Source organism: Bos mutus, chromosome 2 (assembly GCF_027580195.1).
Source record: "Bos mutus isolate GX-2022 chromosome 2, NWIPB_WYAK_1.1, whole genome shotgun sequence".
NCBI lineage: Eukaryota > Metazoa > Chordata > Mammalia > Artiodactyla > Bovidae > Bos > Bos mutus.
In genome coordinates this window covers 100656207-100800385 of record NC_091618.1, presented here as the reverse complement: position 1 = coordinate 100800385, position 144179 = coordinate 100656207, and the positions used below count along the sequence as shown (strand labels likewise).

Here is a 144179-nt window from a genome sequence, read left to right as displayed (position 1 = left end):
CTAGAGCTGGCGCTCTGCAAGAGAAGCCACCACAAACAAGAAGCCTGCGCACCGCAACCGAAGAGTAGCCTCCACTCACTGCAGCTAGAGAAAGTCCACTCACAGCAATGATGACCCAGTGCCGCCAAAAACAAGTAAGTAAATAGATAAAAATATGTTAAACAATTTCCCTTCCTGCTGGCAATAGACATTGGTTTCAATGTCTAGTCCTTAGATTTATGTGAAAAATAGTCCTAAAGTAGAATTCGGTTATCAAACTATGCTTATTGTGCATATTTGTTGTTTTGAAATGGAAACAAAAATGGAAAACAGAAAGAAAAATTTCCTCTTTATATGTGAAGTTATTTCTAGTTCATTAGAAACAAAGCTTAAAGAAGGGAAGTTTCTCATCTTGAGGTGAACAGGCCAATAACAATAATTGTATATAATCATTTTTATATATGTTTTTCAATTGTTCCATAGAGAACAATCATTCCTGTGACAACACTGAAATTTCTAGAATTAAAAATTTCAAGATGGGACTTCTTCGGCAGTCCAGTGGTTAAGACACTGTGCTGCCCCTGGAGGGGGCACAGGTTCAGTCCCTGGTCAAAGATCCTGAACTTTTTCAGGTAATCCCTTAGTCCATTATAATCTTCAAGTTTTCTATAAGCATGAAATTATCAGTCAACCATATGTTGAGATGTGTGAAATTCCCTTCTCTTAAAAGCCATATCTGACTAATACAGAGCAATTGACTATTTCCTCTCTTTCATGTACATGAGTTCATATGTAATAGTATATATAATGGATGTATATAAATATCTATATAATAAGAAAACATAAAAATAACTAGAAAAACTGAACAATCCATGTTAGCTTATTTTAGGTGAATTCATTTTGAATTTATCCTGTCTATCCTATTACACCATCAACTGTTTTAAAATCTGAGCTACATTTAAATGAAAGTTATAGTTCCCACAGCATCATTTATTCTGCTGTCCTCAGTCAGTAATGACAACAGTGCTGATGAAAAATGGGTTGGAGGGAGGTATGATCATAGAATGTAAGGAGAGGCCAATGTCCTGAAGAACTATAAAGACCTCAGTAGGAATTTCCTTATTTTTATACATCATTAGCATATCTCTTATTACTTGGTCTACAAAAATATCTTCATTTTCCATTGATTTTATAAATACAGCTCTTTTCGAAGGAAAGAGCAGTAGATTTAAAGAATAAAGGAAATAATGAGTGAGGAAAAACAAACAAGAAGCCACACTATTTCTTGCTGTATTTTTCTGCTTTAAGTGTTTTACTTGCCTCTTTCTTCCTTGGAATGTTTCAGTAGAAAAATGAAGGTAACTTTATTTTCTACTTATTTAGTTAAAATGTTTCTCCTCTTGGAAAAATGCTTGGCTGTTTCTGCATGTGAATAGGTAGAGCAGAAGAGGGTAGCTATCATTAGATTTTCTATCATCTTATTAGCTTAATGCCTTTTAATTTAAAATACAGTGATAAGTTGTATGAAATGATTATTTGGTTAGTAGTTTTTCTACTGACTAGGTCAGATTCTGTAGAAGCTAATGGTATAGGTGATGCTTTAATTTTCTTCTTAATAATCTTATGTTAGAAGTCAGCTCAAAATGTCACTGAATGAGACAATATCGGGCCTTAATCATAAAAAATTTCCTCTTTTCAAGAAAAACACCTGTTCAGATTGTTAGACTTCAGAGAAAATAATGAGAGCTTTGGTTTAGACATTAGAAGCTTTGAAAAGTGGAGACCAAAACCTGTAGCAGAAATCTAAGTGAGAGTTTACATTCAGCAAGCATAAGTTTAAGCACTTACAACATTTAAAAATGTAACTTCAGGCTTCCCTGGTTGTCCAGTGTTTAAGAATCCATGTTGCAATGCAAATGACACTGGTTCAATCCCTCGTCCAGGAAGATTCCACATGCCAAGGAGCAGCTAAGCCTATGCACCATTACTATTGAGCCTGTTCTCTAGAGTCTGGGAACCACAACTGCTGAGCCCATGTGCTTAGAGCCCATGCTCCGCAGCAAAAGAAGCCACTGCAATGAGAAGCCTGAGCAGTGCAACCAGAGAGTAGCCCCCACTCTCTGCAACTAGAGAAAGCTGATGTGCAGCAACAAAGACCCACCACAGTCAAAAAATAAACAGTATAAAAATAAAATGCACCTTTTTTTGGAAGGCAACTTCTCATTATATGTCAGAATTTCTCTTTCCTATTCATTATTTAAAATCTTTCTCATAATATAGAAACAAGAAAATAATTTTATAAGAAAACATTAGATTTTATACAAGTATATGTAAAAGTAGAGATTAAGAAAGTGATAAGTAATGTTTTGTATTTGTATTTGAATTACAAAGGCATGGATAAGACTTAGTTCCAACAATAAATAATGTCATGTGTGAGGCAGGCAAATATACAGGAAATACTATATCACAATGGAATATGAATCAACAAATTTTATACCTACTGGGATAAAAGCAATGTAAGATGGACTTAAAGAAAAATATAATACTGTGAGAAATTAATCAATATAAGACAATCAGATAAAATCCTAACATGATAAATATCTACTCATTCAAAGAAATATTTAAGAACTATTCTATCTTTAAACCTTCGTAGGAATGATCAGCTGCGTTTCCCTCAAGTTTATCAGGAGGGACCAACACTCCAGATTCTCTGGTAGTTTCAATATTTCATGACGGATTAAGTAGAAATTTGTTATTTTGCCTCTAAACAAAGAGAGGGACATAATCTGTGCAAAGCTTTTTCTAGGCATATCTTTATTTTTTTGTTGTTTTATTTTTAAGAGATTTTTGTTTACTTTTTGTAGCCTTGTAATGGGTAGGATGTGTGAAGAGAGGAATGTCAGAAAAGAAAGAGATGTAGAGAATAGCTGTAAATATTTTAAATTATACTTTAACCATTGCTTACCAAGGAGAAGTTTCTCGGTATGAAAAAGTATTATTTAAAAAAAATCTACAGGTTTTTTATTTAATTATTGAATACATAAATGCATGCTCATTGTTAAAAATAAAACAATATACCAATAAAGTAAAAAATGAAAGCACTTCTCAGCATTTTTAAAATGTATCATTTATTATCACTATACCTCCCTATCCTAGAGGTAATAAGATTTAAAGTGTGGTGCCTCTCAATTCAGAACATATTCTTATGCATTTACATCACATAAATTGTTTGGAGTTTTGTTTGGTTGGTTTTTTAACTCTCAACGATATATCTTGTATATTTTTCTCTATACTTCTATATAGCTATACCTCTTTCTTTTATTATTTATTTATTTTTGGCCATGCTACGTGGCTTGTGGGACCTTGGTTTGCTGAACATGGGCCGTTGGCCAAATCCTAACCACTGGACCACCAGGGAATCCCCCACATCCTTCTTCTAAAACTGCTGCCTAATGTTCCAAAGCACAGATGTACCCCACTTTATTTAACTGTGCCACTGCTTATGGCAGGTTATTTCAGTTCTTTCAAGTATTGTCTGTTGAAAACAATGATGCAATGAGTAGTCTCTTTTACCTATCTTTGAGGGTATGTTTGAGTATTTTATAGAATAGGTGCAAAGAACTGGAAATGCTAGATCAAATGCATGTGTATTAAATTTTATAAACACTGCCAAATTGTTGATCATAATGAATGAAAATGCCAGCTAAACACTTTAAACTGTAGCTTTAGGAACAACAGCTATATAGAGATTCAAAGAATCAAAAGGCCCATTTTGACCATTATATTACATGGTTAATTCAACCGAGCAACAAATATGTATTGAGTGCTGCCTCACCTCAAGTGCAGGTTAGTGGTGGGACAGGAAGTTTCAAGGTAGAATAAACATTGTCTTCACCCTTAAGATCATAGTTCTGACAGCGGGGTCCTATGATATAATTTTCTCTTTGTCTTAAAAACAGGAAAGAATGTTTGAATAAAATAGAAAATAATACAAAACTAAATTGATTTTTCAAATTTAAGTAGGCATCTTACATTATTTCCAGCTTATGCTTATATGTGCGTGTGTGCTAAGTTCCATCAGTTGTGGCTGACTCTTTGTGGCCCTATGGACCATAGCCTGCCAGGCTCCTCTGTCCATGGGATTCTCCAGGTAAGAAAACAGAGTGGGTTGCCCTGCCCTCCTCCAGGGGATCTTCCCCACCCAGGGATCAAACCCGTGTTTCTTAGTGTCTTGCATTGGCAGGTGGGCTCTTTACCACCAGCACCACCCGGGAAGTCCCACTTATATGTGCTGCTGCTGCTGCTGCTAAGTCGCTTCAGTCATCCGACTCTGTGCAACCCCATAGACAGCAGCCCACCAGGCTCCCCCGTCTCTGGGATTCTCCAGGCAAGAACACTGGAGTGGGTTGCCATTTCCTTCTCCAGTGCATGAAAGTGAAAAGTGAAAGTGAAGTTGCTCAGTCGTGCCCGACCCTCAGAGACCCTATGGACTGCAGCCTTCCAGGCTCCTCCGTCCATGGGATTTTCCAGGCAAGAGTACTGGAATGGGGTGCCATTGCCTTCTCCGACTTATATGTGCATGTATTGGCAATTCTACGCCCAAGAGAGCATGGAGGCCACTTTTGAACATAAAGTGAAAGTGAAAATGAAGTCGCTCACTCATGTCTGACTCTTTGCAACCCCATGGGCTGTAGCCTACCAGGCTCCTCCGTCCATGGAATTTTCCAGGCAAGAATACTGGAGTTGGTTGCCATTTCCTTCTCCAGAGGATCTTCCCAACCCAGGGATTGAACCCAGATCTCCTGCATTACCGGCAGACGCTTTACCATCTGAGCTACTTTTGAACATACTATCCTCTAAATGGGTTAATCTCTCTAGATCCAATGCAAAGAAAGTTTAAGGCATATTCAAAACAAACAGACATCAACACACTTTGATAGCCTATTAGTTATGCACATTCAAAGTTATCAGTAGGTGGAAAAATGCAGTGAAAACAAAACATGGAGCCCATTGGAAGGCTTTAAAGGAGTGAAGGTTGTTTAATCAGATAGAGATAAGTAAAGCAGTGAAATCTGAGAACAGGCCTTCACTTGCACCAAATAAATCATGGCAAATAATATTAGCAGTTTGGAAAGAATATTTTTTAAAAATTGAGCAAGATTAATTTACCCATTTATAATATGCAAATGCACTGCTTTCTTACATAAAGGTTACACCACTGAGCTAAGACTGGGGAATAAACTAATGTGGCTTTCCACATATGTATATACACATTTATCAGGATCATTCACAGATGAGTAAACAAAACAAAACCACTTTACTTCATTCTTGCTTTCTACCAAAACACATTTCTTAGGACTGGATCTAAATTAATTGACAGATTTGTGTTATATTTTTGAAAAGTGACATTTATTCTTTCTCAAAAATTCTCAGGGCTTCCCTAGTGGTTTGGTGGTTAAGAATCTCCCGTGCAATGCAGGGGACAGGGCTTCAGTCCCTGGTCTGGGAGGATCCTGCATGCTGCAGAGCAACTAAGCCCATGGACCACAACTGCTGAGCTTGTGACCTAGAGCCCAAGAGCCCCAGCTACTGTGCCCATGTACTGCAACTGCTGAAGCCTGTGGGCCTAGAACCTGTGCTCCGCAACAGGAGAAGCCACTGCCATGAGAAGCGTGTGCACTGCAGATAGAAGTGCACTCTCTGCAACTAGAGGAAAACCCTTGTGCACCAACAAAGGTCCAGCACAACCAAAACTAAATAAATCTTCAAAAAATTCTCATTTTATATGTACATATGAGATGCGCACACACACACACACACACTCACACTCACACTCACCAGTCAGTGCCTCATAATACTAAAAGCGAAGTTTTTAGTCTCAGCTCTTCCCAATTGCCCTTTTACTAAAAACTTATGTTTTTATATTACAGACTCTTTTTTAAAAGCTTTGAAGATGCCCCCCTTCAAAATTCAGTTTTTCAGAACTAGCAAATAACACTGAAGACGACATTTTATTTTCAAAACTTGAGTCTTTGGAGGACAACTTTGAATATATGGCTCTAAAATTAATCCTCAAAGTGATTCTTAAAAGTATATTTAAAACTCTGAATTTCTATGTTGTAATAAAAAATGAACGAGTATAGTTTTAGTGATATTTTATTGTATGCTTGTAATAGCCCAAAATGGTGCACACAGCATAACTGATGTATTTCTAATATGTTAATTGCTATTTATTAAGAGGAAATAAGAGTAAATTACACAACTGTGCTATTTGGTTTTATGTTCAAATGTACATAAATGTGTCAGTACCATATAATAAATATTTGCATTAACTCATTAATGAATAATACAGATTAAAGTGTTAGGCAACTTATCCTGAGATAAATTCATAGGCTCACAGTGTTGGAAGCACTCATCAGGTCTGTCGCTGATATTCAAATGACAGTTTTAACCAGACTCATGATTACCTACTCTCTTACTTATAAAGTAGAATGTTTGCATTTCCAGAAATAGAAATTTTTAAATCTTTCTTGGTATTCATCTGTATTGTTTCCTTGACCTAACAAAAACTACTTCCTCAAAAAGGCACATAAAATTTTCTATTTTAATAAACATCATTTTATTATTTAGACATGAAGAACCTCTGGTCAGCATCTTTTCTCTGAATATAATACAATTGAATATCAATCAAGTCACACCTTAGCCTTTTAAGACCGGTTAATGGCAATTTCTTAGCTTTTCTCAAGGATTTGAAATACATCTTTAGCTTTATTTTTCTACTTTCAACTCTCATAAATATCTCCACATCCTATGAAAATGTGATCCAAAACAGGAAGTCATTTTCAAACAAAAGTAAAATTAATATTTGACAAGAGGAGACACTGTCCTTTGCTGATCTCAGGTTATTCAGGAAATCATAAAAAATGTTTGTTTTCTCCTACATCGTTGACCATTTGGACTTTGTCAACAAACCTTAAAGATTTTTTTTCTGTCTTTTTTGCCTAGACACTCTTGTCTAAACCTATATGGCACTGAACAGTTATGAGCATTTGCTTCTTCTAAGCAACATTTTTTATATGATCATTATCCTAAATTGAATTTTATTTTTGGGGGACTCTAGTCGGACACAACTGAAGTGACTTAGCAGCAGCAGCAGTCACTGCAACTACTTTAATATCATTTGAAAAGTTGTACAGTATAGTTTTGACTCTTTAGAATAAACAGAAAATATGTTGACTATTATAGGGCCCAAAAATAATCCCTCAGCCCTCTCTTGGTAAGGCCTTGAAACAATGTGCTCATCATTCTAAAAGTAGTATGATTGAGAATATATTTTCCTCAGTTATTAATGAGAAGATATATGTGATGGGATCAAATGTCTATGTATTTATTTGGGAAAAAATGGTAGAAAATATAAAAATCCTGTAATACTTTTCCACATATTAAAGTATTATATCCTGCAAAGCTACAGTAACTATACTGTGGAGAAGCAAATATACATTTTTTTAAATTATCAGATGCCAGGTTCAATGTGCTTGGCATTTATCATCTATATTATTGAATCTTTACAGTAATCACATTTTAATAGTGAGGAACCAGAGACTTAAAAAATATAACTAGCCAATGTGGTAGACAGTATCATTTATTTACAAGTCTTCATTTTCCCAAGTTCTTGACCCGTGAAGGCAATATACTTTCCTTTTTAAATTTTTTTAAAATTTATATTTATTTATTTGACTGCATCATATATTAGTTGTGGCATGCAGGATCTTTAGTTGAAGTATATGCACTCTTAGTTGCACCATTCGGGATCTAGTTCCCTCACCAGGGATAAAACCTACACCAGGGCCCCCTACATTAGGAGCGTGCAGTCTTAGCCACTGAACCACCGGGAAAATCCCAATATATTTTCCTTTTCTATTCACTTAGGGCTTGGCCAGGTGATTTTTCTCAGACCAGTTCCATTGGATGAGATTTAAGAAGTGTGACTAAGTTTTCACCAGCCATCTTGAACTCCTGCCATTTATCATGAGAAGAATATGTTCTAGGGAGCTGTTACTACTTCAGCTTGAAAAGAGAGGCAAGTGAAACAGTCATAAACTTGACCTGGAGCCCAGAGCAAAGTCCATTTATGTTCAGCAGAAGACTGCAGTGTTACAGTTGACCCAGATACCTATGCTGCTGCTGCTGCTGCTAAGTCACTTCAGTCGTGTCCGACTCTATGTGACCCCACAGACATCAGCCCACCAGGCTCTCCTGGGATTCTCCAGGCAAGAACACTGGAGTGGGTTGCCATTTCCTTCTCCAATGCATGAAAGTGAAAAAGTGAAAGTGAAGTTGCTCAGTCATGTCTGACTCTTAGCAACCCCATGGACTGCAGCCTACTAGGCTCCTCCATCCATGGGATTTTCCAGGCAAGAGTGCTGGAGTGGGGTGCCATTGCCTTCTCCAAGATACCTATGAGGGGGGAATAAATGTTTGTTGTAAGTCACAGAGATTTGGGGGGAGTGTTTGTTACACATCACTATTGCAGCCTAGCCTGAGCAATATTCTCAGAATCTCACTAATAAGGATCATGGTAATACAGATGAATGAAATAGAAGATAAAATCTGGACCTAGATTCCGTAGGTTGCTCAAAAGTGGCGTAGAGACATTAACAAATGATTTGAGGAAAGATATGGCTAGATTTCTACTTACATCTTAAAAAGAAAATTTAAATAGGTTAAAGATTTAAAGGCAAAATATGAAAACATGACTCTAGTTAGAGTAAAACAGCAGAATTTTTATTACCAGTATCACAGAAAATGTCTTTCTAATAACGATACCAAAGACTTTGAATTCAGTGATATCTTAAATTTGATTGCATACAAAACTGTATAACAACCAGCTGAGCCACCAGGGAAGCCAAAAAAATGACACAAAAAAGGTAAAAAGACTAAAGACATCCTGAAAGACATACATATCACAAACAAAATAATCATATTTTCAATCTTTAAAGAACCATTTATAAGTCAAAAACAATAAGATATATACTCCAAAAAGAGGAAGAATCAGAATAGGTAATTCACAAACACAGAAATAACAAAAGAGCATAACACGTGAGAACCTGATAAAAATAAATCATAAACGTATGAGAACATGAAAAACTTCAGTTCAGTACAGTCACTCAGCCATGCCCAACTTTTTGCGACCCCATGGACTATAGCTAGGCCTCCCTGTCCATCACCAACTCTGGAGTTTACCCAAACTCATGTCCATTGAGTTGGTGATGCCATCCAGCCATCTCATCCTCTGTCGTTCCCTTCTCCTCCTGCCCTCAATCTTTCCCAGCATCAGGGTCTTTTCAAATGAGTCAGCTCTTCCCACCAGGTAGCCAAAGTATTGGAGTTTCAGCTTCAACATCAGTCTTTCTAGTGAACACTCAGGACTGATCTCCTTTAGGATGGATTGGTTGGATCTCCTTGCAGTCCAAGGGACTCTCAAAAGTCTTCTCCAACACCATAGTTCAAAAGCATCAATTCTTCAGCCCTCAGCTTTCTTTATAGTCCAACTCTCACATCTATACATGACTACTGGAAAAACCATATCCTTGATTAGATGAACTTTTGTTGGCAAAATAATGTCTGTGCTTTTTAATATGCTGTCTAGGTTGGTCATAACTTTCCTTCCAAGGAGTATCTTTTAATTCCGAGTATCTTTTAATTCCAACATCTTTTAATTTCATGGCTGCAGTCACCATCTGCAGTGATTTTGGAGCCCCAAAAAATAAAGTCTGACACTGTTTCCCCATCTATTTACCATGAAGTGATGGGGATGCCATGATCTTAGTTTTATGAATGCTGAGCTTTAAGCCAGCTTTTTCACTCTCCTCTTTCACTTTCATCAAGAGGCTCTTTAGTTCTTCCTCACTTTCTGCCATAAGGGTGGTGTCATCAGAATATCTGAGGTTATTGATACTTCTCCTGGCAATCTTGATTCCAGCTTGTGCTTCACCCAGCCCAGCGTTTCTCATGAGGTACTCTGCATATAAGTTAAATAAGCAGGGTGACAATATACAGCCTTGATGTATGCCTTTATTGATTTGGAACCAGTCTCTTGTTCCATGTCCAGTTCTAACTGTTGCTTCCTGACCTGCATATAGGTTTCTCAAGAGGCAGGTCAGGTGGTCTGGTATTCCCATGTCTTTCAGAATTTTCCACATTTTGTTGTGATCCACACAGTCAAAGGCTTTGGCATAGTCAATAAAGCAGATATAGATGTTTTTCTGGAACTCTCTTGCTTTTTTCATGATTCAGTGAATGTTGACAATTTGATCTCTGGTTCCTCTGCCTTTTCTAAAACCAGCTTGAACATCTGGAAGTTCTCTGTTCACATACTATTGAAGCCTCAGTTGGATATTTTGAGCAGTACTCTACTAGCGTGTGAAATGAGTATAATTGTGTGGTAGTTGAACATTCTTTGGCATTGCATTCTTTGGGATTGGAATGAAAACTGACCTTTTCCAGTCCTGTGGCCACTGCTGAGTTTTCCAAATTTGCTGCCATATTGAATGAAGCACTTTCACAGCATCATCTTTTAGGATTTGAAATAGCTCAACTAGAATTCCATCTCCTCCACTAGCTTTGTTTGTAGTGATGCTTCCTAAGACCCACTTGACTTCACATTCCAGGATGTCTGGCTCTAGGTGAGTGATCACACCATCATGATTATCTGGGTCATGAAGATCTTTTTTGGTACAGTTTTCTGTGTATTCTTGCCACCTCTTCTTAATATCTTCTGCTTAATATCTTCTGCTTCTGCTAATCAAATTCTGGAAATTAAAAGAACAATAAAATACCATTTCCTACCTATCAGATTATAAAAGATTTTTAAAATAATATTAACACATAGTATTGGGAAGGCTTGAGAATAAAATCACTATGACTTTCTGGAAGACAGAGAGGCAGTAGGTACCAAAATCTTAAAATTATGCAGACTCATTGATCCACCATTTCTATTTCTTAAGAAAATAATGTCTCAAATGTAAAAAGATGTTTTAGAATATTCATTGTAAAATACTGAAAACTAAATATTGATCAAGGAATTTCCATGGAGGCCCAATGGCTGAGACTGCATACTCTCAATGCGGGGGACCTGGGTTTGATCCTTGGTCAGGGTACTAGATCCCACATGTTGCAACTAAGAGTTTGTGGGTTGCAACTAAAAGATCCTGCATGCTGCAATGAAGATCAAAGATCCTGCATGCTGCAACTAAGCCCTGGCGCAGCCAAATAAATAAGTAAAATAAAAATAAATATTAAAAATGTTGATGAATGGAGGACTGATCACATAAATTATGGAACATTGTGAAATAAAATGTACATTTAAATGGCAAGTACTTAAAAAACTAAAAAATTTAAAAAAAATAAATGGCAAGTACTAGGAATTATGAAGATCTGCATTTATGGACATAAAAATACAGCAGTGATTATAGATTAAAAGAAAAAAAAGCAGGCTATAAAACAGTAAGTATAGTGTGATCTCATTTATAAATATATGAAATACATATGAGTAGAATTAATTATTGAAGAATAGTCAAAATGTGAATAGTTTTTTTTTTTTTTTCTGGATGATAGGGTTATGGCTGATCTTCAAAAAAGAAAGTAGTTTTTTCTATAATATTTGAATGCTTTTTACAGTGAGAATATTATAGTCAGGAATAAAATACTTTCCTTTTGAAAAGAAAAAATATAAAAAAATAGGAGTATCTTCTACTACGAATGTGGCAAAAAGTGTACAGAACTCCAAATAGGTCATACCTATTGTTTCTTCCTTGTCTGCTGCTGCTAAGTCGCTTCAGTCGTGCCCGACTCTGTGCAACCCCATAGATGGCAGCCCATCAGGCTTCCCCGTCCCTGGGATTCTCCAGGCAAGAACACTTGTCTAGGTCCTCATAAATTATTTATAGAAATTCTATCTATACTAACAATTATTTTTTCATTACTCCTTTAAATTTCTTTTCAGAAGTGATAGGTATTATATTTCTATTCTGTAGTCATTTTATTTTAGAGGATCTTCACAATTTCTATTTTTTTAAACCATGTTTATATGACTAAAAAAAGTCATACAAATTAAAAAACTATATTAAGTAAAATTAGAATATTTCTACCTAAATCGATAATTTTAGCTGAACTTGAACTGACCAGTTACTTTAGGATTATCTTTAAAGTCAAGAAAACTAAAAACCAGCCATTTCTTCCAGTTATTTAAAGAAAAAACAATTAGGAAATAGTCAATTAGACAAATTAACTTTACAAACAACAGCAATTATGCAATAAATCCATTTATGAAATATAACTTTACATGCTTGTATATCAGTCTATAGTTATAGCTATATAATTAACATATAACTATAAATATATAAAATCAAGGGGTAAGCTCATAAATTACAGGGCTTGTGTAGTACCCGTATCTGAAGAAAATTACAATACTCTACTGAGGAACACACAATTTTTTGAGAAGTGTTCCTATATGGGAAAATGGCAATATTAGAAGGGTGTCCCACTTCATTTATAAATTTAATGTCTTTCTGTTTAGAATTTCAGGAATATTTTAAAATCCAAACTGTTAAAGAAGACTATGTTTTAGTAAAACAGAAAAAAAGTTCTCTTTCCCACAGTGTCCATTCCTATTTCCCAAAGACAATCATTGTTAATACTTTTTTTTGTCTATTCTTCCAGAAATTTTGTCTGTATATATAAGGTATGTGAGCTTCCCCAGTGGCTCAGCGATAAAGAATCTGTCTGAAATGCAGGAGATATGGGTTCTGTCCCTGGGTCAGGAAGACCCCCTGGAGGAGGAAATGGCAACCCACTCCAGTATTCTTGCCTGAGAAATTCCACGGGCAGAGGAGCTGGGCGGACCACAGTTCATGGGGTCACAACGACCAAAACCACAATATGGCACGTAGTCACACACACGTGGGCAAGCACACACACTTACATGCTCTGACTTTTTTTTTTCCCTAGGAGTGATAATATTATACACACTGTTCTACAACTTGCTTTTTTCACTTAATATATCCTGGGCATTTTCCATAGTAAAACGTATGTTCTCAAGTGAATTTTTTAACTTAAGTAATTCTGAAGAAGATAATAAATTAGCAAGAATAACAAAGAAAACTTTCAGAAAAAAACTATTTTAGAGGGACCTGCAACACCAAATGTAAAAATGTATAATCAAAATACTGTGGGAATTCCCTGGTGGTCCAGCGGTCCAGCGGTCCTCACTTTCATTGCCGAGGATGTGGATTCAATCCCTGGTTAGAGAATTAGATCCTACAAACTGCAGTCATGACCCAAAAAATATATAAAGAAATAATATAAAGAAACATACTATTAAATATATCCATAGATCAATGTGGATCCTCAGATAAAACAATCAAACAACACACACACACACAAAAGGATAAATAAAAAATTTTTTTAATAAATATTGTGCTAGAAGTGAAAGAGGTATCAGTGGAGCAGAAATTAGTCTAAGGACTGGACCCTGGAACATAAAAGCTATCAACTTGATTCAAAAAATCTTTGTAAATCAGTCAATAGGGAAGAAGTATATTATTCAATAAATATTCAGAGACAATTGCTTAACAACTGGAAAAAATGATCAAATCCTCACTTCACATGATATACTAAATTACAAATTGATTAAAGCACTAAATGCATGAAATGAAAACAGAAAACAAAACAGAAATAAAACAAAGTCATCAAATGTATAGAAGAAAAATATAAGTGAATAATCTTGGTGGGGAATATTTTTTAAACGTGATAAGCAAGGATAGAAATTTTAATAACATTCAAGTAATTAATAATTTTAAAATGAAGTCAACAATAAAATATGATATTAGATTGGAAAAATACTTGTGAAATGTATGGCACAGAGTCAGTATTCTTATTATTAACATATGAAGAACTATCATAAATTAACTTAAAAATAGAAACATCCTGAGAGAAAAAGGGTGAGGCATAGGAAAAAGCAAGCCATAATGAAACAATATAAATACCAAATGAATGCATGAAATATATTAAATTTTTCAAATAACCAAAGTAACAAAAAGAACAAAAATCTTTTTCATACATCGAATTGTGTGTGCTTAGTTGCTCAGTCATGTCCAACTTTTTGTGACCCCACGGGCTGTAGCCCACCAGGCTCCTCTGTCCATGGGGATTCTCTAGGCAAGAATACTGGAGTGGGTTGCTGTGCCCTCCTCCAGGGGATCTTCCCAACCCAGGGATCAAACCCAGCTCTCCTGCACTGCAGGCGGATTCTTTACAGACTTAGCCACCAGGGAAGCCCATACATTGAATTGTGTGTACATGCTAAATCACTTCAGTTGTGTCTAACTCTTTGTGATGCTGGACTGTAGCCTGCCAGGATCCTCTGTCCATGGGATTCTCCAGGCAAGAATACTGGAGTGAGTTAAAAAAAAAAAAAAAGAATACTGGAATGGGTTCCCACGCCCTCCTTCACGGGATCTTCCTGACCCAGGGATCCAACCCATGTCTCTTATGTCTCCTGCATTGGCAGGCAGGTTCTTTACCACTAGCCCACCTGAGAAGCCCACACTGAATTAAATAAGATTAAAAACCTAATAATATTTGAGGTTGGTGAAGATATGGTAAGTGGACACTCTCATACATTTCCATTTTGGAAGACACTTTGACCTTAAGTATCAAAAATTGCATAAAACCCCCTGAAACTAACAACTTTTGACCTTGAAATTCTCCTTTTGGAAATTCATCTGGAGGAAACATAGATGTATACAATTATTGTCTATAGAGATGTTCATCATAGCATTGTTTATAATGCAGAAAAATTAGAAACCATCAAATAGTCTTTGAGAACTTGTTAGGCAAATTATGGTATACTATATAGGCATTCAAAATAACTCTGTTAACAAATATTTAATGATATGGGAAATATTTGTGATATATTTTAAGTGAAAAGTATAGTTCGTGTATTAGAGTTATTTTTAATTTATATTAATGGGAAAATGTGCTATAAGTATATACTCTAAAAAGTTAACTGGTTCTCTCTCTAACTGAATAGGTTATGTGTGATTTTATTTCATTATATTATTTTCATAACTGCCAAAATAAACACGTATTAGTTTTATAACCAAAAATAATGTTATAAAAATAAAATACATTAAACAATTATTTGAGATGTAGATATTAAAATGTATGTTTTTTCTCAAGGGACTGGTAGCTTTGCATTGCTTAATGTTCTTTGGGCAAGATTTGAGGCCACTTTCTAGGCATTTCATTGTAGAAAATAAATCAGTATAGTAAAATTGTATGTTTTTTTTTTTCAAAAAGTAGCAATCTTTTTTCCACAGAGCTGGAATATATTTTCAATTTTTAAAATGAAACAAATTAATATAATTAAAGCCTTCAATTAGCATTACATGTCTTTAAATAAAGATTAAATAGCTCTTCATCAAAATATATTATGTAATTCAGTTTCATTTTTTTAACGTGGGACACAAATACGTATAATTTTATAACTTGACACTCAGCAACAGATCATTTTTTAAATAAAAAATTTCTAAATATTTTCTCATATACTATGCCTAGAGACCAAGTCATACCATAAAATATGGCATATAACTTCCAGGAAAAGTCTTCATTTGTTCTTTCTAGAAGATACTGACACTGATTTTGTGACAAGCATATGTACATATATTATACTGAAAATAAAATTAACGTAAACTTAACAAAATATTGAAATTATGACGTGCAAAGCAGCTAGTTAAAAGGACTCATTCTTGCTCATATGCCCATCGTTTTCCATTTATATTAATAAAACAATTTTGCACAGTCCTCAAAGGGCAAAATAATATAAAATACTAAATGACTCCCAAGTAGCAAATACTGTATATGATCTTCTAGGATCTGATTTTTAGGTATGACTAATTAGTCTGGCAGTATGATAAGCAACAACCTGTATAACAGGTTAACAGGAGGGGGTAAATTTCAAGCATTGTCTGAATAAGAAGTGCAACTCATTTTCCTTAACCCAGACTTTTTTTTACACATCAACGCACTCTCCATCTGAAACTTGGTGATGGTCCCAAAGGAGAAAACACTGCCCTCCAGTGGTCTTCACTGGAGAAATGGAAATAGTTTCAGGTACCATGACTGCAGCGTTTATGTAAAACATTGTGAGTATTTACCTTGTCTTATTTCTGGCTATGTTTCTTAAGCTGAAACCTATATCTACAACTGAGTAACTGAGTGTAAGGATAGAACCTCCAGAGCAAATTCTAATATATAGGTAGTTACTCTAGTTAAATAGAAATATTAACTAGGAGGAATGATTATGGCATCTGACCGCCTAAGCTGACCATCTATTAGACTATGACAATTGGATTATGTTAGCCACCTATAGCTTCTTACTTTCCAGAGAAGGGAGAAGAAATTTCATCTCTATGTTTCCCTTGTTGGCCAATTTTTTAGCTAAAAGACATTTAAAATTGTACAGCAGGCAGAACCCCAGGGGACTGAACAGTATTCCAACATCCTTAAAGCCTTCCCATCACTTGAAAAACCAAATTCTCCCTCCTGCTTCTTAAACTAACCAAAGTAGGCAAAAGCAATTTTAAAAAGTCTTTGTGTCTAGCATTGGAACTTTCTCATATTTCACACCATTATATAAATGTCACTCTAACCTATATGTATCACAAATGCTACGCTAAATTAGGGCCAAATTTGCAACCTAGTTTAACTGGGTTTCCTCTTTTTGCAAATGCAGTTTTTGTGTCTGCATTTAGCAATGCATACAAAACTGTCCGTGTAGCTAACTGCTTCGAATTGCTAAATTTGAGGATGGGTGTGTAGATCGCCTGAGTCTTCTTCATGCATGTGCCAAAGCAGTGCCGTTCCTAGTCATATGAAGTCTTCCCAATCAAAGGAACCTGGACTACACTGCGAAATTCTGGAACTGTTTCATTGACTCTCTTTGATTTTGTAAAGGAAAAATGGAATGTTAAGAGGGTAGAAATGGTTTTCCAACCTCCAGGCCTCTGTCCTGTAGATATCAGACTGGAAATGCCTTATATGATAAGAGTGCAGTCTTCAGGGTTCCACAGCCACAGGGGCAAGTCCACTACTAGCTATTAGACTTATCCTCGTTTTCTTCATCAGTAAAATAATGATGCTGGTCTCACAAGGATATTATTATGACTGAATGAGGGAATGTTTGTAAAGTGCCTGGCCAGAACCGAGAATTATTATTACTCTATCACCATCATTTTCTAGACTAGTAATCCAACGGCCAAGTAGATTTCCTAGAAACATGATTTTCTAAAAATACTATTCTTTTATCACATTAAGTAAAGGCTCTTCATTCAGCTTACTACATAGAGTCCTCCAGATAAATTCTTCAAAATGAATACCTTGTGCTAAGACAAAACATTTTAACATCATATTGCTTAAAGACAGCACCTTTAAAGACAAATCAAGGGTTTCTTCTTTTCACTCCCGCAGAAGGTGCTGTCTATTATATATTCACCTGGATTCACAAAGCACTTCAGAGTTTAAAAAAATCAGAGATAAAAATTATAATTATTATGGACGTGGTAGAGGGATGAGACATATTTGGGTGTATTGCAGTGAATTATAAAGTTTCTGGGTTTGAGAATAAAGAGTTCCACAACCACACCCATTCTGGTTTTAATTCAACTTAGAAAATGTACACTTCAGGGAGAAATATTGCTTTCTTTCGGAGATAAATGCACTTTTCTTTAAGATGAAGAAAAACTTACAGACACATTCTAATGAGACGTGATTTCCCCTTCTCATGATTGTTGTGAAGAGTTTTTACTGAGCCATGAGTCCCACATCTTCATCTGCTCCCACTGCGCACACCTGCAGCGTTAGAAAGCAGAGTTTCTATCTGCAGAAGTTAACTGTTGGCCTCACGGTCTGTGACATCTCACCAAGCATCTCATGATGCTCTCTGTCATACAGCATAGAATTTTCATTACTCAAAATAGCTTTTATAATGCAAAATTGTTTATGATTTAAAATAGTAGGATATATTGAACTGAGAAATGATGATTTGATAAATATATTTATCAAACTGAGAAATTTTTGAGATGAAGTTTCATTTAAAGATGGTGCAAAGTAAGTACAGCTAGATGTGTAATGTGTACAGCTATATAGTGTATATGTGTAAAATTGAAGCCCATTTATAAGCATGATCTATGTATCAATAAATGCAAAGAAAATAAACTTGGATTAGAACATTTATAGCTAATCTAAATTAACTCAAACTTTGACAATGAAACAAATGAATTTGTGACAAACATTCTGAAATTTTAAAAATGCATCATATTTGTAACAGTACCAAAATAATCTAAAGTCAGAACACTTTCTTCTGGGTATAATTATATTATTATAATTCTCTACCTTAACAGATGACAATTTTAGAAAACTCTAAGTACAATTTCTAGTATATGTACTAAAATAAAATGTAACAGATAGACAACTCATCATAGTATAAGTAACACATTCAAATTTAGTAATTTATTTTCCAGGTGGAAACCAGGCTTCTTGGAAGACTTCAAACTATGCCAAATGGTCTGATTTTACCATAGAGGTAGGCACTAAAGGACTAAATTTACTTCTGTGTAATTTTTGTCAACTACATTTTGCATGCAAATGTCTATACAACCATGTTAATGAAGTTATAGAGAAGGAAAGTTGGCATTCCCATTGTTCTGTTTTATTGAAAAGCAACTTTTCAATTAACTTGCTATATAGCATTTTAAATCAGTTTTCATTAGTCATAAGAAAAGTCTAACTGCATTCTAATTGGATCACAAATCAAGAAAAATAATACTTATGAATAAAATATAGGCTTGATAATTTTTTTCTATACTTTATAATCTTCAGAACATAGGCTACTTTTATTGGAATCAGACCAAAAGAGTTCTGTTAATCATAAATATTTAGAAAAGTGTAATCTACTGACCCAGAGGATAAGATTTTTGTGCTTTTTATTAAAGGCTGACATCTTTCTGTACCCCAAATGGGACTGGTTGTTTAATTGACAGTTATCAAATTTTTTTCCAAATAATATACACAAACATTTAAATCTACATGAATGAAGTTCTTATTAAAAATTTAATATTCAAAATTCAAAGCCAATATTAGTAATGAAAATGTACAGTATGCTTTCAACTGGAATGTTAATAATCCAAAACTTGTCTCAGATTATAAAGGAAGTGTTCCTAGGGTGTAAGAATAAGAATATTTTTAAGCTAAATGCCCACTTGATTTGCAATAAAACTGAAAGTACTAATGCCAGACGTGTAGGTGATCAAAGGAGAAAAAGACAGAAATAATGGTCGAAATTCTGCAATTATGATATATGGTACAGTCAGGAGTGACCCAATCTCACCGTGAAACATCCAGAAAATAAAGCAAAATAAAACCTGCTTCATCCTTACACACTGAAGGGAATCAGGATACTGACCCAAATTTCAAACTCCCAGAACTTGGAAATGTCTGTAAAACCTTCAACACCAACACTTCTGAAACCTGCTACATACCAGAAACAGGCAGATCTTCAACCATGGAAATATGACTATTAAGAATTCACAGATTATCTGAAACATTTGCTAATCACTCCATCCCCATGCTAGAGAGAGAGAGAGAGAGAAAGAAGGGAGAGAGAGAGGAAGACTCAGAGCATTGGGAAAAGGCTGCTGTGAAAATGCCAGGCCCTTCTTGGGGTTTAGGTTGTCAACCTAATCCCAGCCACAACCATCGTATGACTGTATCAGGGGAAACAGTGTACTCGTGTGTGAGAATTGGGGTGAGGTGGGGGGCCAGGATGTTAAGAAATTTAACAAATTCATATGATTTTTTTCCCCTTAAACATTTGAGAGTGTTGTGTTTATTCATGCTGGGCAACATAAACCATAAATCTTGCTGGATTTCTGCAAACTGCTGCGTGAAGCCTACAAACTGCATTTCTGTCAACGGGAGGAAGAGACAGACAGAAATCAAGACACAGACAGGCAGCACCCCCAGGACGTGAAGCTTGCTCCTACTGCAAGCTGTGGTGGAAAGAGATGATGACATCCAGAACAAAATGTCTTTTTCACGAGGATGCGAAAGCTCTTGCTTTGTGTTCTCTGTGCAGAGAAAGAATGATCAGTGGAAAGGGCTTTATTTCCATCTTTCTGGAATCAAAATATACGGAATTTTAGTTATTTTTAAACTTCTTCCTTTGAGTCCATTATTGTGTGCCATAAAACAGACAAAACTCAGCAAGACAACAAAGACTTGATCTGTAGGAGAGAAGGTAATAAAGAGCAAGTCCTCTCCAGAGGGTAATTAATCATTAGTCACTCATCCTAGAAGTCCCAGTTACACTTAAGGTTAATGTTCAGGTAGCTTCTTTCTATTTGCTTAAAAAATTTTTTTAAACATTTTTTTTTTGCAGAATGTTATACTATTAATTGCCAATTTGCATATGTGTGCAGCTGCTGTTTTGGCTCTGAACTCAATCCGATAAGCTTGCTGGAGGTATCGCAGAGCACTTGGCAGCTTTCCTATTTGAAAAGAAAGCCTCTCCCCACTACAGAACAGCTGATCGTCTATCAGCGATAGACCCTGATGGCGTGAATTACAATTACACTACTTTTCACACTAAATCTGGGTGATAGCTACTTGGAAAGAAGTTTCATCATTTTTTACCACAAACTGGAAAAAGAATTACATGGTCATGCTGTGCTTTTAAAGGCAGTTTGGTTCACTTTTGTCTATTTAACACCTAATTCCAAGAAGTCCATAGGCATCCAGAGATCTGAATGGCGCGTAATGAATTCACTGTTTAGATTGAAGATTTAAAAAATCTACCTCAAATTACATTTATTAACAAGGCGACCAGGAAGTGTTAAAGTTGTTAGACGCTTCATTTATTAAATAATTTGTGGGTATTTTCAGTTGTCATATCTAGAGTCATGGGGTTTGCTTATTTTTTTTAATTAGCAATCCAAAACAATGCTACTGCAATTTAACAATTCATCACATAATCTTGGGCTCTTTAGTTCAGCTGTTAATGTTAGATAATTCAGATTGTTATTTTGATCTGTTTATAAATGATTTAGGTTGCATTGTGCTATGAGGAGGCTGCTGCAGCCAGGCCAATCTTTCACATCCTCCCTGCATTGCTCAGGGTAGCTGAGGGGCCTTCCCAAAATGTGTTTGGGGGGTTTAGTGTCTAGCAGGAGGAAACTGGGGATGGGGGCAGGGGACACGAAAATAACCGGGTTTATTATCCTTACTTAGTTAACTTCTTTATTTATTTACATTCCCTGTGTGCTTGGAGAACTAAGGAAAGTCCTCTTTGCCAAAGTACCTCTTATTAGATGCAAAGTGCATCTCTCTGGTTCCCTGGGATGTTAGCAAGTACTTTCTTTTCTCTTCTTGCAAAAACCGCCCAATCATCAGAAAAATGTAAGAAGCCCCCCAACAAACCTCTTCTTCTCACTCTTCCCTCAAACCCCTTCCCCTCCCATCTTGACATTTAATTCTATTTGTTTAAAGCAAACAAAACAAACAAACAAAAAAATTAAACCCACCTCAAGCAGCAGAAGTGGAACACACTCATCCTGACGTAGTGAACCTAAGAGAAAAATAGACTTTGTTTTCCTTTTTTAGTCGCTAGTTTTATTAGATTTCTCACTCTCACAGATTATCCGAAGACTACCCCATTGATTGATCGCCCGTAGAGCTGCATTTGGTGTAAAGAAAAAACTCACAGCTTTATTGGCTCCCAGGAGACAAAACAAACAGAACAAGATATTCATATTAATGCAAACAATGCAACAAATGAGGGGAAGAATCGCCCGGCTGTAGCGAGGCGCCGAGCGGCCGGCCGGGCGGAGAAGGGCCCGGGGCGGAGGGTTCCGGCCTCCCCGACCCCCGGGCGCTCCGAGCCGGCGGTACCCGCGCCGCCCGCCACTCACAGGGGCCCCGGGCCCAGGCGGCCCAGCTCTCGACCTCGCGGGGCCGGGCCGGGCGGCCGGCAGGCAGGCAGGCCCGGGCGGCGGGAGAAGGCCTCCAGGCTGGGCCTCAGGAAGGGCCTGCTCGGGCCCCACCGCATCTCAGAGCGGGGCTGGAAGGACCTAGCGCTCCTGCGTCCTCTCCCTTTCCTTGCCCATGCTTCCAGGGGCCCAACTGCCCAGTCTCAGCTTCCCTTGGCACCTGGGTCCCAGGTGGGAGTGGAGAATTCCCGCTGCGTCTCCTCGTCCACCTGGGCAGCCTGGAAGCAGAGTCTAGCCAGGCGCCAGGGAGGCCTGTGGAAGGGTGGAAGCCAGGTGATAAGGTCTTTCTCCCTTTGAAAAAGCTCACATTATCCTAGAGGAGACTAGATATACACACACACACATTTCAATACAACGCAAAACCTTATATAATCAAAAGCAAGGAGAGTAGCGTGTAGAGCAGAGGCTGAGAGATGCTTAAGAGGCACTGAGACTTTCCCTGCGGAATGAGAAAGGAAGAAAGGAAATTCCAGGCACAAAAGGCGTATCTGATCTGCACCTGATCCCCACCCCACCCCCACCCCACCCCCAAATCCACAAAAAGTGAAAAACTAGAGAAATATCTGTTAAGACTTGATTTCACATCTTTTTAGTCAACAAGATATTAAAAATAGGAGTGCCAACATTGCACAGGGCATTCTTACAGCAAAAAAAATTATTAGTTATCTGAAACAGAGATTTAACTGCGCATCCTGTACTTTTATTTGCTAAACCAGGCAATCCTAACTAAAAAATACTAGATTGAGGAAGCAAGGGTCATTCTCTGATGTATACTAATTGGGATATTTGAGACATTTTTAGTGGGGCTTTGCCTTGGAAAGGAAATGTTACCCCCACAGCATATGAGTTACTCCCAAGCATATTGTAGGGTGAACCAGGAAGAAATAACTGCAATGTTTGGAAATGTCCTTATGTTTTGGCAGAAGCGGCAGAGTTTTTTGACTCTTGTTGACTCTTGACTAGACAATGCCCCAGTGCTCCCTCTCTGTGGCCAGTTTCCTTGCAAGCCAGTCCAGGGTACTATAGCACCCTCTGAAAGTGGAGTGTCACTTACAGTGGTACTTCCAAATTGGGATTATGTGTTTTTTTCTAACTCTTGCTATAGAGCCACAACTACTCCTTGGTATTAATTGTATTTCAAAATAAACTAAGTTGGGACTTGATAACTTTAAAGATGGAAAGGTGGAGCAAAATCTGCTTTAAAATTCACCAAGTGCCCTAACCTACAAATAGATCTCATCCTGGTCTTCCCTTATAGATGCTGAAGGAAGAGACTTTCAAAATGCCAGTAATAAAACCTCAGGATATTGGAGTGAGCGAGTGAGTGTGTGTGTGTGTGTGTGTGTGAGAGAGAGAGAGAGTGTGTGTGTGTGTATGTGTGAGTGTGTCACAAAGCTGCTTTAGCAGAGGAAGCCTGCTGCTTGCATTTCTTCCTCAGTCCTGGTTAGAGAGAGCTTTTTCCAGCAAGCTTTATCACCCTTACTAATACCTCAGATTCCCAGTGAGCTTGCCTTCCTTTTAAACCAATTGCTTGAAGTTGTATGAATACACTCACACAGGATGCCCCTTTCTTACTGGCGATTAGTGCCATTTAACAACTGCAAATGGAGAAACTATTTGTGTAATGAGAGCTGTTTTCAGAGTTGATTCACCAACACTCTAGGGAAGAGAATATAAAGCTGAGACCTCCTCCTGAGTCTCAAGTCCAAGGAGACAAGCAAAGGCCGGTTTTTGAAGCAAATGAAGTGTTTGTTTGGTTTAGAATATGTTTTAGTTCCAGATTAATAGTTTTAGAAAATACATAGGCTCACTTCCAGTTCATACTGGTTGACTTTTTTCTTTTAATTTCCTATACAAACTATAACCTTTGATTTAGAATTTGGACTATTAAACAATTAGCATTGTGGTTTGGGTGTCATGGTGAGGTTTAACTCCATGTTTTAGAGGTACAAATCCTTTTTACCTTTTCTCCTACCTCAGATTGTGTCTCACACTACAAAATACACTCCAACACTTGTTGTTTGCTCATCGGAGGAGGTATGGGGAATCTCACACTCAGTGTGCTATAAGATGCTTCTCCCAACAGACAAGTTCTGGGGCCCTGTGTTAGGGTGGTGATAAATCGATAATCACCCCAATAACCACCCCATCTCATGGTCAGGGAATGCCAGGCTCTCTAACGTCTCTGTGGTTTAGCATATTAGTTAGTTTCTTTGGGTACAAAAGATTCCAGATATAAAGTGATTTAAGCTTCCTGTGAAGGCAAGTACAAAGACAGTGAAAAGTTATTTCTATCTTGAGGTGAAGGATTATTATGGAAAAAATAGTGGATTGAAAGGCAGGAGAGCTTGAGATGGGTTTCTTGAGTAGGTTTGAAGGACTCATCCATTCTCTTTAGACACAGTCTTTTTGTTTTTTTGAGTTTTTTAATGTTTTTGGTCCACACAAAAAGAAGGCAGTCTTTAAGATCTGGTTATTTCTAAAACAATCATTCCTTGAATTAATAAGTGATAACTCATCTTTTGTACAGTGCTTCCAAAGGGTACAAGCAGGATATTTTAAAAATGTAATCATGATATAGACCTAAACAGCAAAGGAGGCATGGGCATACTCCAGGTTATCAGGCATTTCAGATCCCGAGGAGATATTCAAAGGAGAGAGACCAGTTAGGCATCAAGAGCTTCCATAATCAGGTGCAAATACTCTGGAAAAGTGTGACTGACTTAAAGACAAACGACCTTGTACAGGTAAGACAAGGGGATGACATGTTTGAGAACTTATATTTCAGTCCTGTTTGGGAATCTCAATCTCAGAAAAAAGAGAACTGCAATAAAGCAAAAATTAAAGTTACTTAGTAAATATTTGCAGCACTATCATCCTGAATATTCTGGTGTTTGCTGCACTTTATTCGCTCGGAGGCTGGAGGAATTTAGCAATCTAACTGTAACTGGTTCTGGAAACAACCTGAGACACTTTTCTCCCTTATATATTATCAGTGTCATAATGTGATATGTCTTTTAATTTGAGGCCCTCCTTGAACTGAAAGCTCCAAACAAGCTTTCGCTAACCAGACTTCATTCACATTCTGAATCTGGTTTTTGTCTCACACATATTAAATTTTACAAAACAGAAAGAAACAATAGAGCTTATTAGGAAAAACTTGTTTTGAATAGTAAATTAAGCATAATGGAAATAGGCACATGTTTTAGCACGGTTTTCCCCCCTTTTTTACCAATTGAACATTTACATCTTTTTCAAAGTGCTGTGATTTTCCCCTTAAGCTGGCACCACACACTTTCAATAAATGAGACTTACATCACTTGTATTTACTGAGAGAAATCATTGTAATACTGTAGGTTCCAAATGCACAGCTTTCTGTAAAAAAGTAGTTTTAAGTAGTCACCCCTAATTGTATTAATCAAGTCATTGTGGCATTCTAAGAATCCAAAGAACTACCTAATTTCAAAGACAGTGTAAAATCAACTGTCAGTTCTGACTAATTTCAAATGATGCCCTGTTCTTGAGACTGGACACCTGTACATTTAAAGGTGCACCTGACTGCATGGTTTGTTTTTGAGAGATGTTCCCCAGGTGGAGGCATCTACAAAGTCAATATATTTTCTTTATAACTGGTGTCAAGTTGATGTATATATTAAAAAATCTTGGAAAATGATCTCAAAAAGGAAGTAACAGCCCAATGAGCCATATGTTCAGGGAACCTAACAGGTTTCCATTGGGACCAAATTTCACTTCACCTTTTTGTCCTTATGTGCAAATAAAAACTTATCTGCAAATACACCATTAAAACAATCATGCAAATTTCCAAAGTCTATAGACTGAGAAGAAATTACAGTAAATCCATAATAACCAAGTTGTTAGACAGTAAAGAATTTGATTACGTATTAGAAATACATAACACAACATAGAATTGAACTAAATTTATTTGAACTCTAAAGGTTTACTGCATCAGAGAGAGACACTTGGCTTACATAGAGCTGGTTAATGAAGAAAAGGCTGATGAATAGCTAATAAAATGCTTAATTTTGATACTGATGGAGCATCTGAATTTTGAAGTTTATATTAAGAAATGTAAAGTTATTATTTTTTTTTCTGTTAGATAGGTTGCTATTTTAACAGATTCAGATGCCAGGGAATTTTCTAAATGCCAGATAATACTGTAGCACTAAAAAGTCTGTGATGTACTAAGGGCAGAAAGGCCTGCTTAGTGGTTTTCCAGAGTGTAAACAAAAAAGCATTAACATTTATCTACACACAATTCTTTATATGAGTCTTTTAAGAAATCTCAATTTTAAAACTTTTAAACATTCTGTATAATTTCAATTATACAGTTATAACAGTTCTGCTTTCAGCTATTGTATTGGTATGCCTGGGCACATTCTAAAAGGAAAAATTATTCATTCTGTGTCTTCCTGTAGTTTTTCATAGGACTAGATCAGGGATGAAGATAAAAAATAACAAAATTTACTCAGGTCATTTTACTTTTTGTGTTGCACTTTTTAAATGAAATATTACAAATAGAGAAGGGTAGAGAGAATACTATAAACCCTCGTAAATATATATGACAATTTTTTCAAACTTTCACATTTTATGTTGATTTTTTAAACAAACAATTGTGTATGTAAAGTTATGCAGTGGTAAAGTTCAGCAGAACAAAAATTATACTGTATGGATTATCTTTTAACTGCTTTCCTTTTCCATTTATGACTGGGGGAAGAAAGTATTTTATGTTAATTTAGACACCTGGCTCGGAGAAGGCAATGGCACCCCACTCCAGTACTCTTGCCTGGAAAATCCCATGGGCGGAGGAGCCTGGTAGTCTGCAGTCCATGGGGTCGCTAAGAGTCGGATACGACTGAGCGACTTCACTTTCACTTTTCACTTTCATGCATTGGAGAAGGAAATGGCAACCCACTCCACTGTTCTTGCCTGGAGAATCCCAGGGACGGGGGAGCCTGGTGGGCTGCCATCTATGGGGTCGCACAGAGTCGGACACGACTGAAGTGACTTAGCAGCAGCAGCAGACACCTGGTTAGCTAAGTAGTACAGAACTCGTTGGAAAGGAATTGCATTCTCCTTCAAGTCTAAATACCTACCAGTTCTCCGTAGCTGTGTTTCGCTTAACCTGCTTAAGAACGTCAGTGTTTCAATGTGTTTGAATCTCTAAGGGTAGTTTATGTAAATCTGTAATAGTAAAAACATACGAACAAAAGTGTATTTTGGGCAAAAGCTTAAAGCTCAACAATGGGCTTTTAAATTCAAAATGTAGGAAGAAACTCAGGTCCCAGGCCTGCCTCAACAGGTCTAAGGCGACCTTTACCAGCAGAAAGGTTCCGGTGGTCTCCGTCCAGGGGCAGGCAGGCACGGCCCTGCGGTTTCGACCAGCTTCCCCGAGGCCGGAGCGCCGGCCGGGAGCTGTGCTGAGAGATGGCCCGGACCCCTCCGGCCTCTGGTCACTGCGGCGGAGGGCGGAGGGCCTGGGACCGTTTCTTAAAGGCGTTCTTTCCCCGGCGACAATGGAATGGTGTATCTCTAGGGGTCCGGGGGCCCCTAAGCCTGGTCTTGGGGTCAGGAGGTCAAGCCTTAAGCAGCACAACCAACGCTCAGGCCCTTTATTTGCCTTCCTCGCAGAGGTACATATTAAACCATGTCCGTTTAGTTCTGGCCGGGCTGGCGAGGGGAGGTCAACCGCGGGGGAGACTGCCCGGGGGAGACTCTACTCGGGGGTTGGGGGCGGCTCCAGGGCCGAGTCGAGGGGCCTGCCCTCGGTCCGGGGAAACTTTTCCGCCTTCCTGGCCCCGACTGTTTTCCCAGCCCAAGCTGCCCCTCGCCCTACTTGACTTCGCTTGTCTTTCCCACTCGCTGTCCACCGCGAGAAGGCAGGTTCCCCGGCCTCTCCTCCGAGACCCATTCCCCAGAAGTGGCGCGCGGGGAGCGGGCCGGCCCTCGGAGCACCGCGCAGGGCAGCGCTCGCCCATGGCTCGCGTGCGGCCCGGGCCGGGGAGGGCGCCCGCGGGGAACAGCGTGGAGGCTCCTGGGCCGCGTGGGGCACGGCGGCCCGGCGCGGGCTCCACTCGCCAGCGGCGGGAAGGACGCGCGGGAAAGCGAGGAGCAGGAAGCGGGTGGCGGCGGCGGCGGCGGGCCCGCTGGAAAGGAGGGAGCGCCGCAGGCGGGAGGGGGAGCGCGGAGGAGGGAGGCCGGGAGGAAGGAGGGAGCGCGGCAGGCAGGCGGAGGGAGGGCTGATTAGCATGCAGCAGCGCTCGCGCGCCCGGCTCCATTGTTTTAACACCTCCCCTCTCCTCCGCGCCAATCTGTCACCGTTCAGCAGGCGAACGCTGCTGCCTCAAATGCTGCTCTTCTCAAATGAGACGGATAATTAGTTGCCCCGCACGAATGCCGCACTCTTCTCACCCCTGATTGCTATCACCTTCTTGCTCCTGGCAGTTTTGACACCTCGTAATCAGCCTGCTGCTTTTCTCTTTTCTTCCCGACTTCTGCTTCCCTTCCCCCCCTTTCCTTCCTAGTTTATTTATTTACTTATTTATTATTATTTTAAATGCAATCCTGGTTCCTATTTGGACGAGGCCTGTGCCGAGTTAACCTTCTGCGTATACATGTGTGCATATAGATGTATATGTAAAATAGTGTGCGTGTGCGTGAGTCGGGGGCGGGCTGGCAGTTTTGCGGAAAACACTGCTTCCACGCGGAGAGAATTCTCTTCCCCTAAAGATATTTTTGGGAAGGGAGGAGTTGGGGAGAGGGACGGGAGGGGAGAGTTGGGGAGACCTCAATTAATGCTTTAAAGATCTCTTAGAAATTAACAAACTGGGGAGTCTCGGAATCTGCTGTCAGAAGCGTGTTTCCCCCTCTCTCCTCTAACAAGCACTGACAGTCTAATTACTGTAGCTACAAGCAGCTGTCGAGGCAGCAGCCCGGGAGAAAAGTCGCCACAGGCTGAGCGCACCCGGCCGGCCCCTGCGCGCGACAGAGCCGCCGAAACCCGGGCCACCTCCGGGGAGGCTGGAGAGGGCAAGGCCCCGCACCCGAGAGCCCCGAGCAGAAGGCGGGCCTGGGAGCCAGGACACGCTGATCGTTTCATATTTATAAAGTCTTTACCTTGAAGGTTAAAAGATGTGAAGAAAAAAGGAGGGGGCATGGGGGAGTGGGAAGAACATCTCCCGAGCTTCGATCCACCCTTTTCTACCTCCTCGAGCTCTCCCTCCCCCGGTGTTGGTAAAATAACCACGCAACCCGGGGCTGAGGGGGCGGGGTGAGCCAGGCTGGAGTGTAAGAAAGCAGATGTCCCCGCTGGCAGCAGCCTCAGCCTCCAGGGAAAGCTGCACGGGGTTGGGGGGGAGGGTGAGGGGGGGGGACGGGGGGCCCTCCCGAGGACATTCACCTCCCACTTCTCAGGCATCCCGCTCACAACTGCCTCGCCTCGGCGGGGGTGGTTTTTTCAGACTCAGCGTTTCGCGTGTGAAGCTTTTTTACCTGGGAGCTGTTCTTACCCGGCCACGCGTAGCAGATGCCAAGATGCAGCCCCTACACGACTCAGGATTAAGAGAGGAGACCCGGCGGGTGCCCGTTCCACTTATCAGGCTGCAGACAGCGCCACCTCTGCAGCGCGGGCTTGGAGCCTGGCTTTCCAGGCGGCCTGTCCCTTGGCCCGAGAAGGCCTCTGAACCTTACAAGTTGGAGCTTGGGGTAGCACTGGAACCTAGCAAAAAACAAGAGTTCCCCGCCTACTATAAGTGGTGGAGGTGGGAAAAGGGTGGACTGGAGGAGTCAGTGATACACTCTGAGTCCCTTTCTGGGCCATAATCTCCTTCCCTTGTCAGTAGGCTAGTAGATGTCAACTGTGAGAGAGGAACTCCTCCTCACCTAGGAAAAGAGAAGGGAAAAGAATCCCCTTTCACCAGATAGATGCAGTGGTATATTCTGGCTGGAACACGTTGGGGAGTTTTTTTTAATTTTGCGTGTGTGTGGGAGGAGTGAGTGAGAGGGGAGTTGGGTGGGCGGGAGGTAGGGGGAAGGGAAGAGACTTGGATAATTGTCTAGGCATTTCCATTCAGCTCCAGTGGCAATGAAAGAAAGATGGACATGGCTCAGAACCCTTCACAGTGAATGCCTAATAATCACTGTCACCTTGGTGAGGAAGATGTCAGTGTGATGTGCTTCGCACCCTGAGAAGTCGAGGCACCACTCTCATTCTTCCACAAGCTAAGGCCCTTCACTGAGGCACAGGTGAAATAGGAACAAACTGCTCCAACCCCTTATCAGAAACCCTCCCTCCAGCTTTCTAAAACACTTGCTCCCAAGAAGGCTTAAATTTCTGTTTTGAGAGTTGCAAATCAGTGTTTACTTCATAAAAGAGAAGCCATGCCTCAAACATTTAAAAAAATTGAGAGTGGGGTGGGGGAGGGAAGAGAAACCTAAATGACAAGAATCATAGGGAAGTCTCATTTTAAACAAAATTCTGCAGTCTTCTGAATTTGGTATCCTCTCTCTTAAATATTCTCCACTGGTCATCAATCAGGCTGCTAACAATGAATTAACAATTTCTCAACAAGAATGTGAACATTTCTAATATAAATTAATAAATATGAATAATCCTTACAAGGTTTTATATTTGCTCCCATTAAAGACAAATGTGTTCCTTTAGAAAGTTTATCCTGAAAAATAATTTTAAATTTCAGTGTGATCTATTAGTTGTAATAAAATGTCACCAGATCTGGTATCACCCTTCTTTCAGATTACTGGAAAGAAACATGAATTTTATGAATTTTCCCCAAATGTGATTTATTTTTTATTCAGGAACAAAGAACACATTAACTATCACAACATAAGTAACTCTTAATATTTAACTAACTTCATCATGTAGCTATACATACAGAAAAAATTAAACCTATGTCTATTATTAAAGAAAAAGAACACTAAAGTCTTTAAATAATCCCACCAGTGATTTTTATCACTGAGCAACTAATGTTTTAAGTTTGGTATTTACTCAGATATTTATCTTGTCTGCTATTCTCTATTATAGGTTTATTCAAAAAGAACACCCAATGCATAAATAATCTAAATTTTAAAATGAAAACAAATTTAAAAAACCCTATAAACATTTGACATCACCACATTCAATAGTTCTAACTAGAAACCCAAGCAATAAGCTTAGACATTTGAAAAAACATAAATTATTGTTACACAATTGCATAATCCCATAATAAACACTGTAAACATGAATACAATGAATTACAGCTTTGTACAAAACAATCTTTTAAAAGGCAATAAAAGACAGTTACAATATTGTTTAGAAATTCAAATAGCAGTGACTGGATTTTTCAGTAAATGATCTTGAGCTAAGTTTGCAATCAAGTATTAATATATAATATTACAAACCCAAAATCATCACGTAGAACTTGACATGTCTGTGTTCAATGCATCTTAAGTCTCCCCATTAAAGTGTGAATTAAGATGCCGGAGGAAATCCCCCCTGGATGTAATGGATGGTGGGAAAACTGCTTGACAGAATTCACATACGCGAGGTATATGCAGTTCGGAGCCTGTGCCACTTAGTACCGATAAGTCACTGTCTTGATTAGGAAAGGGCTTCCAAATGGGCTGCAGGAAACAAATAAAAACATCTTCTGTTATTTGTATTTAAAATCAACTTGCACTGAATTTCAAATTCAAATTTTTTGAATGGGATATATAATATATATGAAATTCCCTAATATGAAAGCAAATTACCTTTCCATAGAATTAGCATGAGGACATGACTCAATTCTCTTTTTCATAAAGGGTATAGCTTAACTTAAAGAATCACTTAAAATACACATTCACACACCTTATCTTCACAAACTAAAAAACTTTCAGTTTTAACACCAGCATGTTTTTAATACCCATTATCACAGTGATAATAGTTTTGGAGCAACAGTCAATACTGAGACTTTAAAAAAATTAAAATTCTATCTTTTTTAATTGGAAACTTTCAGTTATAGGACCTTTATTAGTACACAGCACACTAGACCTGATGTGTGTGAACATGCATTTTGATCAAGAGTAATTTAAATTTTACTACTATTTACCAGCAAATCCACAATGAATAAATCATAGAAATAAGTACTTTAATTTTTGAAAATAATTTTTTAAGTATGAAATGAATTTTATTGATCAGTTCTTTTTTGAAACCTCAAATATTTAATCATTCAACAAAACCCAACACTGGATGCATTTTTTTGACTTCTTATTTTGCCTCCATTATACAGTGCATACTTTGGCCTTCTTATCCTTTCTTGTGGCTCAATAAAGTGAAGCCTGTCAACAGTTGCCCAATTGAAGAATTATGGAAAAGCATAATTCAACAGAACTACCTCCAGTATAATAAGCAGCATATACATACTCTTAACTGTATTTACTATTAAAAAAATATTTAGAAGGGCAAGAGAAGGCATTTAGTTCAGAGTAGGTGCTCTGTTAATGTTTGTTGACTAGAATATCTTATTTTCCTGAAATGCTATAAGCCTAATTATTTCTAAAATTTGCTTTCTTATCTTAAAATATCTAAACTCTGGCACTTTGAGGAAAATCACCTCAAAAAGCCAACTTAAAGAGATCCCTTTGTGCTCCTATTACTAATTTGCTCTTAAAATAACAACCTGATCCAACTCTTGACACAGTGTTAGTTTTCATTCCTTTAACCAATCTCTTTCATCCTGGTTAGCCAATCATTATGTAAACAGTATATTACTAATTGAAGCATTTGGGGTTCACATCATCACTGTCTTCTTATAAACATTTTACTGGACAGCTGTGTACAGTTGGTGTAAATATACAAAGTCTGTCTAAGCATCCAGATACATTCAAGTATCAGTACAGAGGGCTTATAACATTGACTCAAATCCTTTTGTGAGAAGTGGCAATTTTATAACAAAAAACAGTAATATTTAAAATACATATTTGAAATTTGGAGTGAAATCATTTCCTTTCTCCCATGATAAAAGAAAAGCAGTACTAACTGTGAGTACGTAAGAGTTAACTAGACTTAAATTTTAGTGTTGGCAGTTTAAACAAAAAGTACAACTAAAATAGGTACCATTCTAATGGGAAATTGATATGGGTACAAATAAAAGATTATTAAGTTAAAGATACTTTTAATTAAAATATGTAAAATAGTAACAGGCTCAGGAGCAAACAGTTGATAAGCCAATCTTCTACTGCCAGTTTATTTTCAAAGTCCATACTTATCCTTCTCTGTTAGGAGCTATTAGTTCAGATTTGATCTTTTCACAGAATTTGGTTGGGACCCCAATGACTGACTCAGCAAAAGTAGGAAGAAAAGAAAATCACATAGAGCAAAATAAATAGCTATACTTTAGACTTTATTATGATAGCTGAATATATAAAAAAGTAACTGTTAAGTAGTAATGATATAAAAGTAAAAATCTGAATTATGAAACCAAAATTTCACTTCCTTTTGTTATCAACAACTCAAGAATTCTGTATTCCTCATAGTAGCTTTAGTAAAGTAAATAAAACAAAATGTTTTAAAAAACCCATTTTAAGAAATATCCTTTGAATCCTAAACTGTAACACAGCATTCAAAACAGACGAATTTCTCTGCCTTTTCTGCCAAAATATCAATTATCTAACCTTATGCCCCATGTCTTGTGACAGCTCAACACCAATTCTCCTGCATTTTTTAAGCTGAATACTTTTCCATCAAGTTGTAATCACATACCAGCTGTTTCCCTTGCTGCAGCATAGAAAGCAAATGCACAATGCAGGGTGCCATCTACTGAAACATGACTGTACAGACTAGTAAAAGAACAAGCAGGAGATATAATGGAGAAAAAGTAACAAGCATTAGAACTGATGCACTTCACAGCTCCACAGGAATTCTACTTGCAATAAACGAAATTGTGTAATTTGTTTCATTAAGTAGTAACTATAACTGTGACTATGATGTAAAATAAGGTACAATGTAGAACATAAGTGAGTCAATAATTAAAGCTTATTGTCAGAGCTGCCTCCTTTTCTCCACTGCTAAACTATACCACAGCTTGACTATTGCCTTCTTTGTATGTGGATTTAAAAGTCTATAACCTATAAAAATACTGACAAAGCCAAAGAGTATTAATCAAGTTGTTGGTGTGTTTTGGTTTTCAGTACAATATCTCAAAGCAAAGGGAAATCAAACAAATGTCCTCAATTTGTTTTAGACACTTGTAGCAATCTGGATTTTTAAAAACAAGCTTCTGTTTATTTTAACAACTGTATATTTTTCAGTTGTCTTCAGGCATTAAACACCCCCCCCCCATTTTTTTTAAACTTAAAGAATCATTTTGTAATAGCACCTGAATAAAAGGGAGGGTAGGAGGGGACCGGGGTGGCATTAAGGATGGGCTGTAAGTAGTCTGCAAGCTTTAGAAACATTAAAGAATTTGATAAAATTTATATATATGTAGAGACTATTTAAAAAATATATTAGGCTGCATGTTCAGGGCCAGATTAGAAACCAAAACCAAACCCTCCAGATCCTAAGTACTGTATAAATGAGACTGCACAAAAGTATTATTTGAAAGACATTTCACTTATTTTCAGAAATAGAAACATACAATGTGATAATTTACTTATTAAAAAATGATGCATTCTTATAAAGGTAAGTATAACATATACAAGTTTTTGATAAAAAATGACATCTGCTTCACAGAATGAAATTTAATAAAGAATCTTATTATAACAATGGTACTGAGTAAACATCTGAGTAAGGGACTATGTAAGATAATGACACACACTAGATATAGATAAGGTTACATGTATTTTAAAATGTGCCATAAATTTTAAGGTATTTTATAACAGACCTTTGCCATAATCATCTTTTAAATTTCATGTCATTTATTACAAGACCTGGATTTTGTTAGTTGAAAGCTTAACTTTGGCTAGTCAGTAGTTTAAAAAAGATGTCTGATAACCTGAAAGAGATACGTATCTGTGCATGCATGGCAAAATGTGTGTTCACACATAATATATTTGTTAATGCAAAACAGTTACCTGCTGTGGTCCTCGGATAGCTTTTCCTGGGGAATCGAGTGAAGGAAAAGGTGCATCAGATGGGTCCTGAAGTGGGAATGTATTTACAAATAATGCATTATGGTCTCCAGGTGGCAAACACGGAGCTCTATCCAGAGATGTCCTAATACAAGTATTTGAGGGTTTTGTTTTGTCAGTTGTTTTAAGGTTTTGTATAGCTGAAGCTATGGGGTCAATTCCCTGAATTTCAAATAAAGTTTCTTCTGTTTTGACAAAGTTTCCTGGATTGTCTCTGGGCTCCATATTAAATTGATCCTGGCACACAGTCTCAGATGTGACAGAACCAAGGACGTCGGGTCTTTCTGGAGTGCTATGTAAGAAAGTAGAGTCATTGTCTGTAGGTGGAAACTTGACATTGAGTTTAGAAAGTGATTCAAAAGATGTGTCTTCCTCATCTTGGCCCAGTCCTCTTGGTGTGACAGATGTGATGCACGGTGCACCTCTATTTATATCATCTTTTGCCTGAGGCTTAAACAGCACTTCTTGTTTATCTGTTTTATCCGTACACTGTATAGGCATAGAGCACTGTGTCTCTGCAGGGAAAAAAACACAGAAGGAAAACAGTCGCATTTCAATCATTCTTACAAATCTGAATGTTCAATTAGCTCTGGATAGATGAGTATTACTTTTTCTATTGGTTTTTATAGTAAGTGAAGACAACTGGCATTTTTTTTACATTTGCGACCATCTTACACAGAAATATTAGCAGTCTCCAGTGTGTGAACTGGAATATAACGTACTAATCACAGTTTAACCACTTTGTCTTTTCCTAGGTCTTGTGCTGTAAGCCTTGAGTCTTGTTCACAGTTATTCTGCTCTACACTTAAAAACATTTGCTTATAGTATATACATTTCAACATTTTGTCAGTAATGGAAGCTGCAACTGTTAGCTTGCTTAGACAAGTAAGTTATTAAAAGGGAAACTCCTTACCAGTCATATATATATTAATATACTGTCCAGGTTAAGAATCTATATGAATTAGGTCATTTACTCCCCTATAACATGTCTGTGTGACAAATATCAATATATCACCAATCAGCTTAGTCACTGTCTACTCTATGTGAGGGAGTAGTGGTGGTGGTGGGTGTTAGGGAGAGAAAAGATTGGAAGCAACCAAGAAGGATGAAATTTTAGGATGCATGTTCAGAAAACTCTACGTGAAGATAGGATTTTCTCATTTAGAAAAGGCCTCTCTAGATAACAGGTAGTTATCAGGTATATATTAGAAACTCCGAAGCTCATTTATCTAGAAGATACTTTTCCAACAAATTCAGCTCTCAAGGACACAGGCAAAAGCTAGAAAATAAGAAAATAGTGCTTTTGAGGAGTCAGGTTTAGAGCCACAAGGCCCACAGATGAATTTTGCTCTTATTCTTATTTTAGATTCATTCTAACAAGCTTGATGATGTCTGCCTGGTTCATAGCTGGTTAGAAGCAGCAAACTACAAGGTATGGACCTGAGTTGTTAAAAGCAGATGCAGTTATCAGTAAGAGCTGAAAGCATGAGACAAGAAAAACAAAAAAGCAGAACTCAGAAAATACTACAGTTCAGCATAGGGCCAACAAGGGCTACGTTTTTCAATGCAAAAAAATAATGATCAAAGCACTCTCCATTGTTGATGATATTGAGAGATTAGAAAAAGCTAAATTATGCCCCACAATGTTATTTCTAGAAGACAGTGAAATTGGAGGCTGGTAATATGTGTATTTTCATTAAATGGACAAATGGTAAAAAAAAAAATTTTTTTTTTTTTTAAGTGAAAGTGAAGTCGCTCAGTTGTGTCCAACTCTTTGTAACCCCATGGACTGTATGTAGCCCACCAGGCTCCTCCATCCATGGAATTTTCCAGGCAAGAGTACTAGAGTGGGTTGCCATTTCCTTCACCACTGGATCTTCCTGACCCAGGGACTGGACTCAGGTCTCCTGCATTGCAGACAGACGCTTCATCGTCTGAGCCACCAGGGAAGCTTGGTGATTTTTTTTTAAATCAGCATGCTAAAAAGGTAGTCATCAGTGAAGCTGTACATTAACCAATGATGCCAATTTAAGCAGACAGGGTATAGAGAGCACTGTGCAATACAGCGTTTGCCCAGATCAGTAAGCACTTAACAAATGTCGTTCTTTTCCTTTCCTTTTGGTGTTTACAGTCTCATAACACCTTTCTCTTCTTTGCCAAGCTACATTCCAACACAAGATGTTTACTGTTTGGACATGATTGTAGAATGATGCCAACAGCTTCTTTAGTTCATCCTGTTGCATACCTCTGCCTCTCTTTAGTATGTGCCATCTTCTCTTACTGGATTAACTACTACAGCAGCCTTTGAACTGCTTCCTTGCATCTAAATTTTTCTCATATCCACTCCACTATCTACACTGCTTTCCTCTACCCTGCCTTAGTTTTCCTAAAATATGTATTTGGTCAGGTTATTTTCTTAATAAAACCTTTTCATGGCTCTCCAAGACCTTCAGCCCTAAAATTCGTATAAAACTGTGCATGACTGATCCTTGATCGCCTCTCCCTGCTGTCATCTTTCACCACACCTGCTCCACTCCTTACTCCAGCCTTAATGAACTTTGGTACAGTTGTCCAAAAGGCCATACTCTCTTGTCTTTGGGCCTTTGCACATGCTGTGCAGACTATTTGAACTGCCCCCTTCTGGTATTCTTTGCCTCACTCTTATATGCTCTTCATTTCTTGGCTTAGACATTCACTTCTCTGGATGGCTGGCTGTGGCTTCCCAAGACTGGTTTAGTAATGACTCGTGGGTGCCCTGAGGACTAAACACTCTGCATTTTATTTGCAAATTACCTCTTTCTCCCATTACGGTAGATTTCTTGAGTTCCTGAACTGTTTTGTTTCCCACTTTCTCCAGAACCCTGCTCAGAACTTGCACACAGTATGCCTTCAATAAATGCATTCTGAATGAATCTGAATCTCTTTTCCATGGAGCTTAGTATAATAATCTACATTTGCTAGATAGTCTGTCTATAACTAGGAGTGAAAGTGAAAGTACAAGTCTCTCAGTGGTGTCCCACTCTTTGCAACCCCATGGACTATACCAGGCCAGAATACTGGAGTGGGTAGCCTTTCCCTTCTCCAGGGGATCTTCCCAACTCAGGGATCGAACCCAGGTCTCCTGCATTGCAGGCAGATTCTTTACCAGCTGAGCCACAAGGGAAGTGGTACAGTAATTAAGATAAAGCACAACTGGTTGGCAGGATTTCTTTGTCCTCTGAGGTTCTTAAAGTCCATTAACTCTCAAGTAGTCATTTTTCCTGGTAGTAGACTTTAAAAATGGTAGGAAATTCTAGGAAATAGTACTTTCTTTGTAGATTACACTTACTAATTGCAAATAATAAATCAGGAAAACCACCTCTTGAGGTAACTAAATTTTGTTAACACCTGAGAAGGAGGAAACACTTATCTAAATGTTCTTCAACAGGAGAAAAGATGAATGCAGAAGAATCTGCTGCTGCTGCTAATGACAACTATTAACATTAACAGAACTTCTATGTGCCTCACACTTATAACCATTGTATATGTGTTAATTCAGGGGTTAATTCCAGGGCTACACAGCTAATGAATGAATGGCAGATCTGGAACTGGAACTCAGGCAGCCTAACTCTAGAGCCTGTGTTCTGAATCATTATGACACACTGAACGTGCTGCTTTCTACATTATAGAAAAGAATCTCCAAAATGATAGAAATGTGCTTTAAATTTCTTTTCCAGAAGTAGGTCTATCCCCTTTGTGAACAAAACATAGAAAACCCAAACAAGTGTAAAAAAGCATATATTTTCTTTCAGTATAGCTAGTTGGCATACCTCTCAGCACATTAATCTTGTGAATTAATCTGTTCAAGCAATGAGAGTTACTATTTACAAAAAATTTTTTTTTGTTTAAATCTAAGATTTCTAAGGCTACTAGAAATCTAAGCTTAGAAAATTTAAAACTCAAGCTGCATGAAAGTGCTTGTCATTCTGACACTATACTAAGAAACATGATTAGGTGAGCTAAGTGTCTTTCTACTTTGTTTACTTCAAGGACACTTATCTCTAAATTTTAGATTTCTAAATTTTAAGAACAGGCTGTCCATTTGGACTACTTCTCAGTTTAATTATCTGGTATATGACAAAAGAAAAAGATCTGATGGTTGTTTTAACTTATAATCCTATATCCTCATCTCCTGATCCCCACTGAAATATGACCCTGCTTCATGGACCAAATAAGTACTTCTTCCTGAAGCCATAATTGTTTAAGCATACATTTCATCTTTATCCTTTCTCAAGGTTATTGTCATATGTGGATGAGAAGAAAAAATTAAAATTTATAATTCTACTAACTCAGCAATTTATGAATTATATCTGTTTCTTAAAAGTAAAAATCAAATTTTAACAAAAAATAACACAGGGGACAATCATGTTAAATATACTCTTTCCAGCTATATTATGCAAATCACAGTAAAACAGTTACTTTATATTTGTATTCAACGTAGTGTTCACCCTTAAAATAAACCTGAACAGGCAGGCGTCTTCCCCAACCCATCTCCAAACATTTCTTTTTCTTTTTTCCCCCTTTGATCTACTCCTTTCAGAAGCATAATATTTGATACTGTGGTTTATTTGGAGTCAGAAAACTTCACTGGAGTCTGTAGCACAAAAGACCTAAAATATTTCAAGAATAATGCTGTATTTATTATTTGTGACATAGTTAATATAAAATGTTAAGAATATTGTTATGAAACAGTTTTAGTGGGAAAGAAATTGAAGTTAAACACTCCAGTTGTTAAGTATTCCAGTTGACAGATACATACTCAGATTTAGACCTGTGTAACTTAAAAATGGTCAAAGTGTTATGCCACTGATAATGGGTAGGTTCTCTGTTTAACAATGAATATGTCACCATTACAATGTTTTGATAAGACGCTGATGTTAAAAGAGGCATGTTTATGAATTCTTAGGTACTACATCTCTATAGCTAGTAGATTTTAAATAAAGATAATTCTTTTACTTCAGAAGTACCTAGTGTTTTCAGTCTGTAGAAAAGATCAATTTCTCATGAAAATGACAGAAATTAAAGTGTAAAAAATCAGAGCTCTTTCTGGGGAAGTACAGCAAAGAGAGGAGAAGTAAACTGTGTCTGTCTACGAAGATTGTTTTGCTTTTCCAACAGAACACTGTGTACCTTTTCTGAAAACAAAATGGTAGCAGTAAGCAAAAAGTAAATTTTCACAATAAATGATTTCTTAAATAGCCTAACTATGAGTTTTAAGAAACAGGAAGTGATCTTTAATTAAAGGGGTGTTAGCACTGCTGCAACAGCTTTCAGATTGAAAACTGTAAATCAATCACATCTCTTCGGAACTGTATGCTGAATATCTCAAATCACAAGGGCAAAGGAGAATTTATCATTATAAATGATCAGTTTACCTTCCTTTTGTTTACAGAGGTGCTTGGTAGCCAAATTCAATCCTTGGTATTTTGCTATTCATATTTAACTACTGAAGCAAATACCAGGAAACCTGTCTGGGGTTTTAGGGAAGGGTAGGGCTTTTAAAAACCACACCAAACTATATCTGTAAAACAGATATTCCTTTTGAGTTGTATTTTATACTCAATTTGCACTTTGTGCCTTCAACAGAACTGGACTCATGAAATGTGAAATGTTCATTTCTTCAATCAAATTAGAAGAATGTATCTATGGTGTCCAATTAACTTTCAGGCAGAAGTTAAAAAGCAAATCTAATGTTATAATTTTATTTAGCTCATATATGATAGTGTAGCTTCTAGGTTGTTTACTAATATATCAATTAATTTTAATAAGACACCCAATAGCAATTGAAGATTTTGAGAGATATAGCCTATATGTATTTTTCCAAGGTAGGACTTCTTATTAAGAGGATTAGTAATTATGTCAATCAATTCAATCTGAATAGCGCTACACAAAATAGGGAAGAGGCCAATAATTATATAATGTAATAATTACAGAATTAAACAGCACTTACCCACTATAAGTGGTGAAAGGCACAAGTCACAATCCTCAGCACTTAATAAGCATTTAGAAATATTTTCACAATCAAAAAGAAATCAATTTCAACCAATAAAATTAACATTACTGTATATTAAATCAAACCTTACCAGGTGCAGCGGTTGGTACATTAAGTTTGCTTAAGTGGTCTTTTTGTGCTTTAGCTAGCAAGCATATTCTATGAAATTCTTCTTTCAGATCCCGGAAAGTCTTCTCTATATAGCTTCTAAAAATAAATTAACATTTTAAAATGTAAAGACTATATCTTCAAATTTTAAAAATCATGATTGAATTTACAAGCACCTTTGACTCTACCACAAAATAATTACTGAAAGGTTCAAATTTAAAAATATCATTTTAAATTCCTAGACAATATTTCCTAAAACAACTTTAATATTTGGCAAGCCAGGCACAAAGTGAGTGATAAAGTTCTAATACATACATATTGCACAAACTAGCACGTCTCCTGATTCCTATATTTCACTTATGCTGGCTGTCTCATTCTTACATTAGAAGCTGCAGTGTATTGCCTTTTTGTCCTCTGTAGATATTTTAAACAGAAAAAACTTAATTTTTTATTTTTTACATTGAAAAGATTAAAGATCTATCCATATAGAATGATGTGGCCATAATACTTATTCTACTGAAATAGGAGAACTTCAGAGAGTTCAGCTTTTAGAGCATCTGTGATATTAACTATATGACTTATTTAGGTCATTTTAACATGGAGAAGCCTTGAGTACATCTCTTCTGGTTTTAAAAGGCTGCTGTTTCTTACAATTGCTAAAAACTTAAGTATGTAAATAAACTTGTATTTCAATATTTATAATTTGTAGAGTGGGCAAAGAAGGATACAGAACTACCTTTCATGGAATAAAGGAGTGCCAAGATTCCTTGGTGAAGTTTCTTTCCTTGGAGAGGAAACCTCTTGTCTTCTTACCTTAAAGATATAAAATGATTACCACTTTAAATTGCTTCCAAACTCAAATGAGAATGGATTAACAGAAAACAATGGAAAATTTACCTTCCTCACTGAAAAGTAAGTTTAGTTTTACATATATATATTTGTATTAAAGTCAAAGTGTTAGTCCCTCGGTCGTGTCCAACTCTTTGTGACCCCATGGATTGTGGCCCTCCAGGCTCCTCTGTCCATGGGATTCTCCAGTCAAGAATACTGGAGTGAGCAGTCATTCCCTTCTCCAGGGGATCTTCCTGACCCAGTGATTGAACCCTGGTCTCTTGCATTGCTGGCAGATTCTTTGTTTACTTCAAAGGTAAGGCACCAGGCAGGGAAGCCCCATATATATGTATATATTACAACAGATTTTTAAAAAATGAGAACATTCAGTAGAAAAAGGAAAATGAAAGTAGAAAAATAAGATGAAGTCATGAAGTATTTCTGGTAACTTCAATACTATTTCCAGTACTGCTAATATCTTGATGAAATTGCTACTCTGATCACCAAGCATCTGACATGACTAGAAACTTTAGGAAAAAAAATCCATGTGAGTTTACTTCTTTTCCATTATTGGCCTATACATCTAAATCAATGTCTTTGTATTTTGCTATAGATTCTTTGATGAGAAATGCAGCTGTATAAGAGGAATAAAGAAAACCAAGTTACAGTTCTTTAGCATTTAACAAGCATTTTTAAAGACTGTGCAATTATGAATTTAAGCTCCTTTAACACAAGTTCTTGCCACCACCCTGTGGTTTCCACTGGTATTACACTTATCATGACACACAAGTCAACATTAAAGAACATGTATCCATGGCATAGTTTAGATTTTTTTAAAATTTTCAATCACACCTAGAGAACTTTGTGTACCTTTTAAAACTACAAATTGATAAATTCAAATATTTGAAAAAATCTTAATATTATTCAATTATTTATAATTTGGCCAAACTGCATGGGATCTTATTTAAGTTCAAATTCAAACAAGTATTTTGTATTAAGTGACTTTTCAGATTTTATTCAATTAAGGGCATTGTAGCTATTACTAACATGGATAATTTTACTTCATTGCTTACCACCTGAGTACATCTCCCTTATAACCTTACTTTCCAATAGGTTCTTTCAGTTTCTTAAGAGTATTTGTTTGTTCTTTAGGGAAAAATCTGATTCTAGTTTGTTTTTCTTAAAATTCGTATCTTCTCCAATTTCTTCAGTTTATCGTTCTACTTTTCCAGCTTTTTCTAAATACTAGTGTTTGCTTAACATTTCTAAAATAGTGTTATTAGTAAGTAGTAAAATATAATCTTGGCAACACAAACATTTGCGATTTTATATATTATGTTTTCATACTGAGGTAAAACAAAGATCATTTGTTGATGCACACTTTTTGTCTGCAATATTTAGGCCATTTCTTCTTCTGGATTAAAACTGCTTTGTTGAGCTTTATGGCTTCCCAGGTGGCTCAGTGGGTAAAGAAGCCACCTGCAAAGCTAAAGATGCAGGAGAATGGATTTGATCCCTGGGTCAGGAAATCCCCTGAAGAAGGGCACTGCAACCCCTCCAGTATTCTTGCCTGGAGAATCCCTCGGACGAAGGAGCCTAGTGGGATACTGTCCAGAGTTGGACATAACTGAAGTGACTAAGCATGCACGCATGCACACACTGAGCTTTACAAAGCAGTCATATAAAAGACATTTTCACATTCACAGTTTGTTTTTAAAAGTGGTAGACAATGTTTTCCTTTAGTGTTATGTGCAATTAGAACACCAGTAGATTTTAGTGTAGATGAGGCAAAAAGGCAACATTTTAAAGCTAACCAATCATGTCAGGACACTGCAAGAATAAAAACCTCTGAAAAGGTTATATTAAATCTATAGCAACAAAATAGAGAAGAGGTAATATTAAGAGAACAGAAATATCTGACAATTTAAATAATAAAAAAAGGTGATTAAACTAATAATCTCCTTTTAAAATTTAGTATCTGAGATTCTCAACATGTAAAAAAAAACCAACTCTCTTAGGAGCTAGAAATAACCAGAGAAGTAACTCCTATAATTTTTGTCTGAAAATGAAGATAGTTAAAAGAAAACAGTGATGAAGACTATTCCAGTTTTCAAAGTATACTGATTCACACATAAAGTAGGAATGATTGCTTCTGAAACTAAAGCCTAAAGACTAATGGGGCGGGGGGAAAAAGAGGTGAAGAAAAGGTAGAAAAAGAACGATGAATTTTTGTTTTGCTTGCCAAATAACTCGTGTCGACTTACTTCTGAATTTATCTGGAAAAGATTCCTGGATTGTACTGGCAGGGGGTAAAGGAAGACAGACTTACTGAAGAATCTCTGAAGCATCTAAATTAAGGACTTCAAGTTTTCTTTGGAGTTAGGGACAGCTCTACTTACTATTATTTCTGTTACTATTGATATATTTCAAATGAAATTTTTATGTCCCACATCCCAAGAGAAAATTCAAGAGATCTTAACATGCTAGTTAAAAAAAATAAAGGAAAGTAATTCTCTGACATTTTGAAGCAGGGTTTATCTAGAATGGGTAGAGAAAGTTAATGTTATTTTCCATTGTAGCTATCAAATGCAATTTTCTGAAAAAGATCATCTATTTTCTCATAGGATTTAAGATTAGTATAGTTAATAGCAACTCAGAAGCTCAGAATTTCTTTTAAATGGTAAAATTATCTTACCTAATGAAGACTACTCAGTTTTGTGAGCATATCAGAGAGTAAGTGAACATTAGAAGAGATAACTAATATTTTGTTATTTTCAAATATTTTCCAGGTGGGTCCTGCACTGCAGGAAGTTGAAGTTACTACAACTTCAGATAAGGAAGCAAGAAAACTCTGAACGTTATATTTTAGGAGATTTTAACATGAAATCATTCAACAAATGAATTTATTTCGAGGTACTAAAACTTAAAATACTTAACATTATAAACTGTTCCAAGTACTAGTTTGGAAATGGCGAACTTGTGGAATGAATACTGAAATAAGAGTTTTACACGTCGTACTTTCATTTACACTTCCAGTATGGCACTGGATAAGTCATTCAACTAAATCATTAAGATAAACCCATTTGAAACAGTTGGAAGACGTTGTGAAATGATTCCTTAAATTTCCTCTTATGTAAATTGGGAGAATTTGTTTTAGTGTAAATCAATTTAGGTTTCTCATAGATGAGTAGTATATATAAAAAAATGTTCTGTTCAAGACCTAGTTAAATATGCAAAGATATTTAAGAAGGAGAAAAATGAAAAAGTGCTAATATTTCATTAGTCCAAAACCTTCTTATTCTTAATGCATATGATAATGGCAAATATTTTTGTGTTGGAATCCAAGATTTGTCACACATCAACATTTCAAAGAAAGAAATGTATATTTCCCCTAATGCCTGCCTTTTTAATATTTGGCACTAAAAGTATTTTGTTCTTTTTATAAATCGATGTAAAAAATACAGAAATGATTCACAATAGCAAACATATGAATTCAATCTATGTGTCAATTGATGATGGATGCGTAGTGAAAGAAAATGTGGTATATATGCAATAGAATATTGTGTGTACACACACACACACACATATTTTAAGGCTGAAGACATCAGCTTTAAAAAAGAAGAAAATTCTGTCATTTGAGACAATATGGATAAATCTAGAGGACATTATGTTATGTGGAATAAGATAAGACAGGCACAGAAAAACAAATATAGCACAATCTCGCTTATATGTGAAATCTAAAAAAGTCAAACTCATAGAAGCAGTGTAGAATGGTGGCTGCCAGGGTTTGGGGGAAGGTAGTGGGGGGAGATTTGAGTACAAAGTTTAAGTCATGCAAGATCGATCAATTCTGGAGATCTAAAGCAGAGTATGACAACTACAGTTAATACTACTATACTGCACACTTGAAATCTGCTAAGAGTATAAATCTTAAATGTTTTCACCACAATAAAATAGAAAAATACTTATATGAAGTGATAGATATGTTAATTAGCTTGACTGTGGTGATCATCTCATAATGTATACATATATCAAAACATGTTATACATTGTAAATATATGTAATTTTTATTTGTCAATTTATACCTCCAAAAAGCTAAGGGAGAAGAAGAAATGCAAAAAACAATTTTAATCAGAATCATTAGTTGACTCATTAGTTTTTCTTAAAAATCATTAGTTTTTAAAAATTTTGAAGAACTAAAGTCAGCAAAATTAAACTGAGTTATTTCAAACTCTTCAATACTTTTAGGGTATATTCTCTCATATGGAGGGAATCTTACCTTTACAAGGCTAATACTGAATAAAGGTGGTAAGTCTTCAATGATACGTATTTGAACTATAGCAATGACTATCACTTTATTCTAGGATTCATATCAAAGATTCTCTCTAAATTTAGCTGAGATCCTTTCATGCAAAAGGAATATTTATTTTCCAATATCTCAGGCCACTGAGTGTAGGGTATATTTGATTTTACTTCTGAGATTATGTTTTTAAAACAGAAAAGAGAGCTATGTTTTTACTTGGAATCAATATCAACCAAGAAGTCAAGGTGAGATGGGATGGATCAGTAAAGGGAATATAGACTGTGGAATAGTTATAAGCACTAGCTTAATAAAATTTACTACAGAAAAAGAAAAACGAGCAATGGAAAAAGAAACTGAAAATAAGGATTCAGTTATCACTTAGATTTCTGAAACTAAGAATGAAATGTTAAAGGAGAAACTGAGGTTGCGTTTATTAGTGTAGATATACTGAGACAAAAATGGACTGAGAAAGGGAAGAGCTTCAAGTAGAAACAGGAACAAAAAAGTTACAAGAGATTGGATAAGAATATAAAAGCATATTAAAAGTTTAAAGACAAAATATAATTTTAAAAAATACATAGAAATTGTGTTTATAAGAACTTATGGCCATGTGAAATCTATGGTCCTCTCACTCTCAGTAGTATTACTGAAAATCTAGAAAAGCAAAAGGAGCACAAATTCTAGGAGCCTTATTGGTTCTGCATGATGCAGTATGCTAGGCAGATCCACTGCTGGTGCAGGAACAATTCCAGGGCAAGATGGGATCCATCCCAGAGTTCTGAAGGAAGTGACAAGAAAATAAACAATATAAAAATAATATTAAATATCCCAATTATTTCCAAGTGCTTCATAGGGTTTTGGTTTAATGTTAATACCCTCAAACTACTATCAACTCAATGTTACAATAAAACATTAAAAAAAGTTGTCTTGCTGAATTTTCTTAACAAATAAATGTATCTAATTGTGGGAATGCCTTTTTATATGGAACAGAAAATAAATGATTAATTTTAAAAAGTAAGATTTCCCATACTTCCCTCACCCCTTTGCTGAACACTACATTTAAAACAAAATAACCTGGGAAAATTCTTTTCATTAACTACTCATTTTATGTTTTGTTATTACCATGGTGAACAGAGAATATCTTCATGAAAATAGCTGTTATTTAAGCAACTTGCATATATTATTCAACTTAATCCACATAATCTTGTGAATTGTTGTTATTTAGTCGCTAAGTCGTGTCTGACTTTGCAACCCAATGGACTGTGGTCCACCAGTTTCCTCTGTCCATGGGCTTTTCCAGGCAAGAATACTGGAGTAGGTTGGCCACTTCCTTCTGCAAGGGATCTTCCCAGGAATTGAATTTGCATCTCTTGTATTGGCAGATGGATTCTTTACCACTGAGCCACCAAGGAAGCTCAATCTTGTGAATTAAGTATTAATACTTGAATTTGATTTTAACACTTGCTAGAGGCTTTGCTAGAGGCCTCCCTGGTGGCAGAAGACGCAGGTTCGATCCCTGTGTCCAGAACATCCCCTAGAGAAAGAAACGGCAACCCCCTCTAGTAATCTTGCCTGGGAAATCCCATGGACAGAGGAGCCTGGGGGGCTACAGTCTATGGAGTTGCAAAGAGTCGTACATGACTTAGTGACTACAACAACAGTTACTAAGGCTTTGGAAAGGTCAAATAATTTGCCTACTGTCTAGCAGAAAGAGAAGCTACAATTGGAACCCAAATCTTAGTGCCCCAGGCTCCCAACTTCTTGGTTTATAGGTCCTAATTGCTAGAGAAGTAAAATAGTAAGGTTATCTAACCTGGAGAAGGGAAAGGCTACCCATTCCAGTATTCTGGCCTGGAGAATTCCATGGACTATATATATAGTCCATGGGGTCACAACGAGTTGAACATTACTGAGCGAACATTACTGAGTGACTTTCACTTCATTTCACTTCATCTAGCATGATGAGGAAGATGGATAACACTTACACATTGCACCAATGGAAACTAATTTTAAGATTCTAAAACTTGTCTGTCATATAACAAATATAGTTCTCAGTGAGGCATAGTTATAAGCCAAGTTTTGATGTTTAAATATTACCTGGGGGAAGAAACTTTTGGTATAGCCTTTTTTTGTGCTCAAGAATATCAAGAAATTTAAACCCCAAAATTACCTGGATAGATTTACTGAAGCTTTACAAACCAGTTCATGTATTCTCAGAGGCAATTTGGCAACAGTTTCTTAACCAAAATTTCAGTTTAAGTGTTTCTCAACCTTGTCATTAAAAGCTAACCATCTGACAACGCATGACAACTGGAGTACCTTACTGTTAATTCTATCCTTTCAAAACCTTACTTCTCTACCTGCCTTCCTAAATACCTCCTAATAGACAACTGGACATAGTTATAGTAGCTGACTGAAAATCCTTGTCTGATAATCTCAGTTGGTACATTATTTCATGATTGATATCTGTTCCCTTGAAACTGGGTGATATTTTCTTGACTCACCATACGTTGAATAATTTTGGACTATACCCCAAACACTGTGAATATTACATTGGGGAGACATTATTTTATGGTGCCAAAGGGTGTTGATGTTTTTTGTTTTCGCCAGGTAATTAGATTGTTTAGACGCAGACTCCACACTGTCACTCCTCTGAAGAGCAGCAGCTCAGTTCTCAGCTCATTCCTTTATGCTTTAGCTGCAAACTGCTTTCAGTGTGCCCACACATCCTTGGTTTTGGGGAGATCCAGAGACTTAGGCTTAAACACAGAACTTTGAGTTCATTTTTTCTGGCTCTCTCCTCTATGGGGCTCCTTCCCTCTCTGGTGACAGTTGTTATTCTGGGCTCATTTTCCTTTCTGGTTCTTGCAGCCAGGATGGTGGTAGGCTTTCGATTGGAATTTCAGCCACTAGAACTGTGGCCACCCTCAAGACAAAACCACAAAAAACTTGTAAATTTACTCTGAGCCAATTATATGCTCCACATTTTGACTCCTCTCCAAAATATGCAAAGTTTATACCTAAAGTCCTCAGATAATTGTTTTGTTTGTATGTTGCACAGTTATTACTGTTATTTGTAGAGGACTGGTTTGCTCAGTACTCATTCCTCATTGTAACATAAGCTGAACTTCAAAACTCAATTTTCTTTTGTTAACCCCTCCATTCTTTTGAGGATTTCACCATGGTTTTCTAGAGATGTCTTCATCACCAATCCAATGACCTTTCCTAAAGTTCACCTTCTGCTTAATGCTCATTTGACAGTTTTCCACCCTAGTGAGCAGCTTTTCTTTCTTGATAATCTTTTGGCTACCAGTATAATATTTAGGTTTTCTTAAGTTCTGGTGTTTTCACTGGTCCTTATTCTTCCAAGACTAAAAATGAGGGTATTCTCTAAGATTAAGACATGAGGGTACACTGTTCTTCCCTCATTATACACCTTTCTTATTATTCATTCTCATGTTATGTCTATCGAGTATTCATTTCTTAAAGTCTATCTTCAGGCTCACCCTATCTCTTGATAGCCACTCTCAATCTTCTTTGAATCCAATATATTTTTACATATTCTGTTCCCTATTGTAGAGCACCACATTTTAATATATAATGTAATGACCATTTCCTTAAATCTGATTAACACTGCTAATCTTTATCTTCCTTTATTAATATAAGGCCATTCTCCTTAGCATCAAAAAACCTTAGAGAAAGATAAAACCTTAAGGAAACTGAGATTAGGCTTTCCTGGAATAGTAAAATTCAAAACAAAGCTAGAAGTCTGATAAAATGCTACCAACTTTTTATTTTGCCAAGAAAAAGCTTAGTAAAAACAACTAACTATAAAGATTTCTTATCTTTTTCATATAAATGAGAAATTGAGAGACTTCCTTGGTGGTCCAGTGTCTAAGACTCTGCACTCCCTAAGGAGGAGGCCTGGGTTTGATCCCTGGTCAGGGAACTAGATTCCATATGTTGCAAATAAGAGTCCACATGCCACAACTAAAGATCCCACATGCTGTAAATGAAGACCAAAGATCCTGAGTGCCACAACTAAGACCTGGTGTAACCAAATAAATGTTAAAAAAGAGAGAGAAAAAAAAAAAGGACATTTATCAAAAAAGTAGAAGGGAGAGTTTTAGATTTAGCTTTACCAGAAAGTTTTCACTCTGTCCTCAGGACAAGGTAAGAAACAAGAGCTGGGACAAGAACAGGGATTCTGTGACTGCAACATGGGAAAAGAGGAGGAGGAGAGAAGGTTCAGTGAGCAGCATCAAGAAGGAAAGCAGGGTCTACTGTGGCAACTGACCACCCAGCAGGGATATATCCTAAATTACACTTTCAGGGAATCTGGACAAGTCAGTGAGCCCTTGCAGCATTATTTGGATGAAATGTAGAAGGAAACATAATACTGAAGAGCAATTAGAGGTAGAAACAGCAGTGGGTAAACCCATCCAATATGGAATACAGAAATCACTACTGATAAACAAAAGAGGAGAGAGAAAACAAAAGATAGCCACCTCAGAATTATTTGGTTTTCCAAAAGGAACTTAACAGAGAAGGAGAAAAACAAATCACATTTAATAATGGCTTAGAGAAAGCCCAGGAACTAATTTACAATAGTTTTATTAGGATTCTAGGATCTTTCTATTTTAGAGCAAAGTATCAAGGTATCAAGTGTATGGAAAGATGTTTAATTGACAAAAAAAAATCTTTCAGGGAAAAAGTCAGCTTTCATAACAGGGCAGGAGTGCCTTAAGCAAGCAACAAAGACACTGAAAGAGCATAACATATTGGCTACAAATGATAAATTAGGTGTGCCATCCCCATCTCTTCCCATCAAATTCTAGCAATAGCTTAAAGAAGACTACAAATTCAATAAGAGTTGTTAAAGTAGCAACTTTCCCGGTGGTCCAGTGGTTAAGACGCCACGCTTCCACTGCAGGCCACAGAGGTTTGATCCCTGCCTTGGTCAAGATAAATTAGGGATGAATAGAATACAGTAACTCTGTGTTGTGGACTCTGGAGAAGAGTAGAAAAAAGAAAACAGGGAAATGTAAGAAAGCGTACAAAAGTGGGAAATAAGGGGAGAAAAGCCACATTTGAGATATTTAAATTTGCTTAGAAGTCAGAGAAAAAGATTTAAAAAATAATATGCCACGTCTCATTATCTTCTCCCCTCAAAATTTATTTCCAGTATAATAATAAAGCAAAACCTAAAATTACATATTAAATTAAAAACCAGAGGCTCACCAAGATTAATACAGAGAAATCTGTTGTGTTTCTTTACATTAACAATAAAGTATCAGAACTGGAAAGTATCAATAAAAGAATAATCCCTTTTAAAATCACATCACAAAATAAATAAAACACTTAGAAATAAACCTGATCAAGGAGGTGAAAGACTTATATGCTGAGAACTAAAAAACATTAATAAAGGAAACAGCAGATGATTCAAGGAAATGGAAAGACATTCCATGCTTTTAGATTGGAAGAATTAATATTGTTAAAATGGCTGTACTACTCAAAGTAATCTACAAATTTAATGTGATCCTTATCAAATTACCCATGACATTTTTCACAGAACTAGAACAAATAAGCCTAAAATTTATATAGAACCCTAAAAAACCCAGAATTGCCAAAGCAATCCTAAGGAAAAAGAACAAAGCTAGAGGTATAACGCTCCCAGATTTCAGACAATACCACAAAGCTGTAGTAATTAAAACAGCACTATACTGGCACAAACAGATAGATCAACAGAACAGAGCAGAGAGCCCAGAAATAAACTCACACACCTACAGTCAATTCATCTTTGAGAAAGGAGGCAAGAATATACAATGGAGAAAAGAGTTTGTTCAGCAAGTAGTTATCGGGAAAGACAGAAATCTATTAAGTTAGAACACACCCTCACACCATACACAAAAATAAAATGGCTTAAAGACTTAAATATAAGACATGACCCCATAAAGCTCCTAGAAGAGAACATCGGTAAAACATTCTTTGACACAAATCGTACCAATGTTTTCTTTGGTCAGTCTCCCAACAGAAATAAGACCAAAAACAAACAAATGGGGTCTAATCAAACTTATAAGATTTTGCATAGCAAAAGAAAGTATAAACAAAAGGAAAAGATAACCTATAGAATGGGAGAAAATATTTGCAAATGATGTGACTGACAAGAGCTTAATTTCCAAAATATACAACCAGCTGACACAACCCATTAACAGGAAAAAAAAAAACCCCAATCAAAATATGGGCAGAAATATATATGGAATTTAGAAAGATGGTAACAATGACCCTATATATGAGACAGCAAAAGAGACACAGATGTAAAGAAGAGACTTTTGGACTCTGGGGGAGAAGGCGAGGGTGGGATGATTTGAGAGAACAGCACTGAAACATGTGTATTACCATATGTGAAACAGATCGCCAGTCCAGGTTCGATGCATGTAGACAGGGTGCTCAGGGCTGGTGCACTGGGATGACCCTGAGGGATGGGAAGGGGAGGGAGGTGGGAGGGGAGGTAGGATGGGGAACACATGTACACTCATGGCTGATTCATGTCAATGTATGGCAAAAACCACCACAATATTATCAAGTAATTAGCCTCCAATTAAAATAAATTAAAAAAAATATATGGGCAGAAAACCTAAATAGACATTTCTCTAAAGAAGATGTAAGATTGCCAATAGGCACATGAAAAGATGCTCAACATTATTAATCATTAGATAAATGCAAATCAAAACTACAGTGAGGTACCACCTCATACTGGTTAGAATCAGTTCAGTTTAGTAACTCAGTTGTGTCCAACTCTCTGTGACCCCATGGACTGCAGCACGCCAGGCTTTCCTGTTCATCACCAACTCTCGGAGTTTACTCAAACTCATGTCCATCAAGTCAGTGATGCCATCCAACCATCTCATCCTCTGTTGTCCCCTTCTCCTCTTGCCTTCAATCTTTCCCAGCATCAGGGTCTTTTCTAACGAGTCAGTTCTTCAATTTTTACAACAGAAATTTCAATGTAAATATTAAAATGATTTGGATATCAATTTTTGTCTTAGAGTTTGTGATATATTTATTATGACACTTTGGGAAAACTTTAAAGAATAAACTTGTTGAAAGCAACCTTCTAATTATTATTCTATCAGAAAGTTTATAAACAAAGACTAATCATCAAAGAAAGTAATATAGAAGTGTTACGTATAAAAAGAAGGCATATTTGATCCAATCTCTAAAAATAAAACCAGGGGGAATGGAACATTTGCTCTGAGAAGGCAAGTTACTATACACAAACACATCTTCTCCAACTCTTTGTAATCCCTAGGCTAGGCTGTGATGTGCCATTGTATAGTGGACATTTCTATCTAATAAAAGATGAATCAAGCCTTAATGGAATAAGGGATATATATATATATATACACACACACACATATATATACATACTATATATATATTTTTTTTTCATTTTACAAAAGTAAGAATGTAAGAAGTCATATTTTTTTTAAAGTTCCTCTCTCAGGAAAGGTATGGTATGTTTGGTGATGTAAATCTTATTTTATTTTGTCATGGAAATCACTTGATAGTTACCTATCTTGACTAATGGTCTAATTTCTGTTCAAATTATAAAACAATATTTATCATATACCTGTATATGATAACTTTTATTTTAAAGCATTAACTATGCATGTAAAACCAGGTACCTGATAATATATAGCAACCTAGCCCACAAATAAATCTAGTTTAAGAGACTTACAACAGAGAAAGTATCTACAGTGGTGAGAGAAGATATGGGGGCTTGAAACTCAGACGGAGATCTCGAAGTGAGAAGTGCACTTGAAGTCCAGAGTATATGAGATATGAACAATTTAAGGATGGAAACCTCCCAAGGCCATCCAAGACCTAGACTTGTGAGGCAAAGATTTTATAAGCTACAGTGCCTGCCAAAATTGTCACACAATAAATGGAGGAACACACCATGGGTAAATGTCTCTCACTGAAGGTCTACAGAATAAAGAAACAAAAAGAAGCACTATCCTCTGAAGTCATGATTATGTCATTTAAAAAAGTTTATAGTAAATGAAATTGGTTTTTCAAAACCCTCAGTTTTAGCTGTCCGTTTATTTTATGTTGTCCATAGTAGCCTGGAATAATATTAGTCCTTGCCTAGAAATTATTATTTTTCAATTAAAATACTGTACAAAACTTAAGTTTACATGTCTACGTATATACTATTAAGATATAAGCAAGTTAAGAATTTATTTTCCCCCCCCTACTTAAACTAAATGTTGAGTGCCTGATAAAGTGTACCTTTAGCTCACTGGGAATATTTATTTCTAAATTAAGGTTCTATATATTTATCTGTGGGCTTCCCTTGTGGCTCAGCTGGTAAAGAATCTGCCTGCAATGCAGGAGACCTGGGCTCGATATCTGGGTTGGGAAGATCCCCTGGAAAAGGGAAAGGCTACCCACTCCAGTATTCTGGCCGGGAGAATTCCATGGACTGTGTATAGCCCATGGGGTCGCAAAGAGTCAGACACCACTGAACGACCTTCACACATATTTATCTGTACCATAAAATGATAATTAGAATTTCATTTTGTCATGTAATAAGGGTTTCATATTGTCTTATAATTTGCTTGCTATTACTATGGATCTGCAAATCTTTGTTTCCCCAACTAGGCTGTAGCTCCTTAAAAAAGGCAAATTTTACCTCTTTTTTTTTTGGTATTCCTATCAAAGACTAGCAAAACTGGGAAAATAGAAGGGAGTTCAATAAATACTTCTTGTCTAAGTGATTGACAAGTGAATTTTTAGACATGAGTTTTCTTCAAACATGTCATAGCTTCTACATACACTTGCAATTGCTAGGTACAGCATATCTTATTTCCTTAATGTTAGCTCTGATGGCAGCTCCAAGCTCCATCACTGTTTTACTATTCTGAACCTACAAAATTTTTCCTGCTCCTCAAAACTACCATATATTTGTAGCTGGTATATCATTGTATCACAATGATAGCTACATTAGAAATTTGCCAAGTGTCTAACTAGCATCTTTCAGCAACAACTGTGTTCTTTGTATTTTTAAACTTTTGTTTAAAGTAAATACCTCAGATGAAAAAAAAGATGCATAAAGAATAAATTATATAAAATCAGAAACAAAGCATAAAAACAGCTGTTTCTACACATGAATACATGGTCTCTAATTAGTTAAAAGTTCAAATAAACTCATACAATATCTACTTTGTATCCTGGATCCTAGACCATTCAATAATGTCTATTTGGTTATTAAATCAGGACTTTAAGTCAGAGGGCAGTTTAGAGGTATTGAATGAATGAGAGAAAAAATTTACTAATATTGCTAAATTCTTTTATGTATTTTACATTATTGCTCCCTATATATTGTGTCAAAACACTCTAGACTTCTGTATAACTTACACACACACACACACAAATGGAAAAGAAAGATGACAAAATTTTGACACACCCTATACACCTAGGATAACATTCACTTTGACAACTGAAGTGGTTCCTAAAGCACTATTACAGAAAATTTCGTTTTCAAGATCATAAAAATGACCCAGAGGATTTTTCTGGCAGTCCAGTGATTAGGACTCCGTGTTTTTACTGCACTTGGCCGGGGTTCAAGTCCTGGTCAGGGAACTAAGATCCCACAAGTCATGTGGTGCAGCCAAAAAAACCCCCAGTATATTACAATCCTAGCTTTTTAACAAAAGTAAATTAAACAATGCCAATTTGTATTTACATTAAAATACAAAATTTGCTAAGTAATAACTGCCATCATGACATATGTTACTATGTCTGACAATGGTGTCCTGCAAACAAGATTGTAGTCTTTGCCAAGAATAAGTATATGTATTTTTGAGTGATTTGATTCTTTACAATTTTTAATTTTCACAGTAATAAAATGCAAGTTTCTTGGTTCTCTAAAGCACTGCTCAGCTAATCTCCCCTGAAAGTCTATATCCATATTAGAATTTTTGAAACTACTCTCAAGATAAATAAACTATGATATTTCTTTCCTCTGAGATGAATAATAATAGAATTCAGGAAGTCAAATTCATTATTAAATTCTGCCAGATTCCTTTACCTTTCATTCATATTTATCACATGGTGAATGAAGCACTGTGCTGTCCCCCCCACACACTTGATCTTTTTGGTACCCTCTTCTGTACACCACAATCTACAATCCCTGTGATACTTTTAAATACAGTAGGTCTACAAAAACTTCGATAATATTTTTTTTTTCAAGAGGAAGAACTTATTTTCTTTTCTCTGGAGCACTTAGTGATTCATTCCTAGTAAGCAGAATAAAGCAGAGGCAAAGGTGTGATTTTAGAGACTAGATTTTAGAAAGCACTATGGCCTCCTCCTTGCTATCTTATATCTCCTTCTTTCTTAGTCTGAGTAAGATACCTGTCAGTGTGATGAGAGGCCTGTGTGGCCAGGCCTCTTGTCAACAGCAATCCTGAAAGCGGATCCTCCAACCACAGTAAAGCCTTCAGATGACTGGAAGGCCTTGGCCACATCTTGACTTCAACAACATGGGATCCTGAACCAGTACCACCCAGCTAAGTCACTCCTGAATTTCACAGGAAGTGAAATTCACAGGAAGTGATAGTTGTTGCTAAGTACTAGGGTAAATCTGAGGTGGTTTGTTATATGATAGATAATATAATGAATTCTATCTCATCAAGAAACACTGTACAAACTACTGTGGTGAACAAGAAGTGAAACTCAGGTTTTCTTTTAAACTGAGGACTTCTCCCCTAATGTCTCTACACTGTAAACAGAATACTAAGGGTCATTCATTGATACATTCTGCTATCTTGACTCTTCATATCCTTTTAGAAATCAAAGGATTCTTGCATATTCTTTGTGTAAAAAAAGTGAAAGTGTTAGTCCCTCAGTCATGTCTGATTTTTTGTGACCCCATGGACTTGTGGCTGTCAGGCTCCTTGTGTAGGATTACCATAAACAGAGACTGAACCATAAATTTCATATTTCTCAAATACAATTTTCTAAAAGGGCCTCTTTTCCCTTCACTCTGTGTCTCATTTTCCAAGGCAGCCATAGTTGACATTTACTATAATGTCCAGAGATCTTTCTCTTTTCAAATATGGTAATCAAATCCTAAACAAGATAAATATTCCTCAAAACTACCCACCAAAACGGAGGAGGAAAGGGCTGTGAGTGGTTAGTAGCAGCTTCCTTCTGTTACTGGTTCAAAACATTTCTGTTAAGTCACTAATTCATTAGAGACTTGGCCAACTGATCGGGAATGAAATCAATTAAGAGTTTTTTATAACACAGAGGACTATATTCAGTATGATAAATCATAATGGAAAAGAATATACAGAAAAGAATGTTTATAATATATGTATAACTTTGCTGTACAGTAGAAATTAAAAAACAACGAAATTAATTAGTTTTTGAGAAGGGTAATAAACATAAAGTCACATTGAAAACAGGAAAAAAATTGTACCACTATCTTAGCCATTTCTGAATACTACCTGCTAGGTTTTATCTTGTGTATACATGCATACTTTTATAAAACTGCAAACAATATGGAATTTTTTCATTTTGGAAAAATCTTAAATGTATCCATACAATTTAAAGTTTTTAGGAAAGAATTTCATTTGTATTAGCCAAAAGTGTATTTAATTATAACTTAATAAGCATAGGCCAACATATATGCCACTGGAAAAGATTTTAATTTCAACTGGCCAGTATTTTTCTAAATTAGGTCTAAAGTTTCACAATGAATATGTATCTAGCTCTTAAATACTCATAAATCCAATTTATTCATTCCTTTAGAATATATTTGTTCTCTTTAATCCTTTATATGTTTAGTGCTTATTAGCACTTTGGCTCTAGATATATAAAAGGAGATGAAAAAACTGAAATGGAAAATCATTAATTTTTATTATAGTACAAAAAGACTGAATTGAAGAGCTATTCAAAGTATTAAATACATGTGTGTGCTCAGTCACTCAGTAGTGTCCGACTCTTTGCAACCCCATGGACTGTAACCTGCCAGGCTCTGTCCATGCAATTCTCCAAGCAAAAATACTGGAGTGGGTTGCCATTTCCTACTCCAGGGGATCTTCCCAACACAGGGATCGAATCTGCATTGCTTGCACCTCTTGCATTGGTAGATGAATTCTTTACCACTGTGCCACCTGGGAAGCCCATTTTTAATGTATGTGTGTGCTCAACTGTGCACATTAAATATACAGTTGTCAAATATAGTAAGGAGAATTAAGAGAACTCAATGAATTTTAGATTTATTTCTTATTTGAAGCTTTCTATATTTTCCTCTTATCATCTGTCCACAAATATAATCAATGCAACATTATTAATTTTTTGATAATAAGCTACCTTTGACATGATTCCTGTTACACTTAATTTCAGCTCAAGTGTTCATAACTGACAGATGCTAAAACTTTCAAATAATGACAAATTATCCAAATTCAAAATAAACTAAATTAGTAACACATCTTAGGAGTTTTTCACATTACCCCTTTTGTTCTAATCAAGATTGCTATTTTCAAAAATACCTTCTATGTATTTTGAACTGGAGATATTTTATTATCTTCAAAGATATTATAATTAGAATAAACATAAGAATTGTGACTAAAAATTAATAGTAAATCATGACATTTAGAAGTCCTTGCAATAAGAAAATGGTCTGCAAATATTACTTACTTAAGCACTACCTTTATAAGTCAGCATTTTATAGTAGTTTAATGATTTTAAAATGTACTTACTAGGCTCTATCATAAAACTGTATTCTCAAAGTCAGAATCACTGTTTCTGAATTTTATGTTTGGCAAAATAAATCTAAACATATTCCAGTGGCATGGTTTCTTGTGTTTACTAGCAGTTTTAGATAAATGGAAATTGGCGTGAGGGTGAAGAGAGCTCAATGATTCAAATAAAAAACTAATACTGATTCTTAATAAAGAACTATGAACTGAGAGATATTGTAGGAAATTTTTCATTCTAAAATTTTTATTTATAGGGAAGTATCAAACAGGATTTCTCAATTTGATGTTAAATAAAAACAAGATAGTCTTAGTTCTCCCCATCTTTATTTTTCTTAAAAATGTACCCTTCCTGCATGTATTTTTCTACTTTTATTATGCATTTATGTTTCTATAAATGATGTCATGCATTACATTTTTTAAAAATCTAAATAAATTATTCCTACTTTATCATTTTGTAATCTCCATTATTTATTCAACACTCTTTTGAAATGTATATATAGTATAGTATATATGTATATACTATATGTATATACAGGTATAGTAATATGTAAATATTTAGTTTAATTTTTCTAAAATGTTTAACTGTAATGATGTACCACTGTGCTACTGATGGATGTTTAGGTTATTTCTAACCAAAGTACCATGAACATCCTTGTGCATGTCTCCTCTGCAGATATGCAATATTCATTTTTACACTGCTTCAGTGAAGACTTTTGCTTAAGCTAGTCAGGTGGATTTTGTTTTTTAATTAAGCACAGGCAAATGAAAAAACAAAAATGCTATTTTCTTGCCCAGAATCATCTGTGTATTACTATATTATTTTTATCTTTCTTTGTTAAATCTTTTATCTCTTTGGTAAACACCTGTGACATAGACAAGTAAATACTAGAAAATAAGAAATTTAAGCCTTTATTTTACTTGGAAATAGTGCTTCAAATATATTTAGGAACATGTAAGTTACTTGCTTGTATATAAAGAACTTCTATTTAGAATTCCAGAGGTGGATTCACTTCAAGAAAACAAAATGAGGAAGATGTGTTATATACTAGCATTTAAATTCTACTTCTTGTAATAACAGTGTCAGGGTTGAAAAGAATCTTGTCTGCTTTCTCCAACTTTCTTGCCCACCCCAAATGTAACAGAATATTGACTAAATAATTCAGAAAGTCTGATTTCTCATTTATTTTCTTTAGGGAATAAAATTGCAGCACAGTCTACCTTTGATTCTTTTTCTCTCGGTATTCCTGATTTTGCTTTATCATGAGGCTGATCAAGAGTCAAATTATTCTTCCTTGCTTCACTGTCTTCAAGCAGGGGAACATAGCCACAACTGTTATCTGTAAGACAAAAACCTCTTGGACCTAAGTAGGAAATCCTTGTTTTGGGTACCACTTAGAAAAGTAAAAAGAATATACACCCAAACCCCTAATTTTAAAGAGCAGAGATTTTGAACTATGGGTTTTAAAAATTCTTTAGATAATAGTTACTGTAACAATTTAGTTTTGCCCACTTAGATTTTGGCATATTTGATTCGTATTTTTAAATTTTCATTTCTAATAAACACACAAAATTCCTACACTTCCAGTATCAGCAGTATACAGAATCTGTAGAATTTAAAAACTAGAAGTATGCCGTTTGCATTTTATTATCAGCAACCACAATTAAATTTTTATTTAAGAAATATATTCAGGTATGCATTTGTTGTTTATTTATTTGAATAATGACTCTATGCTTATTATTAAAAAATCAGAAAATGCAGACCTGCTGAAAAGAATAAATAAAAAGCTACTCACAGTTTTTATCATCTGTGAATGATTCCTATTAACATTTTGGTTTATATTTTACCAGAATTTTTCTTTTTCAATACATATAAATTCACAAGAAACAATTTTTTTGCATAGATAAAATTACATGTTTTTTATCTTGCTTTTCTCATTTTGCTATATATCATGAATATATCTCATGTTTTTAAGTGAACACCTATTATCATCACTTTACTTGGCTACACAGCTGTTTACTACATGAATGACTGTAATTTAATGGTTGAACATCCCATTATTAGAAATTATTACTGTGATGAGCATCCTTGTAATACATACCTTGAGTACCTGAAGAAATATTTTTTATGATACACTCTTAGGACTCAAATTTTTGGTTTAAAAGGCACACACATTTCAAAAGCTTTTGCTATTTACTAAAAAATTGTCTTCTAGGTATCAACTTAAGAGTGCCACCATATGGTACATGTGGCTGTCCACTTTCCCATTTCCTGCATGTGTTAATTTCTTAAATAAACATAAACCTTAACTGCACCACAGTTATTAAGATACCAGAAATACTGAGAAACACAGGAGAAATAAAACAGAAAAACTTAACTTCCGTCTTTCTTTTCCACACAGGTTTAAGAAATACTTAAAAATTTAACATGAATATACCTCGACTGGAATTCACAAGAAGTAACTGTGATGTTAGCTTGTCAATAATAGTTTGTTGAAGTGACAGCTGTTCCTGTTGCTCACGTATTCTCTGCTCATAGTTTTCAGTCTGCTGACATAAAAACCAGTTAGCCTGATATTTACTGATAGACATGTACATACATTTAATGTCCATTAGTGATTACATATAGATATGAGTTATCCATATTGCCATTTCCCAGGTACAGGGGCATTTATTTACGAGCTAAAAACAGGATTCAATCATGTACTTATAATCATTACAGACAAAAGTGATTTAAAACACTTTAAGCACTGTAAAATTTTAAAAATCACCTTAAAGAAATTTCAGTTAAGAGCTCAATGTACAGTTCTTGGATAAAAATTGTAATTTAGAATTTAATCTGTAATGATAACAAAAAAGCATGAATGGTAAAATGGATGCTAAAGTTATTCTATAAAAATACTAACTTTAAAAAATTAAGATTTCATGTTCTTAAAATAAATGCACTTTTGAGTTTATTTTTAGAGTATAAAAACACAAAGGAAGTAGTTATAGCTAAAACATTGTGAAATTCAAAGGTACAAGCACAAATTATAAAATTACACTGATCAGAAACTTCTAAGATTAAGATTTAAGAAGTCAAGAAACCACATGGTTAATTTCTAATGGACATCTTAAATACCACAATTTCCCTTATATTTTTTAATCCAGTCACCTTACTACTATTACAATGGCTGTGAGAATTAAGCAATGAAAGAGTTTATGGCCATATCACCCTGAATGCGCCCGATCTTGTCTGATCTTGGATGCTAAACAGGGTCAGGCCTAGTTAGTACTTGGATGGGAGCAGTGAAAGAAGACACAAGTTCACATTTTGCAGCACACAAATGTTGCAAACCTGATATATGAAAACACTTCATTACAATGATCAAATTAGCACAAAGTCTGAAAAATATATAACCAAAAAATAATAGAGAATTCTTTACCAATTTCTATTACTAGAACATATAAATGACTAAATTGTAAATTCTTTGAAATATGAAATGGGGTTCTAATAATCTTGGAATGTCCTTCAATAGATACTAAATATTTGATTTTGAATTGATTCTTAATGATCAAAATTAGTGAAGCTCTAGTATTTTCAGAGATCTACAAACATTAAGTGCTTTATATATGACACAGCTGTTTCTAGAGTCCCAAAAGAAATTAGCTTAAGAAATGAAAGCAAAATAGCACATTTTCCCAGATAAAAGGTGAAATTTTGTATTATATTTTAAACATGAGTAACTGACAAAGCTGGTAAGTAATCCAAGTGGTGTTTTGTCTTGCATGTTTCCTGAGGGTAGTCTCATGTAACTTGATATTCCTATGCAAAGTAACTTATACACAGGACATATTCAGTACAAGCTTATTGAAAAAAAAAAGAATCCAATTAAAATAAAATTCAAGTAAATTTTATTATTATAAGAATGAATCTTTTGAATCTGTCTGAACCATACATCCTATGACTAGGAGTGTGATAACAGAACCTTGGATACCAAATTCCAGCCTAGGGCCAGGCTTCCTAGAACAAGACTTATTCCTACATAAATTTGCATCCAAGCCCCTAGAAAGAGTGGGTGGGTTGACTATAAGAAGGGTTTAAACCTCTAATGCTAATTCTGTAATACTTTAAACTTGCCTGTCTACAAAGAGCTACCAGGGCTGAGGAATCAGCAAACATGCTGATACTATGGTTTGTTCTATCTACTTTTGTGTATTTAGAACATCCTCTAAAGAACTCCAAGCTTTTCATAAACATTAACCAAAAATTATCCATTCTTTCACTATTTTTTGATAGGTATATATATTTTACTATCCAGCATTAAATGACCAGTACAAAAAGCTTATTAAGGTAGAAACACACTCAGAATAAATGTATAAGTTATTCAAACCTCAGCCCATTCTCTATCTATTACATATTTGTTCCCAACCTTAATGAAAAAACAAATGACCTGTATTTTCTTTTGGAACCAACTCAGAAAGCCTCTGCCAGGTAATTTTCATCTTCTAGTCTCTGGCTTAAAAACATATTTTAGCACATCTCCATATAACATATTATAATAAATGAATAATGCTGAAAATGTTTTCATTAGCAGGGAAAAAAAAAATCAAGAGATCAACAATTTCAAGTTGAAGTTTTCCACTATTTAGTAAACCACGTAACAAAGTACTTTATAAACTTAAGCAAATTCTGTAATAATTTAAAAAACTGATACTCTGGAAGTATAGCAGGGGAAATAGAATAACAATAACCCATGTTCTCTTAAGTTCTTTCCACACACTTTCATTATATCAATTATTAGTCTAGCCTAATTGTTTATATGTATGATTTCTCTTTAGACTATGACCTCCTTAAGGACAGAGACTATTTTCTTCTGTTATCTCCAGAGTACCTGGCACATACTGAAATGCTCAATAAATATTAGTCAAATAAATAATCTAATTAAGTTAAGAAAATATAAGAGAAATAGATATGTCTTCAGAAGTTAACCTGAAGGAATGGAAATAAGGTTTTGCTTACATTTCTGAAGAAAAATAGGAAAAATAGAGATAGTAAGTAAATAAGACCAAAGAAAATTAAGTCTCAGAAGATAGATGCAAAAAAACTGTCTATGTCTGAAGATTTTTTTCATTTTTCCTTTTTTTGGAAAAAAAGGGAAGCTTATACTGTCAGAAAAAAAATTACTAATTTGAGAAGAGAAAATATTTAGAAACAGTATAAAGACTTTGACCACAAAGCCATGAGAGGGAAAGTCCAGAGGAGGATATTGTATCAAATTGGGAAATAACCAGCAGAACTGAGTTTACTTGCTATGTTTGGAAACTAACAGAAACAAGAGGCTTTTGCTTCTTGTTCACTGAATAGATGTACATAAACTTATTATCTGAAAACTCCTTTTAAAAGGTCAGATAATTGTTGCACTGTCATAGTATTCACACACACAAAAATCAGTACAATTACAAAGCAAGTACATTCTAGCACTACCAAAGACCCTACAAAACAGAAAAATTACTAACAACCACATTGAAAATGTACAACAGCAATGTCTTGTCAACACTTCTGTACAGAGCACAGACATGACAGCTAAAACAGACAGAAGAGAAGATGCTTTTGACAGCCAGTGTGTGTGAATGATTCTTTGAGTCAGATGGCAGCAACAAGTTACCAACTAGGAGATCTGCATGACAACTAACCATCCATCTGTATCAAACACCATCTGGCCAAGATGACTCTGGCTTCTGTGTATCTGACACTCCTTCCAATTCCAAAGACTAGCAAAACAAGTGGTCTACCAGCATCTAAAGAGGTAAACAGGTACTGAGGTACTTGTGCCAGAATATACTTTATATCCTTTCTCAGTGTTGAAAAGCAAAACTTATAACAATGGTGATCAAATACAGCACAGACCTTGAATTTACTAAAAATGGTTGTCTATACGCTCTCTTGACTATCATAAATAAAGCAAAAAGCTTAAGAAAAGTCCCTTTATCCTGGCAAAATTTCAATCCATCTTTAAAATTAAGGCAGCATATTTTCTATAATTTCAGACATACAGCTACTCAAGTTTTCATGGGTTTCATAAATATTAAAATAGAGTTCTATAAACTGAATTTTTTTCTATTGCTGACATTGAAAATTCTCATTTTTCATATTTTCCAAAGCACTTATTTCCTAAATGGGAAAAAAAGGTCAAGTGTCCTCAGTCATCCATAATACTCTAAATACGTCAAACATAATCTCTCTCATCCTCAAGAAACTAATCCCAATATTCTGAGAAATACCATTTTTTTTCTTCCAAGTATAAAAAAGAATAGAAATTTAGTAAATATTGAATGGATTCAAAGAAAATGTTTAAAAACCTTCCAAATTATTGCAAGATAAACAAATAGAACAAAAGCTTTATTGAAGGGTTTCCTTCGTTACTACAAAAACTCTCAATAGGGAACTCCATAGTTCATGAAGGAAGATAATTAAATATTAATTATTCCAATACATAACATTTTAGACAAAAACTATCCTGAAACTGGTAAACTAAAAACATCAACTTAAATTTTAGGTTAAGAAAAAGAGAGACTGCATAGGATTAGCAACTGGAGATCTGGTTTCTACAGCTCATTTCTAAACCAAACTCTGTTATATCCTCCTATAACTAGGGAGTTATAAATCCTGCCCTCTCCCACCCTCCTGATACCAAGACTTATCCAGGAGATCTGCAATCTGACAGTAGATTATCAATCTGATTATCTACTATTAAGTGATGGTGCTGTCACCAATTTCTCTGTATGCCAAATGGTAAACTATTATTACTTCACAATATTATGTTTTGGTACTAATTAATTTACTTAGGTTCTTTGAGCCTTGGTTTCTTTCACTTTGAAATAAAAATAATATTTACTTGAAGTATTGAAGTAGATGGCATGTATAAAATGTATGGTATGTAGTAAGCTCTTTGCAAATGTTAGCTCCTTTCCTGTAATAATGAACGAGGTTTCTACATACCATTATAACGTGTGCATGTCCATTAACTAAAGCTCTGATTATCACTGATTATCACTACATATACAATTTGTCACCAGACTTACCACACAACCATCCCATGCTTTATGCCAGTTTTTTCAATTCTTCTTATAGTTCACTGTAATTTAAGACTCAGAAGCTTTTTCTCTGAAAAACCAGTGTGGTATCTTCATTGAATCAAAAACATTCTATGAAGCAATAAACAAATAAATTAATTAATAAACAAACTCTGGTTGTTCAAAGTTTACAAAGAAACAAAATAGGCTCAAAATGATTAAGAAACAAAATGGTTGTTAAAAATTACAAAAGTAGCACATTTGTGAAAAGAATGCAAAAAACAACAAAATGTCCACCATCACAACCATATCAAAACCTGAGATGTATACAAAGTAAAAAAATCACAGTCTCTTCCTTTACTTTGCCCTTCATTCCTCCTTAGAGGTAATTCCTATTGACATTTTGGTATGTGTTCTTTTAAAACTTCAGCGTACATGTGTATGTATCTTTTTAAAAAATGTGAATTGTTCTGCAACCAAATTTTTCATCAACACATTATTATATGATCATTTCACTGACTACTATGCACCAGAATCAGAGAGCTTTATTTTCCCTATTTGACTTAAAAGCATTAAATTAACCTCCTGAGATTATTTCCCACATTTTATAGATGAGAATACTGAGGCAAAGAGCTAGAAAATAATCTGCTCAAAGTTTCTCAGTAGGAAGTAGAGCTGGGATTTGAATCCAGGTTAGCCTGACTGCAATGCCCAAGCCCTTTGAATAATCACCATGACTAGATTCAATGGCACCCCACTCCAATACTCTTGCCTGGAAAATCCCATGGACGGAGGAGCCTGGTAGGCTGCAGACCATGGGGTCGCGAAGAGTCGGACACGACTGAGCGACTTCACTTTCACTTTTCTCTTTCATGCACTGGAGAAGGACATGGCAACCCACTCCAGTGTTCTCGCCTGGAGAATCCCAGGGACGGGGGAGCCTGGTGGGCTGCCGTCTATGGGGTTACACAGAGTCGGACACGACTGAGGCAACTTAGCAGCAGCAGACTCACATGAGTTTATCTAGCTCTGCCAAGATCCTCTTTTTGCTATTTACTCTCCCCTTGGATATGTAGATGACACCACCCTTAGGGCAGAAAGCCAAGAGGAACTAAAGAGCCTCTTGATGAAGGTGAAACAGGAGCATGAAAAAGCTGGTTTAAAACTCAACATTCACAAAGATCATGGCATCTGATCCCATCACTTCATGGCAAACACAAGGGGAAAAAACAGAAACAGTGGCAGATTTTATTTTCTTGGGCTCCCAAATCACTGTGGACTGCAAGGAGATCAAACCAGTCAATCCTCAAGGAAATCAACCCTGACTATTCATTGAAGACTAATGCTGAAGCTGAAGCTCCACTACTTTGGCCACCTGATATGACGAGCTGACTCACTGGAAAAGACCCTGATGCTGGGAATGACTGAGAGCAGGAAAAGGGGGCGAGAGAGAATGAAACGGTTGGATGGTATCACTGAATCAATGGACATAAGTTTGAGCAAACTCTAGGAGACAGTGCGGTCCATGGGGTCCCAAAGAGTTAGACAGACTTCCAAATTGTCCTTCCAGCAGAACTCTCCTTTGAACTCTCTATTTATGTGGCCAAGAGCTACTGAAAAAGCATTTGTTATTTGTAGCAATGGGAAGAAAACAGATGGAATACCTGGAAAGGGCTGTGATTTAACTAGGTTAGTATAATGATTACGAACTTAGAGGAGTCAGATAAGCTCAGTTTTTAACCAGGTTAGTATAATGATTGTGAACTTAGAGGAGTCAGATAACCTCAGTTTCAGTATCGATTCTGCCACTTATGTTGCAATACTGATTTATTTCTGAGTCTCAGGTTCTTCATTTGAGAATGGGGCTAATAATGCCAACTTTGTAGGGCTGGGCATATATACATGTAAAGGATGTGACATTTGTAAAATATACTTAGTTAATTCTCCTTTCTGCTTTATGAAGTAATATGAATTTAAGGATTGAAGGAGCAAAAAGAATACAATTGGTTCAGTATTATCTGGGATTACCTGGCATTTTAGTATGGTCATTGCAGATGACACCATCCTTATGGCAGAAAGTGAAGAGGAACTAAAAAGCCTCTTGAAGAAAGTGAAAGAGGAGAGTGAACAAGTTGGCTTACAGCTCAACATTCAGAAAACTAAGATCATGGCATCTGGTCCCATCATTTCATGGGAAATAGATGGGGAAACAGTGGAAACAATGGCTGACTTTATTTTTGGGGGCTCCAAAATCACTGCAGATGGTGACTGCAGCCATGAAATTAAAAGACGCTTACTCCTTGGAAGGAAAGTTATGACCAACCTAGATAGCACATTCAAAAGCAGAGACATTACTTTGCCAACAAAAGTCCATCTAGTCAAGGCTATGGTTTTTCCAGTGGTCATGTATAGATGTGAGAGTTGGACTGTGAAGAAAGCTGAGCGCTGAAGAATTGATGCTTTTGAACTGTGGTGTTGGAGAAGACTCTTGAGAGTCCCTTGGACTGCAAGGAGATCCAACCAGTCCATCCTAATGGAGATCAGTCCTGGATGTTCATTGGAAGGACTGATACTGAAGCTGAAACTCCAATACTTTGGCCACCTCATGTGAAGAGTTGACGCATTGGAAAAGACCCTGATGCTGGGAGGGATTGGGGGCAGGAGGAAAAGGGGACGACAGAGGATGAGATGGCTGGATAGCATCACCGACTCGATGGACATGAGTTTGGGTAAACTCCGGGAGTTGGTGATGGAAAGGGAGGCCTGGCGTGCTGCGATTCGTGGGGTTGCAGAGTTAGACATGACTGAGTAACTGAACTGACTGAGGATAAAGGCTATCCTGTGAAGAAAAGCTAAAAACAGTCAAGTTTTCATAAAGACTACAGGTCCTTAGACAAACAATTTAATGTCATGGTGGCAGCAGTGTCTAGGTATAACAATGGAAAATTTGGTATCGAGAAGAACACCTCTCAGGTCTCAGGGAAAGTGAATATACTTGATGACCAACAGGACATTAGTAGCAGTGTCAGCAATCATCCTTGGAAATTTAAGTGAGATAATTTAGGATAAATAAAAGGCACTATTATTCCACACAGCAGCTTATAAGACTCATTACTCTTTTAATATGGTATAGGTGGGAAAAAATAAGAGGATGTATAAGCTCAGGTCTGACATTCAGTAAAATATGGCTTTCAAGTGACAATGACACATATGGATCTAGAGCTCAGAGGGTAAATCTGGAGTACGGAGATAAATTTAGGAGTTATTGTCTTAAGTATCTGAAGCCATAGAAGATGAAATAGCTTATACAAGAATATAAAGTAGGATACAAGGAAGGGCTTGAATAAGTCTAATATTTAGTGGCCTGGTGGTAGAGACTAAACCTACAGAGAAAAATGAGGAATTACAACCCAAAAAGGAATGAGAAAAATCAAATATGGTGTCTGAAACACTAAGGAAAAATAGTACTTTAAGGAAGAGGTAGCACAAGAGATACAATCAGTTATTAAATGGAATAAGGTAGTTTTATATGTGTGAACTTGAAAGACTATCAATGATTTTAGGCAAAGAAGTTATAGATATGAAATCCGTGGTCAAGCAATTTTTTTCAAATCATAGTTCTACTACTTATTAGTGGAGTGCTTGTTATTTCACCTTTTTGAACTTCAGTTTCATTTGAAAATTTTAAATAACAACTGACTCATAAGAGCCATATAATAATTAAATGAGATGACTGTAACACTTTGCCAAACATAAGCCTCAATAAATCTTAGTGATGATGATGGTGAAGATAAACATAGTTTTAAAATTTTAAAACCTTTTTCAAATTAGCACAACTCCATTTTTGAAAAGATATGATTCACATATTCTGAAAGGATAAAGGTATGTTATTATCAGTGGTTACCTCTGGGAAAGAGGGAGAGGACCATCACTTTATACTCTGTATATCTTAGATTATCTGCATTTTTTTCAATAAGCATGTGCTGCTTTTGTAATTTTAGCTAGTAATATTTTTAAAAAATCACTTACCTGTCTTATTTGTCTTTGTCTCCTTTATTGATTTGGAATACTCGGATGTCTCTGCTTGACAGAATGTTCTAAAATGGATGTAGCACACTGACTTTTCACAGAGGAGCTTCTGAATCTTAAACTGAAGTGAACTAGAAGAAACACTGTGAGAAGAACTGGCCTGGAGTGCGGACAGCTGAGTGGTAAAGGGTGGGCAAGTATAAACTAATGAATGACAGGTGAATAGCAGTAAAACATAGAGAACCTATGCTAAATTTTTAGTAATAGATTTTAAGTTTGGTAAAATAAATATAGCATATAAAATTTGCCATTTTAATCATTTTTAAGTGTATAGTTCTGTGGCATTAAGTACAGTCACACTGTTGTACAAGCATCACTACCATCCATTTCCAGGGCTTTTTCATTTTCCCCAACTGAAATGCTGTCCTTTTCAACATGAAAAGGACACTTCAACACTCCCTTCCCTCAGCCTCTAGGAACCACTCTACTTTCTGTCTCTTTGAAGCCAACTATTCTATCCATTCTCTCTCTCTCTCTATATATATATATAGTCTTTTTGCATATTGTATATACATATACAAAATGTAGGAGAAGGCAATGGCACCCCACTCCAGTACTTTTGCCTGGAAAATCCCATGGACGGAGGAGCCTGATGGGCTACAGTCCATGGGGTCGTGAAGAGTTGGACATGACTGAGCGACTTCACTTTCACTTTTCACTTTCATGCATTGGAGAAGGAAATGGCAACCCACTCCAGTGTTCTTGCCTGGAGAATCCCAGGGACGGGGGAGCCTGGTGGGCTGCCGTCTATGGGGTTGCACAGAGTTGGACACGACTGACGCGACTTAGCAGCAGCAGCAGGACCATACACAATGTATGTATATTTTGTTTATCTATTTATCCACTGAGGGGGACTTGAGTTCCTTCTACCTTATGACCACTGTAAATAAGGCTGCTACAAACATAGGCATACAAATATCTCTTTCAATCCTTGCTTTCAGTTCATTTGGGTATCTATCCAGAAGTGGAATTGCTAGACTATATGGTAATAATCCTATGTTTTGTTTTGAAGAAACATCATTTATCTTTCACAGTTGATACACCATTTTACATTCCCATCAGCAATGTACAAGAGTTCTAATTTCCCTACATCCTCACCAATACTTTTTTTTTTTATTTCTTATAATAGCCATCCCAATGGGAATGGGATTAGTGTGGTTTCAGGGCTTTCCTGGTAGCTCAGTTGGTAAAGAATCTGCCTGCAATGCAGGAGACCTTGATTCAGTCCCTGGGTTGGGAAGATCCCCAGCAGAGGGTTAGGCTACCCACTCCAGTATTCTTGGGCTTCCCTGGTGGCTCATATGGTAAAGAATCCGCCTGCAATGGGGAGACCTGAGTTCGATCCCTGGGTTGGGAAGATCCCCTGGAGGACGGCATGGCAACCAACTCCAGTTTTCTTGCCTGGAGAATCCCAGGGACAGAGGAGCCTGGTGGGCTACAGTTCATGGGGTCACAAGGAGTCAGAACACGACTGAGCGACTAAGCACAGTGATTTCAACTTGCATTTCCCTAATGATGTCAAATTAATGATGGCTTCCCAGGTAGGCTACCCACTCCAGTATTCTTGGGCTTCCCTTGTGGTTCAGCTGGTAAAGAATCCGCATGCAATGTGGGAGACCTGGGTTCAATCCCTGGCTTGGAAAGATCCCCTGGAGAAGGAAAAGGCTACCTACTCCAGTTTTCTGGCTTGGAGAATTCCATGGATTGGACCATGGAATTGGATTGTGTTCATGGGTTGGACCCTTACCTTTCACCATATACAATTCCATGGATTGGACCAATTCTCCTGGAGAATTCCATTGGATTGCATAGTCCATGGGGTCGCAAAGAGTCGGACACGACCAAGCAACTTTCACTTTCACTTTCCAGGGTGACTCAGTGGTATAAAGAATCTGCCTGCCAATGCAGGAGACACAGGTTCAATCCCTGGGTTGGGAAGAGCCCCTGGAGGAAGAAATGGCAACCTACTCTAGTATTCATGCCTGGAAAGTCTCACGGACAGAGCAGCCTGGCGGACCACAGTCATTAGCATCGTAAAGAGCTGGACTCGATGGCTGAGTGATTGAAAAATGATGTTGAGCATCTTTTCATGTGCTTATTGGTCATTTGTATAACTTCTTTGGAGAATGTCTATTCATGTCCTTGGTTGATTTTTTAACTAGGTTGTTTTTTGTTGTTTTTGAGCATAGTTCTTTATACACTCTAAGTATCAACCCTTCATCAGATACATTTTTGCAATTATCTCCCCACATTCCTTGCGTTGCCTTTCACTCTATTGATAGTGTCTTTTGATGCACAAAGGTTTTAATTTTGATGAAGTCCAACTTAATAATTTTCCTCTTGCTGTCTGTGCTTCTGGTGTCATAGCTAAGAAAGTGAAAGTGAAGGTCACTCACTAGTGTCCGACTCTTTGCGACCCCGTGGACTACACAGTCCATGGAATTCTCCAGGCCAGAAAACTGGAGTGGGTAGCCTTTTCCTTCTCCAGGGGATCTTCCCAACCCAGGGATCGAACCCAGGTCTCCTGCATTGCAGGCGGATTCTTTACCAGCTGAGCCACAAGGGAAGCCCAAGAATACTGGAGTGGGTAGCCTATCCCTTTTCCAGCAGATCTTCCTGACCCAGGAATCAAACTGGGGTCTCCTGCATTGCAGGCGGATTCTTTAACAACTGAGCTATGAGGGAAGCCCATAGCTAAGAACCCTCTCCCAAATCCAATGTCATGAAGCCTTTCCCCTATGATTTCTTCTAAGAGCTTTACAGTACTGGCTCTTGCATTTAGGTCTTTGAGCAGGTTTAGGTTGATTTGTATATGGTGAAAGGTAAGGGTCCAACCCATGAACACAGACTTTCCCCCAAATGTTCTTTTCTTTTTTTGAGTACACCATGTAGCTCGTGAAATCTCAGTTCCCTGAGCTGGGACTGGACCTGGGCCATGGCAGTGAAAGCTTGGAATTCTACCCATTAGGGAACTCCCTCTTTTTAAAATTTCTTTCAGCAACATTTTGTAGTTTTCAGTGTATAAGTCTGTCGCCTACCTGGTTAAGTCGATTCCTAAGTATATTATTGATTTTGATACTGTTGTAAATGGAATTTTCTTAATTTCCTTTTCAGCTTGTTTCATGTTAATGTATAGCAGTGCAGTTGATTTTTGTGTGTTTATTTTATATCTTATAACTTTGCTGAATTTATTACTTCTAACAGTTTGATGGAATCTTTAGGGTTTTCTATACATAGGATACAGAAATCGGCAAACAGAGAGAGATAATTTTTCTTCTCCCTTTCCAATTTAGATATTTTTCTTGCCTGACTGCTTTAGATAGGGCTTACAGTGCTATGTTGAATAAAAGTAGTGGACGTGTACATCTTTGTCTTGTTCCTTATCTCAGAAAAATAAAGTTTTCAGTCTTTCACCATGGAGTATTATGTTAGATGCGGTTTTTTTCACACATAGCCTTTATTTCTTTTTAAACTGGTTATTTATAGCCTGAAGCAAGTGGCTGGCTGTTCACTAGAAGCCAAGATTTTTTTCTTTTTTTAAAAATTTATTTATTTTAGTTGGCGGCTAATTACTTTACCATATTGTAGTGGTTTTTGCCATACATTGACATGAATCAACCATGGGTGTACATGTGTTCCCCATCCTGAACCCTCCCTCCCACCTCCCTCCCCATCCCATCCCTCTGGGTCATCCCAGTGGACCAGCCCTGAGCACCCTGTCTCATACATTAAACCTGGACTGGCAATCTGTTTCATATATATGTAATATACATGTTTCAATGCTATTCTCTCAGATCATCCCACCCTCATCTTCTCCCACAGAGCCCAAAATACTGTTCTATACCTCTGTGTCTCTTTTGCTGTCTTGCATATAGGGTTATCGCTACCATCTTTCTAAATTTCATATATATGTGTTCAGTTCAGTTCAGTTGCTCAGCTGTGTCCAACTCTTTATGACCCCATGAATCACAGCATGCCAGGCCTTCCTGTCCATCACCATTTCCCGGAGTTCACTCAAACTCACGTCCATCGAGTCAGTGATGCCATTCAGCCATCTCATCCTGTCGTCCCCTTTTCCTCCTGCCCCCAATCCCTCCCAGCATCAGAGTCTTTTCCAATGAGTCAACTCTTCGCATGAGGTAGTCAAAGTACTGGAGTTTCAGCTTTAGCATCATTCCTTCCAAAGAAATCCCAGGGCTGATCTTCAGAATGGACTGGTTGGATCTCCTTGCAGCCCAAGGGACTCTCAAGAGTCTTCTCCAACACCACAATTCAAAAGCATCAATTCTTCGGCGCTCAGCTTTCTTCATAGTCCAACTCTTGCATCCATACATGACCACTGGAAAAACCATAGCCTTGACTAGACGGACCTTTGTTGGCAAAGTAATGTCTCTGCTTTTAAATATGTATGTTAGTATACTGTATTGGTGTTTTTCTTTCTGGCTTACTTCACTCTGTATAATAGGCTCCAGTTTCATCCACCTCATCAGAACTGATTCAAATGTATTCTTTTTAATGGCTGAATACATATTGTGTATATGTACCACAGCTTTCTTATCCATTCATCTGCTGACTGACATCTAGGTTGCTTCCATGTCCTGGCTATTATAAACAGTCACATATAGCCTTTAATATATTGTAATAGTTACATAATGTCTGTTTGTTGAGTGTTTTTACATTAAAAAAAAAAAGGTGTTGAATTTTGTAAATTCTTCTGCATCAATTGAGATGATCCTGTGCTTTTGTCCCCCTCTTCATTCTGTTAGAGTGGTGTATTACATTCACTGATTTGACCATTCTTGCAATGTAGGAATAAGGTGTATAACTGGTTTAGGTGTATAATCCTTTTAACACACTGTTGAATTTGGTTTGCTAGTATTTTGTTGAGGATTTCTGCATCACTGTTGATAAGGGATATCAGCCTGTAGTTTTCTTGTAGTGCCTTTGTCTGGCTTTGAAATTAGAGTAATGCTGGCCTCATAGAATTGAGTTAGGAAATACTCTACTTTGATCAAATTTTTGAAAGAGTGTGAGAAGGACTGGTGTTAATTCTTTGAATATTTGGTAGAAAGCACCAGCGAAGCCATTAAGTCCTGGGCTTTCTTTTTGTAAACTTTTTGGTAACTGCTTCAATTTCTTTACTAGGTATTGGCCTATTCAGATTTTCTAGCTCTGCACACCACTTTGTTACTGATGTCACAAATTACATCTTTATATATTATAAACCCATTAATATAGACTTAAAATTATCTTTATATCTTGTTCTAAATCTGGCTGTAGAAAATAAAAAGCAGAGCTACAAACCAAAATTACAATAATACTGATATTTATATTTGTCTATTATTTACCTTTCCCAAAGGGTTCTATATTTTCACCTGGCTTCAAGTTACTCTCTAGTACCTTTCCACTCCAACTTGGGCATTCCTTAGAACTTCTTATAGGTCAGGTCTAGGGGTAATGAACTCCTTCTACTTCTGTTTGTCTAGGAATATTTTAATGTCTCCTTCAGTTCTGAAGGACAGTCTTGCCAGATATAAAATCCTTGGTTAATAGTTGTTCTCCCCACCTTTAATACTTAAATACAACATAGCATTGCCCTCTGGTCTACAAGCTTTTTGTTGACAAATCCACTGACAGCCTTAGTGGTGCTTCCTTGTACACGAGTCCCTTTCCTCCTGAGGCTTTCCAGATTCTATATCTGTCTTTCAACAGTTTGATTACAATTTGTCTTGATGTAGGGCTCTTTAGATTTACCCTACATGAAGTCTGTTGAGCTTCTTGGATTTATATATATATATGCATATATATATATAGTTCCTCAAATTTGAGAAGCTTTATTTAATAATCTACTTCTTCAAAAGAATCTCTCTTCTCCCATAGTGCATATTGCTGTACTTGATAGTGTCCTGTAATTCCCTTAGGCTTTGCTAACTTTTTGTTATTCTTTTTTTCTTTTTGTTCCTTGGATTCCAATCTTTCAAATTACCTGTCTTTCAGCTCACTGATTCTTTCTCTGCTTGTTCAAGTATATTCTTGAACCTCTAGGGTAAAATTTTTATTTTCTCATTTTGTTCATATTATTGCTTTCCTGATTTACTTAAGCTCTTTGATTCTGCCTTACGTTAGCTCTTTGAGCATGTTAACAACAATTCTTTGAAAGTCTTTGTCTAGTAAATCTGATGCATGTATTTCTTCAGGGGCTGTTTCTGGGAATTTATTTTTCTCCTTTGAAAGGGCCACATTCTCATTTTTTTTAATGCTTTGCTATGGTTGAAAATTGGGTGTTTGACCTGCAACCTCGTGTGGATGATCTTCACTAATTAGCAGGTCCTTTAACCTTGACATTAGTCCAGGGTAAAGGTTTAAGGTTTTCTCAAGTATCTTCTGGGTATGTATCCTGTTTGGTTCTCTGTGATTTTTTCCCTCTTGATTTTTCCTGGCTGTTTGGAAGTGTCTGCTCGGGCCCTCAGATGTTCCATTATATTCCTTTTCACACATCTCTTGCACCACGTGTTCACTACAATCCCCTCCCTGCAGTTTCCATATGTTATGATGCCCACCACTGCTTTCCAGAGTTGCCAGTCTGAGACCTAAACTATGCAGTCATTCCCAACTCCAAGCTTCAATTCAGATTAAGACAGAAAACAGTCCCTTGGGTAGTCCACAGACTGGCCAGGATGTTTCAAAAATGTTCCACTTTGCTTCTTCCTTTCTTCCCTCCTGAGGGAATCAGGAACTAGGCTGCTTCCTTCCAAATGAACAATGCCATACTGGGGATGAGGTGGGTCTAGGGTGAGTAAAATGCTGTTAAATTTTCTCTATTTTCAAGGTAGGTTTTTTTTGACTAAGTGTTTGCTTTGTTGCCATACATCACAGACTGATTTCCAAAATTCCTAGAAAATTTTTTTCAGTCTGTTTATTTGATGTTTTCGTGGAGAATTAGGGGATTGGAACTTCCTACTTTGTCACCTTGCTGATGTCACTCAACAGACCAATTATTTTAAGCTTAACGTTCGGAAGCACAGCCAAGGTCACTCAGAGTACAGCTCCTGGGGCCTTTTCAGAAGGCCAGGCGACTTCTCCAAGGTTATTTTCTTGCTTCCCTTCTTCCTTTGCTCCTCTTTCTTAGTACGTCCTTCTCCTATCACTCCAAGTATCATCTCTACAAAGATGATTCCTAAATTTGTACTTTCAATTGGTACTTTACTTCAAAGACCCATAACTCAATAGTCTGCTGATAATTTTCCCCAATGATCTTCTAATTCTTGAACTCAAAATATCAGATAAAACCAAGTAACTTCCTTTATCAAAATCAGCACTCTCTTTTTTCTGTGCCTGTATCATCAATCTTCCATTTATCCAGGCTAAAAATCTTGGAAGTGATATTTGTTCTTATCTTCTCATACTACAAGTTTGAGAATGTGTATATATCTTATTACTAAAGATTATGAAAGGAGAATACCCAACTTGCTTGAACTTTTCAAAGTTCAATCTCACTTCTGAGAGTAGACAGATAAGGAGAAATTAGTGATTTACACTTGGTACATTTGAGTCTATAATTAAAAAAAATAAATGCTCCATAAAATAAAATCCAAAAAATGTCAAAAGGACGTATAAATGTTTTCTCACAAAAATGTTTTGGAAAAATGTTCATTTTTTAAAAAAGTAATGAATGTGATCAAATTTCTAAACTCTTATTTCATTGTACTTATTTCAATGTAATGGCCAATAAAGTTGAATTTTAGCAAGTCTAGCATCTCACGTTAAAATGGGAATAATTATGTTGTCTCCTAATAATTATAGATGCCTCTGTAACCCCCCTCATATAAAGCTGTCTAGTGTTATGTCAAACAGGGATTGGGCAATGGAGTTAGATGCAGGAGAACAAAAAGGTAAGTCATTTGCTTCATTATTGCCACTTCTGGGCCATTATTCCTTTAAACTTAGGCAAAAAGCTATTCACAAGGTATTTTAATTATACCAGTCTCTCCTCAAAACAGTTATCTTCCAAGACACTAGTCACTTCCTTATATTCAGGAATTTTTGCTCTTTCCTTCACAATATCACTCTAAATGTTCTTAAATCTACTACCATTCTAGGAGAAGTGCTCTAGTCTTCATTTAAGAGTTTCCTGAATTCCTCAATCTCATTCCAGCTATCCACTTTCATGGCTCATTATGAAAACAGATGATACTAAACATCAATCTTCGCTCAACGACAATAATCCATCCTTTGAACTCACATTCTTCTACTCCCTCTGTATCTGTCCTCTCACTTCATGAACAATTCATCCATAAACCCTCTTTTTGTTCTTAGTCTTAGACTCCTCCTGGATTAGCTTCTTTCTGATTTTAGCTTATATCTCAAAGCACATAACTTCAATTGCTTTTGTATGTACTTTCTGGTCACCTAGCCAAAATTCTTTCACTTTAACTCTACAATCTCTTAATCTTGGATCTGGCCATCCAATTACTTCTACATCAAGAAAGCTGCTGAAAGAATAACCAGCAAACATTGATTGACACCACCAAAACTTCATGATAAAGGCTGGATGCCACATTTTTCTTCTCTCACTTAACTGAAGCTTTCAAGTCTTTATTATCACTTTCAGACTATCCTAAAATCATTTCACTCAGTAGATGATCTTATCTTGTATTTCACAGGAAAAAAACGGACTCTCATAAGAAAATCCACTCTTTTTTTGTTTGATTTTTTAAATTGAATAAATTTGACATATAATATTATGTAAGTTTAAGGTGCATAGTGAGTTACTTTGATACATTTATTTTGTAATACTATTGTTGTAGTCATACTTAACACATTAAATAATTATACAATATTACTGTTTATATCATTATAACATGCATTAGATATCCATGGCTTATTTACTACTTGTTATAAATTTAAACAACATCAATCTTCTCTGCCTCTGTCTCCCAAGTAACCACCATTTTACTGTTTTTTTTTTTTTTTTTACAGGTTTGACTTTTTTTGGATTCCAGATATAAGTAATACATGATAATTCCTTTAAACTTCCTGCCATCTCCACTTCTTCCATACAAACTTATTTTCCTTTGCAGCTATTTTTCTCTCTTGTACCCTCCAATTCTCAGAGGAATGTGTGTTTCTTCATGTTCAGAGTAAACTCCTTAACCTATTTCTGAATCTCTAGCAACCAACTGGTTGGCCATATTTTCTTCCTCTTCCTTTTCTGTTCTTCAAATATCCCTTCACCCTACACATTATAATTCGGAAATGTACACACTCGGGACTATAATGAAATTGTTGTTCTATAATCTGTATCTATAATCTCCAATTCAGGACATTTTCACCTGTATGTCCCAGAGGTAACCAAATGATTGCCATTGATTTTTCTTTAGTAAACTGAAATGTAATATTCAGTTCAGTTCATTCACTCAGTTGTGTCTGACTCTTTGTGACCCTATGGACTGTAGCATGCCAGGCTTCCTTGTCTATCAGCACCTCCAGGAGCTTATTCAAACTCACGTCCATTAAGTCAGTGATGCCATCCAACCATCTCATCCTCTGCCATCCCCTTCTCCTCCCGCTTTCAATCTTTCCCAGCATCAGGCTCTTTTCCAATGAGTCAGTTCTTCGCATCAGGTGGCCAAAGTATTGGAGTTTCAGCTTCAGCATCAGTCTTTCCAATGAATATTCAGGACTGATTTCCTTCAGGATGGACTGGTTGGATCTCCTTGCAGTCCAAGGAACTCTCAAGAGTCTTCTCCAACACCACAGTTCTAAAGCATCAATTCTTTGGCGCTCAGCATTCTTTATAGTCCAAATCTCACATCCGTACATGACTACTGGAAAAACTGTAGCTTTGACTAGATAGACCTTTGTTGGCAAAGTAATGTCTCTGCTTTTTAATATGCTGTCTAGGTTGGTCATAACTTTTCTTCCAAGGAACAAGCGTCTTTTAATTTCATGGCTGCAGTCACCATCTGCAGTGATTTTGGAGCCCCCCCAAATAAAGTCTGTCACTGTTTCCATTGTTTCCCCATCTATTCGCCATGAACTGATGGGACCAGATGCCATGATCTTAAGTTTTCTGAATTTTAAGAAATGCAGGGTTTTAAGCCAACTTTTTCACTCTCCTCTTTAACTTTCATCAAGAGGCTCTTTAGTTCTTTTTGCTTACTGCCATAAGGGTGGTGTCATCTGCATATCTGAGGTTACTGATATTTCTCCCGCCAATCTTGATTCCAGCTAGTGCTTCACCCAGTGCAGCATTTCTCATGATGTATGTAATGTATGTATATTAACAGGTGGGCTTCCCCGATGGCTCAGGGGTAAAGAATCTGCCTGCAATGCAGGAGACACAGGAGATGAAGGTTTGATCCCTGGGTTAGGAAAATCCCCTGGAGAAGGAAATGGCAACCTGCTCCAGTATTCTTGCCTGGAAAACTCCATGGACAGAAGACCCTGGCAGGCTACAGTTCGAAGGGTCACCGGACATGACTAAGCACAGGTATATAATTATATACTTATATATAATAAAGTGCAAATTGATGGTTGCCACTTATTTTTATACTCCTGATCTTACACCACTGCTTAGCACCAGTATGTTTGTTGAGCCAATTCCACACTACTCTCTATCCTATCTATCCTCTATCCCACTGTCAGGAAGACTTTTCTAAAGCACATATCAAGTCCTTCAATATATTTTGAATGAATAAGAATATAGTACAAAACTACTTAGTTATAACCATCATGATAAGGCCCTAATCTATCTTCACAGATGCTTTTCCTGTACTGCCCTCACTTCTGAGTTTTTACTATATATATTTCTCCCCTGCTTTCAGGATCCATCTTCCCTAATTTGCCCAGCTCCTCCTAATCTTGACTCAAGGGGTGGGCTTAGTGGTAGGCTTATGACCTGATCCTCCCAGAGTGAGTTAAGTGCCTCTTCACTGTGCTCACATGTTATCCTGTACAGATCTCTACTACAGCACTTAGCATGCTACAGTAATAACTACTGATCTTTTTTACTTATTGAAAGTCCTTAAGGACATAAACCATATTTTATTTTAGTATTCTCAGAACCTTATTAAGAGCTCAGTACATAGCAGACACTCAATAATGTCTCTTAAATAAATTCAGTGTCTAGAGTTTAACATTTTTTCTTCTATTTTTGAGAAACATAAAAATATTTTCCTTTCCCCTCTTTAGGATAAGTGCCATAGTGAATAAAGGTTTCTTCCATGGCAGAGATTGAATTATACGAGTTTTCAGTTGCTTATTACTGGCCAGGGCAGAAAGATCAGGAGATAGAGAAATACCTGTCTCTGTCTTATCCCAAGAATATCTCAATATTCCTATTCCCTTATTCTATATTTCCCAATGTTCCTAGAATAGGCACAGCATTGTTGAAGTTTCTTAATGAACCTAATGAGAAAATAAGAATAAAAGCTGGGAATTTTTGATACTCTTTTTAAAAAGTGATTATGCCTTATACATGAATTGGAAAGGAAAACAAATCCAAATTTTAAACTTCACTTCAATAATTGAGAAAGTGTCTGTCATTATCCTATCTCTGTTTCTCTTATGCACACCTACTGAAGATCTCTAGACCATTAAATTTACCTACATAACTGGGAGTATTCTTTTGTAAATCAACATGAGAATCACAAAAAAAATGATAATTTTTGAGAAATGGAGTGCAGTAGGTATAACACTAGTTTTACAGTAGCTGTATCAAATAGAAAGGAGAAAGAGAATTGCGTATTTCTATACTTATGGAGGAAACTAAGAACTCCATGGCTACCATATTTCTTAAGACTTCAGAATACCAGACGAGTAAAAAAAAATTTTTAATTGAGAGAACCAACATAAGATCCTCTACTTTCAACAGCTTTACAGGAATAATTTAACATAGCAGGCCTTAAGTTATTTATCTTCAGAGAGACCTATTTGCAAGGCTGGCCTCTTGACTGGCATCTGGGAATGTAATCTTTGAAAACATTTCTTAAGTGATAAGATTCTAAGTGCTGTGCCAACCTACTTAGACTACCATGAGATTTATGGTGAATAACTACTTTCCTTCTGACACAGGGTGCCTATGTAACCAAGCCTTAAAAATATCCCAAGCTCTTGAGTCACAAATGGAGTTCCCTGTGCCAAAGCACTGCATATATGCTGGGTGAACTTCTGGAAGCTGGAGAGAGGGTGCACTCTGTATGACTCCTCACAGAAGGGAAAGAGTATAGGAAACCTGCACATGGATTCCTCTAGACTCCACCTGGTGTCTTTTTCCATTAATGATCTGGCTGTGTTTCTTTACTAGTCTCTGTAATAAACCTTAGCTCTGAATATGACAGTTGTACTAAGTCCTGTGAATCCTTTTAGAGAACTGCAGAATCTCTGGGTGTACTGGGGACTCCCAAAACACTAAGTAATGATACTAACTAAGCAAAAAAAAACAAAAACAAAAACAAAAACTCTATGATCATCATTTGACAAATGGGTATGTTGATAAAATTTTGCTCTTTATTCTGATAGTACAGAAACATAGAAACAGTATCAGAATAAAGGATAGAATTTTAAATGGAATAAATTTAGCATTATAGGAAGTTCATTACCTTATTCTTATTTTTCTCATTTTACTGTAGGTTGGTGAAAACCTTATCAAGGATCATTAACAGACATGCCTAGGAACTACTTAACCAGGTAATTTTTGCCTGAATATACTTTTCTTCCAATTTACTTTCTTTAGAAACTGCAAACACTAAGCAGAAATTTTATGTGAACAGGAGTATTTTAAAAAGCTGAAACTTCTGGTAAGACATTAAAGATTTCACTGAAATAATAGTTTATTTTTAACTTATAGTTAAAGAATAAATTAATAACAAATTTAGTTCCAGGACATTTTAAAATCTGTATAGTCTTCCAGTCAGCCAAGTAACAATATGAAAAAAATGAACAAAAAAACTAGATGAGATAGTGATACTCTGACTTTTAGTTTGTCATTTTACTTAAAAATTATTTATGGAAGATAACATACTTATCTTTCCTCAATACAATTATCTTGAATTCTTTCCATAGGTCACACAATATTCTTTAAAAAGTTAGCAAATAAAAACTTCAAATTTTATGTTAATATATCCCTGCGTTTTAGTTCTTCAAGAAGTTCTTTCTTTAGTTCTAAAAATATTTTTTCCATTGCAAAAGATTCAAATTCCATTCACCAGGATAAATAACAACTTTCAACTAAAACCACATACCTTCTGCTGCAGTTCCTTTACTGCAGAATCTCTATCCATGCATGCCTGTCGAAAGGCTTCATAAGCTTTATTGAGTTGCTCGCCAATGTTTTTATCCATTCCTCTATGTCCTGTTGCATCACTATAAATGATGAAGTAAATGACAGATCTGGAAAATAATCAAACAATTTAGATAGCTATCAAGTAGTATAAATCATTTTTAAAATGTGCCTCAAAGACAGTTCTGTATTGTTTATCATGAACATTACAGAATCAAGTACTATAGTTTTTACAAGTATATTTATTTATTTCTTTGGCCGTGTCAGGTCTTGGTCTCAGCACACAGGATCTTTCACTGCAGCACACAGACTCTCTAGTTGCAGCGTCTGGGTTCCCGAGCCACAGGCTTCAGTCATTGCGGTGTGTGGGCTTAGCTGCTCTGTGGCATGTGGGATCTCAGCTCCCCAACCAGGGATTGAACCCATGAACCCTTTATTGCAAGGAGGATTCTTAACCACTGCATCATCAAGAAAGTCCCCGTATAAAACAGCTTTATAAAAGCAAAAAAGTCTCATATAAAATCCTGATATTTTAATCCTGGAATATTGTAAAACCTTAACTTCTACAATTTTGAAATATTCTTTATGAATGTTTAAGGAGCAATTAGGGTTCCAGTTCATAAAGATGCTACTTTGCAAATGGTATTCTATAAATTCAAGTTAAAAATGGAAAAATATAAAAGGCCATTTGTTATTAATCTTTTATTATAGAAATGTACAACAGGCTTAGCAATGTGAGAAGGGATTTCTTTTTACTAAATGGACAGTTACTTCCACTTATAAGGTGAATGCTTGCTATACTGAAATTAGAGCAAAATTAAGTAGATAATAAATGTTTGTGGGTGGAGTTCACACTGTTGTTATCACACAGCAATTAAAATGTGTGAAAATGCTCTTATTTTAGCACACAATCTAGGGAAAACTGCCACTGAACTGTACATTAAAAAAGAAAAATCACACCCCGTCAGTCTTACCCCTACTCTATATTAGTTTTCTGACTTCTCTGCTATTTCTGAACTACAGGTAATTTCCTCAGTGGAGGTAATGTAGTTTTATCATCTCAATTTGCATTATATCTCTAAAGACATTCCCTGACTCTGAGCAGAGGATCATCTACCTAATGACTGATTTTTCTTGTTAAGTTGTAAAAAACCACACCACGGAGCCTTTTTCTTAATTCTCTGAAAGCCACAGAATAGACAAAATTGTCTATCAGTCACAGGGGGTTTTGGGGATACCAAATTATTTCACAGCCTTTATGACTGGAATTCCTTCATAATATCAGTCTCTTTCATAACATCTTTATCTTTGAGTATACCTGCTTTCCATATTTTACATTAAGATATAATTCATATAAAATAAATTCACCATTTTAAAGTATACACTTCTGTGGTTTTCTGTATTCACAATGTTGTGCAACTATCACCAAAATCTAATCCTAGAATATTTTTATCATCACAGGAAGAAACTCTGTACCTATGAGCAGTTAGTCCCAATTCCTATCTCCTTTGTAACCCCTGACAATCACTAATCTGCTTTCTGACCCTAGGGATATGCTTATTCTGAATGTTTAGAATCATAAAGTATATGCCAGTGTGTCTGGCTTTTTTCATGAAGCATAAAATCTCCAATCTTTAAACATGTTGTAGCATGTAATAGTATTTCATTGCTTTTTATGTCTGAATAATATTCCATTTTATGGATATACTACATTTATCCATTCCTCAATTAATGGATATTTCGGTTGTTTATACTTTTTGGTTATTTTGAATAAAGTTAGAATTTGTTCACACATATCTGTGTGAACACATGTTGTCAGTTCTCTTAAATATATACCTAGGAGCAGAACTGCTGAGTCAGATGACAGTTATGTTTAACTTTTTGAGGAACTACCATTACAGCCATTTCCACAGAAGCTTTATCATTTTATATTTTCACTAGCAATGCCCAAGAGTTCAATTTCTCCACATTTTCACCAATAATTATTGTCCATTTAAAAATATGTTAGGATCCTATGGGATGTGAAGTGGTAGCTCATCACAGTTTTGATGTTGAGCATCTTTATAGTGCTTACTGGGCATTTGAATATCTTCTTTGGAGAAATGTCTAATCAAATTCTTTGCCTACTTTTCATATATATGTGCATACACACACATATGTACACACATATATGTGTGTGTATGTGTGTATATGTACATCAAATGTCTAGTCAAATCCTTTGTCCACTTTATATGTGCATGTGTGTATATATATATAATATATATGCATATATGTGCCTATTATGTGCCTGTATGTGCATGCTAAGTCATTTCATTCATGTCCAACTCTTTGCAACCCCATGGACTGTAGCCTGCCAAGCTCCTATATCCATGGAGTTCTCCAGGCAAGAATACTGGAGTGGGTTGCCATGCCCTCCCTTCTCCAGGGGATCATCCCAACCCAGGGATCGAACCTGCATCTCTACGTCTCCTGCACTGGAAGCAGGGTTCCTTACCATTAGTGCCACCTGGGAAGGCATATACACACACATACATACGTGTGTGTGTATATATACATGTGCATGCATGCTCAGTTGTGTCTGACTCTTTGTGACCCCTATGAACTGTAGCCTGCTAGGCTCCAGAGTCATGGAATTTACCAGACAAGAACACAGGAATGGGTTGCTATTGCCTTCTTTTTTTATATATATATATATATATATATATATATGTGCATGCATATATATAATTTCCAATATTTTCTTCCATTCTGTAGATTATCTTTTTGTTTGATAGTGTCTTTTGACAAAGTTTTAATTTTGATGAAGTCCAATTTATCTTTTTCTTTTGTTCTTGTGATTTTCATATCTAAGAAACCCCTGCCTAATCCAACCAAGATCACACAGATTTTCACCTATATTTTCTTTTAGAAATTTTATAATTTTAGCTTTTACATTTAGACCTTTGATTTGTATTGAGTTAATCTGTGTAAGACAGTATGGGGTAGGGCTCCAGATTCATTTCTGTTTATGTGGCTGGTGAGTTGTCCTGGCATCATTTGTTCAAAAGGCTATTCTCTTCCCACTGAATGCCCTTGGCATCCTTGTTGAAAACCAGCTAACCATACATCACAATGCCCTTAAGTACCCAGGTAATATTTCAATCCTATCAGCCAGTCTTTAGTAAGATACTAAGCACACTCCTACATCATTTTCTAGACTTGTTAAAGAAGAATTTTCAAGGATTTTATTATGGGGATCAAACTATGGAAACTCTTCAAGAGATGGGAATACCAGACCATCTTGAGAAACCTGTATGCTGGTCAAGAAGCAATAGTTAGAACCTCGTATGGAACAACTGACTGGTTCAGGATTGAGAAAGGAATACGACAAGGCTGTTTATTGTTACCTTGTTTATTTAACTTACACATAGAGCACATCATGAGAAATGCCAGGCTAGATGAGTTACAAGCTGGAATCAAGATTGCTGGGAGAAATATCAACAACCTCAGATATGCAGATGATACCACTTTAATGGCAGAAAGCGAAGAGGAAATAAAGAACCTCTTAAGGGTGAAGGATGAGAGTGAAAAAGCCGGCTTAAGACTCAATATTAAAAAAACTAAGATCGCAGAATCCAGCCCTATCACTTCATGGCAAGTAGAAGGCGAAAGGTGAAAGCAGTGCCAGATTTCACCTCCTTGGGCTCTAATCACTGTGGCCGGTGACTGTGGCATGAAATTAGAAGACAACTGCTTCTTGGCAGGAAAGCTATGACAAAGCTAGGCAGTGTGTTAAAAAGCAAAGACATCACTTTGCTGACAAAGGTCTGGATAGTCAAGGCTATGGTCTCTCCAGTAGTCATGTATGGTTGTGAGCGCTGGACAATAAAGAAGGCAGAGTGCCAAAGAATTGATGCTTTCGAATCGATGCTGGAGAAGACTCCTCAGAGTCCCTTGGATAGCAAGGAGATCAAACCAGTCAATTTTAAAGGAAATCAACCCTGAATATTCATTGGAAGGACTGATGCTGAAGCTGAAGCTGCAATACTTTGGCCACCTGATGTGAAGAACTGACTCATTTGAAAAGACCCTGATGCTGGGAAAGATTGGAGGCAGAAGGAGAAGACGACAGAGGATGACAGAGAAGACACTGACAGAGGATGAGATGTCTGGAAGTCATCACTGACTCAATGGACACGAACTTTGGCAAATTCCAGGAGATGGTGATGGAAAGGGAAGCCTGGAGTGCTGCAGTCCACGGGGTCATGAAGAGTTGCGGACATGACTTGGCGACTGAACAACAACATTATGGGGATCACAGTGTTTTTACCTTGTGAAAGAATGAAGTGACTGAAGTAAGTGAAGTCGCTCAGATGTGTCCGAGTCTTTGCGAACCCATGGACTGCAGCCTACCAGGCTCCTCAGTCCATGGAATTTTCCAGGCAAGAGTACTGGAGTGGGTTGCCATTTCCTTCTCCAGGGGATCTTCCTGACCCAGGAATCAAACCCAGGTCTCTCGCATTGCAAGCAGACACTTTACCATCTGAGCCACTAGGGAAGCCCTGAAGCAATGAAAGTGATACTTTTTTAGGCATTCCAGTTAGAAGTCTGTTTTTACTGCTACCTCTGATAGATGGAAAAGATGAAATACTGTTAAGATAATTAATTAACATTGCCAGGATCTCTTAACATACCACAGACACTATGGAAACAGAGTAATAAGCATTAGCACAAAGCTTCATTTTGAGTATTTATTTAGATACTATTATCATCCAGAAAAGGATTTAGGGTGGCTTTAAAAAGCACATGAGATTAAAAGTAAGTATATGAGCAGGAAAAGAAAAATAAGGGTAGGGAGCTATAGGGAGTATAGTATACTATAATACACTCATACAGAAATCAGACAATTTAAGTAGTTATGTGGCTTGATTGCCTAAAACTGTCTTAACAAACTGCAGATGTCATAATCAACTGTCAATGTAAACCACACTTATATTTTAAAATCTGGGACAAACAAGAATCTTGAACTGGGAACTCATCTAGTTTCTTGTTTTATTCCGTCACTGACTGACCGTGGGACCTTAGTTCAGGGCTACTAAATCTTTTTGGACTCAAGTTTCTCTCCCTTCAAACAAAAAAGATGTTTGGATTTGATTTCTAAGAAACTTCTTTGTTACACACCTCTTGCGTCTGTGAATCGAAAAATGCATGTCTGTTCCATCAAGAAGGTGCATTCTTGTTTTTAAAAATGTAAATACAGTACTAAAAATAGCTGCATCATATGCAAGTAAATCATGTGGAGTCTTCATTTAAGGTCCTTGAATTAGATCACACAAACGTCATGACGAAGAGTTACTGAGTAAATTCCACATTCTATTTCCTGAAGTAAGAATGTATGCTGGGGAGATATGATTCAGGTCAATACAACTAAATAAATGATACATTTAATTCCTATCTCACAGCCAAGAAGAAAATTGGGTGTCAGATCAGTGACACTGACTAGAGAAAAAGGAAACAGTCTCTGGAACCCAGCTAGTTAAACTGGACAGATTTCAAATATTAACACCCTGAACTTTAAAGCCACTTGTTCCTCTATTTTTTAAAGCATTTGTTAAGTATAAAATTAATTTCACAATTCAAGAGATAGTCACATTTCAATTACATGTGGGTATCCCTTAAAGTTGCTGGACTCCAAGGAAATGGTTTTATTTATAATAAACATGTCCAAACTCAAATCTAATGGCCACTGTGCTGTGCTTAGTTGCTTAGTCATGTCCAATTCTTGGTGACCCCATGGACTGTAGCCCCCCAAGTTCCTCTGTCTGTGGGGATTCTCTAGATTAGAATACTGGAGTAGGCTGCCATGCCCTCCTTCAGGGGATCTTCCCAACCCAGGGATTGAACCCAGGTCTCCCGCACTGCAGGCGGATTCTTTACTGTCTGAACTACCAGGGAAGCCCCTAATAGCCACTACCATCCCCCAAATCCAGAAGGTCCAAGCTAGAGCTGCCGTGGAAACACTCTTTTTAGTTATGGCTTCACTCTTTTAAATGTATTTTCAGGAAAGCCTTCTGTGTTAATTTATTTCTGGGTATGGTTTGCTGGTTTCCTTATACTTACACCTGGAAGAGATTAACTCACTGATGCCCAACACTATAGCTGGGTGGGCAAAACACAAAGCATAGGGCAATCCTCTTGAAGCCAAGGTAGTCTTGTCATATCCACCTCTATTACTCTGACAGTATTTCCTTTTTTCCTTTGGGTACTTCCTGTAAGATGGAAATGGAGAGGGCAGCAAGTTCCTGTTCTACCTTCCAGGTCCAGCAGGTGCTCGCCCAGGAGGAAGCACTAAGAAAACTCATGGGCATCAGGCTGCTTTCTCTTTTCATTGATCCTTGGTGCATAATGAAAGTGTCCTGGAGTAGGAAAGTCAGCGTGCACAAGGGTGATAATTTTATTTTCCCTTGGTAAAATTTCCCAGCTCCAACAAAGATGTATCGACTACAAGGGCCAAATTTTAATTTTATAAAATATATACCATTACTATCCAATTAAATGAGAAAAAGTAAAGCACGTGTTTGCTGAATACACGTAAGGCACTGTGCGGGATGCAGCAAGGAGCTTTAGGGATAGTGCCACCTTAGTTTTACGTGCCTTTTACGAAGTTTTTTCCCACCAGTTCTTCATTTCTTATTACTCATATTTCAATTTGACTGACAAGGCTCAGAGGAGTTAAATGACCCGCATATAGCTACAAAGCTATAACTGAGGTGACTAGGACTAAGTTTCTGAAAATCTTAGTTCAAGGATTGCTTACTACAGCTGCAAAATATTCTCCCAGGATGCCATGATGGATATTTCATTCAATAAAACAAAAAACAAAGCCTGGGCTTGGCACCACTGATGTTCTCACCACTGTGATAACAAAAGACACAAAACCCACCCCCATGAAGACACCACTAGCTGTAATTTAAAGAATATATATGAGTACCTGAATATATCTAAAGGCTAGAGTTCAGAAAGCAGAATGCTAACATCTAATATTTATGAGGTTTAGGAAAGGCTTTGAGAGGTAGATGTCATCTGATTTGGGTTCTGAATTATCAGTAGGAATGATTTCACCCATTCCTTTTAATGACTATCAAATAGCAGTCATCCTTTCTAAAACAGGTTCCTGGTAGCTATAAAGACGTTTTTAGTGCTATATAATACTCATTTGTCACTAAAACAGGCCAGGATTATATGTATTTCTTGTGCATTGTCTAGCCTGAACTTCCAGATCAGAACAACTCTGCAAACCTGAGACAACTGTTAAGTATACCACTGACAGTTACTTAGAGAAATGATGACCTAGGCTAGTGTTTGTCCTACGAAACTTGAGATGAAGCAATGGTGGTGTTGACATCAAGGGCAAGTCCTGCCTCCTCTGGACCTCGATTTTCCTTGCTTTTAAAATGAAGGGGTTAAAGATATCAATACAAGATGGTCAATACCAAAATCAGATTGATTCTATTCCTTGCAGCCAAAGATGGAGAAGCTCTATACAGTCAGAAAAAACAACACCAGGAGCTGAGTGTGGCTCAGATCATGAACTCCTCATTACAAAATTCAGACTTAAGTTGAAGAAAGTAGGGAAAACCACTAGACAATTCAGGTATGACCTAAAACCAAATCCCTTACGATTACACAGTGGAACTGACAAATAGACTCAGGGGATTAGATCTGATAGACACAGGGCCTGAAGAACTGTGGATGGAGGTTCATGACATTGTACAGGAGGCGGTGATCAAAACCATCCCCAAGAAAAAGAAATGCAAAAAAAAATGGTTGTCTGAGGAGGCCTTACAAATATCTGAGAATAGAAGCAAAAGGCAAAGGAGAAAAGGAGAAACATATCCATTTGATGCAGAGTTCCAAATAATAGCAATGACAGATAAGAAAGCCTTCCTAAGTGATCAACGCAAAGAAATAGAGGAAAACAATAGAATGGGAAAGGCTAGTGATCTCTTCAAGAAAATTAGAGACATCAAGGGAATATTTCGTACAAAGATGGACACAATAAAGGACAGAAATGTTATGGACCTAACAGAAGCAGAAGATATTAAGAAGAGGTGCCAAGAATGCACAGAAGAGCCATACAAAAGAGATCTTAATGACTCAGATAATCACGATGGTGTGATCACTCACCTAGAGCCAGACATCCTGGAATGGGAAGTCAAGTGGGCCTTACGAAGCATCACTACAAACAAAGCTAGTGGAGGTGACAGAATTCCAGCTGAGCTACTTCAAATCCTAAAAGATGATGCTGTTAAAGTGCTGCATTCAATATGCCAGCAAATTTGGAAATCTCAGCAGTGTCCACAAGACTGGAAAAGGTCAGCTTTCATTCCAATCCCAAAGAAAGGCAATGCCAAAGAATGTTCAACTACCACACAATTGTACTCAATTCACACGCTAGCAGAGTAATGCTCAAAATTATCCAACCGAGGCTTCAATAGTATGTGAATGGAGAACTTCCAGATGTTCAAGCTGGATTTAGAAAAGGCAGAGGAACCCAGATCAAACTGCCAACATCTACTGGATCTTAGAAAAAGCAAGAGAATTCCAGAGAAAATATCTACTTCTGCTTCAATGAGTGCACTAAAGCCTTTGACTGTGTGGATCACAACAAACTGTGGAAAATTCTTAAAGAGATAGGAATACCAGACTACTTTACCTGCTTCCTGAGAAACCTGTATGCAGGTCAAGAAGCAACAGTTAGAACTGGACATGAAACAATGGACTGGCTCCAAATTTGCAAAGGAGTACATCAAGGCTGTATACTGTCACCCTGTTTATTTAACTTATATGCAGAGCACATTATGCAAAATGCCAGGTTTGATGAAGCACAAGCTGGAATCAACAGTGCCAGGAGAATTATCAATAACCTCAGATATGCAGATGACACCACACTTATGGCAGAAAGCGAAGATGAACTAAAGAGCCTCTTGATGAAAGTGAAAGTGAAAGAGGAGAGTGAAAAAGTTGGCTTAAAACTCAACATTCAGAAAACTAAGATTATAGCATCCAGTCCCATCACTTCATGGCAAATAGATGGGGAAACAATGGAAACAATGACAGACTTTATTTTCTTGGACTCCAAAATCACTGCAGATGGTGACTGCAGCCATGAAATACACTTTACTAGGTAGAATGGAAAAGAAAGTACAGGCTTTGAATTCAGATCTCAGACCTGCAATTTTTCTGGCTATTTACTTAGTTTCTCTGAGTATTAGTTTTTTATATATAGTTTGTAGGTTTATTGTGAAGACTGAGATCATATGTGAAACATATCTGTTAACTGTTTCTCAATATCCATTCTCTGCTCTTCTAGTATTCCTGAATTTTAGCTGATGTGGTCATGTGACTATGTTCTGGTCATAGGCCAGTGAGTGTAACTTCCAAGACAAGCTCTCTTTTTTCCCCCCTTTCCTTTTCCTTTATTGTGTGAGTCACCCGAAACATTGTGGTGAGGGCAATACTTCCGGATGGTGGAACAACAACGGGATGTGGAACGACAGGAATAAAGACGCCTAGGTCCTTGACCCTGTGGAGCTGCTGTATTGACTCTGGACATCTTATACTTTGAACTGTCATACACAAGAGAAATAAAATATCCGTCTTGTTGGTTTAAGCCACTGCCATTGGGGAGTTCTTAAAAGAGAAGCTGAGCTGTATCCCAACTGGAATCATATTCAAGACTGACCCAGCACTGAAGACACAGTAGGTTCCCTTTTTTTTCCATGGGAAAGAGACAAACTTATATAGTCTTTGCCTTTTTCTCTAATTAGAGCTTATAATTTAGTAAGGCAAAAATACATGAGCTCACCCAAAGGTCCACTCCAGATTTGTGCATTTCATTGTACATAGGTTTTATCTCAAAGGAAGAAGAAAAGAACTGTTAAGTAAAAGTGTAAGCAGTAAAAAGGTATAATAGAAGGAAGAATTAAAAGGAGAGAATTGTGGAAGGCTTCACAGAGGATCTGACACTTATACTGGGCCCTGAAATATGAGAATGATTTCAACAAGTAGAATGAAAGGAGAATGAACATTCACTCTGAAAAAGTAGACGCTCTGAGAAATCACTTCTGCTGCTGCTGCTAAGTCGCTTCAGTCGTGTCCGACTCTGTGCGACCCCAGAGACGGCAGCCCACCAGGCTCCCCCATCCCTGGGATTCTCCAGGCAAGAACACTGGAGTGGCTTGCCATTTCCTTCTCCAATGCATGAGAGTGAAAAGTGAAAGTGAAGTCGCTCAGTTGTGTCCGACTCTTTGTGACCCCATGGACTGCAGCCCACCAGGATCCTCCTTCCATGGGATTCCCCAGGCAAGAGTACTGGAGTGGGGTGCCATCACTAGTATAGTGCATTTAGGGACTGGTGGTGAGTACAATATTTACGCAAGTGAGGTATGTATACAGGAAGGATGGAGAGGTCAGGGTGCTGAGACAGGATAGTTGGGGCCACCACATATGACTGTCCTGCACTGAAAAAACCCTATGGGTCCCAATCATGTAGACCATAACTGGAATGAAGCACCCGGCAGTTGCAGAGTGTACTAACTACATGAACTGTACACAGCAGACTTAGATATGGCCAGACTGCAATAGACCTTGAATGTCACTCTAATTTTAACCTGCTGACATTAAGGAATTTTCAAGCAAGAGATGAATATGTTTTAGAAAGATAAACCAGATACCAGCAGAATACAAACTAATGAGGGAGACAAAGTGAGTATATCCATAGCAAACCATTGTTGTATTCTGGTAAAAGCTAAGGGCTTGAACTAGAGTAAGGGAAATGAAAGATAAATGGATTCAAGAGACATTTAAAAGGCAAATTTAACAGGATTCACTGGCCAACTGGATGTGTACAACAGACAAGAAGGAAGCATTCAGCAACTCTGAGAGAGTTGGCCTGGGAAGGAGTCCTAGCATCTGTATTTTAATAAGCAAAGTAACCGGTTTATTTTGTCAAAGGTGTCTGGCCAGCCATATTTTTCAAAATATAGGGCAAACAGCAATGCCAGTCAGCCACAGAGAAATAGGAAGAAAAACTGAGAGACAGGAGAGGATACTGAATTTAATTTTGGACAAAAGTGCGAACAGAAACATAATTAACAATAGGCAGGAAAAAATGTACCAACTGAGTGCTAACGAAATCTAAAGGAAGAAATGATGGCTAAGTAAGCCTTCCATCCAGCTACTATTCTTAAAGTCCTGTTTTTAATGTCCTCTGACACTGGCTGACAGTCAACCAGGCCAAAATCTTTCTACCAAAAAACAAACAAAACCTCTACATTGTTTTAAAAGAAAACAGTGGGGAGAGAAAGAAGCAAAACTCACTACTGTACCACTTTGTGTCACAAGATATACACCTTTCTTTCTCCCAAATACAAACCAAAATATAGGCGGGAATATTGTCTAGTGCTCTGCTGTGTTAACCCTTATATACTGTTAAATAACGAGAAAAATAACTTTCTGGTAGAGCGTTTGAATGTGTGATTTTTCTTAAGTCTTTCTAGTCTACTCTACCAAACTTATGACAATGAAATAGTATTAGTAATCATCTTTCACAGGAATAGAACAGTTTCTACCTATTTTCTGGTTTTAACTTATAAAGTTTGAAAAAAAGTCCCTCCATCCCGAAGACAATAGTGTAAGAGATGTCACAGGCCGTACCAGATTCACAAAAGGCAAAGTTTTTCTTGAAAAAGTAGTTAAAATTTCATGAGTTAACAGATTAGGGGCCCCTCCAACAACTCTGAGTCATTTACTAAATCACAATCACTATGAAAGGACAGAGCTCGTCTATGAAAAGAGAATGAAACTTCGGGAGACAGAGGACCTTTTTCACAAAAAGGCCTATTTCCTTCTCTTAAACTGCAGTTTAAATTGCTGGGCAGTCATATTTAGCCTTGAGAATATTACCAGTGATAAATGGGAACAGGCAAAAGTCTACATAATTATAAGATATATTCTGTGCTCTTGATCACTGGCACAGAACTCTTCAAACCCCGGCTTTTAATTTCCCTAAGGACAGCTAGAGGCTGTTGGGCCAATGCTTGCCAAGTCACAACTTGTTTTATTAGAAGTAATTGACAGAACTCCAGTGAGAAAATAAATAAGGTTTCAGAGATTTCCAGATCTCCATTTCTAGGCATTCCCAAGAAGTTTAGGGTGTGACTGTAAATGTATAATATGATAAAAGTTTAAAACCAGATACAATACTTTTATACCATGCAACACACTTTCTTATTCCTAATGTCAAATACTCCTGAATACAGGACCCCAAATCTCTGAGGAACCCTACAAACCAACTTCTCAAACCTGTCTCTGTGCCAAAATTACCCACATTTCCACTCTTTTCAGGGCCACCCATTTTTCTCACATGTGAATACTCAGATCTAGTAAGTCCTAGCATTTGCTATGCTATCCTATTGTGGAGAGGCAAGAGTTTATTAAAAATTTTGATTTGACGTTTCATTTCCTTTTGCATTTGGAAAAAATAAAAAGATGCTATAAAATAAAAATTCCAAATCTTATTTTTAACTGAGGCCACATCTTGTGTAAAATATAGTAGCTTCTCTTAATACAAATCAGAGAATCAAAATTAAAAAGCCTAGTCAACCAAAGATAAAATCAGAGCTGGAGTGCAGAATCCCTGTCCAAGCTAGACATGCTTGTTGATGGGTGAGAATGAATAAGCTATAGCCTTTCTGTGAGCCTCAGTTCCCTCATCTGCCCCAGTTTAGAATGTCTGGGGCACAGCATGCTGTAGGACAATGGTTCCCAACCTGTCAGTACATCAGAATAATCCAGGGCAGTTAAAACAAACAGACAGACAGACAGACCAAAAAAACACATCAGCAAACCCTGTCCAAGACTTCCAGGACCATAATTTTTTTTGGGCATGGGGTGGAGTACGGGGGAGGTAGGCGAGGGTAGAAAAAGAGAGAAACAAGTGTGAGAGATTTCGAATCACTGCCGCAGAGGGCCAAGTCATAACGGGAAAGCACTGAACTCTGAAAAATACTACACAAATATGTACCAAGGCAGGGAAATGGGCTTCCATAAAGTGTCCTTTTGTTCCATGGTGATATGCTTTTTTAATTGTTCTGGAAGTGCAGAGAATTCAGAATCAAAAATAGCAGTTGCTAAGGTAGATGTTCTTTAAAAAAAAAAAAGGTATTTTGATACTTTGGCAGATGGTTCAGAGCAATAGCACTCTTGCTGATCTTGGTTCATGAAATCTCCACAATTCACCAGTCTATGTGACAAGTGTTTTCTCTATTAATGGAAGAGACACCATTAATGGCATTTGCATTGATGTTAGTGTTGAAAGACAAATCTGAGACCACAGCTTTTCTCCCACCAAGCAGTTCTTATAACTTGATTCTCCCTGCTACCAACATTCCAAATCATCTTAATTCTTTTTAAATTCTCTATCTACAGATAGTTGATAAAGAACAGAGATCCCAGTGACAGGCCTTCAATCTGAACAGGCACATACACAGCCATGAACCAGAAGATTCTGAACACTAAGAACCTTATATCTGAAAGGTAAGCATCCCAACAATGGTGGTCGTTCCCTATTTCCTCCTGGGAAACATTAGGGACAGGGGTAGAGTCTTACACCTACTGAGATAAAAATTACTTGCCAGCTACTTTACATAAACTATCTGATTTTAATCTTCCCTCTCCAGAAAAGGAAACTGGGATTCAAAAGGTTAAATAAGTTGCCTAATGTCAACAAATCAGAAAAATGGAAGACCCAGATAAACCCAGGTCTCTTTGATGTGAAAAGACCAATATCTTAGTTCTTTTCACTGTAATTTAATTTCTATTTATTTTTAATCAAAGCATAATGCATCTATATTTTAATGAGACAAATAACTTTATAAGGTTTAAGAAAAACAGAAGTCCCTTACTCTCTTCTCCCTCCCCACTTCCTTCTTCACCCTGGCAACAATTTTCAGCTCTTTTGATTCTTTTTGGTATTTATCTTTGTATTTCTAAATAATTTGCTAATATTGTCACTACTGATTTCTATTTTACTTGTCTTCCCATTATGCAAGACAAGGATTCAGCTCTCTTTTAAAGTCTCCCCTCCCTTTATGCCTCCTCATCCTTCTAATATTTATGTACTATTTATTAGATTTACATTGCACTTTTACTTTCTTATGACTGTGTAATGTTATTCACTGCTGAGCCATATAATATACTATGGCTTCTTTTCCTTTCCTTAAAAATATTGTCATTACTCTATCAATTTCATGTTCTTACAAGTTTCTCTCCTTGAGCGTTCTGACTTGCTCAAGTTTAGACTTGTTCATCTCTGTGCAGAGAGGAAAGCCTTCACCTTGAGACCTTCTTTCAACCTGAATTTGATGATTCCCTTTATTCATCTCTCTCTCTAGCTGAATCTCTCATTCTCAGTATCCCAAATCTTCATCCTCCCTGTTTTACTCCTCAATTTGGTGGGGTAAACCCTCCAGTAGCTTTCTGATGAAGTGCTTACAAAGTAAATTTTTTGAGACCTTGCTGAAAGTATATTTTCAGACTTTGCTGAAATTATATTTCAGATAACTGAAAATATCCTTACCCTGAGATTTAACTGACAGTGCGCCAGGTTGAGTCCCAGGTTGGAAGTAATTTTTCCTCAGAATTTTGTTGCTACACTCCCTTTTGTTTTTGTTGAAGTTCAGGGCCATTTTGATTCCTGCTCCTGTACTTAACCCATCTGGAAGTTCATCCGTCATTGTTGCAAATTTTCTTGAATTACTTTTTGGGCCATTTCATTCCTTCTCTGTGCCTGTTTGGGACTCCCACTATCGGGATGTTACATTTTCTGAAGTGGTACTCTAACTCCTCCTACCTCCTTCTTTTTAAACAAACATTTACCCCCTTACTTTATAGATACATATATCTTAAATTTGTTGTCCTTGACAACAAGCACTGTGATGACAAATGGTGTCTAACCAATCCTCAATAAAAAGTAATAATCAAGGAAAATAGTGTGCTTCTGGAACTCCACTGAGGCTGTGGGTGTGTAGCCGAACAATGCTCTACTACCAATTACTACCAATTGCCCAGCTCAACCAGAGCAGCTCAACTTTGATTAGTTATACACATTTGGATTTCAAGTTTGAAAAGAATCACATGCTTAAAGGTAGATTTCCTCCACCCCTTTTGCTTTTCAGTCGCCAAGTCACGTCTGATTCTTTGGACCCCATGGACTGCAGGATGCCAGGCCTCCCTGTCCCTCACCATCTCCCTGAGTTCCCCCAAGTTCATGTCCACTGAATCGATGATGTCATCCAACCATCTCATTCTCTGTCACCCTCTTCTCCTTCTGCCTTCGATCTTTCCTAGCATTAGGGTTTTTTCCAATGAGTCGGCTGTTTACATCAGGTGACCAAAGTATCAGAGTTTCAGATTTATTATTTTTTTTTTTAGAGTTTCAGCTTTAGCATCAGTCCTTCCAATGAGTATTCAGGGTTGATTTTCTTTAGGATTGACTGGTTTGATCTCCATGCCGTCCTAGGTACTCTCAAGAGTCTTCTCCAGCACCACAGTTCAAAAGCATCTTTAACAAGGTCTACTTTTTGTGGACAAGTAGAGACAAGTGTGGGTGATTTAGTAAGTAGAACAAGGGTCCTCTCCTGGGTTTTCCCCACTGCTGAGATTATTATGCTTCTGGATAAGTGTTCTACCAGAGTTGACACTTGTGGTAAGAGGCCAGTTTAAATCTAAAGCAGTTTCAGGATGGGGTGATTCTAGAGTAACTGTTTACCCCTTCTACTCTGCCCTAGAAAAGAAAGTCACCTGATTTTCCCAACCCCTTGGGGTATGAATAATAACAGTTCACATTCTACTTCAGAAAAGTTGCCATTTTAGCAAAGGAAGAGGTGAGCAAGTGAATGAGAGATACATCCTGTCTTTTCTATTTAGCTCTATGTTTGACTCCTCAGCCACAAAAAGCAACAAAAGCAAAAAGCAGAAAAAAAGTCAATAATGTAGTATATACACATAAATAAAAGGACATCTTCTGTCTTAGATGGTTAAGGTAAACCTTTGACCACACTGAAAAGTATGTGTGTTTCCTTACTTGAAGAAAGGAAATGGAAGAGAACTGTCACTCCTGACATTTACTTCCAATCATTTCCCACTTTTAAGAGAGTTCCATTAGTACAGCAGCCAGTTCCCCAAAATGACAGCTTCCATTTCTATTCTCACTCTCCAGGTTGTAAACTTCGGTTATGGATATACCCATAGCACACTGCACTATGCTGTCACTGTGTACCACTGTTCCAAGTTTCAGGCAGCTGAAATCACAGAAACTTAAATATCACAGATCCAGCAGAGTCAGAATTTGCATTTTGCATTTTTTTAAAAATAAGCTGGTTAGCTAAATGCATCAGGATAGATAAGGTAAGACAATCCCACAGATCAAACCCAAAACTCACCAAACTAGGTTCTCTATTTTTCTGGATGTCAGAACTTGGTGAAACTTTTTGTTATCTTCTAAGAGTTAAAAGGAGACTTCATAGCCAAAGACCACACCCATGAGTCTCAGCTTTGCCTCACTTCCTTTTTTATCTCCAGCAGCACTTCTTTCCCTCAAGTTGTATAAAATTCTATGGGTTGAAGTGCAAAATGAAATAGTGTAACACCAAAAGGGAAACTGGACATGAGATGTTCTACCCATCTGAGGTATTGCTCAGTTAGCTTGCTTAGCCATGTTAAGGGGTATCCCTTCCTCTGAGTAGGGGCCATGTTAGAATCTGGAGATGTGGGAGAAGAATTATCAGTTTAAAATGGTTACCTAATATTTAAAAAATCTGTCTTTCATAAATCATATAAAGTAGGGCTCTACAGAATATTCTTGGATGGGGAAAACTTCAAGAGGAAGTTTACATTCAGTATGAGGAGGTGTAAGACCTTTGTGGGAAGAAAGGTCACATATTTTTATCTCCTAGGATTTGTGGTATTTTAATGTTTATAAAAAAGGAAATATGGATATAAAAAGGCTGAAAAACATCAATACGAAGGGAAAGGCATTTTAGTTTAGGGATAGCAAATATATAAAGTCATGAAATTAATCATGGTAAAAGCCATATATTTATTGGCTAGAAATAGTAAAACCACTTACATATCCCACAAGAATAGTTGATTTTTTTTCGAGTAATTTAAAATTGTTATCTTGAAGGGACTTGAATCCCTGATTTCTGTCCTTAGAGCAAATTATTCTTCACAGTAAAATCACCTGATTGAGTTTGTTCTGCTGCTAAAGAGAACAATTCTCCATACCTAATTCTACTGCAAATATCTCAAGGATTCCTATAACTTCAGGTAAGTAACCATCAAACTAGAACTCATTATTTTTCTTAGTCCACTCAATTTCCAATAATTCATAACTACAATGACTTGTAGACAGACTGTTTTCACTGTTAACAACATGTTTTCAATAGACCCTTCTTTTTTTGCCAAGAAAAAAGCACGGTGGTAAGTGAAAGCTACTACAGATCATTGCTCAAAATGTTTACCCTCATAATTTAGTAATGATAATTACCATTAAAGAAAGTATATCTCTGAAGTTAAAAAGGAAGAAAACAAGGTTACTGTTCAGGACACTTCTCCCATGAGACAAACAATTAACATTATTATTTACTTCCCAAACTTTTTTCTTAAAATAATTTAAAAAGTCTCTTAAGAAATGCTTTTCTTGCTTGAACAACAATGTGAATTCATTCAACACTACTGAATTGTACACTTAAATATGGCTAAGGTGGTAAACTTCACATTATGTGTATTTTACCACGATTTTAAAAAATGTTTTTATAGATTAGGAATTGAAAACTGTAACATATACAATTACATAGGTCCCAAAGGCTTGTTTTCAGTTGCCAAGGCTCTGGTACCACTGCCTGTTTCAATCCTCCTCAACTTTTTTGAACAGTTTTCAAACAATGCACACAGTTCAAAAGATTGTGTACGCTAATTTGCCACCCACCCACAAGGGAGTTGAATTCATATTCTGTTATCCTTTTCTGAAAATGATTCAGAATCTTGGTTTTGGACTACAGAGAAATTTTGTTACCAATTTTGTTAGCTATTCTTGCTAATAGCCTCCTCTTTTCCTCTACCCATGATTGAAAACCATAGCAGTAACCGTAAGAGACAACATGGGATGAATGGTAGCCACAATGTAAATCCTACAGAAAATAGAAACTAAAACTTGGTTTGACATCATTACACACAATCAAGTTGAAACTGAATAGTAATATTCATGCTTAGAAAGCTGTTAGAAAACAAAAGGACATTGAGTAGCAATAGCTAATCAGCTAAAGCATGAGTATATGGCTGGCTCTTGAACAACACCAGTTTGAAGTGCACAAGTCCACTTATCCATGGATATTTTCATGAGTAAATACTGCAGTACTATATGATCTGTCATTGGCTGAATCCCTGGATGTGCAATTGCCGATATGGTGGAACCACAGATACACAGGAACCTTGGATACAGAGGGTTAACTTTACATGCAGATTTTCAATTGAGCAGAGGGTTGCCATGCCTAACCTCCGTGTTGTTCAAGGACCAACTGTTGTTAGAATAGTGTTTTACATCAAGAGGCTATGTATTCTTTTTTTTTTTTAATCATTTTCTGACAGATAACTGGTATGCTTTTTAAAAATATGCAGTCTTTGTCTGTTATAGGTTGTTGTTTAGTCACTAAGTTGTGTTTGACTGTTTGTGACCCCATGGACTGTAGCCCACCAGGATCCTTTATCCATGGGATTTCCTAGGCAAGAATACTGGAGTGAGTTACCATTTCCTACTCCAAGGAATTTTCCCAACCCAACTCCTGCATTGGCAGAAGATTCTTTACCAGTGAGCTACCAGGGAAGGGCGTGCCCCCAAATTATGCCAATAATCACGTGTTCTAGATTAACAGATGTTTAAGTTAAGATACTCAAATATCCACTGACAGAATACCTGCATTCCTCTGTAAATAACATTTATGAGCGTCTTGAAGTTTCCTCCAGTTCACAGATGTATACTGCTAAACTGCATTATCTAAAGTAATAGTCTTACTTGAAAGCAATCAAAAAGTATTTAAAATAATCATTTATAAAAGTGAATAGCTCTCCCAGAGATTACATAATACACTACTATCCACATATTAACAGTAAGCCATTCGTTAGCTGAGCCAAACAGTGGGCTGTGCTTATATGGCTTCTATGCCTCAGAAGCCAGCCCTGTTCTCAAGTGTGTCCACAGGCTATGTACATACCTAGACTGTTGCTGATTTTCACTTCATATTCAGTAAGTCAAAGCATGCTGAGCTTGTATATTTTCTCAGCCACTCATTTTGAAACTCCCCTATAGGATTTGGCTAGAGTAGAATGTCAGCTTGGTTACTACCTCTAAAGCAAGAAATTTCCTGGGAAAATTGGGAAGCTGATGACAACAAAGTGAAACTGTTCTTTCAGGGCATAAAAGCTTGCCCATGTAGAAGCAACACCCTCTCCTTGATAAATTGGAGGAGAGAAAAAACCGTAAAGCACTTTATTAGACCCTCAGTCTACCTACAGCATTTTCCCTGAAAAATAAAAAAAGGTGGAGGATAAAATGACCAGGATCAGTACAGCAGTTCTTCATTCTCTACATTATTGGTGCTTCACACCCCTTCAATTATAAGGATTTACTCTAAGGAGCTTTTGTTTGCCTTTTAAAGTTCTGGATCTTTCTGCTGAATATTACTGTTGCCTTAAGAACAATGTACAGTTGACCTTGAACAACATGGGTTTTAACTACATGGATATACTTACGGGCGAATTTTTTTCCCCACTAAATACATACTACAGTACTACACTATCTGCAGTTGATTGTATCTGAAGATGCAGAACCTCGGAAAGAGAGGGCTGACTATAAACTGCTTGCAGATTTTCAACTACTGGGAGCTGTGGCACCCCTAACCTCCAGGTATTATTTAAGGGTCCACTGTACTTTCAGATGGTTTCATGAATTAATTCTTTCAGACTTTCAAACAGAGAGCTCTTAAACTATTTTAGGTTTCACTGGTGGCTCAGCAAGTTGAGCTAAGTCTAGCAATGCAGGAGATGCTGAGTTCAATCCCTGAGTTAGGAAGATCCCCTGGAGAAGGAAATGGCAACCCACTCCAGTATTCTTGCCTGGGAAATCCCATGGACAGAGGAGCCTGGTGGGCTACAATCCATGGGGTTGCAAAGAGTCAGATACAACTTAGCAACTAAACAAGCTATTTAAACTACCTCAAAGCATAGAAAGAAAAAACTATTCTAAATTCTTTTTAGAAAATCAGCATAGCCTTGATATTAAACTCTGGCAAAGATAATAGGAACAAAGATGACTACAGATGTAACTCAATCACTGATTTTAAATAAAATTGTTACCAAAAAGAAACCTATGTGCTTAAATTCAACACAATGATGAAGTGTAAGGTTGGTTCAAAAACTAGAAATCAAAGATACAAATGAACTTATTTACAAAACAGAAGTAGAGCACAGATGTAGAAAACAAACTTACAGTTAACATGAGTTAAAGGGGAGGGATAAATTGGAAGACTGGGACTGATATATACACACTATATAAAATAACTAATGAACCTGCTGTATAGCACAGAGAAATCTACTAAATACTCCATAATCAATATTCAGGTCAAGAAGCAACAGTTAGAACTGGACATGAAACAACAGATTGGTTCTGAATCAGGAAAGGAGTATATCAAGGCCATATACTGTCACCCTGCTTATTTAACTTATTTGCAGAGAACATCATGTGAAATGCCGGGCTGGATGAAGCACAAGCTGGAATCAACAGTGCCAGGAGAAATATCAATAACCTTGATATTTGGTGGTGGTGGCAGATGACACCACTCTTATGGCAGAAAGCGAAGAAGAACTAAAGATCTTCTTGATGAAAGTGAAAGAGGAGAGTGAAAAAGTTGGCTTAAAACTCAACATTCAGGAAACTAAGATCATGGCATCCAGTCCCATCACTTCATGGCAAATAGATGGGGAAACAATTGAAACTGCAGGTGGTGACTGCAGCCATGAAATTAAAAGATGCTTGCTCCTTGGAAGAAAACCTATGGCCAACCTAGAGAGCATATTAAAAAGCAGAGATATAACTTTGGCAACAAAGGTCCATCTAGTCAAAGCTACGGTTTTTCCAGTAGTCATGTATGGATGTGAGAGTTGGACTGTAAAGAAAGCTGAGCACCGAAGAATTGATGCTTTTGAACTGTGGTGTTGGAGGACTCTTGACAGTCCCTTGGACTGCAAGGGATCCAATCAGTCCATCCTAAAGGAGATCAGTCCTGAATATTCATTGGAAGGTGTGATGCTGAAGCTGAAACGCCAATACTTTGGCCACCTGATGGAAAGAACTGACTCAATGGGAAAGACCCTGATGCTGGGAAAGACTGAAGGCAGGAGGAGAAGGGGACGACAGAGGATGAGATGGTTGGATGACATTACCGACTCATTGGATATGAGTTTGAGCAAGCCCTGGGAGTTGGTGATGGACAGGGAAGCCTGGAGTGCTGCAGTCCATGGGGTCACAAAGAGTCAGACACGACTGAGCAACCGAACTGACTAATGGCCTATATGGGAAAACAAACAAACAAAAAAAGTGGATATATGTACATATACTTTGCTGTACACCTGAAATTAACACATTATAAGTCAACTATACTCCAATAAAAATTAAAAACAACAACAACAACAAAAGTAGAAATCTACTAAAACAATTTGCCATTCTAAAAGGTCAAGGAAGAAAACCACATGATTGGCCACATTAGATGCCAAAATGTCATATACGACAAAACTCAACTTCCACTCCTGATAAAAATGTTTAGTACTAAAGTAGCAATGAAAATACATCAAGACAACAAGAAATATATACACCAAATGAAAACTCAACATCTACTGTTCAAAACTGCTCTCAAAGTGCTAGCCAATGCAAAAGAAAAAACAAAATAAAAAAACCCCAACTTTAGACACAATCCAAAATCTATTCCCTGTAAAAATCCCAAAAGCTAGAAATATTAAAGACACTTCTTCGATAAATAAAATTATTTGAAATTTATTATAAAATTCATACTCAATGATGACACAATAAAAATAACTGCAAATGAATAAATATGATAAGGATGGCCAGAATCACTGTTATTATATATCACTGTTTTGGAGAAGGTAGAAATTTATAAAAAAAAGAAAGAAGTAAGTATAAAGAAGGAGGTAAGATTATATTCAGAAGACTATTTTCCTAGAAAATTCAAGAGACAATTTATTAAAACCAGTAATTTTAGAAAGTTGGCCAGATATATAAATCATCTACATGTCAGTCACAAAATATTAGTGGGTAGTTAAAACCCCCCAAGGGCTTCCCTGGTGACTCAGTGGTAAAGAATCTGCCTTCAAGGCAGGAGAATCTCTCCCCTAGAGAAGGAAATGGCAACCCATATCAGCTTTCTTGCCTGGGAAATCCCATGGACAGAGGAGCCTGGTGGGTTACAGTCCATGGGGTCACAAACAGTCGGACATGACTGAGCAACTATACAACAACAACAACAAAACCCCCCAAAGAAACCTGTTTTAATGAAATATAAATAGTTTACTTTTTTACCTGAGAGAGAACACAATCACCAAGGATATTTAAAGAGGGACTTGCTTTATGAATGACTGCTACTGCTACTGCTACTGCTAAGTCACTTCATTCGTGTCCGACTCTGTGAGACCCATAGATGGCAGCCCACCAGGCTCCCCCGTCCCTGGGATTCTCCAGGCAAGAACACTGGAGTGGGTTGCCATTTCCTTCTCCAATGCATGAAAGTGAAGTCGCTCAGTCGTGTCGGACTCTTACCGACCCCATGGACTGCAGCCTACCAGGCTCCTCCATCCATGGGATTTTCCAGGCAAGAGTACTGGAATGGGGTGCCATTGCCTTCTCCGTATGAATGACTACAAAATGCCTAAACAAAGAGAGATTGGTAATTGTATAGGAAGAAGCAAACAGAACAAAGGGACACAAGAATCCAAAAAAGACTCATGTATGCCTGGAAATTTACTATATTAAGGTAGTATTTCTAGCCCATTGGGAATTAATTGATTTCAGCAAATGATTTCAGCAAAAATGGCTAAATCCCTATCTTATAAAATGTTAAAAAATAATTTTCATATGTTTTAATGAGTAAAGCATACCAACTGTAAGAATATTTAATGAATACAGGAAAATATTTTAATAATTTTTGAGTGAGGACCATCTTCTTAAGAGAAAACCTGGGCATTTTAACCCAAAGACTAATAGTTCTTGAAAATATTCGCCATATAATTCACAAAGGGTTAATAATTTGTATCCTAATGAAATATAGATTAAATAATCGTGAAGAACAAGGGCAAAATATATAGACAGGCCATATTAAGAGATGTTTAACTACATTTGGAACATCCAGGCAAAGAAATCCCATGCTGACATTAAGGTAAAGCAGAGCTATATATGGTAAGATTTCCATATATATTCTATCTGAAAAACGAAATCATAGGACTGTATGCACATACAATCTGATTTTCATAAGAAAGCGAAATAACACGTTTATGTACAACTAAGAGAGATGTGCAAGGCGTTGGAGTACCTGTGGCTGGGGAAAGGGCCGTGAAGGAGTTTTCATTTTCTGCTTAAAACATGACTGTTACCACTCTAGGGTTCTCTTCTCCTCCCCAATGAGAGGGACAAAACATTTTTTTCAGCAGACTACAGAGCTCGCTTCTCTGTTCCCCCTCTTTGAAGTGTGTATTCCCGTCGTAGTAGGGAAACAGATCACGCTATTTCCCTTCACTTTCGTGTCACTTCACTTCCTTTACTACCGTTTCTCTCTTAAGATACAACTTGTCAAAAGAATCTGTGAGACACATGACACTTTATATAGCAAAGGCTGCTCTACTTCTTGTTACAGCATAGTAAGAGACACAGAGTCTCTTTGGTTTGAGTATCTTCCCCCTCCTTGTTTCACTTCGTGACGAGCACAGCCTGTTACACGTGTAACATCACTAGTTAGTTTACACCGCACAAGGGATTCCGCCTAACGCCCGGTTCCCACTGGGGGCAGGGTTTGCTTCTGCTCTTTCCGCCTCAGCCATCCAGTTTCTCCTTGACCCTCGGGGAGGTTACCCAACTTCTCAGTGACAAGGCTATGATGACACCCCACAGGAAAGCTGAGACAGAAACTGTGCAATAACCTTGGGGAAAAAAAAAAACAACAGAAAGAACCTAGGAAGTTTTTGAAAGAGTAACAAAGATAGTATTAACTTCTGGAAGGCAGCCTTCGGTCCTCAAGGGGGCTGGGACCTCCAGGTGGGGTCTACCGCTCACTCTGACATCACAGGCCTGCCTCCCCCGTTGGCAGGCCAAGAAATCAAGTCACAGAGAGCGGCCGACGCGGAATCGGGCAGGATCCGTCCCCGGCAGCCGTCGTTGCTGCGCAGACGCCGTGGGCCCGGAAAGCCCCTCCCGGTCCGCTCCGGGACAGGGACCCAGGTGATTTCTTTCGCACAAAGTCCCTCCCCACCATGAGAACTGGTTGTCTCTGCAGCTCCGCGGCTTCTCTCCCTGCGGCGCCCATACGGCCAGCGCACCCCTCTCGCTCACACACACAAATTCTCCGTCGCCGTGCCCGACGCATTCGGACACTGCAACTCGCTAGCGAAGTTTCTTACTCACAGCTCAGGGTTTCCGCACCGGTCTCTCCAGTCTCTAAGTCGCCGGCGCCCGGCCGAGTGACTCCAACCGGAAGTTGTTTTCCGTTCCAGTTCAGAGGGCAGCGCCTGCGCGTGGATCCCTTAACCCTTCACCCTCCACCCCTCCAAGCCAGACCGTGCCCCTCCCGCCACTTCCCCCAACCTCACCCAAGCCCCGCCCAGCCCTGCCCCGCCCAGCGCAGCCCGGCCCGAAACTACAGACCCGGAAAGGCCCGAGAAGTCAAGTTTAAAGGTCAGCGGAGGGTCTCTTGTTAAAGATATAGATTCACCCTTAGAGATTCCCAGAGTTAAGAGCTCAGCTAAGTAACTTCAGTCTTGTCCAACTCTTTGAGACTTAGTGGATGGTAGCCCATCAGGCTTCTCAGTCCATGGGATTCTCCAGGCAAGAATACTGGAGTGGGTTGCCATGCCCTTCTCCAAGAGTTAAGAGCAACTGGGGTGAATTCCAAGAATCGTCATTTTCAGAAGATATTCATGTGAACGTGATTAGGGTTATTAAGCTCCACATGCTGAGAAAAACCACACACACACACATACACATACACACACACACACCCATTTGGGTTTTCCCCAACTAGCAACACCTATCATTAAAAGTACTTGCTAAAGCTGAATGATTGCTACATGCAAGTAGATCTCTATTTAAAAAATTTCCCCTAACTTAGGATTCTCCGTTATTCCATTTCCTACCCATGCTTGAATATTTTCCAAGATGAAAATTTTAGACAGATAGCTCAAGAAAAGTTTTAGCTCGGATATCTACTATCTCAGGCAAGTTGCTTAATCTAATGAATCTTGATTTTCTAAAATCTGGCAGCAGAGGACAAGGATAACCTACTTCACTGGATGGATGGTTGCAGGATCAACTGATAATGTAAGCCAAAAAAAAAAAAAAAATGGTAAAATTCAAAATGCTCTGCAAATGAAAGGGGCTGTCTGGAGTCAGTCATGTCATCCTGGCTCCTTCCCACCATCAAGCACATTCCTAGTATTCCTTTTAGGAAAAGAGTAGTCAAATCCACAGCATATACGTATATGGACTCTCCCTGAGAGCACTGAAGGTTGGGACTCTCCACATTGACTGAGGTATAACTGTATTTGGCTGAATGCATGTAACACTTCCAGAAGCCTACTATTTATTTAATTAAAACAATATTTTTAAAAACTATCACTATTTTTGCATGTATCTGACAAGAGTTGGTGGTGTTTGAAAAAGACTTTATCACCAAGCACAAGCATATTAAGGGTGTTGAAAATAGCAATTTCAAAACCAAGATTAAAATGACCATGAATACTATATATTGTTGTCAGGTAGAACCCACTCTAGAACATAGCTTTATATCCACAGACTTGATGAAATTTCCAAATTTGAGAACATGCCTGTCCTAGTGATCTTGGACAAGCCATGCTTAGACAGGTCTTCAGTCTATCCAAGATTCTTTCTTCATCCTGAACGTTTCAAGCCTAGCTCTGCAGTCTTGAGCTCCTTTTTTTCTAGTTGTACTGCTGCATATTACTTAGAAGCTGCTATCCTTCCAGGGGAGTCCAGTATCTTGCTCCTCCTAGGATAGTAACTTTTCTCTGTTAGAGCATAACAATCAAGTTCTGATTGCCTTAATTTCTCCCTACACTTCTGAATCATGGACGTTTACACTTCTTTCTTTAGGCCCAGTACATCTAAGGATTTAAAGACTTGCCAAATTACAGTGTATTTTACTGGATTATCTCGAATATTTGGCTTATTTTTTAAGTCAAAGCCAAAACATAATTTTAAAAACATTGTCTTTTTAAAAAACAGAAACTTTTTGGTAGAGCATTGTGACCAGTTGAACAGTTTTCTTGTAATAAGTAATTGAGTTAATCATGATAGCACAGTACTTTTTTAAAAAAATTTGTGAGTGATTTTAAGTTCACAGCAAATTTGCAAGGAACATATAGAGATTTACCATACACTCCCTACTCTGAAACATGCATAAGACTCTTCATCATCCACAATTGATGAAACTACATTGACATATTATCATCCAAAGTCCATAGTTTACATTAGGGTTCACTCTTGGTATTATACATTCCATGAGTGTGGACAGAAGCATAAATGACATATATCTATCATTATAGTATTATACTATACTGGAGGATACCAGTATACTCTATATACTCTGACGTGTATCCATAATTGTAGTACCATAAACACCAATACTTTGGCCACCTGATGCAAAGAGCTGACTCATTGGAAAAGACCCTGATGCTGGGAAAGATTGAGGGCAGGAGGAGAAGGGGACGACAGAGGATGAGATGGTTGGATGGCATCATCGACTTGATAGACATGGGTTTAGGTGGACTCTGGGAGTTGGTGATAGACAGGGAGGCCTGGCGTGCTGTGGTTCATGGGGTTGCAAAGAGTCGGATACGACTGAGCGACTGAACTGAACTGAACTATAATAGAATAATTTCATTATCCTAAAAATCCTCTATTCTCCACTTGTTCATCTCTTCCTCTCCCTAATCTCTGACAACCACTGATCTTTTTACTGTCTTCGTAGTTGTGCCTTTTCCAGAATGTCATATGTTGGAACCACACTTTATGTAGCCTTTTCAGATTGGCTTCTTTCACTTAGTAATATGCATTTGAATTTCCTCCATGTCTTTTTATGGCTTGAAAAATCATTTTTTTTTTTTTAATGCTGAATAATACTCCATTGTCTGGATGTACCACAGTTTATCCATTCCTACTGGAAGACATCTTGGTTGCTTCCAACTTTTGGCAATTATGAATAAAGCTACTATAAACATTAGTATGCAGGGTTTTGCGTGTGTTTTCAGCTACTTTCACATTCCTAAATATAAAGCAGTGTGATTGTTGGGTTGTAGAGCAAACGCCGGAGAAGGCAATGGTAACCCACTCCTGTACTCTTGCCTTGAAAATCACATGGATGGAGGATCCTGGTGGGCTGCCGTCGATGGGGTTGCACAGAGTCGGACATGACTGAAGTGACTTAGCAGCAGCAGCAGCAGCAATGTCAGAGAATTATTTTTGCTTCACATCCTCATCAGCATTTGGTGTTGTCAGTGTTCTGGATTTTGGCCATTTTAAAAGGATTGTAGTGGTATCTCATTGTGTTTTAATTTTCATTTCCCTGATGATATATAATGTGGAGCATCTTTTCCAATGGTGATTTTAGTCTGTATATCTTTTTTGTAAACTATCTGTTAAAGTTCTTGATCCATTTTAAAACTGGATTGTTTGTTCTCTTATTGTTGAATATTAAGAATTCTCTGTATATTTTGTATAACAGTCCTTTATCAGATGTATCTTTTGAAAATATTTCTACCAGTCTGTGGCTTGTCTTTTAATTCTCTTTACAGTGTCTTTTGCAGAGCAAAAAAATTTAATTTTAATGAAGTCTAACTTATCCAGCACTGCTTCTGAGCAAATTGAAGGAGCTACTTTGACTATTTCTAATTTAAATAGTAGAATTTAATAATATACTCAGAATCTAAAACTGAATTCATGAGCATTTTGAAATACGAAAGTGCTAAACATTTTAAATAAAGAAAGAAAAAATTAAACATATCCATTTCTTAACTATATATTTTTATCTTTCCACTCCCATAATGTTGTAGTCATGAAGAGAAGTGGCTGCATACTTCTCCAATGGCTGAAATATGCATAAATGCTGGGCTAAATGGATGAGTTTTGTGCTAAAATGGTGTCAAACATTTTCCTTTTTTATAATGATTTTTTAAAAATTTATTTTTGGCTACGCTGGGCCTTCACTGCTGCGTGGGCTTTTCTCTAGTTGTGGAGAGTGGGGGCTGCTCTCTAGTGGTGGTGCGTGGCTTTTCATCATGGTGGCCTCTCTTGTTTCAGAGCCCGGGCTCTAGGGCACATGGTCTTCAGTAGCTGTAGCTCCTGGGCTCCAGGGCACAGCCTCAGTAGTTGTGGCACATAGGCTTAGTTACTCTGCAGCATGTGGGGTCTTCCCGGACCAGGGATGGAATCCGTGTCCCCTGCATTGGCAGGTGGATTCTTTACCACTGAGCCACCAGGGAAGCCCCATGATAAACTCGTTAAATACAATATGTTTTATTAAGGTTAGGAATTTGAGGAATAACCTTTAAAAATGATGTAATTTCACTCTAATTTTCCTTATATTATTATGTACCTAAGGTTAGCAAGCAAGTTTTGGAGGGTAGGATGAAATGAAAATGAGAACTGCAGGCTTATTAAAACCATTTCAGAACCTATTTTCAAAACTGCTAAATATTTTATTGAGAGTTCTGAATATAAATCCAGAAACAAGGAGAGCTGCCAGTATAAATACTACTACAACTTGGAATGTCAGGTATGCATCAATGAGCTCAGTCAAATCTTTGATGTGAAATATCACTATTAATAGAATCTGGTTGACTTCTGATTTAGGATGACATCTGGACTAGCTGTGTTTGTCTCAGACTCTCTGAATTAAATGCCTTATGAAAAATCAGAAAAATATGAGAACTCATAATAGCATCAAAAGGCAGGATTGATGACCAGACCCACTGCACATGGCTGAGAAGCTATACCCAGTACAGGACCCTCAATTGAAATAGGCATTCACTTGCCAAGCTTTGCTACCTTGGGACTTAACTCTTCAAGAGTAGATGTAACCCTGTTGACAGGCATCCTACTGACAGAATTTGACAAGATTTTTCGCCATTTTCAAGAACCATAGGGCTGAAATGGACATCAAGCTTTGTAGTTTGAAGGTGAGCACACTTGTGACTTTAAGGATAGTAAGCAAGCTATCTGCCCTATGGCACCTACTAGTGAAATGGACAGTAGTAACTCCACTAGTACGTATTACCTCCAAATGCTATTTTTTTTTTTTTTTACATCTTGTTGCCCCATCATTCCCCCGTTAGTACTTCTTTTTATTATCTATTGATAGTTTGGACCTCTGGTTTGGAGAATACCAACATGATTCCAATAGGTGTAGACACACGTGATATTCTGTATCTAAGGATATGTGAAGCAAATAACGGAAGGGCCTGGGCAGACAGACTGGTGTGTTTGACCCTCTGGGAGTTTAATTTTCATACATGGTGCCGGTCAAGGAAAAGATGAATGATTTTTTTTTTCTAATTAACCAGGAATTCTCTCTTCATATTACAATAACTCGACAATAAGGGTGAGGGTTCTTGCCTTAGGCCAGTATTCATAGTGAGAACGTTGATAAATGTTAGCTTTAGATTCAAAAGTTAGATATGAGCTATGCATGTCTTTATGTCTCCCAGCTCAAGACCTATGCTGAGGAGCTAGTAGAAATCAGGCAGATAATGAGAAGAACCAAATAAAATCCACACATCTAGTTATAAGGGCTACAAAAAACTTGCCATGAGTTTAATACAAGATAAACTTGTATTAATAAGTGTAATACAAGATAAAGCATCCTTTTGAAAAGATTGTGCTGCATAAAGGAAGAAGAACAAAGTCCCCCAAAATTTGGGGAAAGTGAACACTTTAGAAAATGGTTTGCCATAACCATAAGTAAACGGAAAGAATTGGATTTGTATTCTCTGTGATACAAAACTTGAAATCTAAGATATCATATTAGACTAAGATAAGGAGGGAGAAATAACAAAGATGGGTAAGTTAAGGCTGTAAGGACGTAGAACATGCAATGTCAAAATCTGAATATTTATTTGAACATAAGAAAGGGAATCCATACTACAGAATATTATTAGAGGAAAGATAATGAAGTGAAACAGAGAGGGCAATGGCACCCCACTCCAGTACTCTTGCCTGGAAAATCCCATGGACGGAGGAGCCTGATAGGCTGCAGTCCAAGGGGTCATGAAGAGTCAGACACGACTGAGCGACTTCACTTTCACTTTTCACTTTCCTGCATTGGAGAAGGAAATGGCAACCCACTCCAGTGTTCTTGCCTGGAGAATCCCAGGAACAGCAGAGCCTGGTGGCTGCCATCTATGGGGTCGCACAGAGTCCGACACGACTGAAGTGACTTAGCAGCAGCAGCAGCAATGAAGTGAAAAAGAGAAAATGTCAGTTGCTCAGTCATGTCCGACTCTTTCTGATCCCATGGACGGAAGCCAGTCTTCTCTGTCCCTGGAATTCTCCAGGCAAGAATGCTGGAGTGCGTAACCATTCCTTTCTCCAGGGCATCTTCCCAACCCAGGGATCGAACCTAGGTCTACCCACATTGCAGAAAGATTCTTTACCATCTGAGCTACAAGGGAAAGGATAAATGGATGGAAACAATTAAATGGAAATAATAATAATGGAGAGAGAGTGCTCCATCTTCTGAAAAAGAAATCTGAGGAAATGGAACAGAAATAGCAGCTAAAGATATATCAGAATATATCTGAAGTAATACTTTGATATAAGGCAATCAGAGATGAAAAAAACCTCAGTGAGTTTTGAAACATACCAATAAAAAGAGATCAAACATTTTGATCTATCCAGAGAAAAATTTTACTATTCAATGATGTATCAATTCATTCATTAATTCTGGAACTATTTTGTGAGTGCTTGCTGTATGCAAAGTTAGGGTCACAAAGACTACCAAGACACAGTTTTACCTAAAAAAGAATTTAGTGTCTTTTGTGGAGGATATGCATATAAGAAACAGGCAATTGCTACACAATGTGGTATTATAACATTACAATGGGGTAAGAATAGGGTGCTCAAAAAACATTGGAAAGAGGAGGTGAGGGAAAGCTTTCTCGGTCTCAAGTATGGAAACAATTCAATAAAAATCCAGAGAAGAGACTTCTCTGGTGGTCCAGTGGCTAAGATTCCCCACTTCCAATGAAAGAGGGCCAGCTTCAATTCTTGGTCAGAGAACTAGATCCCACAGCCACAACTAAGATCCCACATGCTGAAGCTAAGACAGTGCAGCTAAAAGAAAAACAGAATTCAGAAAAAATAAACTACTTTCAAAGGAAGAAAGGAAAAATAGACTTATCTTCAACATTAAACTTCAGAAGCTGAATAGAATAACATATACATAGCCTGAAATAGATTTGACTTACAAAGTTTATACCCACACAAATTATCATTTGCATAGGAAAGGAAACCTAAGGCATTCTTAGATACCTCATAGTTCAGAAATATATCACCTCTGTACCGAAATAATTGAACATACACTTTAGTAAGTCAGGAAGGAAATCAAAGTACAAAAACTAAGAAAGATGAAATTCTGTTATAAAAGAAATACCTATAAATATTTGAAATAATTTAAATATTGGATGAGACAAAAACTTGTCACAAATATAATGAGAATATTAAAAGTGATCTTTAACATACAGTCCAAGTATAAATAAATAACTTAGTAATAATGTGTTCTAAACTTCCTGATTATAGCAACAAGATCTCAAGTGGTTGGAAAAGAGGTGGCAGGAAGGAGAAAGTTCTAATTTCCTCATTTTCTTATTTTCTATTTGTGAAAACAAGGAAATGATAGGTTCTCATTCTAGCAATGACATTGTAATTGAACATATACTATTTTATGTTTTTTTTTAAACATAAAGGTAAATAATTACAAATAGAATTGAAAATTATATGTTTATTTTTTCATGTTTGTTTATTTTTTTTGCCACATCTCATGGCTCATGGGTTCTTAGTTCCTTACCAGGAATTGAACCCAGACCCTCGGCAGTGAAAGCACAGAATCCTAACCACTGGCCCCTCAGGTAATTCCTTATTTTTTCATGTTCCTCAATAGAGGAACAAAGAAAGGAAAACATTGCTCAGATAACAAAGATGTAAAACTCTCATCCCAGTGGTTTATCAATCATCTAATAAGCAACTCTTGTGAGCATTCCTCTACGACATTAAAAAAAATTTTTTTTGGCTGCACCACATGGCATGTGGGATCTTAGTTCCCCAACCAGGGATCAGACCCATGCCCCCTGCAGTCAAAGCTCAGAGTCTTAACCATTGGACTGGCAGGAAAGTCTGAGTTTGTTTTTGTTTTTTTTTGCAAGCATATACTCTGCCCTTGGGCTGCCCTTGTGGCCCAGCTGGTAAAGAATCCGCCTGCAATGCGGGAGACCTGGGTTCGATCCCTGGGTTGGGAAGCTCCCCTGGAGAAGGGAACGGCTGCCCACTCCAGTACTCTGGTCTGGAGAATTCCATGGACTGTGTAGTTCCTGGGGTCGCAAAGAGTCGCACACGACTGAGTGACTTTCACCTCACTCTGCCCTCATTGTCACCCTCTGTCCTCACCACCACACTGTTTCTATTGACACTCTTTGTTCAGACCATCTTCAAATTCACATTTACCATGTTTGTCTTCTAACTTTTCCCCTAACTTTCTCTCGGCAAATTCCAATTTTTTTCTTTTTTAAAAAAATTCTTTTTAAAAATTTTAATTGGAGGATAATTGCTTTACAGTACTGTGTTGAAAGAAAGAAAGTGAAGTCGCTCAGTCGTGTCTGACTCTTAGTGACCCCATGGACTGCAGCCCACCAGGCTCCTCCGTCCATGGTATTTTCCAGGCAAGAGTACTGGAGTGGGGTGCCATTCCCTTCTCCAGGAGATCTTCCCGACCCAGGGATTGAACCCGGGTCTCCCGCATTGTAGGCAGACACTTCACCGTCTGAGCCATGTTTCTGCCATATATCAACATGAATCAGCCATCGGTATAACATACGTTCCTCCCTCTTGAACCTCCCTTGCACCTCCCACCCCATCCCACCCCTCTAGGTTGTCACAGAGCACTCAGTTTGAGCTCCCTGAGTCTGACAACAAATCCTCACTGCTGTCTATTTCACATATGGTGATGGATATGTTTCAATGTGACTCTTTTAATTCGTCCCTCTCTCCCCTTCCCCAAGTCTGTCCTCTACATCTGTGTCGCCATTGCTGCTCTGCAAATAGGCAAATCAGTGTCATCTTTCTTGACTTCACATGTATGTGTTAATATATTTGTTTTTCTCTTTCTTTAGTCTGTGAAGTAAGATACAGACTTACTTCGCTCTGTATAATAGGCTCTAGATTCATCCACCTCTTTAGAACAGACTCAAATGCATTCCTTTTTATGGCTGAGTAATATTCCACTACATATATGCAATGGAATATTATCTAAGTAACTTCTTTATCCATTCATCTTTTGATGGACATTTAGGTGGTTTCCATGTCCTAGCTATTGTAAAAAAAAAACAGTGCTGCAATGAACATTGGATTATGTGTATTCTTTTTCAATTATGGTTTCTTCAGGGTATATGCCCAGTAATGGTATTGTTGGGTCATATGGTAGTTTATTCCTAGTTTTTAAAGAATTCTTCATACTGTCTAAATTTGATTATGTTCCTTTAGCGCCCAAGGTTACTTCCCATTAACCTTAGGATAAAATCCAAACTCTAAACAAAGAGTCGGACACGACTGAGCGACTGGACTGAACTGAACTGAAACATAGTATAAGGTTTCTTCTTACTTCTCTATAGACTCATATCCTGCCTCCTCTTCTGGCTTTTTTCAATACCTCCAATGCTCCCTGTTTTGTTCTTTTCAGACAGAATAGTTCTGTCCTGTTTGCTAGTGTGTTTTCTCAATCGCAGAACGTGTTTCCTTCACATTTTGCTTGGTCTGTTAAGGCCTCAGTTGAATGGGCTTTGTCAAAGCAAGGCCCTCACTTCACTTCTCTTCCAGGTTAGAACTACGGGCTCATATTTCACCCTATCCGTTTCCCTTTATGATATGCACCACACTTTAAATTCTAAAACACTTATTTAGATGTTTTTGAAGTTAGAATGGCTATTAAAACTGATATTAAAGAAACTTGCAATACCAGTCTGAGGCCTAGATGGCCATTGCCCTCACAAAGGCAAACTCAAGTTGATACAGGCTAATGCAAACAGACTATAAATGAGAGCTCTCATTAAAACTGCCTCATTCGTATGTTGGTATTGCCATTCACTAACCACATGACTTTACCAACTCTGAGCTTCAGTTTCTTCTCCTGTCAAGTATAAATTATAATATTACTGGCCTCAAATGTTGTGTCTATATGTGTGTGTGTACAGTGGGATAATATATTAACAGGACCTAAGTTATAGGAGGAACTCAGTAAACATTAGCTGATTCAGTTCATAGTTGAACAACCAGAAGATTGGGACACCAACCCCGCTAAGGAGTTGAAAATACACATATAACTTTACAGTCAGCCCTCCATATCCATGGTTCTGTAGCTGCAGATTCAACCAACTACAAATCATGTAGGACTGTAGTGGTGGTAGTTGGTGGTTTAGTCACTAAGTTGTGTCTGACTCTTGTGACCCCATGGACTATAGTCTGCCAAGCTCCTCTGTCCATGGGATTTCCCAGATGAGAATACTGGAGTGGGTTGCCATTTCCATCTCCAGGGGATTTTCCTGACCCAGGGACTGAACCCAGATCTCCTGCATAGCAGGCAGTCTCCTGTTTTGCAGGTGGATTTTTTACCCACTGAGCCACCAGAGAAGCAGTACTGTAGTACATGTTTGTAAAAAAATCCAGGTATTAGTGGCCCCACCAGTTCAAACCCATGTTGTACAGGTAATATCTGTAACTTAAGTAGCTGGTTGTACATGCAGTTGATTTTTAATTTTACTAAGTAAGTAGTCAGAATTATCATTTAAAAAGTCTTTAAAAGTTTACCTTCAGGAAATGTAGAGATTGTACTTAGTAGAAAAATATCTTACTTTAAATTAATTGTCTTACATATGCCCAAAGAGCTAAAGGAAACCATGGACAAGCAACCAAAGGAAGTCAGAACATGGTATATGAACAAAATGAGATTATCAGTAAAGGGATAAAAAAATTGTAAAAAGAAACCAAATAGAAATTTTGGAGATAAACAATACAATAAGTGAAATGGAAAATTCATTAGAGGAGTTTGACAACAGATTTGAGCAGGCAAAATAAGTTAGTAAATGTGATGATAAGATAATTGAAACTATCCAGATAGAGGGACAGAAAAAAAAAGAAAGAATAAAGAAAAGTTCATAGAGTCTAAGAGACCTATAAAACATCATCTTGCAAACCAAAATATACATTATGGAAGTTCTGAAGGAGAGGTGAGAGTAAAGGAGCAGAAAATAAATTTAAAGAAATAATGGCTGAAAACTTCCTGATATGTTGAAAGACTGAAGCTGCACATTCAAGCAGTTCAATGAACTCAAGTAGGCTAAACTCATAGATTCACCCTGAGATACATTATAATCAAAGTGTTAAATGCCAAAGACAATAATAATAGAATCTTGAAAGCAGCAAGAGAGAAGCAACTCTTTATATACAAGGGATCCTCTGTAAGATTAACAGCCAATTTCACTTTGGAATCATGGAGGCCAGAAGCAGTGGGATGACATACTTAAAATGCTGGGGAAAAAAATAGGTGTCAATGAAAAATTCTGTATCTGGCAAAACCATTTTTCAAAAATGAAAGAGAAATTATGACATTCTGAGATACAAAAAAAAAAAAGCTGAGAAAGTTTGTTGCTGATAGATTTACCCTTAAAGGAATTATAGAGGGTCCTTCAGATAAAATGGAGAAGGAAATGGCAACCACTCCAGTAATCTTGCCTGGAGAATTCCATGGACAGAGGAGCCTGAAAGGCTCCAGTCCATGGGGTTGCAAAGAGTCAGGCATGACTGAGCAACTATCACTCAGATAAAAGGGTCGTTAGACAATAATTCAGAGCAACACAAAGAAATACACTTTGGTTGAGGTAACTATCTGCTGCTGCTGCTAAGTGACTTAAGTCGTGTCTGACTCTGTGTGACCCCATAGACTATCTAGGTAGCTATAAAGACTGTCATGATTTTGTTTTTGGTTTGTAACTTTTTATTTCCTACATACTGAAAAGAAAATGCTTAAAAATAATTTATCAATCTATGTTAACAGGCACACAATGTATAAAGATGAAATTTGTGATTACAAGGATGTAGAAGAGGGAAATAAACTGTATAGGAGTAGAGCTTTCTGTATTATTAAGGCTAAGCTGGTATTAACTCAAATTAGATTGTTATAAATGTTTCAAATTATAATCCCCATGATAACCACTATGACAATATCTGAAAAAATACATAAAAGAAAATGAGAAGGGAATAATATGGTACACAGAAAAGAATCAAACACAAAAGAAGGCAGTAGTGGAGGAAGTGAAGACCAGAAAAATGGTATAATGTATATAGAAGTCAAATAATAAAAATGCAGAAGTAAACCCTTACTTATCAGTAATTCCTTAACTGTTAATAGATTAACCTTTTAATCAAAAGGCAGAGTTTTGTGGAGTGGATAATATAACAAGATCAAGCAATATACTGTCTATAATAGACTTGCTTTAGATCCATAGACACAAGTATGTTGAAGATAAAATAACAGAAATAAATTTTTCATGCAAATAGTGGAAGAGAGATGGGGTGACTAAATTGATATCAAACAAAATAGATTAAGTTAAAAACTGTTACTAGAGACAAAAAAGAGACCTTATGTATGACAAAAGTGTCATTTATCAAGAAGACATAACAATTACACACATATACACATCAAACAGTAGAGCCCCCCGCAAGTATATAACACAAAAAATGATAGAACTGAAGGGAGAAATAGAGAGTACTACACTAGCAGTTGGAGACTTCACTACATCACTTTTAGTAATGGATAGAAAAGCAGAAGACCAAAAAGGATATAGTAGACTTGAATAATAACATAAATAATAGATCTAACAGATATATATATATAGAATATTCCACCCAACAGCAACAAAATACACATTCTTCTGAAGTGGATATAGAACATTCTCCCGTCTTAGACAGATCAAATGTTAGGCCACAAAAAGTCTCAATATATTTAAAAAGATTGAAATCATGCAAAGTATATTCTCCAACCAAATGAAATGAAGCTGGAAATCAATAACAGAAGGAAAAATGAAAAATCCACAAATATGGAAGTCAACCAACACATTTTTAAATAACCAATGAGTTAAAAAAGGAAATCATATTAAAATCATGAGTTAAAAAAGGAAATTAGACTTAGAGATGGGTGAAAAAAATTAAATCATACCAAAATTTATAGAATGCAGTGAAAGCAGTGCTCAGAGGGAAATTAATAGAAGTAAATGTCTACATTAAAAAAGAAGAAAGATCTTAAATCAGTAACCTAACTTTACAGCTCAAGGAAGTAGAGAAAAAGAGCAAACTAAATCCAAAGACAGAAGAAGGAAAGAAATAATAAAGATTGGAGCAGAGATGAATAAAATAAAGAATAGCAAAATAATAATATCAATGAAGTCAAAGTCAGTTCTTTGAAAAGATCAAAAAAATAGAAACTTTAGCTAGACTTAAGAAAAGGGCAAAGAATAACAAGTAACTAAAATCAGAAATGAAAATGGGGACATTACCACACCAAACAGAAAAAAAAAAAAAGAATTATTTATAAAAGAATAGTGTGAATAACCACACACCAAGATATTAGATAATCTAGATGAAATATATAAAGTCCTATAAATACAAAATACCAAAACTGAATCTAGAAAAAAGAAAAAAACTGAATAGATTTGTATCAAATAAAGACATTGACTCAGTACCAAAAACCTCCCAACAAAGCAGTTCAGGACCACATGGCTTCACCAGTGAATTCTACTGAACACTTAGAGAAGAATGATTCCCTTGTAGCTCAGCTGGTAAAAAATCTACCCCCAATGCCGGAGACCTGGGTTTGATCCCTGGGTTGGGAAGCTCCCCTGGAGAAGGGAAAGGCTACCAACTCCAGTATTCTGGCCTGGAGAATTCCATGGACTGTATCCATGGTGTCACTAAGAGTCGGACACGACTAAGTGACTTTCACTTCACTTCACTTCACTTGTCAAACTCTTAAAAAAATAGAGGAGGAGGGAATACTTCCCAACTCATTGTATGAGGCCAGCATTACTCAGATACCAAAGCCAGACAAAGATACTACAAGAAAACTAAAAACCACGTTCTTTATGGATGCTGCTGCTGCTGCTGCTGCTAAGTCGCTTCAGTCATGTCCGACTCTGTGCGACCGCATAGACGGCAGCCCACCAGGCTCCCCCTTCCCCAGGATTCTCCAGGCAAGAAAACTGGAGTTGGTTCTTCATGGATGAAGATGCAACAATTCTCCACAAAATACTTGCAAACTGAATTTAGTAGCATATTAAGTGGATTATACATCATGATCAAGTGTGGTTTATCCCTGGAATGAAAGGGAGGTTAAACATAAGAAAATCATTCAAATGCACAATTACACTGTGAGGCAAATACTTAAAAGAATTGAAATTAGGTACTCAAACAATGCAAATGCACAGTCATAGCAGCATTGTTTACAACAGCCAAAAAGGGAAAACAGCTCAGCTACCCTGTCCATCAATAGATGAATGGATTAATAAATTGCATATACACACTACATAGATGTATCTTGAAAACTTTATGCTGGGTGAAAAAAGTCAGACAGAAAAAGTCACATATATGATTTCACTTACATGAAATATGCAGAATAGCTATATTCGTATAGACAGAACACAGACTGGTTGTCCCCAGGGATTGAAGAGAACAAGAAAGCAGAGCAACTGCTTAATGGTACAGGGTTTCCTTTTGGGGTAATAAAAATGCTTTGAAACTAGATAGATGTGGTGGTTGCCCAAGATTGTGAGTGGACTGAATACCACTGAATTGTTCACTTTACAATGTTTAATTTTGCTCTGAATTTTACCTCAATTTTTTAAAAGGAAAAAATAAGGAAATTTAAATAAACTATAAACTGAGTTAATAAGAATGTACCAATATTGTTCCTCAATTGTCACAAGTATACCATACATTAATATGTTAATAATAGGGGAAACTATTTGTCTTGGGGAGCAGGGGGAAGGATGGGGAAGAGGCAGGGTTGTACATGGAACTCTCTGTAGGGTTTGTTCACTTTTACTCTAAATCTAAAACTGTTCTAAAAAAATCTATTAGCTAAAGAAAAAACCCTTTGTTTTCCTAAATAACTCTGGGATCAGAGAGGAAATAAAATGGCAACTAAAAAACAAAATAATAATGTGAAATTGACATAGCAAAAGTGTTTAAGAGTTGTTAAAATAGTATTCAGAAAATTCCTAGAATTAAATACTTTGATTCCCAAATAAGAAATAATACAAATAAATGAACTAAACATCCAACTCTAAAACTAAGGAAAGGAAAAGTAAAATAGTTTAAAAAAAAGAGGGAAGGGCAGTAGGAAAATAGAATAAAGATAAAGGCAATAATTAATTATTTAAAAAAGAGCTAACCATAAAAGTGATACATCCAAGAGATTCATACTTTGACATGTCATATCAGGGAAAAAAGAGAAAACATAAATGGACAAAGTTAATAATGAAAATGGTTATCCATATGGTTATGAAGATGATCAGAAATACAATACTTTGCATAATAATACATTTGAAAACTTTCATAAAACTTTACTTATAAAATACATAAAAAACCTTAACTGTGTGAAAAATAAGCGTAAAACTTGAATAGATCAATAACAACAGAAAACATTGAAAAGTTTTTAAAGAATTACTTCCAAAAATGTGTGCCAAGGACAAACGTGCTAAGATTTTCTCTTTAAACATCTCAAGGAGCCACTAAGTCCCATGAAACTTTTTTAGAACATGGAAATGTTTGGTAGTTTTATCAGAAAATAAAAATGAAGATTAATTTCACTTATAAATAGGAATGCAAAAACTCTCAATAAACTATAGGCATTTCTTTTTCAGTATGTGTTTTGTTAATATAAACTGGTATAAGGTGAATCAATTTGGACACACATTTTACACACCACTTTTGGCTGAACTGTGGCCTGCAGATAGCACTGCTAAAATAGGAAGAAAGCTTTTTGCACAATGTGTAGGAGCAGCTGCTTTGTTTGAGTAATGGTTGCTCTGCCTTGATAGGGTTCCTTGGCTATGCCACATTGTTTTCATTCTTTTCTGTTAATTTGAGTTGTGAACTGAATTGTGAAGCCAAAATAATAGAGGAGAGGCGTAAAGCATGTGGACTGAAGAGAAAAGGAGGAAATGTGTAGGTTTGGTTTGTTTTGATCAGCCAATTTATTATCTAGAGCGATAACAAAATACACTTTATAGTTATGAACCTACTTTTATTACTGTGGGATGATTTCTATAACATGTACTTTAAAAAATGCAATTACTGTATCATGTAACTACAGGACCCATATAGTTTAAAAGTAGAAACACTTGTACGGTTGTCTCTAATGATATAAAAAAGACAATGAATATAGTTTAACATGAAGTCTTGATTCACTTTTAGCAAATTAGGGTTAGGAGTATATTTGGTAGTTATTTGGTTTTTATGATTAAGGTGTTTATCTCAAACCAATAGCCAACGTCATTCTTAATGTTAACCACTAGGGAAATTCCCACTGAGATCAGAACATGATGAGGTTGGCTGCTATCTCCTGTTATTAAACACTGTTCTAGAAGTTCTTGCCAATGTTACCATCAGAAGAAAAAAAGAAGACAAAGTTATGTTTTTCCTATCTGGGCATTGCATGTGAATTACCCAAAATAATTTAGAATAAGTAAAATATCAATGCAATGACTGGATGCAAGATAAAATTATTACATCAAGAACTTTCCTAAATGTCAGCAGTATTTAGTTAGAAAATACGATGGAAAGAATGTCCTTATCAAGATTGCATCCCTATTAACCTCATGAAGAAGATAAAATGCATTGGAATACATTTTATAATAAACAACCTGTTTCCTGAGGCCTTAGCACATGGAAAGAAAAAATGTTTGCAGACAGGAAGTTTCTTTCCTGTAAAGAATGATTGTTTTCTTCAAATTAGTGCATAAGTTTCATGAAATTCCAACCAACACTTTTGGGGAGGAATTTTAGAGATTTCTTTGAATCTTCCAGTTGGCCATCTCTTTCACTGTCACAAGTGTTTAAGAGAAATAATTGAACGTTGCTTTAGTTGACTACTAGCAGGAACTTCAGTCAGATTAGACCGGGAATACATTCCCAGGTCCTTGTCCTGCATGGGGGCAGATAAATGTGAGCACCTGTGTCCAGGTAGAAGAGAGCCCTGGAGGGAGTGAGGAGATGGGGTAGGCAAGTAAGGACAAGGAAGACCTAGGAATGAATTATCTGTTTCTGTAAATGACTTCGCTCTCCTGTGACCTTGGCCCAGTATTACCCTTCCCCCAAAACCCTATCCTTTTTGCAGTTTGGATAAGATATCCTAAAATATCTTTCAATGTTGTAAGAAGGTAAGGCAGTGGTCACAGAGAGCCAGAAAAAAAGAAGTGATGTGGATTTATGGTTAAGCCCTGGCTCTGCTAGTTACTCAGAGAAGTCAATGGCAACCCACTCTAGTACTCTTGCCTGGAAAATCCCATGGATGGAGGAGCCTGGTGGGCTGCAGTCCATGGGGTCGCTAAGAGTCGGACACGACTGAGCGACTTCATTTTCACTTTCCACTTTCATGCATTGGAGAAGGAAATGGCAACCCACTCCAGTGTTCTTGCCTGGAGAATCCCAGGGATGGGGGAGCCTGGTGGGCTGCCGTCTATGGGGTCGCACAGAGTCAGACACGACTGAAGCTACTAGTTGGAAGGTCCTGTAATCATTTTCCCTCTGGCAGACACAATAAATGGCAAGTGCTTATATAACAGTAGTGATGACCATTGTAGTTTCATCTTTTTTGAACAATCAACTTATTCTTAAGAATACACAATCTTTAATATTCACTTCTTGTGAAAATAAAGGCCAACTGATAATGAAATAAGACTGGATTGCTATTGTGCAAATTTAAGTGTTTGAAGATAGGTAATGCAAAGTTTTCTATTAATATAAGGAAAATACTGTAAAGAAATATTTATAAACATATTTCTTAGAAGATGGAAAGGAACACACTGAATCAGGTCAGAATTGATCTTTAAAAATTTAACCAAAAAAGTATGAATATATATATATAGCATTTACTTTTCAACCTAATAAGCTATATACAACTTAACTTATGCCAAATAGATACCTTTTAAGTTTTACGTTATAGAAACCACTCACTGGAGAAGGCTGTATTCCAGACATAAACTTTAAAAAAAACATTTCAAATAGAGACATAAATTTTATCTTAAAAGTTGGGACAGTAGCAAAAGGATCACAGTTTTTAAAAATTTCTTGTAATCTTGGCTAGGGACCACATTTTTTAAAAGGCTGAACTTCCAACTATGGCAATGAACAAAAGACGTTATTGAATCACATCATAAATTACTCACTTAACAGAATCAATTGTAGAGCGAATCTGCAACACAGCGGTTTAAGACATCCAGGCTACCTTGCTAGTTTGTGAATTGGTAAGAACTACTAAAGTTCTGATTACCTCTTTTGCAGGTTACAAGACTCCTTCGTAGACTACTGCTCTTTAAAGTAGACAGCTACAGAGTCTGGAAGTTTTATCTGCAGGCTCTAGTAATGCTGCTTAAACTGTCCTGAGATCTCCCTTGTGTTAAACTGGGAACTTCCACTGAGAAATCCCCCAACTTGAAGACTTCCTTTTTTGTAACTATCAACAGCCAATCATGGCAAGATATTGAAATGAAGCAAAGGCTACCAGAAATGTCTGTAAACCACCGTGACTGTAGCTTTGACTTCCTTTTGAAGCAAAGATGCTTTACTTGAAGAGCTAGGATATTTTAACAAAAATCCAGAAATTGTAAATCCCAAAATACATTTGGATTAAGCACATTTTCATGTCAGAAAATTTTAAAGAAAGCATATTTGATAAATGTTTTTTTAAGGTTTTAGGAAATCACTTTTGGACCTAAGCAGTATAGTTATAAACAGCAGGTGAAGACAAGATTTTAGTATAGCTGTCTTTGCTACATGGCCTACAGAGGTCACTAGAATGAAGCCTCATAATAATAAAGTTTATGCTGGATTCCAGAGTCTGACCACAATTTTCTGCTTTCTTAAGAGTTTTCCTCCCAGGGAATTAAGATTTGCTCTTCTATGGATAAGTGTATGTGCCAGAACACTGGGGAAATGCTTTACAAACACATAGATTCTTCTCAGGCTACTTGGAGCAAAACATCAAGTTCTACATGCAAATAGAAGGCAGCATGTGCACCCCAGATATTTTCCTTTGTTGTAAAATTTCAGAGCTGGTGTCCTTAAACACCATCTGTTCCATTTCCTTTTTATTACAGATGAGGAAACAGGAGAGGGCAAATGCTCAAAGTCACCAAGAAGGTTAGAGGCAGCACTCAGATTAAAATCTGTTTTTTGAATCTGAGTGTATTTTTCTCAGTGTAGCAGGTTATTAAACAGGAAAAGGACTGTGGCAATGGAGCCCTCTCCTCGTTCAGCTCCTGCATTTTGCGGATAAGAAATCTGAGATCTTACTCAAAGCTTCCCAGTCAGTAAAAGACTAGAATTTAGAACTTCAGATTCTTGGTCTAGTTTCTTTTCCACTTTAAAACACCACCCTCTCTTAAGTGTCAAATAAGCCTGAGATATTTCTATTCCTGAAGAAATTATTGTATAAAAAGGAAATAATTCTGAATTAATCTAAAATGATGAATAAGCTTATGATTAAAAACATTCCATTTACTTATCTAACATATAAGGAAGTATTAATATCCTTTAGAATCTTACATTGTCTAATTAGTTTACTGATATAAACCTCAAATTCTCTTGTGTATAATGGGAAAACAAAGCCTATCTAATACTATAAATATAGCCAACAAAAAGTGAACTAGCCATTGGTGAAAGGAAAACTTTTCTCTAAAGAATTTACTTTTTGGAGTTGGATTTTATACACATAGTTTTGTTTGTTTGTTTTTAAATCGCTGTTGATGCTTTAACTGGGAAATGCCCCCATGATCCCTCCATTCTGGGCCCCATCCCTCTTCTCCCCCCTCCCCCCCCGCCTTTTTTTTTTTTACTTTGGTGTATGAGCTTGGTATGAGCCCAAGACACAGCAGAACCAGCTAATTCTGGGTAATCGGTCTCAACTTGATGGAGCTCTGTTTGCAAGAAGGTCCTGAGGCCAAGACACACAAAGACTCTTTTGGAGGAAATTTTGGCTGTGTGTGTGGAATGTAGAACCTATGCTGGTTCTGGCTCTAGGCAAAACATGTGAGGCAGATGGAAGCTTTTGTTGTCTCTAGTGGTTCCTTTCCTATTCCCTCCCCCTCCTGTTTTCCTCTCAGAGTCATACACCATGTGACTAGAGCAGACAGAAATACAGTGATTTCTGCAGGGGAGGAAGGAGCAAATTGGTATGGAAAGTCAAGAGAGCCAAGCTGGTATTGACAAGGGTTAGAGTATTATGTTTAGGACTGGAGGGGACTCAGTGGGTGGGGAGCTCCAAGTCCAAATTAGGGGTTGGGAGTCACAAGTCAGGTTCCCATTCAGGCAGAGGTGAACGACCAACAGTTTGCTAATCAAAGAATTAAGAGACTGCCACCATAGGACAACAAGGTTCTCTAGGCAGGTCTGGGTGAAAGACCTCCCGAAGAAGAGTTCCTGGAAAGCAGAGTCTACCCTGGAGGAGGTGGAAGTCACAAAAGCTGGTGTTCCTCATTGCTGACCGGGATTTAGAGATAGGCTTCTTCCTTCAGGAGGGGACCCAGGTGCCTGTAACTCTGGCCAAGGACATAAGCAGCCAGGCTGCACGGGTAGGTGTTTAATTGGGAAACTTAATGACAAAGACACCTGCAGTACAAATCTATATTCCAGGCATGGTATTTGTGGGAGAAGCAGAATTTTCTAGCCTCTACTTGCTGGTGGGCTGACGCTCTGGGATTTCATTGGCCAATGGCCACAACAGGGCTGGCATTTGCAGGGATGACGGATACTCTTTTTTCACTACCACCTCAATCGCTATAAATGGCACTGGGAGGAATGGTTGGTATGGATAGTTCGCAACATAAATTTCTGCCAAAGTATTGCTCCAGTATTGATTTGTATGTTTTCTGTCATAAAGACTTGTAGAATCAAAGTGCCCTTAGAGTGAAGAGGGGAAGGAGATTTGGTGGAAGTAGGGAGGAGGTAGGCATGCTTATTCAATAAACATATATTATCTATTAAGTGTTCGGTTCTATGCTGGGTGTAAAAATCATTAAAATGCTTTTTCTTGCCTTTGAGGGGCTCATGATCTTAAGGAACAGACAGATGGGCAAACAACATTTTCCTCCGCCCATTGCCAAAAATGAGAGCAGAGATACGTACAAGGTGCTGTGTGGGCAGAGAGGCAGTTCTCAGAGCCAGAGCGACTCATGAGAAGACGCCTGCCTAGACGTCCAGGAACTGAGCAAGCAGAAGATCAAGGGTTAAAAATCAATTTTGTACCTTTTGCATATTCACAGTAAGTTCATTCTGATTTCCTTTAGGCTAACCTATTGGCTTTTTGTTCATTTCTATAGATTTATAAGTAAAAATTTTCTAAAATCTTAATTTGGCCTTTAACATTCTAAAGGATTATTTATAGTCTTGATGATAGATAGACACCATTTTAGTGTTTTGGGTAACTATTGTTACAAACCAAAGCTGCAAGGTACCCAGAGAGCCTGAGCATGTAAGAAGTATGTTAAGCCTGTTATTTTAAGACTAGCAATAAAAGTAGGACTCTACCTTTCCCAGTGCTCTGTCATCCTCATTGTATGATGGCTACATATTTTTGGCTATCAAAAGAAAGAGGACACTTCCTTATGTATGAAGAAATAAAGGTTGATAAAACTAAAATCCAAAAATATCTTGACAAACTCATGTTGTAGGCTGATGCCTTATGAGCTATAACAGGAGTAACTATAAAGTTGTCTAGTTACTACTTTTACTTACAGACTACATTACTCTACAACCATCCACCATCCTATAAACAAACAAACAAAAAAAAACAGGAAAAAATTGCATATGGTCAGAAAGGGATGATGAGATGCAATTTGTAGCAGTCATACAAAAAAAGACTTAAGACTTTCACCTGAGGTGGATATAGAGGGATGCTAATAAAATCCCAAAATGAATAGGACCTTTGAATTCCCTCTAGAATGAGGGAAGCACTAGTTCTTCTTCCAGACCCATCTTTCCAGGTGTTACTGTTTAAAAAGATCATAGACAAACTAGTTATAAACTCATTCATGTTACATATGTGTGATTGCAGGAATGGAAGATGTTTAGCTTATAGCAAGGAAATAACTGCATTTAAATATCAATTATATTCTTCTATAGAGTTCCAAGGTAAACCTCAAGGTAAGTAGGAGACAAAAAGAACACAATTTTGCTTCACTGTAGAAAGAAAGAAAAATAGTAAGTTACCTTGGGAGATAATGAGTTCCATGGTCTGGGGAAAAATCAACATAGGATAAATGACCGTTGCTTGGAAACATTGAAAGGTTATAAAAAGTCTCAGCTAAGATAATAATGACTAATACCTATATAGCATTTCCTGTGGTCCTCGCACAATTCTAAGTGATTTACATGTATTACCTCATTTAATTCTTTGAAGTACCCTACGAAGAAGGTGCTCTTTTACAGATACAAAAACTGAGGCATAAAGAGAGCTAACTAATTTATCCAAGGGCACATAGCTAGTATGGAGAAGGCAATGGCACCCCACTCCAGTACTCTTGCCTGGAAAATCCAATGGACAGAGGAGCCTGGTAGGCTGCAGTCCATGGGGTCACTAAGATTCAGACATGACTGAACAACTTCACTCTCAATTTTCACTTTCCTGCATTGGAGAAGGAAATGGCAACCCACTCCAGTGTTCTTGCCTGGAGAATCCCAGGTGCAGGGGAGTCTCCTGGGCTGCCATCTATGGGGTCGCACAGAGTCGGACACGACTGAAGCAACTTAGCAGCAGCAACATAGCTAGTAAGCGTAAACCTCTGTCTGCAATGCAGGAGACCCCGGTTCAGATTCCGGGTGAGGGAGATCCTCTGGAAAAGGGATAGGCTACCCACTCCAGCATTCTTGGGCTTTCCTGGTGGCTCAGCTGGTAAAGAATCCACCTGCAATGTGGGAGACCTGGGTTGGGGAAGATCCCCTGCAGAAGGGAAAGGCTACCCACTCCAGTATTCTGGCCTAGAGAATTCCATGGACTGTATAGTCTATGGGGTCGCGAAGAGCTGGACACGACTTAGTGACTTTCACTTTCACTTTCTGACATTTGTCTCTAAAGTCCGTGTTCTTAACAACTTCACTGTAGTGCATCTGGGATGTCCGTTACAGTGTACCTGATTGAATACAGATTCCTTCAGTCATTCCTTCAGTCACTGAGAGCACGAAATCTTAGAGGCAGAAAGAAATTCAGATGTGTTCTCCACCACTTTTTATTTCTTCTCACGTCCAATTTGAAAGCTTCCAGCCTGCCAGGAAGTTAACAAACTGAGCATGTGTCACCTCCGATCCCTGCCGGATATCTACCAGTTTGGTCTTAGGATGGGCATGTAAGGATGATATTACTAGAGACAGCAAAAGAAGAGTGGGGCAGGAGTAGGGATCATGGGGAGAAGTGGAGGAGGTTGTAGGCTTGCTGCCTTTTCTCAAGTGTCAATTTAGAGCAGCCTTGGAGCAGATGCAATACCATTAGTTAAGGAAGATGACAGTGCACATTTTGTTTCTGCAGATTTACTTAGCCTTCAATTTTCCCCCCTTCTAACCTGTTATGGATTGCTCAGTAAGTCTCATAAAAAAATCCATGATACTTCCTACCAGATACAAGGTGAACGATCTAAGTCTCCATAAAAAATCTCTATAAGTTGACAGAATTTCATCAGGGAATGAAGGTACCTCATCACAGAAAGGTTTGTTTCAGTATTATACATTCTACTTTCTCTTTTAGTGGCCAGTGTAGCAATATATTTAGTTTATTGCCAACTGGTCCTTTCATTTTGATCTATGTACTGGGGTTTCTCTTGTCTGAGGTTAATGAGAATCACCAACCAAAAGAATGAGTCTCACAGGCACCTTCTATCAAGCTGAGAAACCCAGAAAATAGTTTAGGTATTAGAACAGAGAAATTAGAAATTATTTGGATTCTTTATGAAGGTCAAGAATGTATAAATGGTGGAAAGCAAATTTTGCACTACCTGAGACATTTATTTTGGATTTATAAATTTATGAAATTGAAATTGCTCTGAGGTACTTAAGGTGCATCAATAATTTTCTATGCAAGCACACGGCACAGTAATTTAGTCCTGATATAGTTTCTAATATTAGCAAGATTAATAGTTCCAACTTGTAATTCCATATAAATGAGATAAAAAAACATTTTACCCCATCTATAACCTCTAAGACATGATGGCAGTGAGACAAGAAGAGAAAAGAGGGAGAGACAGGAAGGATAATCCATAAACTCTGGATTTTTTCTATGGCTTTAATAAAATAAGTCAGGCTTTCAAAGATCTGACCTTTGAAAATGGTTTAGCTTGATTCCAGGAGGGTGTTGGGAGGATTAACTAGCTGAATCTTGCAGAGAGATTTCATGATTTCTTGTGTGTTATTTATTCTTTGGTTTACCAGTTAAGTTCCTTTTTAATTTTATCATATTTGGAGAGATGCCAGAAACATGACAAAAAAATTCAATAAACATGAGTCCCAAGTAAAATCAGAAGCTATTGTTTGAGGAGGAAAAGTTGAGGTCGTAATAGAAGTGTAGGAGTAATTGTTTGTATATGTGTACAGCTGTTCTTTAGATAACCTAGTTGTAGTCCTCTACTTCAAAGGATAAGAAACTGAGATTCAGATTGACTTATTCAGTATCAAGCAGCTGATTGATAGTGTTGACAGCTTTCCTGTCTTTAAGAATTAGAGATTCTAGATCCCATGTACCGATCATCTTTGACTTTATAATGTGAGGATGCCGTTAAGGTTTGGAAGCTGAGTGGAGGTGACTAGAGAACTTTAGATTACTCTATAAGTGAATGGCCTATGTGCTTTGTCTTTTGTCATTGGGTTTCAGGCTTTGAATGGGGAAAATCACTGCTTTATTGAGAGGTAGTCTAGCAGAAGGGTAAGGCACACAGTTCCTGGAGACTTATTGTCTAGGTTCCAAATCCTAACTCCATGGATAGCTCCTTGCCTAAATCTTACGGTAGTTTTGAGGACTGAATGAGTGTATCTAAAGAATTTAACCACTTAGCAGTAAATGGCAACCCACTCCAGTGTTCTTGCCTGGAGAATCCGAGGGACGGGGGAGCCTGGTGGGCTGCCGTCTATGGGGTCACACAGAATCGGACACGACTGAAGCGACTTAGCAGCGGCAGCACATGATGAGACTATGTGAGATTTTTGTTGTTGTTTATTCACTGTCTCTATAAAATCACAATGTGAATTTAAATGAACTTTATAGGAAAACTAGGCAGAGGGAAATTAAATTATTTAAGCAAGGTCTTTTTATATCTCTGTGTAGCATCCATATTTGTTTTTTCTTTTTCCCCATTATAGTCTATGCGCAGTTTGGGAAAACTCCACCCTTGATTCCATGCGTAAACTAGGATTGGCTTAAATCAGTCAGCATATAACATTTCCCTGAACTTTGCTATTGTGGTGAGCAGATCTATTGGTGAGAGCTATTAAGTGACTCAAGTCAATCTAATCTCAGTGAATTCCAGAACTCTGGTCTGGAATACAGAGCTTACTTTCCTTTATCTCTTGACTACCCTATTATGTAGCACTTAAAAAAATTGTTTAAGCTAATTTGAGTTGGCTTTTCTGTTACTGGCAACCAAAATCTTCTTGCTATAATACTCGTTATAGTAAAAAAAGAAATCATGAGTAACAGCAATAGCCATCAAAAAAAAAAAAAAGACTTTTGGAGAAGTTGCTATGTGGCAAGCACTGTCCTAGGTACTGATCTTTATAATAACTCTGTGAGACAGTCAGGAATCTCACGAGTCAACGAGTGAAACTCTGAACACCATGTACAAAGTATCATGACAGTAGGCCTTATGCTTCCAGCAGATCCTGTTTGTGGCATTCAGTTCAGTTCAGTTCAGTCGCTCAGTCATGTCCGACTCTTCACGACCCCGTGAATCGCAGCACACCAGACCTCCCTGTCCATCACCAACTCCCGGAGTTCACTCAGACTCACATCCATTGAGTCGGTGATGGCATCCAGCCATCTCATCCTCTGTCGTCCCCTTCTCCTCCTGCCCCCAATCCCTCCCAGCATCAGAGTCTTTTCCAATGAGTCAACTCTTCACACGAGGTGGCATATTTTGTACTAATATTTTTGCAGAAAACAAATATAAAAGTCTAACTAGTTTGGCTTCCTTTTCTTTGATCCCTCAGATGATTTTTTTTAAATAAGTACAGGACATAATCATTCGGGCACAACAATACTGAAACTTGACAATTGATTAGGGCCCTTGTGTATTTAGGTTTGAATTTTTAATTTTGTTTGTTTATTTTGCTTTGTTTTAGTACAGGCTTAATATGAGAATCTTAGAATTTTTTCTAAGATTTGAATGTTCATTGTTTTTTTTTTTCTACCTCATTTATTATAATCAAGATATTATGTTCATTTGTAATAGATTGCTGTGGCAGAAAGTCAAACTGTCTGATTCTTTGCATTCTTTGAGTTTTTAAACAAATGCTTTGATAGTTTATTCCTCAGAAATGAAGATATTTTCCTCCCCCTTCTTATATCAGTGAGAAGCCAATAGGGGAAACAGACACCATAGAGTAATTTAAACAGGAAAAGTTTTATATAAAGAATTATTAATTGTAACAGATGGTGATTTATAAAGGATAAAGATAACTCAAAAGAATAGCCTAGAGTTCAGGGAGGGTACCCAAAGAGGGAGCAAATGTGGAAAATATTCCTCTTCCCCAAGACTGAGATTAAGGCCACATTGGAAAAGGTATGGCTGTGGACCACTGGATTGCAGAGAACTTTGCAATCCAGTTGCCCAGATTAGGACTGATCTGTGGACACTGGAAAAGCAGGAACCACTCCACTCCTCCAAAGTGCAGATGGGCCAAGGCTGGGTAACTGACTTCTGGGATGCCTATGAGACTCAGGAAGCTGTCAATCAGGATGCTGCTGAAACTTGATGAGAAGCTGTCTGTACATGTGCCGCAGTAACTTGATGGAGATGAGTGGCACTGGATGAACTTCAAACATGAAGCTGGCAGCAATGAGCTGGGAACAAGAAGAAGCAAATGGAAAGTTCCAGAATCAGTAGGAGAAGCCCTGTTCCTCTCATAGTCTCTCCAGTTCTCTACACTGACAAAACTTGACATTGCGCTTATTGAAAGAAGAAATATTCCAACATTTCAGCTCCGTTTCATAGGGCATACAACAGAGTGGTTTTGGAACTGGGAGGAAATATACAGTTTTACCTAGAAACTTTTGAATGTAAGGGATTTGTTTTCATTTTAGCCTGTTATGACAATGTTCAACAGTAGCTTTTATTGAAGTATATTATCTATATTACTTGAAGATAGATATAACACATGTTAGCTCTAAAATGTTTTTTCAGCTCCCCACTGAAGCCTTGTTGCTGCTGCTGCTGCTGCTGCTAAGTCACTTCAGTCGTGTCCAACTCTGTGCGACCCCAGAGACGGCAGCTCACCAGGCTCCCCCATCCCTGGGATTCTCCAGGCAAGAACACTGGAGTGGGTTGCTATTTCCTTCTCCAATGCATGAAAGTGAAAAGTGAAAGTGAAGTCGCTCAGCCATGTCCGACCCTCAGCGACCCCATGGACTGCAGCCTACCAGGCTCCTCCATCCATGGGGTTTTCCAGGCAAGAGTAGTGGAGACGGGTGCCATTGCCTTCTCCGCACTGAAGCCTTGGGGGCTCCCAAATCCTCCTTGACTGGTGTCCAAAATAGGCTAGACCTTTACTTGTAATAGAAGTCTTTTACCCCAATTAAAATGTAATTCATAAAGGAGAAATGTTATACTGTTATGGGCCATTAAACCTTAGGGTAACTGAAGACTCTAATGATAACTATTGATAAGGAAAATGAGAAATTTTTGAGGAACTAGGATGGGGGTGGTCAGTGAAGAAGAATGTGGGCTAAGAATGAAGAGATTAGGAGTACCAAAGAGTTGTATCCATTTCTCAGTTTTGTTTAACCTGATGACATAGAGAAGGGGCAGGAGATAAGATTCTTAAGGAAAAATGGGATTTAGCAGTAACTACAGTTACTTTGTATATGGTAGGGTGGCTTAGATATTTTTGAAGTGAAATAATGAGTAACTGAATGGTAGTGGAAGATGGAAAGTCCTTTGCATAGAGTGGATGAAGGGAAGGGTAATCTATGATGTCTAAAATGACATCTGGCTCTAACACATCAATAGTTTATCATTCTATCTCTTGTCATCATTGAAACTTCTAACACAGAACTTGTTTATGAGGGGTAGGACATAGGAGAACACTGAGAAGCAAAGACGGTGGAGCACAGGTAAAGGTGGGGAATGCAGATGCGAACAAGGACGGCTGAGTGCAGGCGGGCTGCAGAGATGGGCTCTTGCCCAGTGTGCAAGGCTGCGGTTGGGTTTCTTGAGAAGAAAAATTAAATTATCCAACTTGTAACAAACATAGTTAATTTAGTATTTGATGACACATTCATTGTGAATATTCTGTTCTTGAATTGGAAATCTTTTTCGTTTTCCCTAAGCTGAAACTTTCCCTTATCGTTAGGGAGACTTTCCTGTCTCTTTGGAACTTTTCTAAGCACCGAAATTCTGAAACACACAGTTTAGCTATATCTTATATATTCTTTTATTGTTCTAGAATTATTCCATGTATTTTGAGAGTAGAGGCCATGACTTGCACATAATTTGTACCCTCACAGTACCCAGAAGTCCTATGAGGTTAATTATACATTTGAGTTAATGATATATCCAAAGGAAGAATTTCCTATTGGCATTACATGTTAAGAAAAACTTCCTATAGTAACAAGACTCTTATTCACAGAAAAAAGAGACTGAAAGGCTTTGGATATTCCTTCTTTTCTGGAATTGAATCCCACCCAGAAACTTGAGGAAACTATACAATTGAATACTTTGGTCTTACCCATTTATAAGAATTATGGTTCAAGGTATACAACAAAGAAACTTTATGACAATGTTCATAATGAGTCATCACTGGCAGGACTCCAGGCTTTCCCCCAAGATCTTGAAAATAATTCAGGGCACAAGACAAGAGAGACAAAAATAAATATTAATAAAGAAGATAAAGAAACACATTTACTAAGCAACTTTGTTGTGCTGGATGCCATACTAACTGCTCTGTATTATCATTAATGTCATTATCTCAATGACTCATCTCAACCACACTATTAAGTAGATTTTGTTCTCGTTCTGCAGATGAAAAAACAGAGATGGCAAGGTCACACAATTACTAAGTGGAACCAGGATTTGAATTGAGGCCTGTCTGATTCTGGAGCCCAGGCTCTTTCTACCATATGATGTACTCTTTCTTGAGAGGAGAATCTATAATAATCAGAATGAGTGGAAAATTCCCTTAGTTTAGGTGCACAATCTGAGTCTCCTCTAAAACCAGAGAACATTTCCGTGGGGATTGGGTTTGTAGCTTTGAATGAAATTGGTTGTAATGAAGTGGGGGCTTGTCAGGGAAGCTGCCTGCACAAGAACCAGTTTTCAACCAACTGGTGACCCAGCAGGCAGGGGTGTACTGGGCAAGTTTTTTTTTTTTTTTTTTCCAGTTGAGTGCTCCTTGCTAGAGTTAGGGGGCCATGCTCTGGAAACAGGTGGAACCACAGCTAGAATAGCTTTGGAGTCTTGAAAATTTCTGAGGTTAAACGTACCTTGGGTATTTATTTATTGGGATTTCCCATTATGTTTAAAAAATTTCTGTCATCTAGTTGAGACATCTTTTGTGTATACCATTCTCTTCTGAGCCTTCAGAGGAAATGGTTATGTAATGGCTGAAAGCTCTGAGTAAAAGAAATTACTTTGTACTAGTTTGTGGGATACAGAGAGGTATAAAATATTATAATATAACGAAGAGAAGAGGTAAGGAGGTCAGTTAGGAATGATGATTTGACTGTAAAGTTGGCAGATTGTGGGGACTGGTTGTAGAAAAGCAAGGAAAGGCAGTTGTTGACGATACTACTGCATCTGTAAGGAGATGATTGGAAAACTGCTAATGCCAGTGACTGAGAGAAACTGCTGTGCCAGACAACACTCTAGATACTGTATGCACATCTCTCATTTCACTGAAACTTTGTAGTCACTCTAGAACCTAGATGAAGGATGTAGAGAGAATGGGACTATGGTGGTGAGGAGATGTTCAGTTTTATGCAAGTTGATATTCAGCGGCAATCAAGCATCTGTGTGGAGATAAATTCAGTTTAGTTCAGTCACTCAGTCATGTCCGACTCTTTGTGACCCTATGGACTGCAGCACGTCAGGCTTCCCTGTCCATCACCAACTCCTGGAGCTTACTCAAACTCATGTCCATCAAGTCAGTGATGCCATCCAAGCATCTCATCCTCTGTCCCTTCTCCTCCTTCCCTCATTCCTTCCCAGCTTCAGGGTCTTTCCCAAGGAGTCAGTTCTTCGCATCAGGTGGCCAAAGTATTGGAGTTTCAGCTTCAGCATTAGTCCTTCCAATGAATATTCAGGACTGATTTCCTTTAGGATTGACCAGTTGGATCTCCTTGCAGTCCAAGGGACTCTCAAGAGTCTTCTCCAACACCACAGTTCAAAAGCATCAATTCTTGGGCACTCAGCTTTGTTTATAGTCCAACTCTCTCACATCCATACATGACTACTGGAAAAACCATAGCTTTGACTAGATACACCTTTGTTGGCAAAGTAATATCTCTGCTTTTTAGTATGCTGTCTTGGTTGGTCATAGCGTTTCTTCCAAGGAGCAGGCATCTTTTAATTTCATGGCTGCAGTCACCATCTGCAGTGATTTTGGAGCCCCCAAAAATAATGTTTGTCACTGTTTCCATTGTTTCCCCATCTATTTGCCATGAAGTGATGGGGCCGGATGCCATGATAAATTAGCAAGGATTTAAGACCACTCATTAAATTTAAGGTGGTAAATCCTATCAAAATCTGAGGAGACTAATTGAAGCTCTGTATCTCAATCGTTATTTCCCTTTTTTTCCCTTCAGTTCACTGAGAAATAATGGGCATACATCACTGTTTAAGTTTAAGGTACATGGTATGATGGTTTAATTTACAAATATTGTGAAATAATTACGATACTAGGTTTAGTTAGTATCCATCATTTCTTATAGACACAACAAAAATACAAGGAAAAAGTTCCTTGTGATAAGAACTCTTAGGATCTACTCTCTTCACTTTCCTAGATGTCGTGTAGCAGTGTTAACTATGGTCATCATGTTGGACATTACATCTCTAGCACTTATTTATAACTGGAAGTTTGTATCTTCTGACCACCTTCCTTGAACTCCTTTTCCTCCCACACTCTGCCTCTGGTAACCACAAACCTAATTTCTTTTTCAAGGAATTTAGTGAGTTGGTTTGTTTCTTTGTTTTATATTAGATCCCACACATAAGTGAGATCTTATTCCTTCTTTACCTTATTTCACCAAGTATAATGACTTCAAGGTTATTATGCTTATGGGTGGTAACAAATGATAGGATTTCCTTGTGCTTTTGTATGGGTGAATAATATTCATTATATATATATATACATGTATCTCACAACTTTATTCATCCATAGATGGACACTTAAGTGGCTTCTGTGTCTTGGCTATTGTAAATAACACTACTGTGAACATGGTGATGCAGATATCTTTTTGAGTTAGTGTTTTCATTTCCTTTGGGTATATTTCCAGAAGTGGAATTGCTGGATCATATAGTAGCTCTATTTTTAATTTTTTTATGAACCTCCATACTGTTTTCCATTGTGGCTATACCAATTTACAATCCCACTAATATTGCAAAAGTGTTCCCTTCTTTCTAAATGCACACTAGTATCTATCTTTTGTCTCTTTGTTACCATTTCCTTTTGAAATTTTTCAGTAAATGATTATTCTTTCTGGACAATTCCTTCCCCCACATCCCCCAACCCCCATCCCACCCCCATGCCAAATATAATCTTGTCAGGATTCATCACCTTACTTTTTATTTTTTTAGTAACCTTTAGTTTACCTTTAGTAAACTTACTTACCTTTTATTTTTAAAGTTGAATTTCTGGATTTGTGTTTTTAAGTGACTCCTGAGCAAATTTATGATGTGAGCTCTTAACACTGTTCTCTGCTCTGGGACTTCAGAAGAAAACCAGCGGCAACAGGAACAAGTCTACTTATACTGCTACACACATCAGTAATTTTATTATTGAGACAGTTTTAACACAAAGTGTAGATTCAGGCTATATCTATCAACAGAACACAACAGCTTAATTTACACACTTATTTAAAATATTGCTTTAGTCAATATGACCGAACCAGTTTGGTGTGTAGAATCAACCTCAGAGGCTTTCATCATTCTTTCAGGGTAGGTTCCACAAACAGGCAATGAACAGACTGTTCAAATGAGAGTTATTTTTTTAGGCTAGATACAACAGAGGAGCAGATTTCCAAGAGGTCTTTTTAAGGTCTCTTAGGTCTTCTTTTCCAGAAAGCCTGAATCAGGCGCTTCACTAAGCATCCTCCTGCCTCTGGCCTTTTGTGTTCCTGAGTCTCAAATAATGATCTAATGCTGACCTATTGTGTTCCTAGTTTTGGCACTATCAAGACTCACAGCTGTGGCCTGTGCTATTTCTGCTTTACTCTGGATTCCAGTGTCATACTTCCAGTCTTGATGTCACGGTCTTGGCCTGATTCCTGCCATTCCCTTGCTTGAAATCCTGCCACTGCTTCCACAGCCTATCTGCTAGTAAAGATTTCAAAAGTTATTTTTTCTCTAATCCCTCCAATTTTTTTCTTTGATTTCATCTTTTCTGTCATTGAGGCCAGCTTAAGACTGGGAGAAAACATAATTGTTTTGCCTTCTTTTCAAAGCCAATGCAGCTTCTTAAAAGCAATGGCAGGATTAAAATCTGACAGAGAGTCAGAAACTTGTTCCTCTTCTAAGTACTTAATACTGTGTAGGCTGCCTCATAAGTGGGTTCATAAAAGCAACCCACACAGTATAAAATAGTCTATAGTGACTTGCTAGAAATCAGAGGTTCACATCCTAGAATAAATGAAGAAAGGGAAAGCTCATTTTGTCCATAACCTGGCCTTTTCCTCAGCAGGTCAGAGAGACGATTGCCACATGTAGACGTGATAGAATTTATCACTGTGGACGAGCAGACGAGGGAAAGAAGCTGAGATGGAGCAGACGGATACAGGAGCTGGCCCTACAGGGACAGCTGGGTGTCCTCCATATAGAGCACAATACCATGATAGGCACAAGGCTGATTTAGGCAGGCACTGATTTCCAAGTCTGGTTCAAATAGAGCCAATTCATTCCCTGAGCAAAGAAAGACCCTAGTTCTTGTTGTTGATGAGGAAAACATTACCTGCTGCCCAGAGTTCTAAATCCGTAGTGCCCAAAGGACAGTATATAGTCTGTTATCTATGATAAAGTTTTTAACAGACTGTGTGATGAGGAAGATAATGTAGTGATTTTTTTCCTAAAGCTAACTTTATTCACTTTAAAGAACCACTTTTTATTCTGAGAGTTGTTCCCTCCTACTTAATTTTTTTGGTATTAATGTGTGCTTTTAAAAAATAAAACAGCAGTTTTAGGGTATGGTCATTATTTGTTTTATGTCTTTGCTTAGTAAATTAAAGATGAACAGCTTTATATTGGTCTCCAAAATATTTTTTGAAAATATTAGCAGTGCATAAAATCCAAACGTTTTGGGAGTTCTGATTTAAGCCACATGCTTTCCAGATATACACCCATTGACAAGGAACCAGGAAATGTAGTCAGGGAGAAACCATGTTCTTTGCATGGTAGCAAATGGGGTGTGGAACAAACATTCTAAATGTCTTCTATGGGTTTTCTATCAAAGCTATTTCATAGTACCATTTGAAATATTGCTGTTTGTTGTTGGTAGTAGATCAGAAAGACTAAAATCAAGGATTTCAGAAGTATTGATAAAGCACACATATAATTACATAGTTATGGATAAAATATATATAATGTTATCTTAAGTGTGTGACCATTTAAACATACTAATTTATTTCACTGTCAAGTTGGTGTCACCAAGAAATGTTATTGTTTGGCCAGAATAAATAAAATGCTACTCCCTTTTATGGGAAATGCTTTTAAGGGAAATGCTCTTCTTGGAGTTGTTTCTCATCATATCCATGTCAGGGATGCAAATATTGGATATTGGATACTGTGTTGGGAAGGATTCTAAGACTAAATTTGTGCTCAAAGAGAAAGAATATTATGAATGGTCACTGATATCTGCCAAGGGCTCCAGAGGCGATGTGGTGGTGTTTATTTAGCAACTTGGGTTGATATCTTCATTGGATATAGGATATACTGCTCCTAATTGTAGCTTTCAGTTAATTTACACAGAAAAATTCTTTCTTTTTACCATGGTACTTCCTGTGAACTGAATATAAAAGTGGGTTTTCACAAAATGGATTGTGCTTTTGTGTGGGAGCGATGCTTTAATTGTGCTTTAAATGCTCAACATTAAATATACTGGAAGTAGCAAAGAATGTCCCACAAAAGAAAAAAAAAAAAAGGCCTTGAAACAACAGAATTGATTCTTCCTTAGAATTTAAGGATGAAAAAACCATCCTTGTCCTTGCTCCCTACACGTGGTTGATGGACCAGCAGCAGCAGCAGCAGCACCATCAGGCTATTAGACATGCAGAATTTGTGGGCCCTGCCTCTGCATTCTGACAAGATCCCCAGGTGATTCTTGCTCTGTCAAGGAAACCAGAACTTGAAGGACTAGCAGACAGAACAAAATCTCTTGTGACCACAGGATGGAGGCATTCTTAGCACAAGTTTAAAAGAGGAGCCCAGTGCTGTGGGGACATGGAACCAAGCCAAGTCATTAGGAGGGTTGAAAGGAACAGCTGTGTCATAGGAAATGCTTTGGGGCTGAGCTTGGGAAGTGAGTGCAGACTCACCGGGCTCTTTCCTGGAAAGGGATGATGTGGCTCTTCTAAAATCCCAGCCAGAGCCTTGGCTGGAGTCGGGACTAGAGATTAATCAGCGGGGAGAGGTGTAATAAACAAAGAGGAGAGAACTAGTCATGGCTTTTCCATACTGCTTCCCTCAGGCTGCTCATTACAGTCATCTGGGGGAACCTTAGAAACTCTCCAGTGCCTGGTACCACCCCAAGAGACGCTAATTTAATTGGTCTGAGGTCTGTCCCAAGGGTCATTATTTTTAAAATGTCCCCAGTTGATTGTTCTGTGCAAACAGCATTGCAAAGTCTTGATATTTTATTTCTTTAAAGACTTTTAAAAGAAAACCCTGCAGGAGAAAAGTAATAATAAGTAGTTATACTTCATAAAAAGTGGCTCTCCTATAGCATAAATATATGTGACATAAATTAATATAAAAATTATTGTAAACATTTAATTAGAAATATCTTTTAATTGTGTTAGAACCTAGAAGGATGGGGTGGGAAGAGCATGAATTTGAAGAGCCATTTGTTTTTTTAAAACTACAAATAAAGCCTTTGCACTTCAGGTTTCCTGTTGGAAACAGATACTCAGAAGTTAAGTTGGATTAAGAATGAGGAGGCCTGAATCTGCTGTGT

At 37.3% G+C, this 144179-nt stretch overlaps 1 protein-coding gene and 1 long non-coding RNA gene across 5 annotated transcripts; one reads left to right on the top strand and one right to left on the bottom strand.

Annotated features, from left to right (window-relative positions):
- Nucleotides 1-30873: 30873 nt before the first annotated feature.
- TANK (TRAF family member associated NFKB activator) lies at nt 30874-126993 on the bottom strand. Of its 4 annotated transcripts, none has more exons than XM_070357551.1 (8): nt 126880-126993; nt 83643-83790; nt 61692-61803; nt 60475-60593; nt 42083-42159; nt 41330-41445; nt 35151-35722; nt 30874-31718 (listed from the first exon to the last, which is right to left on the bottom strand). In XM_070357551.1, the coding sequence occupies exons 2-8, from the start codon at nt 83739-83741 to the stop codon at nt 31542-31544; spliced, it is 1272 nt and encodes a 423-aa protein (XP_070213652.1). In that variant the 5' UTR covers nt 83742-83790; nt 126880-126993; the 3' UTR covers nt 30874-31541. The 4 variants fall into 4 exon arrangements, with proteins under 4 accessions (XP_070213652.1, XP_070213649.1, XP_005897339.1 ...); XM_070357548.1 differs by lacking the exon at nt 126880-126993 and adding an exon at nt 108462-108595; XM_005897277.3 differs by lacking the exon at nt 126880-126993 and adding an exon at nt 108462-108595 and having other exon boundaries at nt 61692-61800.
- Nucleotides 108636-112049, top strand: LOC138990270 (uncharacterized). Its single transcript, XR_011466391.1, has 3 exons — nt 108636-108731; nt 109317-109373; nt 111371-112049. It is a non-coding gene; the product is annotated as an uncharacterized lncRNA (long non-coding RNA).
- Nucleotides 126994-144179: the final 17186 nt, after the last annotated feature.

Coding starts and splice junctions, on each gene's coding strand:
- TANK (XM_070357551.1), bottom strand. CDS start 83,741: ATGGATAAAAACATTGGCGAGCAACTCAATAAAGCTTATGAAGCCTTT. Junction 61,804..83,642: donor TAAAGGAACTGCAGCAGAAG/GTATGTGGTTTT, acceptor TTTTTATGTCAG/CAGACTGAAAACTATGAGCA. Junction 31,719..35,150: donor CTATCCGAGGACCACAGCAG/GTAACTGTTTTG, acceptor TGTTTCCTGCAG/CCCATTTGGAAGCCCTTTCC.